The sequence below is a fragment of the Oreochromis aureus genome, linkage group 17 (genome assembly GCF_013358895.1).
Source record: "Oreochromis aureus strain Israel breed Guangdong linkage group 17, ZZ_aureus, whole genome shotgun sequence".
Lineage (NCBI taxonomy): Eukaryota > Metazoa > Chordata > Actinopteri > Cichliformes > Cichlidae > Oreochromis > Oreochromis aureus.
Window position 1 is genome coordinate 29,063,317 of NC_052958.1, and position 144,179 is coordinate 29,207,495.

At 39.3% G+C, this 144,179-nt stretch overlaps 1 protein-coding gene across 2 annotated transcripts; it reads right to left on the reverse strand.

Annotated features, from left to right (window-relative positions):
- Nucleotides 1–21,872: 21,872 nt before the first annotated feature.
- Nucleotides 21,873–81,738, reverse strand: brinp3a.1 (bone morphogenetic protein/retinoic acid inducible neural-specific 3a, tandem duplicate 1). 2 transcript variants are annotated; one of them, XM_039600700.1, is made up of 9 exons: nt 81,410–81,738; nt 81,208–81,304; nt 80,550–80,860; nt 55,674–55,864; nt 53,892–54,076; nt 37,439–37,544; nt 36,740–36,976; nt 30,106–30,328; nt 22,611–23,727 (listed from the first exon to the last, which is right to left on the reverse strand). In XM_039600700.1, exons 3-9 carry the CDS (start codon nt 80,801–80,803, stop codon nt 22,611–22,613), a joined length of 2,313 nt encoding a protein of 770 aa, XP_039456634.1. In that variant the 5' UTR covers nt 80,804–80,860; nt 81,208–81,304; nt 81,410–81,738. The 2 variants fall into 2 exon arrangements, with proteins under 2 accessions (XP_031613616.1, XP_039456634.1); XM_031757756.2 differs by having other exon boundaries at nt 21,873–23,727; nt 81,208–81,738.
- Nucleotides 81,739–144,179: the final 62,441 nt, after the last annotated feature.

Consider the following 144,179-nt stretch of genomic DNA (forward strand, 5'->3'; position numbering starts at 1 on the left):
TAAGCTCTCATGTGATCCTTACCTGCACAATACTGACTTTTTGCATTTGTTATTAATTCTTTTTATAGCTCTTTAACCAGCTTTTGATGATTGCCGTGTTATTTTTCCAAACTGTGATGTACAGTAAACAGCTTCCAGTTTCTCATTATTCAAAAATGCTCTTTCCTACTTTCCCATCTTGTAATATAAAATACATTGACGGAAAATTTATGATAATAAAAACAATATTTTGAGTAGAATACAAAAATATGTTGCTTTATCTACAACATTTTTTTCTCCAAGAGTCTAAATTTGTCTAAATGTAAAGAGTCCAACAGAATCTAGGCAGCCAGTTCAACCACACATCAATGCCAATGTATTTAATGCCTTCATGAATAATTGTCTCTGAATTTCAAAGTGTCATCAGTTCCACCGGCGAGTTCTTATTACACATCCATCCATCACCGGAGGAGATTATATCAATATGAAAACTTACCAAACCAATTAATATGCAGGTATTGACTGAATATTTATTTTTAGTTTTGCAGCTTCACAGTATATTGCAGCTCACTACAGTTATCCAGATCACATTTCGTGCTGCTCATTGTTTGACAGACATGAACGTCAAATTGCATTGACTCAAATAATAATAATGTATACTTTATTGATCCCCGTGGGGAAACTCCTATCTGCATTTAACCCATTCACTCAGTGAAGCAGTGGGCAGCCATTGGGCACCCGGGGAGCAGTGTGCAGGGATGGTACCTTGAGCAGGGGTACCTCAGGGTAGACGTGGAGTGGATTCGAACCTCCGGCCTTCTGATCATGGAACCACCACTCTACCTACTAAGCTATCCCTGCCCCCGAACAGTCTTCTATGTGAAATAAATGTAACAATACTAGTTAAATTTGACTTGTTTCATTGTCACCTATTACAGAACGTTCAATCCTTTTTTGACTAATAACTGTACTCTAAGTTTGCCCTACCTATGTATATCAGAATCATGAGAAGAAAAAGTAGCCTTTTTGAGTAATCAGTTGAAGACTCTGAATAGTTTAAAAAAAGAAATTCCATTAATTTTATGCATTAAGCCATTAATTGCATGTATCTAAATGATGGGAATTTCAGAACTAATGGCAAAACTAACAACAGAATACTGATTACAAGGTGCAGGGGACTCTCCACCCCCATCTGCCTCTGGATCAAGGACTTCCTGACAAATAGACCACAGTCTGTCAGACTCGGCCCACACCTGTCCAGCACCATCACACTCAGCACCGGGTCTCCACAAGGATGTGTTCTGAGTCCCCTCCTGTTTACACTCTACACATCCAACTGCTCCCCTACCCATTTCTCAAACACCATCATAAAGTTTGCAGATGACACCACCGTGGTTGGACTCATCTCAAGGGGGGATGAGTCAGACTACAGAGATGAGGTCAACAGACTGACTGGGTGGTGTTCAGTTAATAACCTCCAACTGAACACCACGAAAACTAAAGAACTTATCTTCGACTTCAGGAAGGGCAGAGCAGACCCGGCCCCACTGTACATTCACAGGAGCTGTGTGGAGAGGGTGCACTCCATGAGGTTTCTGGGCGTGCAGATCTCTGATGATCTCTCCTGGACTGCAAATACCACGGCGGTGGTAAAAAAGGCCCAGCAGCGTCTCCACTTTCTGAGAGTGCTCAGGAGGAACAACCTGGAGGAGAGGCTGCTGGTGACATTCTACAGAGCCACCATAGAGAGCATCCTAACGTACGGCATAACAACATGGTATGCAGGGTGCTCAGCTGCAGACAGGAAAGCACTGCAGAGCAGAGATGGGCAGTAACGCGTTACTTGTAACGCGTTACTGTAATCCGATTACTTTTTTCAAGTAACGAGTAATGTAAGGGATTACTATTGCAAAAACGGTAATTAGATTACCGTTACTTTCCCGTAGGAACGCTGCGTTACTGCGTTACTAAAACCGTGAGTTTTTTGCGAGAATGTCTCATGACAGTGACGTAAGCGAGTGCGACGTTCGTGACAACAGCTGTCTGCAGATCAACAATGGATAATTGAGTGCGGGAGAGAGTATGAGCGTGCAGCGTTTAAAGCTTGGAAGTACTGACCTTATTTTGAGTTTGATTCCATAAAAAGTGACAAAAACATTAGAGTCCGTTGTGCGTGGGAAGAAAACTTCTTTTTACAGCGAAAAAACCCTCCTAAACTTCCAAGCAAGCACCGAGTGCGCTATGACTGTAATGGGAAATTCACAGAGAAACTCACGGAGTCTTCAACTGACCGCTGCGGCACACCTGCACCAGGGTAAACCTCCACCTACCCCAATCCTGCTTTACAGGTGAAAATAGAGCAACTAGTCTTTGACTTTATTTATTTTCTGCTGTGTTTTACTTGCATCTATTTGAAAGAGTGAGTGTAAACACAAAAAAATATTTTATTTTATGTGCTGGAATGTGCAGAAAATAGGTTTAAATGTTAAACAAATTTCTTCCAGTCAGAGAATGTTGCATATAATTAAGTTTTTGCTTGATGCATAAAGTTAAAAGATTAAAACTAATAAAACAAGTTTTATGAAGAGACTTTTCCATTTGTTTACATTTTGTATGATGGATTATGCAGAAAAAGTAGAATTGGGCTGAAAGATCTATCGCTTTATCACCTATTCAGGTTGTAAATTGTGTTTTTAAAAAGTAACTAAGTAACTAAGTAATTAATTACTTTTGAAAATAAGTAATCAGTAAAGTAACAGGATTACTTTTTTGGGGAGGTAATCAGTAATTAGTAACTGATTACTTTTTTCAAGTAACTTGACCAACACTGCTGCAGAGGGTCATCAACACAGCCCAGAAGATCACTGGCTGCTCTCTGCCCAGCCTGGAGGTCATTGCAAACTCTCGGTACCTCAGCAGAGCTGGCAATATCATCAAGGACCATTCTCACCCCAGCAATCAAGTGTTTGAACTATTACCATCAGGCCGACGGTACAGGTCACATAAAACCAGGACAAACAGATTCAGGGATAGCTTCTTTCCCAGAGCCATCACCATAGTAAATAAGCACAAAAACAATTGAAACTGCTTAGCTACTCCATACTGTCACCATCAATTATTATGCTGCTATTCTTACTGTCATTATATTAATGCTGCTATCCTGTATATATTGTACTTACTATTGTTTGTTTTATTGCACCTTTTATATTTTACATTTATATTTATTATTGTATATTTGCACCAAGGGAGTGGCACTCCAATTTCATTGTACCCTGTACAATGACAATAAAGGCTATTCTATTCTATTCTATTCTACATGTTAAGGAAAAAAGTACCAAAGTACTAATTGGTACATATAATTATAATGTCCAACTTTGAGTGACTGGAGAGAATAAATACAATGTATTGAGCATTACCCTGCCATCCTTACTATTACTTGCTGAAAATCATTCTCTTTCTCTATTTAATCATCTACATTTAGAAAACTCAAAAGGACATCACAATTTTGCTCAACTTGGAAACTTCTCAGCACAGGTATATAAAACCATTGTGCCAGCAATATCTCATTGAGTCTTTCCATTGAATTGTTTTGTTTTTGTACCTTCAAAACATTACTTTTCTCTTCTCAGTCACAAAGGGTCTCCTCCCTTATGCATTTAGTTGTTATGTGCAGAGATGTGTGCTCTGACATTTGGTTTTTTAATTTTCAGTACTAAATCATGGACTTGTGTGAAACTTTGATGGTGATACACTGTTTTGTTTATAGGAAATGAAGTGCAAGTTATCCATGATTCAGCAGGAAATGAATGCACTCTATTCAGGTATTACCAATGCATGAGAGAGCCCATTGTTCAGTAGAGTAACAATAAATGTAATTATACCAGTGAAATCAGTAAGTGCAACTTAGTTTGAATAGGAACAGTGGGACAAAGCAATTTGCATTATTTGGTTCATTTTGTGGGAGGTGTGCATGTGTTGGGGGTGAGGGACTAGGTCTGGTAAGTCAGGCTGGGTTTAGATCAAATAGAGGTCTGATCGTTCAGCGTTTAAGTCAGAGCAGTCTTTAAATATGTGGGTTTGAGAATTGAGCTGGTACGAATCCAGGTAACTGGCACAATCCTACCCTGGGGCAAGATATTCATCCAACTGTTTCAGTGGTGATGTACTTCCAGGTTCCTGGAAATCAAGCTGGGAGGCTTGCCATCTGCTGGAACAGTCGATGGTTGAACCTTCTTCACTGGCTCTTCTCCCGTTAAAATAAAAGACCTGACCTGCATTTAAAGATATAGTCCCCATTCTGCTTTGTCTCCTATTTGATCTAATCTTTCTCTTTTGTTGTGCTGTATTATATTCAATTGTAACATTAAAATCAGTTAATGCTCAGTGTAAATACAAAGGTGGTACTTTTTAACTTAGCTACTAATTTCTCAAATTCTTTTATTGCATATTACATACTTGGCATATTGACAAAATAGACATGAGACATTAAAAAAGATTTTTAATGAAGCACTTAAGACATGCAAGATCTTTATATTCATCTCTTTTTGTTAGTGAATGTGTTTTTTTAGCTGTTTCATCAGATAAACAAAATAATTTTGACAATAAATTTGACATTATTTGACTACATTTTTCATACATTGTACTATTTTATTAAATACTGCTTCAGAAAAAAAAAATCACGTCTTTAAAATAGAAAAAGAAAACACTCCAATGCAGTCTCTTTTAAATAGCAAATAAAATGCCCATATTTTCTTGGCATAGTTATAAGGCAGATTAAACAAACAGATTAAACAACTGCACCTTAATTTAAAAAAAAAAAAAGCTTCTCTCTTTGTCTTTCACCTTTTCATATGAAAAGTAGCACGTTGTCAGTACATACAATGTGTATGTTGATTATTTGTTGAGGCAGATAGTTCAATAGCTCATTTTTGAGAAGATCCAAGTTCAAAATTACTTGCCCAGAAATAAGAAAACCCCAAACCTGCTCTTTTTTTCCAATAATTCTCTTCCACAGATACCCCCAGACCCATACTCCCACCTACTTTCTTTACTTACATAGAAACTGAATGCAGTTCATTGTACCCAGCTGGATGAGCCACTTTTTTAACCACTGTTCTCTGCTGGAATTCTGTTTCAACATTTTTAGGTTACATTCTATCCCATTTGATATAGTTTCAGACAAAGGCCCACAGTTTATCTCACAGGTATGGGAGGCTTTCACTTGGCCTTAGGGGCACAAGCAAGCTTGACATCTGATTTTCACTCTCAGCCCATTTGGGGAAACAGAATGCAACCATAAGGAGCTCTCCATCTCTGTGTGGCCTCCGCAAACCCCACCCTGGACACATAATACACTGATTCATTTGTCCGCCTTTGAGACTTCTCTACGCGATCAGCCTCCTCTTTTCCCTGAGGTGAAATAGCTGGTCCCTCCATGCAGCTACAGCACTGTAACATCTGGAGAACCACTAATGCTGTCCTCCCGAGAAAGACTGAGCAAAGTAAATGTTTGGCTGACTGTCACTGACTCCCAGCCAACCAGTTTACCTATTCTCTAAGGATGCTGTAGTAAAAACTGATCTTAAACAAATGTCCCCCAGAATCATTGAGACTTTTGAGGTGGATAGTGCTGTTAACCCTATCTATGTTAATGTGGAGATCCTTAGAACTATGCAGATTCATGATATTGTCCACATGTCTCACGTCAAGCCAGTAACAAGCTTCTGCAAAAAATGTTTATATTTTTGACAGGATGTTTGCAGGGCACAAATATGCCATACACAGAGGCAATGTCTGAAGGCACATATTGTTAATGTAATACATTAGTAAGCATAGGATATGAATGTGGAGAGCAGTATCTGCAAGACCACTGCTATAGGCGACGACAATGGAAAATATAGGGTGTATTTCACTGACTCTCTGACCCACTGTGGGTAGTGGGTAAATGTCAGAAGTGCGTGAGGGCAGGCTTAAAAAATGCCTTGTTTTATACCCCCATACATATGCCAAGATCTTTGTCGTACACTACTCTCTGAGACAGAATTAATTTGTGGAGTGTTTTTCAAAACACCATAACTCCCATTTTATTTGTAACGAAGAAATGTGTCAGCGTGTGCAGCAGTATGCCATGGTGATGTTTTCTTAATGATTTCTGGATAACAGTGGAGCAGAGAAATAGCTTTAATTAGACTTTAGACATAGCCAGAAGATAAATTCATTATTATCCTTTGTCTTTTCATGGGTTTTGTTGACAAATGTGAAAAAATATCCATGTTTTTTTTTTTAAGTGTGTGTGTATGTGTTTGTGAGGGAGATTTATCCCAGATTCATTAAAGTCAGTTTCTGATCATCATTATTGAATAGGAAATAACTGCCAGTCTTAGAATATCTGTTCTTTGTGAAGTCAGGATTACAGATATTTAGAGGATAACAGATATTATTAAAATACAAAGTCAGTGGGATTTATGGAAGTTAAATCTGAAATGAACAAAATTTTAATTTGCTTGCCAAAGATAATGGTAATTATATTATTCATGCTTTAGTTAGCAAGACCTCTGGTCTGAAATATGGCTGTCACAATTAGATGTCATGCTAAAGGCCACAAGGCTTTTGTGTGTGTGTGTGTGTGTGTGTGTGTGTGTGTGTGTGTGTGTGTGCGTGTGCGAGTGTGGTGAGGGGATGGGGGACTTTTGGATCTCTGTTCATGAAGTTGAACTGATTGTAAATGACATAAGCTACTTATGCAGACCATTTTTACACCCTATCTAGACTCCAATCAGTTTATCTCCCAGCCGCTCCTCACACTGACAACTTGTTCTCTTATCTCTCCAATACTCAATCTCCTGTGTCTCATGTGGCTGGAGCAAAATAGACTAACATTAATTTACACTCAGGACAGCATTCATCAGTTAACTTACTTCGATCACCAAGCTGGATTATTGTAATGAGCAGAAAAACAAAATTAACAATAAGAAAAAAAATCTCTTCAAGTGATTTTTTTCTTTTCTTTTTTTTTTTAGAATTGCTGACACATGTCTTTGATGATGGAAAAGGTTCATTTTGATTGGGACACATTGCTTTTTTTTCTCATTAATCTGTTTAAATTCACCATACAGTGATTAACCAGCTGATTAAACCACGTATCATAAAAACATAAATATGTTAGAAATTTGCCAAAAACTTGCTTGTTGGTCAAATAATAAACAGAATTAATGTTTTTTATCTCCAAATTTGAACTGCCTCACCTAACTTCTCTGAGAAATCTAAAATTAATTATCTGTAACATTTAACCACTAAAACTAATTTTCTGTTCAGATATATAGATAAGGGTAACTTAAATTTTTTATTTAAAAAATATATGCTTTACTATTTTTCTGCTTTGGTCTTTGGTCTAATAAATTTGTACTATATGTTCCCAATGTAAGTTCCTGATCTTCCAGCTAATGGCAGTCTCGAGTGCTTGCAAAGAAAAAAAAAGCATATCCTGTGGTCTTGCATTTCATCCAAGTGGCTTCATCAATTTTAAAACAACTGATAGAGAGTCAAAGGTTTTTAACCCCGAATGGTGGCTGTCCCTCCTGTGTTAGCAGCAGGTTTGCTGTCATGTTAAGTTTGTGTTCCATTGGTGGGAGTCAAAGCGTAAGGACTCGTGTCTGGGTTTTTGGTGAATTTTAATGCTGAGGCTTCTGTCCTCCTCAATAAGCACTACACATTCCAGGAATAATAACCTTTTTTCCTTGAACTTGATATTTCTATCGACTGTGTTCATGGTTTTATTAAAAGCCTCTACCTCCTGGGTTGACTTTGACCCATGTTATCTGAGCACCTGAGCCAGTGTCTTAGTGCTGTTCAGTCACTTTCCTGTCCAATTCCTCCACATAAAGGTTGACTACAGTAGCTGACACAATTAAACCCATGGCACATCCATGCTTTTGTCCGTATGCTGTCATGGTATTTAAAATAGGATTGCAAGGCTGAGTTCTAGCATCACACAAATCTGATCAAGGATGAAGCCGGTGCAGCTCTATCCGCAGCTTCGTGCTGTAGGCATTTTCTGACAGTCTCCACTGCAACAGTTATTCAACTCTTAATCAACTGAGTAGAGAACAATGGTGCACCTTTCTTTACCAGCTGGTAATAAGATGATCCTTTGGTCAATAGGGATTAGCGTTCTTTTCCTGAATGGTGAGAATGGAAGGAGGTATTTTTACACTAGAGAAGAGCATTGATAACTTCATCCTACTTTGTTCTACTTCAGACTCTCCCAATTTATTCATTCTTATTGCTGTCTCTGTGCCTGTGATGAGGTCTACAATGGGCTGATGATACAAAGATATAGCATAATTGGATCATTTGGCTAGAATATCCCTATTTGATAAGTTGATAAGTACACATATTTATCCTGGTGGTCTGTAGTGATGTGTCTGTAATGTCTTTTTGCTGTGATCCAGATAGCATGGTTATTACGCAGAACAGAAAATCCTTGATTGTGGCATTTTGAACTTGAAGTTTCTTTGCCTTATATATGATGTGCAAACTGTGCCCTTTCCATGAAGACAGAAACTTCTTGTAAGATGGAAGAAGGTTGTCTGTTCGAGCAGGGTTTGGTTGATCTAGTCCTGGAGTACATCTGTAGTAAAAGAGACCTGTCTTCTCCTTTTATTTTTAGAGCTGATTTTGTGCTCGTCATAAAATCTGCACAGCTCTATGTCTCTTGACTGTGGACTCAAGGCACAAGCTCTTGGAAACCAGTGTGGACTGTCTGTACCTTAGGTTAAAACAGAGCCAGCTTCCCTGATACCTTTTCATACTTCTACATGAATTGAACAGTGTTTCTCCCGAAGTACAACAGAATATGTCTGAGTAGGTTCTCAGTAATCCAGGGCACGGTAGTCTTGATAGCTTGAAAAAAGGGCAAGTTGACTTCGTTTTGGTTCACAACTATATTTCATCTCTTTAAGCTAACAAAATGGGATGCTCTAAGTAAGTAATATTGATGGTCCATTTAGAAAATTCTAAATGGCAAATAAATAAATAAGATGTGTTGAAGAATAAATAATTGAACAATTTCACTGTGGAAGTTTAAATTCATGTAACAATTTATATCTTACCTGTTCTCAATGTGACATTCAACCACATGATTTCATCATCAAACTGAGAATCTGAAGGAATGTGTGTACACAAGGTACAAGGCATAAAACCTCAGATAAGTAGCAGGCTGAAGCAGCAGGTATCACAACAGTGCACGGCTTCCTTTTGTGTTGTTGCCTAGCCACATCAGGGGCGGCAATATTAGAAGCTGAGAGCTATCAGTGGGTTTCCACGTAATAGAGTCCTCATTAGAAAGCTGGAGGAGTGACTGTCTTAAGTCAGTTTCTGATCTCAGGGGCTGAGTGGTTCGTGTTTTTGAGTGCTTCATTTTTTCCTCTCCTTGCTGATTAGTTTTGTTTTCACACTCTTTTTACGTTCACTTTCACTCTATGATTAGTTAGGTTTAGGCACCAAGACTACTTGGTTAGGTTGTTGCAGAAAACAGAGCTGACTTCTCAAGCACTGAGCTCATTTAAGTTGGTCTGAGGCAAAGTGGAAAACTGTCCTGTGGTCTGAGAAATCAAAGAAGCAAGCGTGCATTTCAACTTCAAAACTGCACTGCTTGGTCTCCTCAGCTCCCAAACACTTCCAGCGAGTTATTAAAAGAATAAGTGATGAAACAAAGAAAACAAAACAAAAACAATCCCATATTGGTGTCATCAAATGAAAAATGAAATTCTCAAAATGATAAAATTTCTACATTTCATCGCTGAATCATTTTGGTTTTGACTTTGGAAAAGGGTTCATTTACTCAACAGGAGCTAAAACGTTTCACTCTAGGTATGCTAGGTATTGTCATTTTCTTCTCCTAATCTTTCATCCAAGACAGTGGATGAACTGAAATTGTGTTTTTCTTTGAGCAGTTTTGAGCTTCTCAGAGTTAAGCAGTAGTAGGGCATCAGCTTTGATTGCTTCTCGGCCTGGAGTGGAGCTGCAGATCCACACTCGAGCCTGCAGTGGGCAGGTGCAGGAAAAGGCCCTGATAATTGGCTGGCTAGTGTGGCTAGGCCTCCGGTGGGGCTGGGCTGTGACTCCTGAGGAAGACACACAAAATGAGCTACTGCATCAAAAATTGAGGTTGGCAACCTCCGTGCACGTCCGGGCGATTTTTCAAATGAACATTTCTCAGCCCCAGAGGAAACCATGGCGCTCCTGCTATCATAAGCAATTTGAATAGAAATGGACACAAAATACTTTTTTTCCTGACATGCATTAGTAGGTTGGGCAAGAGGGCAAGCTGTGATATTCAAAGAGTTGTGGATAAGAGAGCAGGAACAAAAAGAGACGTGTTTTATTTTCTAAAGAAATGAGGTTAGCATATTTTGGTGACTGTAGTATCTCTTTTAAGCCTCACGTTTCCTTTTCCTCTTCTTTAAAGAATGAAAAGAGATCAGAGAAATGGGCTTTGAGTCCTAATAAGAACTATAAGGGCTGCGTGGAGCATTTTGCTGGCATTGACAAGGAGCTTTGAAAGCCCAGAGCAGAAATAGCTCAGTTTTAACATCAGAGGTTCTAAACCTCTTATTAAAGTTTGATAAATGTTGCGCTAGACATGTGTGTTATCAGCTTTCTTTAATCCAAAGCAGCTATAATAACACAAAGGTCTGCATTGTTTTTCTGCAGCTGCATATTTAAAGACAGAGTGAAATGGTAATTTAAGATATGAATATATTTCAGGTGGGAATTCATCACATTCTTCAGAGATTTGATTTAATGCCTCAATAGGGCGTGAGTTTGAGGTGACATGGAGTCTATGGAGAACCACACTTTCACCAACACAACAGTGACACTAAAAAAGCAGGCGAAAGAGAATGAAGAAGACAAAACAGGATTTGTAAAAAGATTTTTGCCCCAACTTGAACAAATACTGTGTCTTACAAATTATGTTTCTTTAGAACTAAATAGCAAAAGCAAAAAGGGAGAAAAAAACAATTGTGGTCGATTTACAGTAGGACAACTCAGAAATATATCCGTTCTCGATGCATGAGTTATATAATCACTGTTATATGTTTGTATTCCACCAAAAAATATCTGAACTTTTAATACACTTGCATTTTGTATTGAATTGTATTGCTACTTTATTGTACTGTAGTAATGAAAGGATTATTGTTCAAGACTTTGTGGCCAGCTTGTTACCTACGTTCATATTACCACCACAATTCCTGACTGAACCTGAACCTAAACCATAGATAAAAAGTCTAAATGTGAGAGCTAGCTTCTAGAATGAGAGTTAAGAGCTTTCTGTGTCTGCAGTCTGAGGTACCCCTTGCCCACTTCGAATGTGATGCTTGTTGAGTAAACCAATATTTTGCCCACTGATGTGACCTAACAAGTAATTCATATATTTAGACTCGGCAAGCTAGTATAGCAACTCCTCAGTGGAGTTAGATGGATGCCACACATCAGCTCGACTTGATTGGCTTGTGTATTTCTTAAAATTCCATCTGAAATTACTGTATTACACATAGACTTCTTAGTAGACTTCTTTGCTCCATAAACTTTTATATGTCGGCTAGAAAAGATTTTCAAAGCAAGCAACCCTGAGCAACCTAACAGACATTGGTGGGTGTAATGCATTCCAATGTATTGCATTGCTGTAATCACATTACATTTCTTTTCTTTCTGGAATGGAGCAATCCAAGACACAATGGTACTAAATTCAGTAACCACACCAATTAAATTATGTATTATGTAACATCTGCATGCTAGGTGGACAGAAAAAAAACTAAGAAATCAAACATGGAAAAAAAAGTGATGGTCAGTGGCCGGAGGCGATAAAATAGTAAAATGATCTACACCTTTTGTGAAGTGGAGTTCTGAAAAAAAGGACAAAAATGTGGTGGTAAAGTAGAAACTGCACCTCAGTCAGAAACACCTGTTTTCTCCTGCTAACACATAGCATGTGCAAACCATTAACCAAGGTTGATTTTCAGATAAGCATTTCTATTTATACACGTTTTTAAAGAAGACATTTTTTGACTACAACATATTCTCTGTGAAGTGTTCTTTGAGCTGGTTTTCCACTGTTCTATCGGCCTTGTGTTGACACTTAATTCAATTCAATTTCATTTCATTTATACAGCGCCAAATCATAACAACAGTCGCCTCAAGGCGCTTTATATTGTAAGGTAGACCCGACGATAATACATACAGAGAACAATCATATGACCCCCAATGAGCAAGCACTATGGCGACAGTGGGAAGGAAAAACTCCCTTTTAACAGGAAGAAACCTCCAGCAGAACCAGGCCAGGGAGGGGCGGGGCCATCTGCTGCGACCAGTTGGGGTGCTGTGGAAGAGAACCAGAGACTTAAACACTAAAAGAAATATCTTGTGTGTGTCCTCAATATGACAGAGATTTATGTCAGTGTGGGACTGTAGCCTAAAATTTATATTGATAAATGATAAAAGATTGATTTCAACTGGACGATTTTTTTTATATTGGAAGACAGTGGAAACAATGCAAATGAGAGTGCTAGGAATAAACCAAACCAAAACGTGACTGTGTTGCATCTCTTTAGGGGGTAGCTTCTAACTTTGCCTTTTAGCTAATTATTTGCTGGATTTATTAACACTTGTTAGTTCTAAACTCACTAGATTGCTGATATGAGAGCTTGTGAGAGAAAACACAAACAACATCAACAATAAAAAACAATGAGCTAAAAAGGCCAAACTTTTACATAGAAGAGGTGATTAACAATGCTCTGTGTGTCCATACAAGCAAACACTTGTACACATCACATTGATGCAGCTTCTATGAGGCAGAACAAATACAACTACAGTTTCTCAAAGCTGAAAGTTTAATTTTTCTACCCCATTATCCAAAATATTCTATTCTCCTCCAGGCTACCCTCAAATCTGATGATTTGGGGGAAAAAGTTTGCCTCAGATCCAGTTTGCATGTCACGCCTGGACAGAACTTGGCAGAGCTGATTGAGGAACACATTTGCATTTGGCCGACCAAATCAGTATTTTTATAGACCTCTTTCACAATTACATATTCTCAGTGTTAATGTTACTTTCAGATGGAATTAGTTCTTTATGTGCTCCGATGCTTGTAGTCCATTAATTTAGTTTTATTGCCGCTAAATTAGATTCACTTACTCCCTCTGGCAAGGAAGTGGAATGTGCATAAAAATAACTTATACCCCTAAACATTTGTTCTCAAAATATTCAGCTCAAGTGCAGTGTAGGTAGGCCACCTGCATGTCAATAACCTTCAAAACTCTTTCGTGTTTTTGACGTTTATTATATGAACCGAATTGCTCGCTTTCTCTTTTTTCTTCTTTTTTTCCATTTGCGTCTTTAAAGCAGTCACAGGCTGTCTCTTGCCAAGCTAGGACATCATGTCTCACCGCCCACTCAACTTTCCGAGGGAATGTTTCCTCTAAGGATCTGGCATCAAGATAATGATAATATTGTCACCTTCACCCACCACAGTCGGTGCAGATGGTGCTCTTTCCTTTTCATCCTTTAACATTATGCTTTAGTGCCACTATTAAGGCATTATGAGTTTGCAGTAGTGTTTTCTTTCTGCTGGAGAAAGGGCTGTGACTCTCAGGGTCACTTTGGGATTTGTTTCTGATTGCAGCTTGTGTGGTGAACTATGAAGTACATTCTCAAAGAGCAATGCAGATTGTTCTGGAGCCAGAAGTATGCCGAGGAGAAACTACATGACAGTGAACAACAAGCAAAGGAGAACAAGCTGGTGAGAATATTTCGAGTCTCGAAATCACAGAACACCTGCCTTTGGAGAAGAGAAATGCTGCTGTTTGAAAGTTGAAAGGGCATCATGTAAAGAATTTAACGTAAACCTTTGAGTTTGCAACAAACTTCATTTAATATGACAAAGAAGCTGTGGACCACAGTTTTGGGAAACAAAAGATGATTTGAATCTTGAAGGTATAATAATGAGTAATAATGTCAGTAATAATATGTAGATACTAGGCTACACTAAGGCCAGATAACATACCTGTCATCTTTGCATAGTCTAAAAGGATGAACAAATTATAAATAAAATACATTTTTTCTTTGTAAATCCCAAACCAAGTGCACTAAACGATGGTAGTGCACAGTATGTAATTCTGTTAATTAGACTATAAATATTAATGTTCAGGGTTTTTGCCAGAAGAGTTGTTAAGCCAGACGGCTACCCATCCACCTACTGTAACACAAATTGTGCAGCCCCGACGGCGGAACAGTGTTACGTATGTGCAACTCTTGCTACATTTGTAAAAATACAAAGAGACTAGGGACTTCATTTTCTACTCCTGGTTTGAAGACAATGTAGTGTATACCAGCAAAAGAACAGTGAATCACAATTAACCTCCTTCACATACAGCAATTAATAATCTAATTAGAGGATATGCAGTAAATGAACAGCTATCATTACTTAGCATTACTGCTTTATTTATGTACGGAAAAATAAGGATAATCAGGCAGGATACATAACCTTATTGGCCATACAATAAACCTTGACCTTGACCGTTAATCCTTTCAAACTATACCCCTGAATCAGGTGGCTGTTTTTCATGCCTGGCTACTACAGTCTGTGTGTCAAAGTACAGGGAGTGCAGAATTATTAGGCAAATGAGTATTTTGTCCACATCATCCTCTTCATGCATGTTGTCTTACTCCAAGCTGTATAGGCTCGAAAGCCTGCTACCAATTAAGCATATTAGGTGATGTGCATGTCTGTAATGAGAAGGGGTGTGGTCTAATGACATCAACACCCTATATCAGGTGTGCATAATTATTAGGCAACTTCCTTTCCTTTGGCAAAATGGGTCAAAAGAAGGACTTGACAGGCTCAGAAAAGTCAAAATAGTGAGATATCTTGCAGAGGATGCAGCAGTCTTAAAACTGCAAAGCTTCTGAAGCGTGATCATCGAACAATCAAGCGTTCATTCAAAATAGTCAACAGGGTCGCAAGAAGCATGTGGAAAAACCAAGGCGCAAAATAACTGCCCATGAACTGAGAAAAGTCAAGCGTGCAGCTGCCAAGATGCCACTTGCCACCAGTTTGGCCATATTTCAGAGCTGCAACATCACTGGAGTGCCCAAAAGCACAAGGTGTGCAATACTCAGAGACATGGCCAAGGTATGAAAGGCTGAAAGACGACCACCACTGAACAAGACACACAAGCTGAAACGTCAAGACTGGGCCAAGAAATATCTCAAGACTGATTTTTCTAAGGTTTTATGGACTGATGAAATGAGAGTGAGTCTTGATGGGCCAGATGGATGGGCCCGTGGCTGGATTGGTAAAGGGCAGAGAGCTCCAGTCCGACTCAGGCGCCAGCAAGGTGGAGGTGGAGTACTGGTTTGGGCTGGTATCATCAAAGATGAGCTTGTGGGGCCTTTTCGGGTTGAGGATGGAGTCAAGCTCAACTCCCAGTCCTACTGCCAGTTTCTGGAAGACACCTTCTTCAAGCAGTGGTACAGGAAGAAGTCTGCATCCTTCAAGAAAAACATGATTTTCATGCAGGACAATGCTCCATCTGCAGCGTCCAAGTACTCCACAGCATGGCTGGCAAGAAAGGGTATAAAAGAAGAAAAACTAATGACATGGCCTCCTTGTTCACCTGATCTGAACCCCATTGAGAACCTGTGGTCCATCATCAAATGTGAGATTTACAAGGAGGGAAAACAGTACACCTCTCTGAACAGTGTCTGGGAGGCTGTGGTTGCTGCTGCACGCAATGTTGATGGTGAACAGATCAAAACACTGACAGAATCCATGGATGGCAGGCTTTTGAGTGTCCTTGCAAAGAAAGGTGGCTATATTGGTCGCTGATTTGTTTTTGTTTTGTTTTGAATGTCAGAAATGTATATTTGTGAATGTGGAGATGTTATATTGGTTTCACTGGTAAAAATAAATAATTGACATGGGTATATATTTGTTTTTGTTAAGTTGCCTAATAATTATGCACAGTAATAGTCACCTGCACACACAGATATCCCCTAAAATAGCTAAAACTAAAAACAAACTAAAACTACTTCCAAAAACATTCAGCTTTGATATTAATGAGTTTTTTGGGTTCATTGAGAACATGGTTGTTGTTCAATAATAAAATTATTCCTCAAAAATACAACTTGCCTAATAATTATGCACTCCCTGTATGTACTGAGCCCCAAGTTGGTCTTGATGCATTAGTTGAGTGAGTGTCAAAAAGCTGTTGTATGAATGTGCAAGTAAAGAGGGGAATGAGGCTTTTCATAGTGCTTTTCTGCTCTGAGTAGAAAAGGACGATGAAAGTGCCGATCCATTTACCACATACTTGGAGGTATTGTAAAGTTGCTATAAGTGGTCAGACCTTTGTGTCTGAAAACTGTATCACTAATGGTCTAGCAAAGCTTAATAAGTAGAAGACAGACAAGACATTTAATGTGTTTTTCACTAACAAGCATAAACTTAATTTACACGAAAAAAGAAAAATCAAAGTGAATCTTACTGTATTTTTCTAAACTGTTACTCAAGAAAAAAACAAGCCTCTTTACATGACATTTTAAACATTCCCCACATGCAGTTGCTTTTCATGAAACTTAAAACAGTCCTGAAAAGAATGCTCAGCTCATTTTTTTTACAACCTTCGTTCAAGAAGGCTGGAAAGCTATTTACTTTGAGGACCTTTAGAATGTAGCTTTCAGGGCTCTTAAGCTGTGAGTTCATTCAAATGGACAAATTCTGAAGAACCTTGGAACAGCATGCAGCTTATATACTGGAACTTTTTCAATTTTTTTTATTAAATATCACTGCAGCTCTGTTAGCGCCTCAGAGTTGAGCTGTGGTGGAGCATCAAGTTATTGCTCTTTGAGCCTAGAGGGGAGCGCACCTTAACATTTCATACAGTCTGAACACTTTTGTGGTGAGATAGTTGATTGTCTTATTTAATTTTTTTTTTTTTTTTTAAGTTACAGTTTTTAAAATGATTATTCATTATAAATGCAAGTTTTTTCATGTCAGTGCTTCCTTAAATCTCTGTGGATATCAGAGATGACTGTGTGTGTTGTCTAAGTGACTAAGACCAAGACTCTTGTCTGACTCTTGTCAGCACAGACAGAAACACCATATCAAAGGGTCTCAAGTATCAAAGGACTGCTATCAGTAAGCTCCTGTTTGAATATCTCATGATCAGGTTGGAGAGAATCCTTATCACATAACAGATTAAAAAAACCTAATTTGAAAGGTTTTCGTGGTCCAAAACACATCACAGCAAAATCTTTATGATAATAATAAAAACATCTAAGTTTAATATAAGATAACAGCACACACTTAAAAGCACTTGGTTTACTGACCACCTGCCCTCAGCTCTCATGAACACTTGAAGTGCCTTAAAACTATTTTTTTTTCAACTGGTTCTACATTTCTCACAATTACACTGATGCGACTTTGTTTCTGTCGAGAGAGAGAGAGAGAGAGAGAGAGAGAGAGATTTTCTGACACAGTCGTCTATCCGTCACAGTTTGGCTCTTTCAAACTCCAAAATCCTTATACTTGCCCATTTTTTCTGCTGCTAACACATCAACTTGAAAGACAAAATCTTCTTAATACATCCTTTACTAACAGGTGCCATGATGAAGAGATAATCAGTGTTATTCAGTTAACCTGTCAGTGACCATTATGCTGTAATTGCTTGAATTAGGTTAATTTGCCTATAAAGAAGTTCTGCAAAAGTAATAAAGGAGACTAAAAGTGATTAATGGGTGTTCAAAGCCTGAGTTAAGGGTTTTGTGAGCCTAGATTTGGATGCATAAATACTAGGTTGGTTTCAGAAAGTAAGCATAACTGTTTTTACCAACAAATTAAACTTAGAGCAATGGGTTCTGATATTCAATTCAAAAACTCTTTATTATTAACAGCTTGTAAATTGCAATGCCAACTACAGTTACCATATTTGTGAACAACTTATTTAAATGTGTATGTCATTTTGGAGTGATTCAATGGCCACTCATGGTACTTGAGAAAAGAAGTAACATTTAATCATGCATTCATGCAATGGTTGATTTTGAACACGTCAAGCATTTTATCTGGGTCACATCTAAAGTATGGCCAGTTTAGAATCACCAGTTCATCTAAAATGCAAATTTTTGAAATGTGGGAGCAAAACACATTATAAGTTTATAAGGGTATAAAACTGAGGACATGCAAAAGCTTTTCCTTTACTCTTCCTTAGAGATACAGTACAACTTTTCCACTTTTTTAAAACTTTGTTTTTCTTGATAGAAGCATTCTAATGATACTCGGACGCATGAAAAAATTAGATTCATGCTTGGTTCCCTATTGTCTCTTGGAGCTGCCGTTTGTGGAAAACACATCACTTTTATGTTAAACGAAATAGAAGTGGCTACATGGAGTAAGAGAACATTACACACAGGGGTTACTTTGATTGTTGTAATGCATGGATAATTTCAAGCCAAATAACTATGCAGAAAAATAATGACAAACGCAAAATAACAGACAGTCTGGTGCATGTTGGGGCTTACGCTATGTTCTATTAAATGTTGGAAAGCATAAATTCCCTGCTGCTATCGTATAATTACAGTATTAGTATGTTACAGGAGTTTAGCTCAGAAATGAGAAAACAAATGCGTGAAGCATTTTATGCTTGTGAGATTTCATCTAACTAGCAAATATGTATTCTTTCCATGCAATGTTACCTTGTGTCAGGGTTATATCAGAGTGTTTTTGCAAGGTCCAATCATCCACTGATCTACTCTTTCTACCAGTGCAATCCATTATATAAGTAAAGCAATGCTAAGATTCATATATTGAGTAATTTATCCCACATTATCATTTGGTGGCATAGCTAAAAGTACTGCATTGTTGATTTTTTAAGCCGCCTTAAGCTGAAAAAGCTTTAAGTGGTGCGAAATGTGACAATCTTTAAAACTTGTGGTTGAAAAAATTTATTTAGTTTTTATCCTTCTGCTGTTCTAGCAGAAAGAAGTAGCTGAGACTTCTAGCATAAAAGCATCACTGCCATCTAAACGTGGGGAAAACTCATGCGTTCATCTTGTGAAATAGATACACACACACACACACACACACACACACACACACACGCATACTACAGCATCTTTGTGTGTTGGGGTCAGAGCTGCAAACTACACTAAGTACAAAGCATCTAAAGGATCTGGAGTGTGAGGCTTTTATTTCAGCTTGGAGTAAGACATAAACCCTGCAAATTACAACAGACTGCAAACCACAGGGAGAAACACCTGAGATATCAGGCTTTGATGCTGTGTCTTCCCCACTGCATCAAACATCAATGCATGAGAACAAATCTAAAGCCTAGAAGAGATCTTAAACCCAGAAATTTTCTCCTTATCACTACTGACTATTGCACATATTGTTGCATTTCTAAAATAAATCAAACAGTGGCACATCCTCACAGGAAAAACAATGCTGGACGCTGCTTGCTTTTTCACCTATTTTCAAACTAGTCAGTCATTATCTGACCATTTTATTTGTTAAGCCACTTAAAACTGACCTATAAATCATTTCAGCATAATAAAAGACACCTAACTCAAGGTCTTAACCAGAGTGACTGTCATGTTTGCTAAATGAAGATTCTGAATTCAGACTCCATACACTGAAGGCAAATTTTAAAAGATTTAATGGGAGACAAGTTGTTTACCGAGGATGGGAGCAGAGCTTGAGTTATGCTTAACTCAGTGATGAACTGCTGGAAGCTCCATGGAGGGGAATAGAGGGTAATCTAAGGCTGACATTAATGAGAACAATCTTACTTGTGAATGGGACTGGTTGGATCCAGGAAGGGGTTTTCTGAGGGCAGGTGGAATCCAGAGGCTAAGCGTGCCTGTGGTGGAGAGTGTGTAGGTGGGTGAGTGTTCCAGGTGAGTCCTTCTCTTTCAGGTACCAACAGAATTGAAGCTGAAGGTAGTGTAGAACTCCTCAGAGCAGCAAACAGGGGAGTGAAGTAGGAATCCAAATGAGGGAAGAAATCACTAAAACAGATGGAGCAACAATATTAATTCTCAGGGAATTCAGATCTTTAGTGCAGAGAACCTGATTACTGCTGCTGAGGTGAAGACGATCTGGTGGAGATCTGCTGTCCGTCCAACCTTAAAATACTGCATGGTTGATTGCATAACATAAATATAAAGGAATGACTCAAGACTTTTGCACAGGAATGTATGTTATTATAAATCTCACAATATTGAAGTTCAGGGCTGCAGTAGGTGTAAAAATGTATTTGTTACTCCTCTGATATGGAACTATTCCTGCAATGAGTGTTTCTCATCATGTAGTCATGTTAAAAATGTTGTTGTAATTTTGTTAATATATTTGTATATATATTCATTGAATAGAAATATTATGGGAGGCAGTGAATAGTTAGTGATTCCTAACTGGTAAATTCCAAACAATCTATGTTTTTAGTGATTAGTTTTTTTAAATTGATTAATATTATTATTTGATTAATTTTATGCTAAATGTTTTTCAACCCTGAAAATATCACGTTGCTATCTCCTGCACTCATGAAGTTGTGAGGGCTCCAAAATGCTGGAAAACTAACTCAATTTAGTAATGGCCTGTAAATGGCCTGTATTTGTATAGCGCTTTACTTGGTCCCTAAGGACCCCAAAGCGCTTTTACACGTTCACCACCCATTCACACACACATTCACACACTGGTGATGGCAAGCTACATTGTAGCCACAGCCACCCTGGGGCGCACTGACAGAGACTCGGTAATAGACTCAAAATTTACAAATTTGAAATACACAATTTGCTCTTCTTGGGTCTGTAACGTGCTAAAAATAACTAAATAACTAAATAAATAAATAATGATCAGAATTATATGAATATAAAATTTTGCAAGCTGTTATTAAATACAAGTATTTGTGGGTGATTGCAGATCATTGTGAGTGGCTCAGGTGGGAGGCGCTGACTGATTTATTTCATGCAATGAAACTGTGGTTTTGGAAACTGGCAGTCAGTTCAATTGCAATTGTTTCTTCAAGTCTTCTCGGATTATCACTATACTGTAGCTGTGTGAATTTAGTTCATTTGCCAGTAAAGAAGTGCTGCAAAAGTAGGAAGGAGAATGGCGTTGATCAGGGTTTTGTCATAGGACAGATTTGATTTAGACAAATAGATAAATTATGAAATAAACTTAATAAAGTTAATACTGAGCAATAATTAAACAACTTACCAACAAATGAAACTAGTATTATTATGTTTCTACTATTCAAGCAGCACCAAGAGTAACTGTCAGTAAATTTAATGATATCAATGTCCTATTTAGGTGACCTTTAAAATGAGTGATCATACATAAAATGAAGAAGTCATAGTGTAACAATATGTGGCTTTGTTTTGGAATGATTCTTTTAAAAAATGAATTGGAAATGTGGCATTTAAGCCCCTTTTCCATTAGTACCTACTCGGATCGACTCACCATGGTTCGCCACTGTTTTCCATTGGTACCAAGGACATGGGGTTCCAAGCAATCTGAGCAGGTAATAAAATGTGATATCGTCACACTGCATGCCACTGATTGGCTGCTCAGTAGCGTCACTTGTTGAGTCATGAGAGCATCAAAATCAAAAGTGACATTTTTTAAACTCGTTGAAACGTGACAACAGAAAAAATTATGTTGGTAACCCCTATAATAAATCTGATAGACTCATTATAAATGGCACTATATTAGTTATTACAGTGCCATTTAGAAAGCCAAAAGTCATCTATGTACACAAGAACACCATGTACAGACCACACATAAAAATGTATTTTATTTAGTGTATTAACAAATCGTATTATACATTTTATAGACAGTGTTTTTGTAACTTTTGCTTCACAAACAACAGCATTATAAAAATAAAAGCACATGTAACATATATTGTGAACATGATACATTGTTTGTCAGCAAGTCCGGAGTAATACAGCATTTATTTATTCACTTTGTTTATGGCAATGACTATTTTCTTACAAAAATGTGAAGTAGAGCTTAAAAAAATGAGTGATTTTATCATGATATGAAAAGCAAAAAGAACACGGTGCCCATCATTTTCCAGCCAAAGGAGGACTGTGATATTAAAACAATTACTTATGTTGGGCTTTTTTTAGAAAGCAAATGTAGCGAGGAACATGCTGGTGTTGAAATGAAATGTGTGAGGTGACTACATTGCTTGGGTAATATTTTATCAGCAAAAGCCTTTTGTTTACGTATGTGAGCAATTCAGATTTGTGCAATCTACAAACATCAGCACACTGGCAAAATATCAGTGATGGCAAATATTGAAATTCATATTAATAACTATTAAAGTTATTGTTTTCATCAGGAGAGAAAAAAATCAAACAATGAGGCAAGTATGGTGAAATCCTCCTTATTTCTAAGACGTAATACAAATTTATACCAAAAGCTGACATAAGAATCTCAAATGCACTCTTGAGACCCATGACAACAAATAACATGTCCCCCAAATGTCCCTTGCACTGCTCCAGATTTGCTCTTAACTATCGTCAGAGTTGTGTGGTGAATGTTCTTCCATCTGTGCGCCTGGCCACCTGCCCACTTCTTAGCTACATAATTTGGTTGTTTCGTATTCCATCGAGTTTGGCTGCTTGGCACTGAAAGTCTGCAACGCTGCCTGGATCCTGGCAACGTCTGTAGTGGACAGTTTGAGCCGGTGCCGCAGCAGACAGGAGAACAGGTCCAGTGGCTGAGCTCCTGGTGGGGAAAGCCTGTTGACCCGATCCCGGATCTCCAGCAGCTGCAGCAGGGCTGAGTCCTGCGATCCCTGAGTATATGGGTAGTCCAGCTGTAAAATCAAGTCCTGGATCGCTTCCGGGTCAAAGTGCATACTATAGCCGTACACCTGGATGCTGTTGATCTTCATGTAGCCTAGATTTCGTCCCTGTTCCAGGTACTCCAAGGGTTCATAATATACAGTTCCATTCCCATTGCTTGATGGGTCCCTGATCCGGCTCCGTAGATAAAAATGGACTGTCTCAAAAAATGTTTTCCACTTGTTGCCTAAAGTCAGAGTCCAATTATAACAGTCATAAGGAAGGTCTAATTTAGTCCTCTCCCAGTCTGGATAGTTCTTCTGCTCAATGGGCATGATCCAGCTCTCTGAGTGGCTCCCACCAAACGGATTGATATAAACAGACAGCATGGGGTCCAGAGTGCTGTTCTTGGTAAGGCAGATCTGTAGAGACATCCCCAGGAGCATGTGGACATGGTTTGACTTGTATTTGTTACTTTTCAGTGTCAGCAGCATTCTCTTCCTCCACGATGGGTCAAACCAATTATTCAGCCTGACATCGTTGCTTACGAAGATGCCGTGAATGCTAATGCGGTTGTCACGTTTCTGGAGAAGATAGCGCAGCTCCATGTCCTGCAGGTCAGTCTCAAAGCCTATGTAGTGGTCAGTGGAGTCTGGCACTTCGTTGCGGCACACACCCTGGCTCAGCATGTAACCCTGGTTGCAGGTGGCGCAGCGGGAGCGATTCTCATAGGAGCATGACGCGCAGGAGGTGCCCTCCCCCACTGTGCATGGGATCAAGCCCTGGCAGGGAGGATGCTCATAAGGGCAGGAGCAGCTCCGGGTTTCCTCCAGGTAAGAGCCGATGTGATTGTTTTCGCTGCAGTACATGATGGAGAGGATGTAGTTCAGCCAGTAGCTAAAGGGCCTGCGACAGAGACGGAGCAGTGGGTAAGATTCATTGTTGATGCAGAGTACATAACACACGTAAGAATCACATGGCTTAAAACTTTAATTTCATTGTTTCTAAACTGAACAATAAAAAAATATATATATTGATGACAAACAAAATGCTCCTCTGTATGGAGAAAACCTGTGAACCACTTAGTTTGATAGTGATCATCATGTATGCTTTTCATCAATGTGAAGTCTCACAATCCCATTTACTGTCTTCACTCACATCTCTTTTCCCTTTCGAGTCATTCTGCTTACATCAGGTGTTTTCTCTTTTGATGGGTGTTGAGTTTCTACTTTATTGTCAAATATAATATTTATAAAAATGTTCCTGATAGCAGGTGAGCTGAGTAATTATTAGACGGTCATACAAATTTTTAAATAAATAACAGTTGCAGTGGATATAGATGGGAAGTTGAACAATAAATATGTGAGCATGAAATGAAAATATGGCTATGGATATTGCAGTTATGCGGTACTTCACAATTAGGAAGCCATGAAATGTAAATGTCAAAGTCCCCCTGTCTTCTCCTGCTCTATATGATTTGTTAATGACACATGAAAATATGTTAAATGTAATTTAGTGCAACCAACTCTTGCACTGTAAGGAGTAAAACTGAGTCATTATTTTAACTAACAGATTGAAACTATGGGTATTCATATGCATGGTTAAGTGCTTTTTGAAGAAACACAGCTAAGTAAAATTTTGTCTGCTTCCTGACCATACTCTGTAGGGGAGGGAAGGTGCATTATGGGGGAGATCAACAGTCATTGCTTGCTCTGTATCACTTCATAATCTCAAGAGACCAACGCCTGCTACGCAAGTCCCACATTTAAGCGATTCATTCGAATCCTTTAATGTTTTCATGAAATTCCTGTAAAAAAGATTTAATGAATCCAGTCTAAAACGCATCCTACTAAAGATGGATCACTTGTCGTTTCACTAGAAATATGCAAAGTCAAAAAAGATGATGAGTTAGAAATACACCCATTTTATATTTAGTGCTAAGAAAACGAGCTAACTGGGTAATTGGAAAGTCTCCCTCTGTAAAATAAGTTAATGCTAATTACATTACGATTTTTATGTTATTTACTTTGAGCAGAGCTGAAAATACTAAACAGATACACTCTTGTTAAAAGCATAAACAACCAAAGCAACCAAAAAATACAGAAATGTAATCAAAACATAGCTTCAGCTTTGGCATCATATAAAACCTCCTATAAAACCAAATTAGGTTTAATAAGAGGCTGATAAAGATCACATTAGTAAAATACATCATTTAGTTAAGTTGGAAAGGTGCAGAGTCTAGTCTAGCCCTATGTATATCTAGAACCATACATATAGTATATGATTTGCAAAAGGCTCTATTTATTCCAAGCCACAAACTATATCGGTGAAGCAATATAGCGGAATTGTTTCTGAATGAAAGAGCAGATGGAATGCATGACAGGAATATAATGTGGTAAATTAGTCTGTCGCTTGCTATGTTCCACATCTGTCAGATTTTTTAATCCACTTTTGTTCTTTAGCAGAGTGGCAATTCTGTTGCTGTAGCCGTGTGCAGCTGGTAAATTAATTTAAGGGAAACAAAAGTGCATGTATAAGTAATTTACATCTAAAAAAACATAATTTTGAAGGGAAAAGTACCGTTTGTTCAAACAGTTGTTAGACTAAAGAAATTAAACTGCACTGTGTGTGTGCTGGTGAGTGTGTGTGTCACTGGGAATTTGAACCCATGATAAACAGTAGTGTTAGCCCTCCATCAGACTGGCCAGGCTGTAGCCCGCCTCTCGCCCTGTGATAGCTGGGATAGGCTCCAGACCCCCTGCGACAATGATAAGGAAAAGCAGAAGAGGATGGACAGATAGATGGATAAATATTAGATGTAAGTCCTGAATCAGGCTTTCTGACCATTTTCCAAAAATTATTTCAGCATTTCAATGTTTAATACATTGACTGGAAAAGTTTTTTATACATTCCTATATCGACACAAATACTATGACAGTGATAAACTGCAGTGGATGGAGATTGCATGAGGGTGTACCCAACAAATAAATGCAGTAAATATATGCAAAACATTTTTAAAGAACATTTTGATATTTTGGATATGAAGCATTTTGATTATAAAAAGAGGCTGTAATATGTGTAATGTTCTACTGAGTCAAATTTTAAACCAGCTATCAAACTGGATATGATCGAGTTGTGTTTGAACTTACACAACATATTTAAATGGATTTCGTTCACACAGTCCTATGTCTCTAGATTCTAGTTGGACTGGATACAGACACACAAATACACACAAATGGTGAAGCTAAGCAAAGTGATGATAAGGGTGAAACTGTACTAAACAGCTTGATAAACTAACATACTTGAAGCTGCTGCAGATTTAGCAGTTATATGAAAAAAATGGAAACAAATGATTGTGAGTTCAATGATATTGTCAATTCTGTGCAAAAAGCAATATATTCAAATGTGGGTTTTTTTTCAACTTTAATTGAGAAAACAATTATTTAAAAAGAAACATGGCTTAGAACACCTTCCAGTGGTAAAAATAACTAAATATATAAACTTGTGATTACGTTTTCTTTTCTTTTCTTTTCTTTTCTTTTTGTTTTCCAGCTTCATAATTTGTTCCCTCCAGTGTACTGTACTTTTACTCACTAATGATGCATATCTTAGGCATGAAAAAATAATTATCATGCAGAGCTAAAGTCTATAGAAGGCTTCTGGTGTTTCTTAGTTTCGAGACCATTTTTTTGTTCTTCTTTTATAAGTGCTTTGAACCGGCAAGCCCCCTCTAGTATTCCAGCATCACAGTGAGCGCAGTCAGTGTGATGTGGAGAAAAACAGAAAGGAGCAAAAGACTTTTTCTTTTTCCTCAAATCAGATTTTAAATCTGGTGACATTTTGTCAAAAGACAGTCGATGTAATGCGTTAACAGTCTTAACGGCACCCAGCTTGTCTGAAACTCATCAGCGAGAGTCAGTTGTGCATATCTCACCTCCAGAGTGGAGACTGTGCACAGCAAGAGAGAGGAAGCTGTCTCGCCATCATAAGCACATTTTGTCAGCAGGACATGTAAACTGTCATGGAGACGCAGTGTGCAGTATGGGCAAAAGAGAAGCCGGGTGTTCACTCTGCAATCTGTTCATTGTCTGTCAGTTCATTTCACACAGATCAATGCCACACACGAACTTTCTCCTTCTGCCACAGAGTACATTTTGACTAGTGAAGAAAACTTTTTTTTTCCTCCCCGCACTAGATACACTTCATTTTTTCCATTACAAGCCACATTTATTTACTTTGGAACCACAGAAAAAGCAGCCTATCAGTTGTTTTTGTGCAGCTCCATCACGGCTGCCGTGACACCTCTTGTATTCTCGGAAAAAAGAAAAGGAAAGGAAAAAAAATACTGTACATATTTCCAAAGACTGCGCTAGAAAGTTACAAAAGAAACTCCAAAATGGATTTACAATGTAAAAGCCTACTTTTTTTTATGTTTGCTTTGTCTTCATCTCACAAAGACCGTGAAGCTTTGGAACATGAATAATGGCTACAGAGATGTACAAATATTCCATATGAAAAACAAATCCTCCGTGAGCTGGGTCATTATGTACCAGGCGATATGAGTATGAGATGTAAGGTAAATGAGGATAAAATCTTTGTATGTGTATATATAGCTATATATTTGTCTATTACATTGACAAAGGGGAGTATATTCTTCAGTGCTTGGCTTTGAACACCATTAAAATGAAACAACATACTTCTTTGTACCAGGTTACATCACAGCAGGATCCAAAATATGTGCTTTAATTATTTACTTTCAATACTCTGATTCTTCTTTATAGAATTTATAGAATTTAATGCTGTGCAGCTCGAGTTTGTAGACATTTTGCCGATTAGATTCAGTGTTCAGCGTTCTACAAATGTGAATGTGCCCTGTCTGAAGATTCATCTCAGCTCAAAGCACTGCAAGTCGCCTATTTCATCATTGTAATTTAGCTGTTTGCAAGCTTTTATACACAGATGGGAACATTTACTAAACCTGTCACCATTTTCCATCAGGGATGAACATTTTGCATCTCTTTAATTTTTTTGCATAGCACAGATATTACTAAGAATATAGCTGTAAATGACCTCGGTCGCACCTCATTTGCATAAATTGCTACTAAGGAACATCTGATTCTGCAGCATTATGATGCTATATGAGGAAACGGTGCTTAGGACTGGAGCTGAAAGCCATTAAAAATCAAGTTAATATGATATGAGGGACCATCTGGAAACAGAAATGCAAAATCATGCGAAAAAATAACCATTTGTTGTTGCGTTGAATCTTTTGTGGTATGATTAGTCCAGGACTGAGAGCTCAGTCACAGTGATTTTGATCCATCTTTTAATCTGCCTTTATCTCTCTTATACATTTCCCCTTAAATATCAGAAATACACTTTCCCCTATAGCGATGCTCAGTCTATAATGGTAATAACTGGAATACATTTCTATTCCATTATAAGATCTTTGCAAATAAGTGTCAGTATAGCTCATTTTGTTGTATAGACAACCCATATACTAATGGGGTGCAGTACCCTGAGTTTGAGTCTGCAAATAAAAATTTGGATTCCCTAAATATACTACTTTAGGTGAATTAACCAATTTTTATGTTCTATTTTTAGGAAACAAAACCTTTTCTTTACCTTGCTTAAAAATGTAAGTAAACACAACTGTCCTTGTAGCTACTCCGAATTTAACACTGCATATATGTACAGTGCTGTGAAAAGGTATTTTTCCTCCATAACCCAAGTGTCCTTGAGCTTAAGGCCATGAACTGACAGACGGGCTTTAGGTTTTTCTAGTAGAATTCATGGATGCATCCATTTCAGCCATCAAGCTGTCCATTTCAAGTTGTCCAGCTGCTGAAACAGCAAAGCAGCGCCAGACCATCATACTACCACAACCATGTTTGACTGATGGTATAATCTTTCTATGAAATGCTATGTTTGTTTTTGCCAGATGTAACAGGACTCACACCTTGCAAAATTTCACTCTTGCCTTGTCAGTCCAAAGACTATTATCCTAAAAGTCTGGGGGATCATCAAGATCGTTTTTCACAAATGTGAGTTGAGCCTTTGTGTCCTTTTAGGTCATCAGTGGTCTTTGGAAATCTCACATGGTTGCACTCCTGGAGTAGTTTTAGTAGCCACTCCTGGGAATGTTCACCAATTTTCAGGTTTCTCCATTTGTGGAGAAACCTTTTATGTCTCTCAATCTGGTTCACTGGAATCCCAAACCATTAGAAATGGTTTTGTAACCCTATCCGTAGATGCCAATGACTTTGTTTTTCATCTGTTCTTGAGCTTCTTCAGATGCCAGTATAATGTATTTCTACAGGTTCATTTTAAGGGATTTCTTGATTTACTGTGTCTGGCAGTAATGAGGTCTGCGTGTTGCTAATAAAATAGAACCCAGCTTTCCAAAAAATGTGATCAATCAGAGTTAATTCAGGTAGGTTTGGAAAGCATTTTCTGCATTTAAAAGAACTGCAAGTAAGAAATCAGGAATGAGCCAAATACATGTCTTACAACACTGTATGTTCCCATAGATTTTATAGGTAAATATGTACAGTTTGAATGAACAGAGACGTATTCCCTCATTTTAGAAGAAATGAAGGAGGGGGCAATGGGAGACTCGAGCTCTATATTTAAAAAAAAAAATCACATTGCAGAGGATGAATATTTGGTTCCTCACCTGAAATAGCTCCTAAAATAAACCTGGGTACTTCAGCTGCACTGACATAATCACATTTCTTTTTCATAAGCTTTTGTTGCAGACTATACGGCTGAACTTTGTGGAGAAAAACACAAAAATAGATGGAACGATCAACAGAAGATCCACGGCAGATTTTCTTTAGTATATGATTTCATTGCAGTCAAGTTAACCAACAGGAAAAATGGCCCAAACTTTGCATATTCCTTTGAAACACTGCAAACTTTAATTTCACAGGAGGATAACTTTGATTTCCTGAATGTAAAGGAGACCCGGGCTGGGAGTGCAGCCAAGTCATCAGGTGTGACACTATAGCTCACTTCAGTGAGACCTCGGTTGAATATCAAAGTGCTAATGTATTGTGTGTATTATTAGCATAATGCCTAGTTCAGGGGATAACAAAGCACTGCGCACAGAGGGGGCTGAGGAAAATAAATGAGCACTGCCGTTTGCAATGTGCTTGAAAGGACTTGCAATGTGGCTGCAGGCTTTGGAAGTTTTGCTTATTTTCTCACACTCATGTGCGCAAACACACGGCCTAACACATCTGTATCCACAGAAAGGTCAGCAGGAATACTTATATTTCTCACCTCTCTCTCAGCATAATAATTTTGGGCTGAGTTTGACACCTTTTGCTGAGGGTGAAGAGCTTGTTGATAATGCGTCGTGCTTTGCTCAGGAGCTGCTGGGTGTTGAGCTCCAGCTGTTTATAGCGCTGGAGAATGGTCGGCTCCGTTTTCCAGAAATACTGAATGGCCGATGCGTTCAGAGCGTAGAATGTAGGAAGCCTTCGAACAAAGTTCTGGAACTCATCTGAAAAACAGGGGATATGCAAGATAGTTTAGTCTGTGTTTGAAAAGAAGTGGATGGTTCCTGTCCGACTTTGACTAACTGACTTGACTGCTTTCTCACTATATTTGTCTAATTTAGTCAAGCCAAAATGAGAAAATCAGTTTGCAGAGTCCACGTGGACTGAAGAGCTGCAGGGCAAACTGGAAGTGATATTGTTTGAAGCATAGGCTAATAGAAAAAGGCAGAGCTAAATACGGTGATGGGGTAAGATTCATTAATGAATAGCATACAGATTTTCAGCAGCAAGTCTGTCAGGGGGAAATCAGGATGGGCATGGAGCACAGAGGATAACATCTGTCAGCCCTTCAGAACTGCTGTTTGCCTCGTGTGCTAACAGATTACATTTCAATAACAATATCATCACAATCACGATTGGATGTATGGAAAATCGAAAACATGCTCACTTCTGATTAGAAAATGACCGTGCTGTTTGTCTGGATAATAAAGCATCAATTTAAGAAACCAATTAAGCCCCAGTGCCTTCCCTGCTGATTATGCAAGAAGCTTTACATGTTCCTGTGAAAATAATAAGTTGATTAAACAAGTTGTAATAAAATACATTAAAGTATATTTGAGAGTGTTTTCCATGACCTTTATTTTGAAAACTAAAGAAAAATCACATGGTGCCACCTCCACCATCATTTTTTTCTTTCTTCTAATCACACATTTAGCACATTGTGTGATATATTAATTTGTCTTATCTAAAATTAGTTTAACAGATGAGACCATTACTTGTGTCCAATGAGATGACATAATCCAAAAATGAGTCTGTCTTTTAAAACATCCCATGCGTGCTTTCATCGTAATAACCATCAATGTGATTTACATTTTGAACAGTAACAGGATTCTGAGTCAAAGAAGAAAAAGAATATATCCCAGCGTCTATAAATATTCTAGCATTGTGCTTGACTTATTGAAACATGAAACATCAGTCATGCAAACATGCAATAAAAAAAAGCTTAGTAGCTTATATGCAAATCTGACAAGACAAAGCAAGTATAAGTGGCACTGGCTGTTAAAGGAGTCATATACAAATAAAAATACATCCAAAAAGGACTGGCTAATATCAGCTAAAACAATAAAATAGGATACTGTCAGATCATAATCGTTATAGAAAAAAGAAAAAGAAAAAAAAACTTCCATAAAAGTAGCATGAGAAAATAATTGTTTATTCATGAGAATATTGTTTATATATATTTCACACATACTGAAACAAAACAACAAAGTTAACGCAGACTGACTATGCACACACTGTATGAAAGGATTGCTATATATATTATATTTCCTAATAAATTTAAATCTCGCTACTAGTTTAGGGTTGGGGTTACTATACTGGCAGACAAAAGGGGTTGTATTTTCATGACGCAAGTGGCTGACTATGAAAGTTTGATACCAGGATAGTATAAATGTGTTCAGTCTGAAAAAAATAACTGTGGGAGTGGTTCAATAGCCACGTGTTTAGCTATTACATTGACATAAATCCCTCTAGCATTGAGCATCTTTACTGCATCTCCCCCCTCTCCCTTTCTTCATTTCCTGCCTCCTTCCACTGTCTAATAAAATGCCCAGAAATGATGAAAAAATTAGCAGTAAATTGCTGATCTTTCAGCCACATTATCAAGATTACACATCGTGTAGTAGCAGCTGGATTTGTTTTGTCTCCAAACCATTCAACTAAAGTCTAGACTTTCCAATAAAGAGTTAATATTACTCACTTTTATTAAGGCCTATAAGTAGCCAATATTTTTACCTATGTTATAGATGCTAAATTTAGAAAAGGAATATTGTGAGGATACAATAAGTAATCAATACTTAGTGACACTCAGACTATCATTCTTGCTTTTATTTTCTCTTGGTTACAATATTGCAATGGCATTTTATGGGAACCGAGAAAAGTGAACGTATTACTCAATTTTATAGAGTCCATGACCCTATACAGGTTGCTCCTTACCTGTAGAGCTGATTTTAACATTTTACTTATTAGTTTTAAAGCCCTTCATGCCCTGACCCCATAATAAACAGTACTATAAGTACAGAGCCATTCCTCCTTTCTCTATTTCTTACTATAATTTAATTGATATGTGCAGCCATACATGATCATACAATATATTAGGTAAAAGATATTCTTTCTTTCAGTAGTCCTCAGGGATAGCTGTAGAGGATTCTTGAAGAACATTGCAAAGCTCTTCTTTGGATGTTGGCTTCCTCCTGCTCACATGATGGCAACAGTTTGAACCAAAGACTTGTGGCCACTGATTCTCAGTCCACGTTCTTGTGTAATCTGGCATACCTCAGAGCCCTTTTCCTCATTTCCCTTCCTTCAAAATGGCTTCTCGCGACACCATCTAGGTTGCCCAACAAGGAAACTGAAGGGGAGGCTGGAATGGCACCGATGTAATTGTCAGGTATATTGCCCTGACAGTGGGAGCAGCTGTGAGATGACCCAAAACCCAACGTGAACATCTGTTGACCCATTTGGTGCACTCTATGCAGGATTTTGTATTGCATTAATTGCAGATTGGGGTTTGTAGTCATTTTAACAGAGAGTGTCCAGCATATTTTAGTATGCAGTATTCAGTAATTTGGGGATTTTGAGATTAAGGAATTGCACCATGTTTAAAAATAATCTGTCAAATGGAATAAAGTCTATTCTTTCGAATAGATGTTCCAATCTGGGAAGTTTATCACATTGTTGTTTTGTAGGATGTCAGGGTTGTTTCAGATGATGAAACATCACGAGATGAGAAATTCTTGACAGCCATCCTTCCATACAGAGCATTGCTGTTGAGGCTTTGGTGAACAGTAGATGGAACTTAGGTTATCTTTATTTAATGTTTGTTTGAAAAATGTGAGCGTGACAAACATGGTCAAAATCAGAAAGCAAGATGGGGGCAAATACTTTTTCACAGCACTGTATGGCAGGTTTTAAGCTAATATCTCTTTGGTGATGTAAAAACACTATTTGATGCCAGTCAGACTGTGTTATCGTTGCTATTTTCTCTAGATTCAACTAAAGAAATGGAAACAATTTATGGTACCTAATGTACCTGATGATGCAGTTTAAAATTTGTTTTCTATCTTGTATCTATGTGTTGGCACAACATTGGTTTATCCCTTGAGTAAGGCGCTGTTTCGATGTTTACATGATTAATCGATAAGTGTTATGTGGCTTAACAATAAAAAAAGTAAAAATGGTCAGGTACAAGGACTAGGCTTGACAATGAGTGAAAAAGCAGCAAATGTCCAAAGAAAAACTTTGAAAGACCGTCAGAAAGGATGAAGAACTATGTCTCAAGACTACTTAGGAGAAAAATTAAAAGAAGTCTGGCTCCTTGGAAGCAAATTAAAGGGTGTGAACTCACAGTACTACATACTGCACTACTTGGACAGTAATACCTCACCCTCAAATCCTCAGGCAGAAACCTGTTAACAATTTCTTCGTCAGTCTTAAACACAAAATACAATCGAGCATTTGCTCTTAGGACTCCTTGTTTGTGGAATGACCTGCCTGAGGAAATCTGGCTCGCTTTGTCAGTGTTTTCTTTTAAATCACAGAGACTTATTTCTGTTGCAGTGCTTTTTGTATCTTTGACATTATTGGCATACTTACATCTTATTTCTGTTTATGTTCATTCTTTACAATGGATTCACATTGTATCTTGTTCTTATTCTGACATTGCACTTAAGTTTTGACCTATTTTAGTGGATATGTAAATTGTTTTTGTATTTTCTTCCCAGTTTACTGATTCTGTGTTTCTGGGAGGAGTAGCAGATTTGATTTGAAAAATGGGCAAAAAAAATTGATACATTCACTTCTTACTACTATTCATTATTTTATACTGTCATTTGGCTCCTTAAGCAGGAAACATATAGAATAAATTTGTACTTACAGGATAAAAAAACAATACTGATTAATTAAATATAGTTAGCAACATGGCAAAATCATAATGTTGAATAACCGTGAGAAGGTGGGAATGGCAAGTCACTTCTTAATCACACTATTATTTTATCACCAAGACAACAATACCTCATCCCTGGAAACTTGCTCTCCAATGACCATTATTATCTTGTCAGCTGCTGAACACAGGAAGGTAACAGCATTTTCCTTTTGTACAATTTTAAAAATAGAAGACACTGTCAGATTTTCAGGAACACAAGTACAGACACAGTGTGGGTCTTATCAAAAATAACACAAGGAGGTTGAAGGGTAACAACGCGTGTAAGGAGGCTTATTTGGCAGGGTTTTCTTAAATTACTTAATTATGAGGTTATAATTAATAAGTTATGCGTCTTAGTAGTCCGATAACTTTAAGCATGTATTTGACTTACTGCAACATATTGCAGTTTATTTAGACTAAAGCCTCTTGGATCTCTCTTGGAAATGAAGTGCACTCTCTTATTTATGCTCCCCTGAGTCTAGTTTTTCACACTGTTTCAGTGCTCTGCTATGACTATGGTGTGTCTTAGCCAAACACTGAGATGGGATACTGATCCAGGTATAAAAGATATGATGTCTTAATTATTAAACAGTTACCACTCAGTGGGTGGTGGGACTTAAAACAAATCATGTCCACCATCCACTGATGGTAGGAAGCTCATTTAACAATAAGAGTTATGATTATTAATCTCTCTGCTGCTGGTGCGAGTTGTCCTCTATTAGATTGACTATACAAGTAGATCCTCAGGGGTTTCAAGGAAACTTATTTTTCATTATTTAATACAGCAGTGTAACTGCAGTTCTCTGGGCACCTTGCTGCTTAAGTCATTGCCAACTGCGCACTAATCAAGTTGCCCTTAGTACAGAAGCATGTAGCCCGTAATAACACACAGCCAGCTAGGTGCACTGAAAACAGCTTAAGGCAGAGCTGAAAATGAGTGAAACAGCAAGATGCCCTTAGAGCCTGTGGATGCAGCACAGTTTTAATAATGACAGGGGAACACGGAGGCAGAGCTATGCTGCAAGATACAGTAAAACTCAAGAGTGAGGAAGAAGAGTTTGACATAACGGTCAACGGGTACATTAGTGGAAAAAAATGCAAAAGCTAGTGAGACATTGGTTAATACAACTGCAACATTATTGCTAGTGCTATTACAAAGCTATTAAATTTTATGCTGCTAACTGATTAGAACAACTGTATTGTGTTTCAAAAGGCATGACAGCTCCTACCGCAGTGAAGAGCTTACTTCTGACTGAATCACTGTTGACCCAGTAATATTGCTGTAATTGCTCCTCTTTCATGTACTGGACTTTAGAAACAAAAATGCATGGATGATTTACAAAGACAGGTTCAAAGGTCATAAAAGAGTTACTCATCTGAATGCTCGAAAAGTGGTTCAATTTTCACCAGAGAAACTTTTATTAATTTCATTATTTTGCTGTTTCTACTACGTCAGCTATTCACTTAATACCTCTGGCTGTATTAGGGCACTAAGACAGGTGTTACCGATCAATAATCAGTGCTGCTTTATGGCAGGATTGGATTTACAAGATTTTTACTTCAACACAATGAAGTACCTTCATTTGTTAAGAGCCTTAACTTAGCTGATATTTAATTGTTTTAAAATTGAACATATCATTAAATCATCGAGGCCATGAAGTCAAGCTCAGCCGCAACCCAGGAAGATCAGCTGCTCAAAGAGAAGTCCACATCAGCTGATGGATGGATAGCTTTTACCCTTTTACACATCCATCTTACAAATCTTATACAGTGATTGCCATTTTTGTACCCATGTTCATCCATAGAAAGACAGGGAGGTTCCACCCATGCTACTAGATAGATATTACTGCAGACAATAGTTATCTGCAGATAATGCAAATAATGTTCTTACTGAATGTAAATTAAAGCCAATTAATGTAAACTGTTGCATGCAAGAATTCCAAATAATACAGAAATACAAGGTGTTGACTAATATGCACAACTGACAATTTGTTATGATCAGGAAATGGTTTAATAGTTTCTTTCTCTCAAAAATCCCACAAACAGATAAAAACTATAATAGCTGGATAAGCACATGTGGATTAGAAACATTATATGTGCTTGTGCATATATGTTACATGTGCAGAACAGTGAAAAAAATCTGCTGTGTTATTTGGCAGCAATCAGCATTCAGCATTAGTGCTGTTAAATGAACAGGGCTTCTAAGTTGCTTTCATAATCATCAGTGTCTGCAAGATGCTGTTCCAAAAAAGTATTACACTCTGTAATGTTGAATTTCTATTACATAGATTGGATGTAATAGTCCCTTTTTCAAAGATTGTCAGTTTGCTTTTTCCATCAGTGCCTCCAACAATAGGGTGTTATTTGCAGTCAGTGAGAGGGTCATTTAAAATGGCAAAAATAAATAAATAAATACAAATAATAAAACACTGACCTGACTCTTCAAATTCTTGGTTAGCCATGTTCCAGGAATCTCGGATTTGCAGCAAACTAGCTTCCATAGCCCTCAGATCCACCTCGGGGCAATTACACTGTGGATAGTCGACGGCACACTGGCACCAGCAGTCGTTGTTTCGGCACACAAACTGGCCCTCCTCATTACAGCCAATGTAGCTAAGAGCTGCTTGCACAAACCTGGCCCTCAGATACTCTGGCAGAATGGCCTGGAGGCCTAAGGCAAGGACAAAAACAGGGCACAAACATGGAAATGTCACATGGATGAATGAAGTGGGAGCTGTAAGCACTTTAGGTACTGCAAAAATTGTGTTTAGATAGCTTTTCTATGGTAGATCTGTAAATCACCGAAGACCGGCTCTCATTTTCTTTCATTTTTTTCTCTCCCATGCTTGACATACACTTGGCGTCAGATGCAATATGCTGAGATTCACTTTAAGTTTTATTTTTACTGTGCAGTTCTGCTACTTTTGTTCTGAATCATTACTGCCCAGGATTCACTTCAGAAGTCTGCAAGCAATGCATGGCCAAAAAAAAAAAAAAAAAAAAAAAAAAGCAAAAGAGTGATTGAAGCTAAATTCATTCTGACACTCTCGTGTTGCAGTTATAGGCCTGCCAGAGAACAGACACTGTGACAATTCCATCAGAAATTGGGGGAGTTCAATTATGGATGGCCAACCTTGCAAATGAATCTTGTTTTCAGGGCTCTGAACCAAAACGGAGCTGACAGAGTCGAGGTTGTCATAGTTACTGCATCCAAGAGGACCCGTCCTTGTTTCGGTCACCTAAAGGGAGGAAAACAGAGGGGCATAACAACAATTCATACTGTGAAAGTAACTCTCTAATGGCATTAAATATACAAACACATAAAGAGAGTGAGCTACGACAAAGGAGGATGGAAGGGAACGCAGATCATGCAGAATAAGATTAACAGTCATTCCCTCTACATCTCCTCTTCTGAGAAACACTAAATATATTACAGATTATTTAGACTTCTCCATTGAGCAAATCATATTTAGGATAATGACTCTGTGAGCCAGTGAGCTGGAAATTGAGTTGTGATCGGGTCCGCAGCGTAAGGCGTAATGAGTAAGTTGGGGTGTCATCTGTCAAATCCATCTCTACATTGTGTTTACCCAGTATAATACCCACTGACAGCAATAACATGCTAAAATGCATTGTAAGCCCGTGTAAGCATGTCATCTTCAATTATACACCTGAGGGTTTGTGTAATTGCTTGGTTCAAACTTTTACAGGAGGCATGCAATATTGTTCCAAGACTACGTAGGTTGAAATATGATGAGAGGATTGGCAGCATACTCATCGCAGTAAACAGTGAAGCCATTTTTCAGACTCGATGTTGACAGATTCATTTTTACATGTTAATGTTTTACTGCAAAATGACAGACACAAATACACATTAGATCAGATGCAGTCGGAGGAATGATTTGGTAATCCTATAAATCCTCACAACAGTTCTATTTCTGACTAAACTAAGCAGCACACTAGAGGCTCTGTGCGACTGCAGGAACACAGCAGCGCTTTGAAGTGAATGCTAATATCAGCTTCCTCGCATGTTCGTGCTAACACGCTCGCCAGGTATAATGTTCAACCGTTTCATTTTTGCATGCTAACAGTTGCTAATTAGCACTAAAAACAAAAGATCATTAGCTTTACAGATATCTGATTCATGGTGTAGTCGCATAATAAAATCCTGTGGTGTACCTCTCATCATAGAACAGACAGTATTTAACATAGACAAACACACAATAAATAAATATAAACAACAGAGAATTATTTTATACAATAAGATATGTAACAGGCAAACAATTAAAAAAAATATTGTAAAGTGCAGTTGTCTGCAGCATGTCCTCAGCTCTTGAAGGCATGACTGGTGGTTCTTGTTTTTAAACTCCTTTACCTTCTTCCAGATGGCAGAGAGACAAACAGTTAGTTTACTGGAAGGGTTAAGTCCACAGCAATGCAGCTGGCCTTCTCCTGAACACGGTCAGCATACACTGAGTCTAGGTTTGGGAGAGGACTACCCACAATCCCATGTGCTGTTTTCACTCCCTGGTCCAAGTCCTTCCTGTCCTATTTTGTGTGGCTGTCATTTGCTTATAGTGTCATAATGGTGGTAAATTAATACATATCTAGGATCAAAATATATTTACTTTGTGTATTTCATCATCAACATGAACATTTAAATGGCGTGACAAAATGATGAGGCAATTAGAACTAAGAGTAAGTGTGACTGACTGAATATAAATGCATAGTATAAGCCATATTGGACTGACTTCTGTTTACACTGACACTTATGGTTGGCCCTTACTCTAAATGATGTTCTATATGACTGTTTGTCATTATGTCTCAGAAGGTAATGAAATTATAGTTCTACAGAAATCTCATTTGTGATAGGCACATCTGTGACATACATTTTAAAGATACAATTGACTAACTACTGTACAACCTGGGAAAAAGGACTGAATTTGCACAAAATCTGCACAATTTTGGAAATCTAACTATTTCTGCTTGCTTGTTTGGCTCAACCATCTAGATTTTTCCACCAATTCAGCATTTGTCTATATCTAAAATCATGATTTGTTTTAGTCATTAGTGCACAAAACCCGGTGGCATGTCACGACAAATACCTTGTTTTCGATGTTTTCTGTGGTGACCAACAGCTTTCGAGCTGTGTGGTGGTTTTAAATTTGATACAATTTTCCATCTTTGAGGCAAACAGATAAAATAAAGAAGAAAAAGAAACATTGAAACCGTAAACCACTGAAACGTTAATCAAAGTAGTTATTCTTATGTAGGTTTCTTTAAAAAAGCAGTGACACACAAGACAATACTCTGTCATAGGTGTATAATGTGAGATTAACACGGTGTAACAAGCTTATTTTTGGCAACTTTTAGTCCACCTGTGGAGGCGCAGAAAACATAACTATAATTCTGGCAGTGGGTGTGTTTGCTTCAATCACGACCAATCAAGCAGCCCTTTTTTCATTCGCTCAAAACGAGCACAGTTGGCTGTGATGGTAGTTTGACAATTTGGTGACTGAGAGAAGAGAGTGGGGCAGGTTTCACAACGAAAAACTTTACCCAGAGGAAATTGATGTGGCTGTGTGGGAGGTGTAAAGTCTTGATGAAAGAATAAATTACAACTCGAGCAGGCTACTGACAGTTTGAGGAGATTACATTACTGCAGCTTGAGGGAAGTAACAGACTCGGTTTGCACAAGTTTCTCTTTCCCTGAGAGAACTCTTAGATAAGTCATGGAAACAGTTCAGTGACATGAAGCGAGACGCCAAACAAGTTGGCAGAAGTTGTTGATTTGGCACGGACAGCAGGTCATTTACCAGTTAGTCTATAGAGGAAATGGCAGCCTTACCCGCATGCCATGCTTCATTATGAAATTATTATTTCTGTACATCTGACAATCTGTTATGTTATTTTCGCATATCTGACAATGTCCCACAGTTATAAGGATTACTAAAAGCTAGTGCAAGAAATTCTAGTGAAGTTAATATTAAAAAGCTACGGCAGACAAACATCACTGGAAACAAGATATGTTCATGAATTGTGAGCGTGGGAAGCGCCAGCTGGAGGAGTTTGTTTTACACACCTGCTCCAAGTCAGGTTAATTGACTCAACAGAAAAGGTTCAAGCAAGTGGGAGTTGGAAAGGAAAAAAATATGACAATTCACTAACATATAGACAAGTATGTGCAGGCTTTTCCTCGAAAATCAATATTTGGAGGATATCTATTTGGAGGAAAGTTGTATGAAAACTGTGCCGTGTGCAGTCACTATTGGTTTTCACACAATGTTAAACAGTGAGTCCTGTGTGTAAGCATCGTCCAGATTTTCAGAAATCTCCTGTTTGTTTGAATAAACAGTATGTGTTGTAATCATCACCGCATCCTTTTGTCTGAGCTGCAGACACAACTCAAGTGACCTTGCAGTTTGCTTGGTAAATTCACGAAAACGGCACCTGTTATTTGTACTCGGAGCTTTTCGCTTATCGCATCAAATCGGCGGTATAGGGGAAAAAAAGGAAAAAGCAAAGCTGATTCTATAACAGATGTGAAACTGATGAATGTGCGATGCTAATGCAGCATTTAGGAAAACAAGAACCAAGAAATAAATGACAGCAAATCTAACAGAGTGTAGAAGATTAGATAATGTTTCTTGCGCTGCATCTGTTGCTTGCTTGTATGAACAAGTCGAGTGAACCTGTCTTTGCCCTGTTTTTTCATTAATCTCCTCCTGTGTGTCAGGAGGAAATGATTCTCTGGGACAAATGAAGCTTTTGAAGTCATTTAGGCAGATAACTGATCCACAGCTCCACTCGAGCTGAATGTGTTTATTTCTATTACCGGTTGGGTGATCTATTAAAACTCTCTGCTTATTCTCTACTTTACAACAAATTCTCCATTTCTTTTTCACTCTAAATTAAAATGTTGTAATTTAATGAATGCTTCACTGAATATCATAAGAAAAAGAGAGCAAGACAAAAAGCAAACAATTTTTACAGCGACTGCTTCAATTTTCTAGCACCATTAGGCCATTCCTTGCTGTTAATCATAAATTGATGCATTAAGGTACGTTGAAGAGAAATTGGTTTTAAAACACAGCGACTGAGTGCAAGAATGTGTGGCAGAGTGATTACACTAATAGTATTCCTTTTTGTGCACTGAACAGGGTGACCATCCAAAGCGAGTGTAGTCACTGCTGGCTTTCTCACCGTCCATTTGAAGAAGGTTGTCTTGACATTTTGGTTTAAAAACTTTTCTGTCCTCTGGAAATAAAAGGTTATTTTTAGAAATGGGTTTTGACTCAATTAATCACTTGCACTGTAACACACCACTCCACAGTTGGAAAGTAAATCTTTTCAGAGGCTTTTTTCTTATGTGCTCAGTCCGTTATAATGCAGGCTTGGATGAGAGCACCTAATATCTTCATATAAGAACATGAAAACATTCATGGGAGAAAAAAGTCAAAGAGAAAGTTTCTTTTTTTTAAAGCTGATGCTGCAGGTTTTTATTACACCCAGGTGTACTCAGAGGAGCTCTTAGTTGAAAATTGCAATACAAATTGGTGAAAACAGGGAGAAGCTGTTGCTATTCATGCAAAAGCGTAAAAAGCAAGAAAATGGCATAGGCCAGCATGCAGAGAAAGCAAACTTGCATGACCTACAACCTTACATTTGACTCAAAACAGTCAAGTACACAACTTAATAAATGTCTCAAGCCACATAAATTAAGCACAAAATCTGAATAAACTGAGAGGTGTTACAGTTCAGAGATTTTTACACAAGATGTGATCCAGTGTGGAATTCTGCATAAATAGAACACCACTTCAGGCACATGTCGATGCTTTTTAAGGTTTTGGTATGTCCTTTAAGGCAGTAAAATGACACATGGAAAGGTTAGGTTCTACGTCAGGGTTAGGGCATCATTCTTGGAAATGTAATAACAACATTATAAAAATGTGCAGTAAAAAGCCACAAAACGGCTTGCAGTGTTATTGATAATACTAGGTTGTGTGGTGATAAAGACACGCTGAACTCCATAAAAATGGGCTTTTCGAAAAAGAATATTTTTATAGAGTGAATGTTAACTCTGCTAAAGAAGATGTGTTAAAAGTTGGACGTGAGAAAAGTAGGGGAACGAGAGAACAACTCTTGATAGGGTTATAAAAAAAACTTTTCCAAGGAGCCTTGAAACATGCAAACTATATCCAAGTCTCTCCAAAACACCAGATTTGTGCTGACAAAACAGTCACCCATTTCTCCTGTCCTTTTGAGCTTATAGTTTGTGAGCAATCTCAGCTCAAACATTGTTGACAAAAGCTTGATTTAGCGCATGTGTATATGCATGCAGGATCCACAGGCACCAAAGATAAGCTGACAACCTGAAGGGAAATCCATCTCTGTCGCTGTCACTCGCGAATTATTGCCAAAAACCATGACGCTGTCTTCCTTTAATAATTTCCCAAGAGTCCAATAAAAGTAACTCCATCTCCTTGCCAGATTAATGACGGCAACTGTGGTATCCAGCCAGGAGGAAAAGGAAGACTTTTGCCGCTGTGGGCAGAAAAGTTGTCTCTTTTGACATCTGCTTTTGACAACTACAAGGTCAATGAATAACACAGAGTGCAAAGAGATGTGCAGAGGAATAATGGCTGGGAGCTCTGTATCTGCTGTATGCATGCACACATTGCATCAATACCCCATAAAATAAAAACCTTACTGAGCAAGTATTTTTCAATTTACAAAAAATATAGTCTATTGCTTATTAAAAAAATCATAATTTTCCCAGGACGGGGAGACAGCAGTAAAGCATTGGAGAGAGATGGACTTCCATTCTTCTTTTTGTTATGGATGCCTTAATACAATTAATTAAAATCCAAGCAGCCTATATTGTGACATACAAATTAATTTCTAACACAGACAGATGTCCAACTTAAAGTGGAAAATTGACCAAATGCAAATCTAAAGATGGCTTTTCTATGCATAGCAATGAGGCCATCTGCAAAAGGAACCCAGTGGAGCAGAGCATGTGTGCACAGTCAGCTTTCCCTATTAGAAAGCAACCCAAAAATGAAAAAGAAAAAAAGTTTTTTGCTAAAGGAGTGAAGACGTTTTTTGTTTTTTGTTTTTTCATTTTAGAACTGTGATCAGTAAAAGCCACGGATCAGTTGGCGAGGGAATTATTAATGCATAATTGTATACAAGATAATTGTGCTGACTATGTTTGAATAACTAACAGCTGCATTTAATGGAACATTTAATTGCACTTAAAGGCTTTTGTAGAATAAGCACTTTGTGATGCTCATACATGCTGTGGACGTGACACATTTCACTATGCCCTCAAGGCTTACCTTTTGATTTACTTATTACAAGCCAAGTACTCATTTAGAATTCACTAAACCTAAAAAAAAAAATATTGGTTCATGAGACAAGTATTATTATCACAATTTTTAAAAGAATCAAGATCTAAATTTTGCTGAAAAAAGCAAAACCATAACACGATCATTGTAACACAATCCCATAGAATTCAGATAAAGATTTGACAACTGAAATGAAAGCATTTTGTATTCTCCGGATGGCAACAATGAACAACACAAATATAATGAGAATGAAATTATACATAAAAAAAAAACCACACACAAAAAAGCCCTCTACAAAAAAAAAAAAAAAAATACTGGCAAAAATAATCAACCTACTGTTAGAGTAAATATGGCACATGAAAATATTCCACTCTAAAATTAATAGATAAATCCTGTTAAAATGATCCATTAACTTGTTATTACTGAATATTTAAATTACTGTCTCCCTCCCACGTTACATTCCTCTTTCTACCGCTTTGCACATAGTTCATGAACTATCAACCTTTTTTGAGCTTGTTGGTGAAAAACAATGGTCCAATATTTTCTGAATACGAATCTACAAAAAGGGGTTTAAAAGCTAGGAATACCATGACGATAACCTCAGCATAATTTACCATGAAGAATTAACTGACCTCAAGCTAAAGCTCTGCCAGTGATCCTGACACACCTCCAAGCCAACATCAAGATTGCTCCGTCGATTTCCTTTTGAGTTAACCTACAGGCAAATATAAGTGGCCTACTTAAAATGCTTTAGCCAGCAGACAGTTAGTCTTGTTGCTAAAGCCACTTTGCAACCCTCTTCCAGCCTAAGTTTCCACCATTTCTTTTTGTTTCTTTCCCCCCTTGATTTTACTGCTCTCCAATCAAGTGGCTGGCAGGTGTGAGAACAGAGACATTCTGGCAAATATGAATTAGTAGAGATGCAATAACAATCCTATTTGGCCTAAAGAGGTTCTAACAGAAGTGTTGCTAATACAGTGCTATCTGGCTACTGTAAGCTGCATCTGTGCAGAGGTGCCCTTATTTCCACCCACAGTCCATTTGGGTATATGTTCTAATTTAGCTTTAGGTGTGGATTTGAACATGAATGGTTGTCTGTCTTTCTGAGTTGGTCATGTAATAGACTCTAGTTTCATGTTGAAACCTAGCTGGATGAGCGATTGAGAAAAACTGAGTGCTCTGGAAGTCTACTAAAAGAATTAATACCTCTCTTTCCAAAGATAATCTCTTATTTAGTGTCTCTAAAATCTCCAACAGGCATTTACCAAAACTAAGATCTGCAAATGCTGTTTATAACTCATTTTATTTTCATCACCCAGTGAGCTTTTTTACACACACATTTGTTGTGGTACCTCACTTGTTTGTTCGTGTTTTTCCTTTAATTTGTCTGTATAGTCAAGCAAAGCAGGCATTCCCCAGTGACCCCTGAAGGCATCCTCCTCAGCTTCTTCTCTCACTCTTGTCTGTAAAATATGTAGGTCTGCTGCTGCCACACACATCCGTTCAGGGGAAACACTGCTGCTTGTAAAGTTAACATTGCTCCCCTCTGAGATGGCACAGTGGCCCAGCACACAAGTGAGCCATTTTGACTTTTGGAGCAGGTGAGAGCCAGAGCCAGTATTTGGCATCGTAACTGGACTAAGCACAGCACAGCTGCTTGTTTTCCTCAGTTTTCACAGTGGAAGAAGATAGATGGTGGATCTCACTTCTCCCACTGGAAAGGTTGTGCACACACAGAGTAAAGGACACCTCAATTTCTCCCTCTAGTTCAAATCAGTTTTATTTGGTAGAGCAGCAGTAAAGCTGTTTCACTGCAACCAGATAAACATGATAACAGAAAAGAAGAAAATAGAGCAGATTCAATAAGATTAGTCAATAGGAAGCACATGAAATCAAACAAATCTGACCAACCTCAAAATCAGCTCTTTTTTTGTTAACATAAAACAACTTAGTATAATCAATAAAGGCACACAAAATGTTGCCACAATAGAATGAATCTAAACTTTATCACCTTTTGTGACGCTGACCCTACAAGCATTGTAGCATTGTGACAAATGGAAGCTGTTTGATTAGTGTGATACTTTCAAAGTATTATCCAAAACGTGTGAACATCAATGTTATCTCTCTATTTCACACTCTCTGACGAGTAAAATGGAAACTTATTGACTGAGAATAATGGCTATAAAAGCCTGGCACTAAAACACTAATGATCAGAACACTGATAAAACAGAAGGGCACCAATGCTTACTTCTATTATGCTCCATCACAGATATTAAACTGATGCAGTTTCCAATAATAAATATGCTCAAAATTGGTTATGAAAACCAAATGCATAGAACAAATTTACATTTTGTCTTTTTGCAAGACTTGAGTGGAATTAAATTTTTTAGCTCCAGGTTCTTTTTTGCAGCACTTTATTGATTGAAACACAAACTCACAGTCTCATGTAGATATTTAATGTACTTACATTACTTACACTTTTAATTTAATATCCTGGAAAATCACATTTTAACCCACCCATATGTTCATACAAGGCCTTTAGCAAAGAATATTTTTATGGTACAAAGGCACACTTCTTTGTGCTTTCATTCAATACACTAAAGTTATTGTCTATATTATATATTATTCTAATTATTTTAAATATATATAAATATATATATATATTATTTAAAAAAAACAGTTTATCCTAACTGGAAGGCACTTGATTTTTCACAGACTGACTAAGAAATATTTTCTTCCTGACAACTGACTGACACAAAATCATTAGAGATTCAGTTTTGTCTGATTTAATTGTAGATAGAACTGAAGCGAACAAATTAAATAAAATAGGCTTGATAAAAGGTAATTACGCCACAAGTTGGCTGTTAAGATACCTGTCTTCTCTGAATCAGATTATGCAGTGTCTTGCAAGACAAGTAGATGGATGATAGCCTATGTGTTACTAGTGTGAAGCCTTGGCAGGGCAAAACAGCACTTAGCCCTTTAACATGTTCCACTGATACAGATGGCTTTGAGGCACATTCATTATTTAAAAATGTGGCTTTAATATTATTATAATACCAGTTAGGAGCATTTTACTGATGAACATTCATCACTGCTGCAAATCTCTCATATGAATAATTCCACAAAACAGCATAAAATGTCACTTAGTGAGCTTGTGTTGTCAGATGTTTGAGCAACAATGGACTTTAAATGGCTGCACTTTCTGCTTGCTGGAGAAAAAAAGTACAAGATGACATTAATGTTTCATGTTTTAAAAAAAATCATCGCTCATCTCAAAATTGCCTCATTCTCTGCACCTTCAAGAAATGCTGTTCCCTTAATCACCACGGCGTAGTGGATGTGCAAATCCACATTTGCATCTGAGATACGTTTCCGCCTGTTTATTCAGTCTTTGAGGATTTCTGTGCATGTTTAAGACCACTTTGTTGCACTGGCTTACACTCTAATGTCAACCAAAGGGGGGGATAAGCTTATAAAGTATAAGCAAGAAAAAAGAGGAAGAGGAAGCAAATAGCATCAGAATGTGATTATTGTGTGGCTTTTGGAATGGAAAAAAAAAAGGCACGGGGGAACAGAGGGGGACCTCTGGTAGCAGAAAGTGCAATTTAAAACTGAATGTGCTGTTATGCTCACTAAGGGAAACTAAGCTATGCTTTTTTACTGCAAGTAGTGGAAGAGGGGCCGAGGGAGCAAATTTGACTCTGTGTTGTTTTAGCTCCTCGGGCCTCACCTCTGTTAACCTGCAGCACATGAAAAAGAGGAAGCTGGGAGAAGAGATCTCCCAGCTTCCTCTTGACATCTAAAGTCAGATTTCAGCTTTGCCATAATCAGCTTCTTCGTTTACAACATATCAAGGAAGGGAACTTATGTTAAAATTTGGTGAAAAACATGGTTAAGAGCCAAAAAGAAGAGCATTTATCTTCCTTTCTGAATAATGGCCATGAAAAAAAAATCTGTCCATAATGAATTATTCATGCATGATCACGATGACAAAGTACTTTGTCTTTTTTCATTTGGTTTTGTTTATCATCGCATCAAAACAGCCTCAAACTTTGGAAGCCCTGTGCTCTGAAATTGTTGCTCAGCAGCATTTATCTGATTTCAGATGCTCAAACTTTATTTGTGCGCTCCTTAACTTGGCCAAACTGAGTGTAATGGCTGAACAGCTAAGGCAGGCACAGCAGACTGGGTCAAGCATTCCTTATCACTTCCTGTCAGTGATTTTCCCCTCACAAGCTCAGTTTAATGAATCTTCAATGTGGACGAGCTGGCGCAGCAAATAAAAGGTAAGTAGGATGACTATTGCGACTTTTCCTGTGTACTTGGATCCTGGGCTAAAAGGCCCTCTAAATAAGGCTTTTCTGTCCTCGTCTCATCTCTTCTACTCACCCGCATATGACACCTTAACTCGTACCACAAAATGTTTGACAAATGACGGCGGCTCTCAAAGGAAATTACTGAAATGGAAGGGCTGATTCATCACACTATGTAACAGCAGAGGCTTTTTCTTTTTTTTTTTTTTTGCACTCCTATCTCATTTTTCCCGTCTTTGATTATTTTCCAGAGCTGCTTCGCTCAGTCCTACAGGCCTTCAGGCCAAGCGTTTCCACCATTTAAATATGTTATCTCTTAAAACCAGGGGACCAATGCTCTTCTTAAAGGCAGCTTTGTTTTGGCATTCGTCTTCATTTGGGTGAGGTAAAAATCCATGTTTGAAATTAAAGGCTGGTGATGCTGTGAATATTTTACATCAGTCACCTGAAAATGCCTCACAAACAAACGTACCCTAGAGGGCTTTTTCTCTATTCATCTCAATCAGAGGGGTTTTTAGCAGCACTTTGGTTCAGTGGTGGCTGCCAAATCAGCTCAACGTCCTCTTGCCAATTCACTTTAGAGATTGTACAGTTTTATCTCTGATGGACTGTGTAGTGGGGCATCACTAAGGACAAGTCAATGAAGAATAGGCTGCATCTGAGGAAAAAAGCAAGCAGTTTGGCTTTTTTTCTTTGTTACTGCAGCTACACAAGAAACCAGACCGGACAGTCAAGTTTTATTTATTTATTTTTTCCTAAGTGAACAGAGCTTTGCCCGTGTTTTCTCAAAACTGCTTAAAATTCGTTTATAAATGCTGTTTATTTGTGATTTGGATGGTATTCGGTTTTCAGTGTAGGTATTTAGATAATAATTTGATGTTTAATGTGAAAAATTTCGACAATTTCAACTGGGGCACAATACATCTTGCTCACACTCAGCAGTGATCATTACGCTTCCGTTCACCTCATTGTTGTGCTAATTAGCAACTTTGTCATCCAGAATTATCTCTTTCATACTCAGTGAAAAATCTATAGCTGATGTAGCTTCTGCTCTCCCGGTGCTCTCTTTCTCACTCTCTCTCTCTCCACAGCAGCTGCACCCACACGGAGGCTGTGAACTGTTTGAGAGAACAAAGTAAGACAACTTCTGTTGCTTCCAAGTTTCTCTCTCAGTGATAACTTTCAATGTAAAGACACAGCACACCCATTAACATTTGTATATGGTGATCCTTTCAGACAACGTCGCAGTTATAAAACCACCCATCCACTAAGGGTTTTCATTCACACTAACTACACACTGTATTTTTTTTTAACGTGGAAATATTTAATCGCTGCTTATCCACTTCACCTAACATCCCTTTTACAAGAGGGTTAATAATGGTTCAGTTTTTCTTATCGCTACAAACATTGTTGCTAGATTTAGCAACGATGACCTGTAACTTTGTGAGGTTATGGTTTAAAAAAACTACCTCCGACCCCCCGAAAGATCAAGACTTAGTTGATTCAAGAGCTTGCACACATAATTACTACTATGTTTTCGAACAGGCCCTCTCTACCATAAATGTCTGCCAATGTGTATAGAATTAACATTGTAATGTAGTAATTTTGGATTGTTCATGTTTTGCTTCTTCCAAAAGTGCTGTCTTTATCATAAACAATCATAATAGATTATTTCAGTAGGTATACCCGGGTGTTAAAGTGGGCTGCAATGATTCGGACTCCACCATAAGTGAAAAAAAAGGCAGTTTAATACAAAGTACTGTGAAGTGACTTCATTTTTTATATGTTGCAGTCTGGCAGTACTTTCCATTGAAGACATGGACATAGTTAAATTACCACATAATCCCACCTGCACATTCTGCAAATCCTTTTTCCTACTGATCCCTAACATGTGTCCATGCTGTAAATGCCAATAAAGTTGTGGTCAGAGGACTTTAGTATCTAAAAAGCTCTTCTGAAGGCAAACGACCACAGTTAGGGTAACGCTTTCTAAGATTATGAAATTTATTATTAATTACCAAACAAAAATGCTAGTACTAGCTCTGGAACCATCAGTGTGTAGGGTTGGGGAACTCCAGGCTTCAAGGGCCGGTGTCCTGCAGGTTTTAGATCTCACCCTGGGTCAACACACTTGAATCAAACGATTAGTTCATTACCAGGCCTCTAGAGAACTTCAAGAGATGTTGAAGAGGTTATTTAGCCATTTAAATCAGCTGTGTTGATTCAAAGACACATGTAAAACCTGCAGGACACCAGCTTTCACTTCTGTCTTAGACAATAGTTACAAAGACACCAATTTGGACACATCACAACCCGATATTGTGCCAAAATGTGTAATGGACACACATGCAGAAGCTGCATTACCATAAAATATTTAAAGGCAAGAAGGCGGTAGTGAACAAAAAAACTTATAGGATCCATTTCAGTCATTTCACATTCAGTCCTTAATCATCAGAAACAATTAAGCTAGGCGGCTAATATGTATATATACATGTAAATGTGTTAATAACGTCTGTTTAAATGCTTTTCTGCTGTTACTGCAGCTTCTGCATGTGTGTCTTTTTCATGCTTTGGAGGGACGAAGCGTGAAATAGATTGGTGAACTGGCATGTCTATTACATGTTTGCTGTGATACTGGGTTGCACATCAGGCTTGTAGTTGTTATAAAAATTCAGTTTAATTTAAAAATGCATACATTTCCACATGTTTTTGTAAAACTGGTACTTTTTCAGTAGGTTTGTAATGCGCTCTTGTATTTTATGACACCACAATCAGATCCATTTACTGAGGAATATCATTTTTTAAAATAACCTTGCAATAGTTTTTACTATTTATTTTCATTCACATGTTTTACTGTGCACTAATTTTCAGTTAGGCATCATTCCTCACATATGCTCTGTTATCTAATCTGATCTCATTTTAAGTAATATCAGGTAATTTTACATTGCCTCCTCATTTTCAGCTCAACACATCTTTAAAACATTCCAGACATGCTCTCACATGAAGCTTGTCTCTTAGTCAGTGGCACTGCAGGAAAACATCAAAGATCTATAAGCGGCAAACATTGATTTGTTAGTCAGGTCAGGTGTCTCTGTTTTTTAGCAGATCCAATCTCAAAACTATCACTGCAGAAGCAGGTGTAATCACATGACAGACTGAAGAAGCTGACCGTGTCTCAGACTGGTGTTTTTACACATTGTTATTGTTACCCACATTCTTAGATGTTAATCTGTGGTTTACCAAAGGTAAGCGTAAACACATTAAAGCCACGTGAAGTAACATGAAAACTCTCTGAAAACATAGAGAATTCTAAGTGAAGGACAAACCCAGCCTATTCAATTCATTCTGCTTGATAACAACTGACAGAGTGATGTATGAACACACCCTGGAGGTATTAAGCTGTAAATAATGCAGGGTGATATTTACATAAGCCTATCTAGATATGCTCACAATGCTGCCTCATATGTAAGCTTGTGAATACACACATTAAAGTGAGAAGGGAAGTAAACAGTACTGCTCACGTCATGTCTTCTCTTGGTCGCTCATTGAATGTGCATGTTTACTCAAATGTCACATCAAAGCAACACAACAATGCAATACTTGCAAGGAAACTGATATTTTCTTCTAATAACTCAGCTAAATAATATCAAGAAGATTATTAAGTTTAACAGTTTAACATTATGGCTTCTTTTAATAAAACAGATATTGTATTTGATGTTTCAGAGTTAGTTTTTTTTTCTATAAGCAACTGTTTTAATACCATAGACTATATATAAAAGATGTAATCATATAACACAACATTCAGTACTACAGATGCCACGTTGGCTTTGTGGAGCCCAATAAAACATGTTTGGATGAGAAGGTGGAGTGCTGAGTTATCAGCTAGCACCACCTAGCTTAGTAAACAAGTTGCATATAAATGTGTATGGGTGTATTACAAACTTCATTGCTAATTAATGATGATAAGTAACATATGAAAAGAGTAGAAGTTTGAACACCAAAAATGCCTATATCCAGACGCTACAGCAGTAGTTAGCTACCATTATAAGTATGAGACAAACTACCCTTTTTTATACGAATTTTTCAATTCAGTTCAATTCAATTTTATTTATATAGCACCAAATCACAATAACAGTTGCCTCAAGGTGCTTTATATAATAAGATAGACCCTACAATAATACATACAGGAAGAAACCTCCGGCAGAACCAGGCTCAGGGAGGGGCGGAGCCATCTGCTGTGACCAGTCTCAAATTAGGGTTATAAACTTTACCAGACTGTGAGCATTTTTTTCTCTTGTAAAGCCATTTGAATATGGACGTCTATGGGGATTGACTCACTTTTGAAAGTAGCCTCAAGTGACTATTTTAGGAATTACAGTATTTGGAGCTTCATAGTGGCTTCACAAGCCATTCAAGATTTAACATTTATTATCATTGGTGTGACACAGGGTTGTAGGAATAGCCTGCTACATTACTAAATAAAAAACAAAATCATTTACAAGAATTAAAAAAAATTAATTAAAAATTAATTAATTGATGATGGTGGTAAGCCAATATAATTTGTGCTTGGCTTACAATCACAAAAATTGAACACTTTAAGCAAAAAAAGGTAAATGGAAAAAAAAGTATCTAAAATATTCTGGTACAATTGTGCCTTCTATAGAAAAGAAGAAAAATAAATATATTAAATACATTCAACCTGATATAATAGAGCATGTCTACTATGCCTTAGTAATTACACTTATAAGCCCTGAGGAAGCTTATCTTAGTATAAAAAAATAATAATTATAAAATTAATTCCATAAAATAAAATGAAAGCTTGGCAACCGCTGTTATAATACACATTTTGTCCAACAGTTTTGTAAGTAAAACTATTAAGCAATAAAGAGGTTGCTTCACTAATGGCTGCCGGTGGATTTTTGGCTAGAACATTAGGTAAGGTCTTAAGTGGATTTAGTCCTAATGGTTCATTAATTAAAAATGGTAAGAAAAATAGCTGTCATTTAACACTCCACACAGAGGTTCCCTGTCCTTACATAGTTCTAATCCCCTCAACTACGGGCTTAAAAATATTTTAATATTTCTATTTTGCATTTGAAGCAGGGCACAGTTGCTCATCAAGGTCCTATCACAGGCTGTAAACTGCATAAAGTAAGTGGTAGTAAGTGGTTAGGACTTGGCAAGTACTGACCACTGGATGGGGTTTTCTTGATTTAGTCCAGTAGCTACTCTCTAAAGGGAGAGCAAGAATAACTATGCTTGCAACATCATGAGTACACACACAGCCACATCAGTGACGCTATCTTTTAATAGGAAAGTAGCATTTGGAAATAAAAACCTTTTTTGTAATAATGTGTATTATTAAAGAAAATATATACAGCATTTAATGGGGTAGTTGGACTCCCTTTGTAGTTCACCTGAATGAATGAGTATAAAAAGGTAACAATGCCACGATGACCTCTTATCAATTTGTGTACTATTCAACCAATGGAAACTTGTATGTCAGCATATCAATGGGCTCTTAATATGCAGGTACAAATATAGCTGTTGAATGTGTGCATACTAAATAAATTTGGAAAAAACAAAACAATAAAAAAAGCAAAAACAATCACTGATTGTTGACACAAGCTCCACTTGTTAAAATTAGCCAAATCTGCTGATTGTGTGGTTATCATTGAAATACACCATACTGGCTGTGATTGAATTAATTCTTTAGTGAGGGGGCTAATCAAGACCACTTTGCCATGTTTTGAAAATACAATAATTATGTTAATCCAGTGAAGCAACATCCAAGTAAATTGGAACAATGACTCAATGAAATGGCTGCGTTCATAGATGGAATGCTATAACAATGGGAGCCATTTAAACGATTGGCAAATAATGTGATTCCGTTATTATGTGTGACTGAAGCGGACTTTACCTTGATGGCAGTGGAGGCGATCTGGATGTGGTGCAGCTTGTGCAGGGTGCTCTCCCTGTCAATGAAGTAGGAGGCGGCCAGCTGGTGCAGAGCTTCCAGCGTCACAGCTGTGCCATTTGATTCACTCGCTTCTGATGTTCGACTCAACTTTCGCTTGTCCACAAATATCATTAATGACTCTTCCCCTACAAAAACGCAGACGCAGTGACACATACAAATTTATTATTTATGACTCCTCCGTGCGAACATCATCATCATCAGTCGTGTAACTGCAAATCTTAACACATGAACACCTGTCAGGACTCATCATCATCTTTACATTAAACTCATAAAGATGGAAACCTGTTAAGAGAACAAACAGCCCTTGCTACTACACCCTAATTTAGTGATGACTCTATTGCTGTATTGCACAAATTGAGATGCTTTGTAGAAGTCTTATTATTTATTATTTTTTCAGATAAAAGCTACATAAGCTACAGTAACCCCGTAAGCACAGGTGCACAAGTTGATCCTGCTAAAAAAATTCCTCACCATTCCGCTGATCTAAAGGTGGTGGGAAGGTCCCAGGAAACAAATGAACAGGGGAAATTAAGAAGACTGTGATGCAATAGAAACTGGTCATAGGCACTGAAGGATGTGCCGTTCAAAAATCAGCATTGCAAATTTTTTTGTACAAAGGTTGCAAAACACAATAGTTTTTGTTAGCCAACATAACTTTATATATTACAATATTTTTACAGAGCACTACTAGCACAGGCTAAAGGTAATGCTGCGCGTTATCTTCGGCGTGCAGCTGTATTTTCTTTCCTTTTGTTTGCAACCAATAATGTGCAAGATTGTCTCTCCAATCTATTTGAATACTGTTGGTATTCAGAGTTTATGCACAAGAGACAAAAGATGAAAAGAGCCAAACAGAGCAGCTGGGAGGTGATTGAACACCAGATAGCTGGGGGCCTTGCTGCACATTACAGCACTCAGGCTAACTTAGATCTATTGTTATGGAAACAGATGATCTACTGACAGTTTCAAAGACAGATTTTACATGTTGAGTCAGAGAATCAGCATTTAAAAAACATACAAATGATTCCACATTCTTGGCCAAAATTAACTTAAATATTTAGAGTAGTTGAACGAGCGCAAGGCGAAAAGCTTTTGAGCATTAAACATGTTTAACTGACAGTCCCTGCTGCTAGAGGTTCACTCTTATTCTGAAGATTACCCTTGATGCCAATTTGCTTATTTGATAGACTAAAGTCAAAAGCAACAAGAATAGGCAGACAGAGACACTGCGCCTGCATATGTACTTGGTTCTTTTCAATAGAATAGTTGTTGGAACACAAGTTACAGCGATAAAATTGGGAAGCTAAATAAAAAAATGAAAGTCCCTTTAGCATTTTTTATTTGGGTTTTGAAGTAGAGAAGAGAATTTTAAAGATGAAAGGGAACTGAAAATGCTCCAAAGTCTCAACAGACAAGCAAAACACGAGGCTTTTTTTCCCCCACTCTGTCAAATTCACTCTGGGTCTCAAGCTGAAATACTTGTAAAGATCCTAAAAAAGTTTCTTTAACCCTCTGTGGTCTAAGTCGTCACCGGTGGTTACTGGGCTAGGGACAGAGTTATGGTTGACACCTATGATGACTTAGACATCAGAGGGTTAAAATTTCTTGTTGTGTAAAAAAGGCTGTGTTCATCTGGCTTCCTAAAACATCACCTTGTTATTCGCATGTTTTAAGGCAAGTCAGTAAAAGCAAAGATAACCACAAGCTGTGTTCTTTATTTACCTCCCAGTGTAGCAGAGAGCAGGAAGTGGGTCCCGTATTTCCTGATAATGTTGTCTGTGATGGCGCTAAGACTGGGCCTCCTGCCCAGCTGCCTAATGGTCTGGAGGAACTCGGGGTCCAGAGGCAAGGAAAAGCCATTGTTCTCTTGTCTCTCCAGGGCCAAGCTGTTCACCTTCCATCGGCCAAACTCCCTGCAATGTCACACAAACACATGCTCGCTGTAAGCAAAGGAAAACAACAACATGAATGCTGCATTCATGCTCACTTGAAAACAGTCCAGCAGAAGCCAAATGTTATATGGACTCCTCCATAATAAGGTCTTGATTAGTCTTTCCTTTGCTGTCAATACGTGAGAAGAATCTCTGTTTTGGCTGTTTTGGGACATTTCCTCTAGACACACAATGCAAAGACTAAATCCACCACATTGATCTGAACAGTAGTTGCAAAGAAATGAAAATAGGGTCCCTTGCCGTTTTAAAGCAGGCAGAACACAGCTTACCCCTCACAATGAGGCCCATATTCAGAACTGTTCCTTGCTGGGCATAAAATGTGATGTATGCATAACCTCTAAGTGAATCATGTGTGCCACTCTTTAAAAGATGAATGATCTCATGCTGTTCCTACCTCCGGTTCACAGAATTGCTTTGCACCATGGTGTAAAAAATATTGTGTTTTTCCACCAATTTTAAATAATAGAGCAATCTTTTCACATCTCCAGTCACTGTTTGAGGAGCTGTGGCTGGACAGTCTGTAATCATGTGTGGAGTCTTGCTGCTTTTAGGACCTCTTTTGGAGAGAACAGGCTTCATCTGTAGTCGATTGATATTCAGCCTCGCCTTGGAGTATGCCAGCTGCCTTTATCTACCAAGTGCAGACAGAGTGCTGCGGCTTGATGCATAGATTAGTGCTATTCAAATACAGCTGGTAATAAATAAGGTTCTTCCCGCAAACTAGCAGGGGAGAAATCTAAGACCTTTCAGTCATATTGGGTAGTTGACTTGGCTTTTGGGAAATTTGCTCAAGGCGTTAGGGTAAAATAAAACTGTTATATCAAAGAATGGCTGCAACACAAGCATAACATGTCTTCTCAAAGATGGATTACAAAACCAAATGAACTTTAACCCTCTGAGATCTGATTTCTCCATCTGCAACAACCCCAACCTTAACCCTTCCTTTAATCGTAGGCAATCAGAATATGCATATATTGTTTTATTGAATATATCTCCAAAGTGTTAGCAATCAGGGAACAAAAAAATTAAATGTTCTCACTGGAAGACATCAAAAACTATTTAAATGTTTCCAGATAAGTCTTTTTTACCTTTCTCCAAAAATGTCTTTAGGGATAGGTTTATTACTTGTGATGAGTTGATTAAAGTAAATCATCAAGTTCTGGGAAATCATTTTAAAACAATAAACCTTTATTGCTTGTCCTTATATTCTTTTACGCATAAACTGTTCAAATTGTTATTACTCATAATGTCCAAAGTTTCAAAAAAGTAAGTCAGCATAGGCTTTGTGAGGCAAAAGTCCAGGCTTCAGACAAGTTTTCTGTCATTACACACCATCGGTTCAGAAAATTAAGCATTTTTTTTTGTTTTAATTTTAAATTTAAACTTCTAAATTCACTGCAGAGCCTGCTCTGCAGTGAATCAAACAGAGCATCTAAGATTTAAATCGTCAACAAATATTACCAGAAATACTAGAATGATGAGAAAAAGATAACTATTTATTTTCCTTTGTTGCTGTTACTCAGCAGAGAATACTGAAAAACATCTCTACAGTATTTAATTGTGTCCAACATTATCCCTTTTTCAAAATTGATTGTGTAATGGTTCACTGTGCAAGATGCTCTAACACAGCAGCACCTCCTGTCAGTTCTTTTGCATTATAGACATCATTTTATATTACAATTTCCACAAAACCTTAACCACTGAAAAGGTGCCCACCAGTTTCCATGCTTACCTTCAATTAAATGGGGACCATAATTGCATACTATATTGTATTTTTAAGTCTTTATCAATATGACAATATCCGAAAACCTAGATGCTGTAGGTCGCCAGACTAATATACCACTGTCATTAAACAAACACTCAGAAACTCCAGAAGATTTTTAATTAGTAAACGAAAAAATAAATTAAGCTTCATATTGTTTTACTACTATTCTGAGATGCAGAAGCCTTCTTTATTGCCCACAATATTAAAGCCAATGTTGAGATGATTTTTGTTACAAAATCTACTTTATCTGTTTAACTGTCATTTTCACAAACGTGTCCACGCCCTGGTTTGTGTGTTAATTAGATCCAATATTCACATCACTGTACATGCACTTAATAACAAAATAATGTACTTCGATATTATACCTCATAACTGTTTTGGCTGTTCACTGTCAATTTGCACACTGTTGATTTTCACACCTTTTTAATTTTGATTTTTAACTTTAATTTTTTTACTTGTATATGGTCGAAAATTGCACAGCATTAAGCATTTCACTGCATGTCGTACTCTGTATGATTGTGTATGTGGCAAATAAAAGTTGAATTTGAGATTTGAATATTCCTGAAAACTCCAGTATTACTAAAACAATATTCCTGTATTTTTATCATTTTTTCTTCTTTCTTTCTAAAACATAAACAAATATCCCTAACATATGGTCAGTGTAGTTATTTTTTTACTCAACTCTGCTGGGATTAGCTGATTGTCGTCTTTGTAGTTTGCCAGTACGTGTGTTGCCAACAGGAAAGTTGCAGCGTGCCCTCTGAATGGTAAACTATGCACCACTCACATGGTTGAAGGTTGAAGGGTGTTTCTCCCATCTCTTCCTTATCTGCCTTTATAAATGTGGATACTGATAGAATGACAAATAGCTAATAATAAATGATAATACTGACCCGCTGATAAATCTGTCGGGCTCTAGTGTTGATTCTTTGTAGGTCTCTGTTGAAGGTTAAATAGCGTTCTGTTGTTACACACTGCTTTGCTAGGTATTTCTTTCAGGAAGACGTAATCTGTGTTGTAACTGAAGCTTCAGTATCTTTCAGAGGATTTCACAAGGAGATAAAAGATAACAGGATAATACTGACAACTTCCACATGCCTGAGCTACCATCTTATGTGATATATATAAGAAGTAATCTATCAAACATTCAAAAAACAATTTTTGCTGTAGACTTCTTCACAGCTTGAAATGTCCTTACAAAGAACCCAGTGAAAACTGGGATTTATCACCTCCCTCTCGAGCAGACTCCCTACATTCCACAGACACACGCCAGCTTCAAAATGCAAAGATAAATGCACGTGCATTCACACACCCTGCAGCTTCAAACATCTGAACAAAGCTGCCCTTGCTGCAACAACTTTGCTATCGCCCAGAACATCGCATAGTCCCCATGGGTGCGGGCCTGCTGCCAATCAATTTTCCACCAATAACAATGACCCCCTGAGAAAAATACAAAACAGAAAACAGCTCATTAAGTCCTGTTTCATGTCGGTGTTTCTCTATAACGAGCGGCCATTAGTGTTTCTTTCCATCCGCTGGGGCCATCTGAAGGAGGGAGCAATGGAGAGAGAAAGAAGGAGAGCGGTGCTGTGATCGGCACACTGCCTCGCTATCCTGCTCACTGATGGACATTTTCGAACGGTGTCACAGCTAAGCTGCAGAATAACAGTGTCTGCACACACATGCACACGTTTGTTGACGAAGACTGCAATTCAATCTCACCATTTTGCACATAGACGCACAAAGAGATCTTGCATTTCATGGAAGAGTGCAAGTTTATTTCACCCCTTAGTCTTCTCAGTGAGACTGGAGTTTAGTAACTGGAATACCCTGTCACACACACACAAACACACAAACACACACACACATAATAGGCAGGCTTATTTTACCCACAGCTCTGTGCAGCAGGGGGCTTCCTGCGCTTCTACCTGTCAGACCCCCCTCTGAGCAAGCTGGAGTGCTGTGTGAACCAATAGGTGGAGAGCAACACAGGTCATGATCAGAGCATGGGATTCGTACCCCGCTACTCGTCCATCACCAGATGTCTCAGATACATCACTCAGTATGGACTGCCTGAGGGCGTCTTAGTGTCCAATATAACAAACCACAGAATCAACTGAGCGAATAGCTTGCTGATACAGTTGAAATATGGCAACAAGCAAAGGAATGCACACTTCAGTCGGTTCACTATGTCACTGAGCACACAGTGTCTGCTTCTTCTGATCTTCCCCCAAGGTATGTTAATGTGGGAATTACTGCAAGGAAATTCAATATTTTAAAATATTCATTAAAGAATATGCAGTTTAAAAACATAAAAGTGTACTTTGTTGTGAATCAGTTTAAAGCAGCAGTAGGATTGGAGGATTTTCTTTTTTTCAATCTCTTTGTTGTTTTTATTCAATCTGAAAATTACTGGACCTCAAGATATCTATCTGTCCTTTTCAGGTCCCAAAAATGCTATATCTATATATGAAATGTATATGTATATATATAATCACACCATCTGCTCCAGATTTTAAGCTGCAGTATCAGGAGACAGTCTATGTTTTGAAATATTTTTTAAAAATAGTAAAATGTTAATTTTATTCTTAGATTTTTAAGGTTTTACTGATTCTTTTAAGTGAATTGAAATGCATTTAAGTCATTTTTGGCTTCAAGTTTCATTCTGTATTTGTCGTGTAAATCTCAAGCAAGGTGGTGCAATGTTAGCACAGTCACCTTACAGCAAGAAAGTTCTGGGTTTAAACCTGCTGATGTTCTACGTGTGCCTAGGTGCAGATGTGAAATAAGCAAAGCTCTGAGTAGCCAGTAGTAGAGTAGTAGATGAGAGAAGAGCCATATTACTGCCAGGCTGTTTCTAAGTGTATGACTGAAGAAGATGTAGAAACAACAACATACACACAAGTTTTTACTTTTATATTAAGGTACAAATTTGTTGCCAGAGATTCTGGTCTTTGTAAAAACCAGTACAGCTTGTTTAGAATAAAACTGTGGTAAAAGGTACGTCCCTAATGACAGGTAGAAAAGAGTACATTATCATTTGAAAGTTTATGACATTAAGGATTCAGACCTCATACACATTTTATTAAAAAAAAATGCATAAGAAATATACCATTGTGATGATACATCTGTTAAGATTTGCTCAGTAATCATACAAAACCAAGTCGGAATAATTTCAAATGGACCTGCACATCAGCTGATGTTGATCAATTAGCCTGAACGTGTCTTTGGCTCATTTACAAACTGCAACCCAGTCACACTCGATCAACATTGTATGAATGCATCATGTAATTGATTAATAACACAAACCTCTGCCCTTGATCTGTATACAGTACTGAGACTAATGACACTTGAATCTGAACCTCTGCCATTTACGCACATGTGCACATTTTGCAAAAACAGATTTATTATACAGGGTTTTTTTTTCTCCTTTGGCTGTTTGTTTTTATAATATAATTTATTTAAAATTATTCTGTGTCTGTAAGTTAGGTTGGCATGAATAATCCTCATAGCTTCTACGGGTCTACGGCTCTTTTGGTGTCTCTTTCAAGTTAATTCTAGCGAGCTATAGTGCATTTTCATTTCCACCCACCAGAAGAACAATTAAATGTCACAAAGAAAGAAAAATAAGCTTGACTTGTCTTTGCAGGTGTTCTGCTTGTATTCGTACACTCTTTCCGGCAGCGAGGCAATTACTGTTAAAGACAGTTTTCCACCATCTCTCATTTCTTTGCTGTTTTACTCAGGTACTCTGTAATGACTTTACAGCAGTTAGGTCCACGCCAGTGCGCAACGAAACTCTGGATTCAAACTGTGATTCATGAAGAAAGAAAATTCCAATATTTAAACACTGGAGAGAACTTTGGCCTATTTGATAATTAATGCACATTTGCCAGTGGTATAAAGGGGATGACATTAATTAAATACTTTTCTTTCCCAATTGCTTCAGAAAAGTCTAATTTCACCTTTGACATCAGGCAGTACTGTACCTTTCTTTAATGATATACTCGTCTTTCCTTTCACATATGATTTTCCTCTCATACAGCTTATGTTTACTGTTTATATGATGGTGTATTCCAAATGCCAATTAGATCCTGTTCACACGGGTAAATGAGAGCCTCTCTTGCACAATTTTGTCATTGGTTAGGTTTGTTACTTTTTTACTCTTGCTAAAAAATTAAATTGCTGCAAGAAATAAAATTGAAATTCTTGACTGAGCTTGAGCAAATGGCCCTCACATGGCAGGTGTGTTGCAAGAGGAAGCAATAACGGATTCATTATGTAGAGCTTGTGTTCACTATTGGCATTTTATGGATGAACATGAAAATTTCATAGATATCTTCACTTTATTTGTTATATCTGTGCAGCAGTACATTCCATTAATAAGGTACAGCCCTGTGCAAAAGTCTTGAGCCACACCTCATTTCTTGATATTTTACTTCCAAAGAACTAGATTTGTATTGTTTTAAAAGTATTCTTGTGCAATAGTTTCCACTTAATATTGACCTATGAAGGAATCAAACATGAATAACACACCTAAATTAAGAGGTGTGTTTAATACACAACTTAGGAAAGAACCAGTTTTAAGTTACTATCCTTGGGAGCTTTATTACTGGCAGCCTGTGGCAAAAACACATAATTTGTGCCCATTTCTTTAGTTGAATCTACAAAATTCCAAAAATAATGCAGTGTGACAGCCATAAATATATTTATATTTGCACCAAAAGTGATTCCAAAAGAGCTTTTAGCCGAAAACACAGCATATCTCAGCATGGGATATAGGGTGTCCTTAAAATATCAGAGGAAACTACACGAGTGGAGGACAAAACAAGAAGTGACAGGTCTAAAAACTATCTACCGCAGATGAACTGTATCTGAGAGTCAAGGCCTTATGAAACATAAAAAAATCCAGTAAAGACCTCACACAGGACATGAGAGATGCATCGCGGTTCATCTATTGTTCACTGTACAGATATTGTACCCATATCACAAATGGTCTCAGTGGGAGAGTGGCTGTTCCTGTGTTCCTTCCTTCAGGGCAACAAAGAGAAAGGGCTGAGGTAGGCCAAACTCCTCCACGACGATTGCTTGGAGAAGTACTCCTGAAGGCTACTTAAAGAAATTAAAGAAAGCCTGCCTAACAGCGTTCAGGATATGTTGAAGAATAAAGGTGGTCATACTAAATATTGACTTTCGAGCTCATTAGAAATGTGCAAACTCTGTTTTTACCTTATGTGCTGTATTTCCATGTACAGCATCTTTGCTGCTTTCAATAAATGGCTGCAATGAATCCCAGCAAAACCATAAAGAAATAAGGAGAGGCTCAAGACTTTTGCACAGTTCTGTATTTGTGACCTGGAACATAGCCATGGCAACATTAATCTGTAATTTCTTTTAAAAAAGACCTAAAAAGGACCTTTAATTCATAGTGATTAAAGCCGCTAGGACTGTATTAAATTAAAAGAAAACAGGGCAAGAGACAAATAGTACTGCTAATAAATTTTGATGAATAGTAAATTGAAAAAAACATTTTCATTTCACTATTTAAAACATTACTTAAAGGAGAACTAAAAACTTGCTAGCAGCACTTCATCATTATTATTTTATCATGATTAACAAACACATGCTTCTCATCAATAAGGGCTAAGTAAGAACATATTGTTGTGTTTTGTAGCTGGGTTACCCCAGATACCAAAATAACCCACTGTGCAAAACAGTTGCTTGATGTAGACTCAAAGTTATTTCAAGGACCTCCCTAAAGAGAATAGAGCAAAATGAGAGAAATGTCCTTCATGCTCCGTTCAGTAAGATAAACCAAATGTACATGTATTTAGAAAACCTTGCGAGCAAACCGCGGACACTCCGCCGCTTTCGATGTCACATTTTTTTTTCCTTTACTCCAGTTTGCTTCTCCCTCCTCATTTAATCTGATGTGACGTTGATCCTTCTCAATATGCATGCATCATTAGCAACAGGGAAATGGTTTTTAGAAATTAAGAATTACAAACAAAGAGGCTTTTCTTTTGAGTGACATCAAAAGAAATTCTACTCGTGCCAGTTGCGTAATGAGCGTGTCCCAGAAAGACACCTTCATAGCGGCTCCCATCAACTTTGTTAATTGAGCTACTTATGATGCCGTCTTTAAAAAAAGAGTTGGAGAGTGAAATGAGAGTGGGAGTGGGATGGGAGAGGAGAAAACAGACTCTCACCCTCCCCGTTTCTTTTCGTCATTGACGCACCAGATAAACAAACTAGGGAAGAAAGGAAGATCAAGACGGGGAAAGTGAGTGTAATGATGTAGTTAATAGCTGCTGGTTGTGAACGCTTTGCAGAATTGCCACCAACAGTTTGTCCAACAACATCAAACAAACATTAGACCATTAATTTGTGAGAATCCTATTAAACCCGCTGAGAGGTCCTATAAACAAGGCAACATACTGCTTCCTGTTCATTTGGATTTTTCATGCCTTTGATACAACTAAGTGATACTCGAGTACACGTTTCCAACACTCGAATACCACCTAAGAGTGTGACCTGTGTCAGTGGGAATCTAAAACTCCTGTAGAGCGTATGTATGAATTGTGAATGCAAAATTATGCAGTGTAAGCTAAAATAATACTATGTATAATACTTTAATACTATTTTGTGTAATTATAGAATAATTATGGAATAGACATTATTAAATACAAAAACACAAAATACTAAAAACAATTAGAATAAAATTATGACCAACTTAAAAAGATTAAAGACATTTTTTTTTTAAAAACCAAGGAAATTATTTCCCTGTTGTTTTTCTTCCCGTCTCTCTCAGTTGTCATTGTCTAAAAGAGGCAAAATGCCCAAGCAATAATAAAAGAAATGAGCTGTTGTGCTGATGTGTATCATTACTGTGTTATTAAAAATATTGCTAGTGACACTGCAGCAGCTGCTGGACACTAGTAGGGATATTTTCCAATATTGTGCACCCTTGAAATCAAGAGTTATAATTACATACTTTTAAAGCCATCTAGCTGTATAATGTGTTTAGTTAGGTAGACTTGTTCAAGTTGGATACCCTTTAGTCAAAACATGGCTTTCAATATAATATTAACCAAGTGAGTTTAGATTTTTGCACCAGTTTTACTCTTCTCTTTTTTTCTTTTTTTCCCTGGACCATCAACAAAGGACCAAGTGAGGGCACATCTTTCTGTCCCTTCCGTCGGTTAGGCTTTAAAAATCCTACGTCTCCACTGAGTTAACTAATGATGTGGCATGACATGAAACATTCTCTTGGTTATACCAAAAAACCCCCGCCAACTTTCTAATGAGGAGGACAAATGATTCACCAGTGAGGAGAGGAAAGAGCAGAAGGAGAAATAGGTCCCTCACAAAAATCATGTAAGTCGAGTTCAACGAGTTGAGAATTTTTTTCTGATATTAGACAATTTCTACAATAGTTTTCCAAAAAACTTGCAGAATCCATGCAAAGCTGTGCATATGGCATCTCAGCTCGTTACAAAGACACTTTCTGGTGTTATTTCCTTTAATTTGACGCTTGCCTGTACTTTTGTTTCTTGGCTTCTCAGAGACAGCTGTCACTTCTAGCACACAAACAAGCCTGAAAGCAGAACTGTAACCCATACTGGCAATCCTCATTTTCACTGTCTTCATCAGAAAACAACCAATCGCTGTCTTTTTTTTCTCGGTTGTCTTCTAAAAGAATGTGTTATGGCCTTAGTGCCGCATGTTATGTTTTGTTTCGCTCTTTCTGTCTCCTGTGTCTCAGGTACCGCCTTTCCCCCGTGGAGCAGGTAATTGCGCACGGCTGTCTCCATTCGGCCGTCGGGGACAGAGTACAAAGGCTGGGAGAAAAGGTGCAGCATGGTGCCTGTGGACTCATTCTGTGGAATCGTGTTGCGCTTACTCCTTAGGAGAGTCTTTAGCTTACTTTTTTGTTCAGCTTTTATCCCAGTTCATTGCTTGTTTTGGTGGAAGCCACTTTTCTTTTCCCTTTTAAACATTAGTAACTTGTGTTGAATGGTTAATTTAATCACTCATGTTTCAACTTCCCTGATTATTTATGGCCAGAAAACTTTTAATGTGATTCTCCTCTAGCCGAAATTTGTCAGAAAACCTGACAGCAGAATGAAACTAATATTTGTGTATGACTTTAAAACAGCAGCCTACCTTTTTGTTTAAAAATAAAAGCGTTTATTAACTGCAGTAATAAAGCATTGTGTTAGAACTGTTTGGGCAGAGCATTAAAAAAAAATCGCATTATCTTCGGCTCATTTTAAAGTTTCACAGCGAACAGCTGAATGGTAATAACCAACAGTGAATCCCACTCAGGGCGGCTGCATCGTAACTGATTGCACCCACTCAAGCAATTGCTTATCGTTCCTCCACAGCACGTTTCAGAAGGATCCCATAAGATGCTCAAAATTATGCACTGAGTCTATTTTTGTAGGAAATCATGTGAAGCTGCACAGAGCTCGTGAGGAGGTCAGGAAGTCAAGCACGGGACTGGGACAAAGCATCCGATCAAATTCCAAAATAGCAGATGCTGAGCAGAGAAAAAGCTCCACTTCTTAAAAGCTGTTAGTGTGATTTGAAGCCACGTAGGACAGAAAAGACACAGTGACGCAAATGTGCACCTTGTGTACTTCTGGAGTCACTAATACATTGATGCCATGCCAGTTTGCATTTACAGTCCACAAATGTGTGTATGTGTGCATGCATGCGTGTGAAGGTGTGTCTGTGTGTTCTTGTTGCTCAGATTCCTTGAGAAGTCCCAAAAAGAAGCAGAGAACAATATTTGAAAAAATGGTCACGTCCTTGACGTAAATGTATCTGACTAAACTTATTACTTGCTTTTATTACCAAAGAAAAACCATTTTTACAGCTCTACACAATATTAAATGAACAATTTGGATAAAATAGGCACTGTCAGTTTCATTTTTCATGTTCCCTTTTTAGCAGAGCTTTAACATTTAAAGTTTTCTTGGAAGAAAGAGGAAGCATTCGTTTTAACTTTTAATTTTTTAAAGACCAGTTTTGAGAAACTGTGAAATACTGCATACTGTAAGAAGCAAAAGCTTTCCCAAACAGGCAGCTGCCATTAATGATTTGTGGCTTCCTTGAATACAACTACACCTCTGATAATAGAAAGCAAGGGCAGCTCGAGAGAGCAAGATCATGATTGGCAGCAGGGTTTGCTGATATGGAAGCTGCTTATCCCTTTTGTGCTGCAGTTTGTCATAACATTGTTGACAAGGGACTACATGTCTCTCGCTCTCTCTCTCTCTCACACACAAAGTGCACACACACAAAATGCGGACTCACACAGGAATGCTTGGACTCACACTGTCTACATAATGAGGCATGCACACACTGTTAATAGGCCAATACACTGTGTATACACACTTAACCTCACAAATTCATACACAAATAAATCAAAGAGCTTGTTGAAGAGCGACCAGCTACAGTAAATCCTGCTCTTTGTGACAGTTTTGTCGACAGCATGCACGCAGCGGCTTTTACAAAGTATGACATACTGTAGCTCTGCACAATACATCTTCAGAACACAAGATTCAAACCCAAAACAAGTTGCACATTTTGTTTTCTGGTCCGTTCTTTGCTGTGTAAGTAAAACACTTCTTTAACAGCTAATTCTTTGACAGCACGAACATCGGCCCGCTTGACAGGCAAGCTGGAAGCAATCGAAGCTGGGGGACTACAAACAATTAACAGTAACAGCCTGATTAAAAACATCATCAATTTTAAATATATTATCAAAGTCTTTCCATGTGTCAACCAAACAGTTATTTCTGGGTTTCCATGACAATCGTGTAGATCAGTCTGCCACAGAGCGAGACAAGATTCAAAGCCAGTCAAGCCATCAAAGTCAGTAACAGGCAGCAAAGACATTTTTTCCCTTCTTGTAACTGCTCATAACCATAATTTTCTTACAGTTTTAAAGGTTTTATTAGTCACATTCTTACACTGACAGGTCCATATTTAGAACTTAAGAGTGGACACATAAAACTCTGCAAAATCACAAATTAAATTTCATTTTTTATTCTAAATAGCATCCGATTGATTTTGTAAGTTTCAAATTTCTATCAAAATGCAGTTTTTAATGTCACTGACTGCAATCATTACATCCGAATCTTACAATACAGAGCTCTGAAAAAGTTTGATTTTTTGGCGTATTTGTCACATTTACATGTTTCACATCATCAAAAAAAAAAAAATAATTACACAAAGACAACCGAATAAATACAAAATGCAATCATTTATTAAGGTAAAAAAAAAGAAGCTATCCAAACCTGCCTTTCCCTGTGTGAAAAAGTAACTGCCCCCCAAACCTAATAACTGGTTATGGCACCCTTGGCAGCAAGAAGTGCAATCAAGCGTTTTTGAGACCTGACAATGAGCCTTTCATATCAGTGTGGAGGAATTTTGGCCCACTGCTCTTTGCAGAGTCATATTCAGTCATTTTGGAGGTGTTTTGACCATGAACGGCCTGATAAGGTCATGCAAAAGAATCTTAATCTGATAAGTCTTTGTCTAAGTCATCGTCCTGCTGCATAACCCTGATATATTGACACAAAATGATGGCCAAAAATTCTCATTTTTCGATAGGGAGCAGAATTAATGAATCTATTACAATACTGCCACCATGTTTGACTGTTGGTATGATGTCTTTTTTATGAAATGCTGTATTAGTTTTAACCCAGACATAATGGGCCTCAAACCTTCCAAAAACTTGTCAGTTGTATCATGTCAGTCCACGGAATATTTTCCCCAAAGTCTTGGGGATCATCAAATGTGAGACGAGCCTTTGTGTACTTTTGATCAGCAGTGGTTTTCGCCTTGGAGCTCCCCATATGCCCACTCTCTTTCTAAATCATGAACACTGACCTTACCCAACCATGTGTTGCTTTTTAAAATCTTTTAATCTTGTTCACTTTGTCACACAGGTTCAATATAAATGATTTCTTAATTCAAGGTGTCTGGCAGTATTCATCTGAAGGACGTGAACACCCATGCTCTTTCCAAAAATGTGGTTAATTCATGATTTAACAAGGCGGAAAATTACTTTTTCACATAGATCTGGTAGGTTTGGAAAGCTCTTATAACCTAATAAATGAAATCGTCTTTTCAAACTGCGGTGTGAGTTTGGTTCTTACTTGGGTCATTTTTGTCTAAAATTTGTGTGAAGATCTGAAACCTAAGTGTGACAAATATGCTAACAAAGTATGCTCACTAAGGGGGAAATACTTTTTCACACCACTGTACATCACCCAGGTGACCCTTGGGTAATTTGCCATAATGACTGTCAGATTCCCTTTTTTCTAATTTAAAAAATATCCAAGATGGCTGAGGAGATTGAAAACAGTAAATAGCTGCAGATGCTTGTGAATTCACCTGAATGACAGAAAGGACTGGAGGACCGACATTGGTGCTGCGTAGGAGAAGGAGATGAGGCGTGTTTGTGGGGAAGCTCAGATGCTGCACTGTGTACAGTAAGACCTAGAAATCTTCGACAAGTCTGTGTTAATGAGTGGCAGCAGCAATGCCAGATATGTCAGCAGGATCAGCAAACTAGCTGGAACCATTCTGGGCCAAAATCTGGAGGCGCGCGAGTCAGTAAGGGACAGAAGGTCATTTAAGAAAACTGCTCTCCATCACGGACAATCCATCACACCTGCTTCATTCCACACTACAGGGCCAGCAGAGATCATTCTCCCTTACACTTAAACCAAATTAATCAGTTGCCATAAAGAACGGTTCAGGACATTATTCCTACAATTCTCTATAAAACTGTACAACAGGTCTCCTTTTTTATGGGAAGTGAACAAACCTGTCAGGAGAAGATTAGAACTTTAGTTTTTCTTCACATTTTTTGATTAATTCATTATTTATTTATTTATTGTTCTGTCTTAACTTTGTAGTACAGTGGTCCCTCGCTATAACCCAGATTTTTTTGTGCAATTTTGCATGCTTTTTTTTCTTTTAATAGCGCATTGTGTTCTGATTCCTGATTGGCTGTAGACCACTGTCAATCAATCTCGTGCCGTGTCTCCTGTACAGTACAGAATGCATTCAGCTTGTCAGATTTACATAAATCTTCGACTGCTAGCAGTGTGACTCTGAAGTGCTGTACTGTATGTTTGTACGTTTTCTCCCAATGTCGACGAAATGTTTTGCACCGTCAAAGGCAGCTGCGGGTGCCTTTGGTTTCATTCTATAATACTAGACTTATTGTACTACGAAGGTTTGAACTTTGAGTGTTTAAACAAGAGAGAAAAGTGTGAACATGTTCATGCCTGTCTGAGAAAAGTGTATAAAGTGTGTAGTGAGGGGTTTTACAGCCTTAAAACATCTATAATAATTGTAAAAACTAACATTGGCTACTTCGCGGATTTCATCTATCGCAGGTTATTTTTAGAACGTAACTCCCGCAATAAACAATAAACCACTGTATATGAGATTTTGCTACCTTCACTTCCATATAACACTTTTACTAATGCTAATATTACAATGCTATCTTTCTAGTTATCGGTGCAACTTAGCATGGCATCCCGACATGTAAATAAGGATAGTGTGTGCATGCTGACAGCAGCTTCAGTAACTGTTTTCTTCTACACTGGTCAGCTGATATACATGAATTCCAGGTATATGTAGTGGATTTCCCTGATCTTGGCAGATCAATGAACTGAAGTGAAAGGAACTGACTGTGTTGGTGCTTTTAGGTACTTTAATTACAAAATGATCATTTAGCATAATTTGTATCGAGGTACACGAGGAGAGAGACATGGCTTTAGTTTAAAATTCTAACTTTGAATATTAAAAAAAATATTTTTAAAAAGTTTAGGTTTAATTAACTAAAACTAATCTTTAAAATTAAATTTAGGAGTGAAAAAAGTCTAAAACTAGGATTAAGCCACATCTGGAAACTGAGCCTAAAAGTTGTACATGTGCTGAGGCATGACATTAGCTGGACATTTAGGAAAACTGACTTTTCTGCTTTCAATCTACTAGTTGGTTTTTCCTAATACGAAAGTCTAGCTCACTGTTAAGAGGGCCCAATAGTATGTTCAAGCGGGTTTATAAATCCTAAATTAGTGTTCAAAGCAATTCATACGTTTTTGACTCAAATACTAATACAGAGACATTTTCATAAAACCTGTTTCCATAGACTTCTAACCAATAAATCTCTGTTCTGTCCTTTATAACTCCCCAATCCCACACTTGTCAGAAGCCATAAGCTCTAGTTGAAGGAAGTACTTGTCACTATCATTGCCGCTGGTGATTAAGAAGGGGCTGCTCTACCTCTTTCCTGAGGATGTATTCGAAACTGAAGGATAATGAACATACTTCAATTCACCAGAATGAATAGAGGAAAAATGGAAGGAAATTTGAAGAACGTGAACACCCGTGATCTCCCTGGATATGTTCTGTAATGGTTTTTAAAGAAAGAAAGAAAAATAAAATGCAATGAAGTCAAATAAAATATGTAAAAAAGAAACTACTCCATACAATAATATATTGATTATAAACAAACAAGACCCTTGCAGTTAGGAGCCTCTGCGCGCAAATGCATTCTACGCTCACCAGCACAAGGTCAGATTTGATTAGGCCGTGTATGTCAGGCAAGCAGAGAGGCAGAGGGGAAGCACAGGAATGTGTTCGGAATTTAAAGAAATGGCAAAATAATGAAGCATGAAATGAACCAACTGTATTCATTCAGTTTTTGTTTTTCGTTTTTTCGTAACTATAAGACATAACAGGCAAAAGCTTGGATTTTTAATTTCCTGAAATTGCTCGAAATCTGTGATTTCATGACATTGAATGTCTTTGTTAGTAAAGTGCAATGATAGAGTATTGGTTTGGGTGTATGAAACACATTACATCAAACCTCAGTGCTTCTAAGTTTGGTCGGTCCTGCAATCCTAAAGGACAAAAATAGGTTATAGAAAAATGACGCATTTGAGCACTTTCTCACTTTCTCACTTTGCACCAGTTTTTAACAGGATATTGCAACTACTAATCATTTTTTTCTGATCTGCATGATGGCCCTGATCCCCATAAAAAGGGCTCATGGTGTAAAGAAAGTGAGGCTGAACTCCCACCTTTGACCTACACATCAGGGTTATCATTTTGCATGGCTAATGGGGATACATGGAAATAAGTGTTGTCTTTGAAAATACACTTTTTCTGTTTAGAATAATATTTAACAGTGCACTCTTTTGTTGGGGAGAATAAATATATTGCCACATAAACGTACTCGATGTTCTCCAATCTGCAAACAAAGACAGTGGTTATATTGCCCCAAGCATCAGTAACTAAGTACAGCACATTATTTTATACCTGTCAAAGCGTCAAGATCAACTTTTGACATTTATTTTTTTTACACAGTAAAGTTCAATTCTAATTTGTAAACAATAAGTTTTAAATTTGTAGATCTAACTGAAAAACTGAATAAAAAGATCTTTAATCATCAAAATTGAAAACGTAGTTTAAAGCAGGTTAATTCATTGTGGATACTCTATGAAATGTAAAAGCAAGTAAACATGCTTAAATGTGGAAATGATTAAACAGCATCAGTAAACAAGCTGACTACACTTCCACAGACGATGGGTTTTATATCATTATTGAAACGAAGTGTTTTGAAGCTACTTCTGATGGCTCACATGCTGACACAACTGATCCAAGAGTGCAAACCTCCACCAAGGCAGCTCACTCTCTGGGCAGTGTTTACTTTTAAGGGAGTGGTATTGTATTTTCTATGTATTTACTTTGTAATCTTTGTTCTTTTTAAATATACTTTAAGAAGTTTCTGATGCAAAGTATGGGCTTTTGTTTTTTGCTGTGTTGAAACAATTTTAATATACCTGACATAACCAGCGGAGGTGAAATGTAAAATTAAGGACAAAGCTCAAATTTGACGTGATATTTGGATGCAAACTATAATGTCACACTTGAGCATCGCCATATGTCAGTACCATTTCCTAAACGTTGCCACTACATTTGTTTGTAGTGTTTGTAGGCAGCAGAATTTGAAGCATAGGTTTAAAGACATTTTATAAAAATCTGACGTTTTTTGAGCTTGAATAAATGACGTCCAAAGAAACATGATATTTAGAATCTCCACATATTATTCCCTGTATGCTTATGTAAGAAAAAAAAATTCAAATACCTCTTTACAGCATTGTTTGTATTATTATCTATTGATCTTGAAGGAGAGTTCAGAAGTCAAATATGACCTGATATTTTAAATCTTTATATGATACTTTCCCAATGTTGGCAATACACACCACACTTGTAAAAATCTAAGGATCCAAGTAGTATAAATCATGAAGTTGTTCTTGAAGACCTGGGGGGATGTAAGGCAAACTTTACTGCAGTGTTACAATGACTCCACTCTACACCCTTTTAAAGTTTTAACAAACTTAATGAAAAACTTTTTGAGTTATTATGTTTACAGACAGAATGACACACATGCACACAAATACGTTTACGACCCCGGTGGAGGTCAAAGGCTGAAACGACTGAAAGCTGTTATTTATACTTTGAGTATTGCTGGAGCCTCAGCCTCTTTATATGCATACAAATGCCACGAAAAACATGAACTGCTCAGCCAATGTTAATTACACACTAACAATAAGATGACAACTATTGCTGTACCGTACCAGTTTTATTTATAAAGCATTTTAATATAGCTGAAGCAGATATAAAGTGCTATTAACTAATGGCTACTATAGAAACAAATAACAAACCACACAAGAAATTGAAAAAAAAATACAAGTAAAAGGCAAAACAGAAATTAATTATTACAGCATAATATTTGTTGAGGCAAAACAAACGAGAAATGTCTCACCCTAGTAGACCTTAACCAGGTTATCAGTTTTTTGGAACTGTATGAAGAGGCAGAGATGCCATGATGACACCTCCATTGGTTAACAGTTGGTTAACAGGAAGTCTACTCGGTGTTTTGTGGCAGATCGGAATAATAGGTGTACAGCAATGCATTTGCTGCAATCATGATTCTAGAGAACACAATGGTTGGAGAGCGTAGTGTGACCAAAGTTAATGTGACAGTGCAATGAACTTGCAATCTCATTGCCTTTGAAATGGGGGCCAGGTCTGCAACCATTACAGTCACTTGGCATATTTAAAGCAACTTTGGTTTGTCAAGCAACAGCATGGAGTCAGTGGCTCCAGTCAGATATCGGTTTGGGTCAAGTTAGCAATTACACGTAATCTGTTTGTAATAAATCAGAGAAAATTACGACTCTGATGCTGAATCGATACGCTCAGAGGTTCTTACTCTGGCAGATTCTAAACCTTGATGCCGTTTCGTTTCATGGCAGATTCTACCATGCAGAGTATGAACCCCACAAAAGGGGATGCATTTTAATGCCGTATCACTGGTCAGAGGAAAATGACCAGACTCAAATAACCACTCAATACAACTACGGTATATAGAAGAGAATCTCTGAACATGCAACACACCCAACCTTTAAATAGGATAACAGCAGCAGAAGACGACTCTGGGTGCCACCCTTGTCAGCTAAGAACAAGAAACTGAGGCTACAATTCACACAGGCTCACCAAAACTGGACAACAGCAGAATGAAAAGACGTTGTTTGGTCTGAAGAGTCTCGATTTCTACTGCAAAACTGGAATGGGTGTCCATAGAGATATTAGTTTCTGGAAAAGTTATTGCGCTTTCTATGATTATAGGATATTTGGTTCCATGGATGAGTCATTAAACATTATTAAGATTTCTAACTGATTACAGAACATACAGACTGATAGATCAAGTGAAAAGAGCAAATATGATTAAAAGACAAAGTGCTTGGATACGAACTGCCGTATGAGTCAGTAACAGAAAAGATGAGCCCAGGAAAGCAGTAATAGATTCATAACAGTCCTTTTGTCCTCTGTAAGAGCTTTTTTATTTCCTCCAGTCTTTTTGGAGATGTCCCCAATAAGCACCTACATTCCAGGCAAAGGGAAAATTGTTTATGCTTCCTTTTAATTCTTAAGGTCGAACTTCTTCAAGATGATGGCTTAGAAATGGGTTTTGTTAAAGTGGGCATTATGGAGAGTCCCTTAAAATGCGGTTCTGACATTATGCATCCCGGTTCTTCATAGATTTTTAGTCCTGATATACGACTTGAGGAATGTAAGCTGCACCTTGGTTGCCCTAATGCACATTTTGATACTTTTATATTAAGGTGTGATGCAATTTAAAGCTACATGTGTCACTGTTCTGACAACTGATCTGTGTTTTTACCTTTCAAAAGGAATCCAGGGTCACATCTGACGTCTTGTCTTTATAAAAGAGAAGGTTTTAAGTTTGAAGACCTGGGTGACAGCTGATCAAAGGGTGCTCCGGAGCTGGCTGTCTCACTTTTGGTTGTAATTTGCATGTTCAACGTTTCTGATGTGATCCCACATAAATCATATTGCAGCTGGTCTATATTTTCTTCATAGAATAGTGTGTGTGAGGGGTAAAAATGTCTTAACTTTTTGAATCATTGGCATCTAACCCTCAAAAATTTGAAAAAAAAAAACAGTTTCATAAATAAACAGCAGATATCTTGTAATAAATCATTATAGAAATGTTACAGCATGTCTGAAAAACTGCTATTAACAGTCTTGTTTATTTATTGAGTTGATTAAGTCCTAAAACTACTTATTGAATTATTTTGCATTTAAATGTACTTTGAACACGCACAAATGGCAATAATACCGTTGCACACAACCATCTAGACTTTTACTGTATCTCCATTTTGAAGCATATTGAGGTGACTGGTGTTTTGATTTCATGCTATATAAAGAAAACTAAATTGAATTCAATTAGTACACTTGCATGTTATGCATTAAGAATATCTGTGCATGTTCTTGATATGACATTTACAATATTTGTGACTGTCATGCTAGCTGTTGTGAACAAACACATAACAGCACCAGAACATATGCATACATCTGATTTTGCCTGAAATGGTAGAAAGAAAACCCAAAAACCAAACATCTGAGACCGTTAGCAAGATAGCTAGCTACAAAACCACTTTCTATCCTTTTTCTACTGGCAGAAAAAATTGTGATGGTCTCTTTTCCATTACACAGCCAAGATGGTTACCACTGAGGGTTCGAGGGGTACAGAATTTAATATTTAAGTTTCTCACTGCCATCTGGTTCCTTGCAACAGACTTCATCTGGCTGTATTTGATAGTGTGAAAACACTTACATACTAAAAATAGCAAGGGTAATTATCGAAGTATACGACTGGAGACACAGCATTTGATGCAGTACACTCTTCCACATCTTTGTTATAAAGTTAAATTGGTGACTTACTGAATGAAATCATAAATTTAGACTAATCAAATAGTAATTCTTGCCATCTAACATGCCCTCACACTGCATGGAAACAAGATTTTCATAGTAAAAACGTAACTTTACAGTTTAGCCTTTATCAGAGGCTTTAACCTCCTAAGACCCAAACTCTTTCATGGCATGCATTTTTAATTTCTCTTTGATATTTGGGCTGATTGTTTTTACATTCATCGGGTCCCAAAGAATTACCAGATTTTTTTTTTACCTAATTTTTGTTTCTGAGAAAAATGAGATCCACATATGAGGATATTCGTTTAAAATTTCAATAGAACAGTGTCAGTATAATGTTCTCGTAACTGGATATCAGGCCCTTGCAGAGCAAAATGTAGTATTTTGGTCTAGACAACCCAAAATCTGATGTCCACATATGTGGATGCCAGGTCCTAGGAGGCTAAGAGAGTTATTTTTTTCTTTAAAATATTAGATAATCTTTTCAGGAGCACTGATAGTATTTAATGGCATTGTTTACTATAGTATTATGATGCATTGCACTGTGATATTACATTGCTTTGCTCTTTCTTCCTTTTGTTCTTCTCTTTTGTTCTCTGCTGTTCATTGCTTTTTCATTGCAGTTGTAAACCCATTTATTCCGTCCCATTTCATAATCTCTTTTAAATGTGCTTTCCCATCTAAAGCATTCAAAACACAATAGCAAAGTCATAAACACAACAATAGGCTAAGTCAAATGACAGGTATTGTGAACATCATGGCTTGGCAGCCTATCCTCTCCACAAACATGTCTGCATATAATTGAAACACTAATCACTCCATAATTACAAGAGACGACTCCTTATATCAAATGAAGTCACTGTAATAGCTACTAGGCTGACAGGAGAAAAGAGAGGAGAAAACACAGGAGATGAGGCGTGATATAAAAGTTATGGCCCATGAAGAAGAAGAAGGGAGGAGGTGACATTTTGACTAATATGCTACTGTCTGTGGATATGGCTCGACTGCACTCAAGAAATCATGGCGCAAGAGCTTCCCACATGTGCAGAGATGATTTCTCAACACCGAGAGCTGCTCAATAATTAATCTGAAGCATACTTTTGTTAATTTTACAGCCTCCCCTCCAGCAGTGATGCACATGTATTCAGCAACTGCACAGAAATATCTTAAAATTCCATCTCGCACTATCAGTGTGAACAAGGAGCAGTGAAAAGAAATGCTGTTTATTGCTTCACTTACTTTTCAAATAAACCAAGATGTACAAGCCGGACAAGGAAAGTTGGAATCATCCGACTGCCATCAGTAATAAAATAAAAGCCACAAAGCTGTTGCGAGATTTGCGACCCACGCCGGGAGAAGAGAAAGAGCGAGTGAATAAACGGGCATTTTAAAACCCCCATTATGCCTGACATAACAGGTGTATTTTTTTTTCTCCAATCACATTGCAAGTAATATCGTTAAGTGCCTCTATGCCTGTTTTTCACTGCTTTTGAATCCACTGAATCCATTATATTATTGCGTTTGATCAGACCTTGAAAAGAGAGAACTTCTTTCTTTCACTCAGAGGATTTGCAGTCTGAAAATCACATTTGTTACAATGTTTCACATTTACACTGCTGCGACATAAAGCTGTAAATCTCTAAGCTTTTTAATCTGCCTTTTAATGCACTCCAGGCAGGCGATGGGGGGAAAAAAAGAAAAGAAAAGAAAAACCTTACAACTTTTACTCTGAATTATACTCAACTAAATTGTTAATTTTTGGAAAGAAAGAAAAAAAAAAGGATACAATTGGAAAAGGCTACAAGCTGTTCTGGTGCAATGACCAGCCGGCAGGGGGGGATAAAGCTGTGTTTCCTCTCTTCTCTCTCTCTTTCGCTCTCTCTCTCCTTTTGTACTCCATCTCCTACAGCCTTCTCCCTCATTCCCTGACTCCCTCTCCCCTGCCCCCTGACGGGAAAGGCCAACTGAGCTCTGGAGAATATTTATGAGCAAGGGAGAGCAATTGGTTTGAGATCATTCGACAAGGGAGGAAGAAAAGGAGTAAGGGAGGTAGGGAGAGGGGGCAGGGAAAAAAAAGAACTTGACATAGACATGGAGATAAAGGAAGAGACGGGGTTTACATTTTAATGTTTAAATTTAACCTCCCTCATACCCGGTGAATACTGAGACTGAGTTCATATTGCTATGTCTCATCTGTCTTTAGGTGTGCGTGCCTGTATTGTACATATACTTTATACTTCGGAGGTGTGGAATCCGCACAAGCACTAAGGAAAGCGCTCCGAATTGAGGCCAGCTTCAGTTTTGGACTGACACACAGTGTTGGTGATTCAAGAGGCAATAAAGGGACTTTTACTGACCCATAATAGGCTGCAAAGTGTCTGCAAGGAGCAGGACGCTGTTGTCGGTCAATACAAAAGATTATTTTTGCCTAGATTTTTCTTTTTTTAAATAAAAAAGATTTAAAATTCATGAGTCTTTTATGAGCCATGCAACCCAAACAAACAGCACATCCCACTGCAGTTTGAAGGCACTTCTGATCTCTTCATTTCTCAGCATCCTCAGCTGCTCAGTGAAGGATGACAGTGCCAGGAGTGCAAGATATTTAAAGCTTCGAAAGAGTTGTGCTTTTTTCTTTTTCAGCCCAGGAAACTAAATGACAATGCAGGAACTCTATTCAACATGGTGATATTTCACCTTTTTCACTTGAGTTTCTATTGGATTTCTGCTCTAATTAGGTATCGTACTGTTCTAGAGCGAAACTGAAAAGGCCACTGTAGCCTGAGGGGAAAAGACGGTTATAGACCTGTCAAGTTTGCATTATCAGATATTCAACTGATGGTCAAAAAAAAGTCATACTGTCTGTAAGAGAATGTTGTCTAGAAGTTGGCAGAAAATCTGAGCGCATGTTTTAGCTGTGTGCAAATGTTAGATTTGCAGCACTTGGGTGGGGTGCAGAAAGGGCAGGAGGGCACAAGAGCAAGCAAGGAGAAAAGCAGATATGAAGACGTCCTGGGAAATGGAAAGACGATGCCAACAGAGAGGCAGTGAAGGAGGAAATGATGGATGTTGGGGAGCCAGCAGCGCTACATTCTCTGTCTTTGCCTGGCATTGTCGCCCCTGTCAGCTGCTAAATGCCAGTGTCAGTCAAACCTCTGTTCAGCTGGCAACAGCCCCTCTGCCACACGGCTGAGGACACCCCGGCATTATTCCCATCTCAGACTATCAAAGCACTTACCTGGCACACACCGGCGCAAATACAGACACTCAAGTAAGCACACCTAGTTGCACTCTCACATATCGTGGAGGATCTTCAGCCATTGTTGTTGGCACATCAGTTTTTCACAAAAGACGTGAAGTCAAGCATGTGATTTAAAAAAAAAAAAACTGTTTATGTTTATGTACATCAAAAACAAGGATTTTTTTTATTCCAACCTCCAGAGGACATTCACACCCTGAAGTCAAAACAGGAATGCGCACACAGCCTACTTAGGATGATGATTTATAGACTGCATAAGATGATATAGCCGTCAAACAAACATACACCAGACCTTGCCCTTTCAGTCTGTGCTAAGTCACACCGACTGAACCCACAGCCTAACAGAATTTGATCAGTCTCGGTTTCAGTGCACACTCTGAATGCTGGAGGTACGTTTCTATTCTGAAGACAGTAAAACTTAGGGAAATATGAGAGCACGTACACTCACTTGTGTAAAAAACTTACAAAAAATCTGCTAAATGTGTTAACTCTGGTGACAGTGGCAAAATCGCCTTCCTTTCCTTTGTAACGCAAGCTGTGGAAATGGAGAAAAAAACCCCACATGGATGTTGTACACCATTTTATGCCATATATCCAAACCAAGAGACCGCTGAGTAATATTTTTAGCTTTCATCTCTGAAATTCTCAGTGTTTTCTACTCCTGTCGGGAAATAAAATAAAAACAACTAAAGAAAAATTACATCACAGCAAGCTTTGAAACAATACCCCGCTGCATCGAAAGCACACACCCACTACACTTCACACCGCACACTTTTTGAATCCATCCTGTCACACATCAGCGAGCTCAGCCAGATATCTCTTATGTCCCACTGCTTTGCCCAAACCCCCCTGCAGTATCTCCACTTTGAGTTCCCACTGATATGCAGCATTTTGAGAGTTTGTATCATACTCAAACCATATGTCTCTGCTACCAACAAAAAAAGGCAAGCAGTCGCACCCAAAGATGCTTGCATCTGTGCAAACTGCACGCAGTGCTTTTATTTGTATGCAAACCTGCAAGTAATCTTCTCAATACATCATCCCCCAGTTCACCACCCACTAAATCTGCATCTTTTAAAAACTAAAGAAAAGTATACCATAATCTCTTGTTTAGTATACCCTTAGGCTTAGTATACCCTTTTCTAAAGAAGAAGGAGGGGGGAAAACTCCAAACAAGACCACATGAATCAGAATAATTACATTTAGTCTATTTGACTTGACAAAAACAGCCTTGATTTCAGGTATGTAAGCTCTGCAGCAGTCACACAGCCACTGCCGTCTCTCACCTGTATATCTTGTACTTGGTGGTGAATCCCTGCTGGTAGCGCTCTGTGAAATCAACAAACTCCTGCGAGTTGTGAAAAGGACCCTTGTCCGAAAGGAGCCAGCCCAGGGGCCCAGTGGAGCCGCTGAAGCCTGACCCGGCAGGGTCCGCGGCACTGGCCCCTGCTACCAACCAGCTCTGGAGCAGGCTTAGTGATAACCACTTCCATAGAAACATGAGGGCCGTCAGTCTAATGGAGATGCACGGGCCACTCATGCTGTTTCCCCCGGCCCCGGTGACTCCTCATTCTCCCTGCACTGCTGACGAGTCCCGCTGGAAGGAGGAGAAAGAGGCAGACGGAGAGCAATTGAGACAACGTGGACACAGAGGGCACTAATTAGTAATTTTGGTTTGGGTGATGAGGGAAAAAAGGTGAACTGAGAGGGCTCATTTTTCAAGTAGCGCCGGAGCAGAGCAAATATTTTAGAGATTGCATTGTGGACAGTGAAGCTAATGAAAAGGGTGAGTTAACAATCTATTTAGGACGACGTAACCTACAAAAAAAAAATATAAATACTGCATTTCGCTGCCTTAGGTCAGTTATTATTAAAAGGTTCAATGTTGTTGTTTTTTTTCGTTTGTTTCTTTGTTTTGTTTTTTTGTTTTTGTTGTTTTTTTACCTGATTCTGCAAGTACTGGAGTCCGTGACTGATTGGAATTAGTCTCCGCAAAATCCCCTGATAACACCGTAAAGTTGGGCTCAGCTGGGCGTGCAGACTGGGTGGCATTTGAAAACAAAAATAAGATTTTTGTTGTTGTTGTAGAAAAGATTTCGCTCACAAATTCAAACTCGCGAACAATCTGGGGAACAAAACATCCAACCTCCTCAGAGCGCGGTCCTCTCTCTCACAGCGGTATCTCCAGCGGTGTGCGCTCCGCACTGTAGGTCCACTCCAGCGACCGCAACGCGTTTAAGATGAGGGGGTCAAAAATCTCACAGGCACACTGGTCACTTCAACACACCGCTGTGACTTGGATTCGGTGAATGCGCGGGTGGGAGAAGCGTGGCGAGCCGACGTCCTCTTAACTCATTTCTGCTCTCTGCTAGAGAGGCGCGCTCGGGGCGCATGCAGGGCGCAGGGAGAGCTGTTGATGATGCTGACAGTGGCTGGACTCCCAGCGCACGGAATGTGTGAATGGCATTACGGGTGCTCTCGCTCTCCTCTCTCTCTCCCTCCCTCCTGTACCATAGCGCCGCAATTTAATTTATTCCAGCATCTAGCACACACCCGGTTGGTTGGGACGTAACTGGAGGAAGTGAAAGTAGGAGGTGTTCAGGAGGGGTAGCGGGTGGAGGGGCAGGCTGGATGAGGGGATGGTCAGAGAAGGCTAGTGTGCTTGAGACAGATGCCTCATTTCAGAAAAAGCGATAGAAGTCACCTGCAGTTCGGATCAATACAAATTAGAGTGGAGGCGAAAAGAACAAAACAGGAGGAAATCCGGATAAAATGCCAGCTTTAAGAAGTCGAGTGGCCTCATGTTTGTGGTCTGATTCTGGCTGATGTATGGCAGGAGCAGTTTTCCATTTAAAACTGGGAAAATGATAACAACAGCTACGTTTCAGAAAAGTTGGGTTATGAAAGTGAAATTAGCTCAGTTCGAACTAAGATTTCATGAATATTCTAGAGTAAAACAGAGCTAATACACTTAATGTAAAATGCTCAAATAGGTATAATCATCACACTCCGGAAGCGAATGGAGGGGATGGATGATATTATTTTAGTAGCAAATGACTCCCGAAAATATTTGAATTATTTGAATAATGACTTTAATGATGGTGTCGGTGATCATCATCATCATCATGACGAAGAGGAAGGGGGAGATGAGGAGGAGAAGCGGGGAGGGTGTATTCACCCCCCCAACCCCACCCCTCAGTTATTCTCGTTATCTTCTCTGCCCTCTTCCTCACTCTCCCCCCTTTTTTCCTGCAGAATAATCATCACTTTCACCATCAGCAAACTTAATTAGATCTGCTCTATCCCCGCTCTATCCAAGCGCTTGTGCGTCGGACACTGAGCGCGGATCAGAGAGCGGGCGAAAGGAGGGAGGGATATGTGCTGCCTTTCAGATTTTCTGTAGACGTTCAAAGGGAGGTTTTATGCAGGGATTGGATTAGAGAAATGAACACCATTGAGTCGCGAGATTCGCTGGCTCCTAAACTCAAAGGGAAACTGAAATCCCGTGGCACAGCGACTCGCAGAATCTGGAGTGGAAGAATGAGTTGATTTGTCACAGTTTCATCATCATGTCTCGGGATTGGGTGCCTTTTCTTCTGACCCTGCCTTGCAGCCACGAAGACTTGTGAAGGACAACTACCTAATAGGAACAGACAGTCTTTTTGGTGTTTCTGGAAAGAGGGATTTTTCTGCTTGCCTGTTATAAGCAGCATTGTAGCTGACCATTTAAAGTTTGTGTGGAAGCACAGATTCAACTTTTCCTTTTTCGCAAGTTTTGAATAAAAGATGATTTTTTTAGTGGAGAGTGTCATGGCTTATTACCTCCGTGGGTTCAAACAGCATTTTAGGTTGTTTTTAGAACACGTGTTTCAATGCTCCAAAACTCACAGGCAGAGTGGAGTGGAAGTCCCCACAGCTTATATTTACAATTTCAAATAAATCATTCATCAATGTGAGTGCGGTTCTCTACAAGAGTAGGTGTGGCTATGAGTACTGCAGTGTAAAATAAGTTAGTGTGCATCTTTGCTGCTTTTGAGAAGACATGGGAAAGAAAACAGAATTGATTGCCAATTGATGCAGCGTAAGGATGTCCATGTGGACCAGATCTGAACCAGGCACACAAAGGAGGGTGAAAAAATCAAAGACGATGTCACAGTAAAGTGCTCATTAAAGATAAAGGAAGATACATCAAATGTGTAGGTCACAGAGGCAGAGCACTGACCTGTAACAAGAAGTCATCCTTATGCTTTTCAAGGCTACAGTAACCAAAGACTGTAAAAGCAGAACCTTAGCAAGTGCACACAGCCAGACACCCTTGAGTATTAGCTTTGAAATGTGGAAATTATGATAAAATTACTTGAAAATCTTCAGTTTGTCCTGCAAGAAGTGTTCTATTCACAGCAAATACACTGCACCTAGAGATGGGATAAAAAAAAAAAAGAAGATCATAAACATGGATTTTAATTGAAATGCATCACAAAGAAATCCACAAGGTAGAGAGTAACAATCTGCTCAAACATAATGCTTAAACATTCATTACAAAAAAAAAAACATATCCAAAATAATCAATTACTGTAGGTGAGGTCACTATTGGTGACAAACCCAAAAAGAATGATCACAAACCTCAGCTCTGCTAAGTATTTTGATCTCTTGCAGCTCATTAATTTGGTTTAACAGCCCACAACCTTACTGAGATATTTCCCTCAGGAGCTGGTGGAGACCAGAGCCGAAACAGTTTCACAGTGGTTCCTGACACAGTTCTGCATTGTGACGCTTATTTTGTGCTGCCGTAAGTGTAATGAACCAACAAGTAACTTGCCCCACTACAACATGTACATTTTTGAATCTTCACTTTGTTTTCACTGTTTTAATTAACATGAAATAGAGCTTTTAAATCGCAACGTGAATCACAGGCTCATTTTGTTCCAGTGGTTAACAAATACTCTTAATCAGTACTAATATTACTAATATTACTCCTACTAATACTAATAATCCCTGCCCTTGGAGGTGATTGATTGATTGATTGATTGATTGATTGATTGATTGATTGATTGATTGATTGATTGATTGATTGATGTGACACAGGACTAGCCAACTTTTGGCCAGACACATATGAACTTGAGCAGGATCCCATTCTTAATCGATAGGGTTTAAAATGATGTTGTCCCACCCTTTGCAGCTACAAGAGCCTCAACACTTCAAGACTTCCATAAGGTGTGTTTATGGGAATTTTTAACCGTTCTTCCAGAAGTGTATTTATGAGGTCAGACACTCATGTTGCACGAGCTGCTCTGGCTCGCAGTTTCTGCTGTAATTCATTCCAAAGATGTTCTATTGGGTTGAGGGCAGGACTTTGTGGTGGGCACAAAAAACTAAGAAAATCTATCTGGATTGGAACTCGGAATTGTGGTTCCCCACTTTGATAAGGGGGACCAGAGAGTTTGTTCCTTTTATTTTAGGTTGCGTGGGAGTTTGTTCAACAAGGCACAACCAAAGTATCTGGTTCAGTAGCCATACCGCACCTCAAAGTCCAAGGTCAGAGTCCTCAGTTGGTAAAGGATAGAGTGACTACTTAGGGTCAGGAATGAGTTACTGCCCCAAGTAAAGGAATCCCTGGGGTCTTATCCACGAGTGAAGGAAGAGTTGAGCGGGAGACTATCAGATAGATTGGTGCAGCGTCAGCAGTGACACAGACTGTTGTGGTCTCTTGTGGCGAAGAAAGAGCTGAGCGTGAAAGCAAAGCTGTCGATTTACTAGTTGACCTTTGTTGCATGAGCTCTGGGTAGTGACAGAATGAACAAGATCACAGATAAAAGTGGCAGAAATGAGTTTTCTCCAAAGGGTGGCTCGCAAATGAAGAGACTGGCCATTTGTCTCAGAGTGACAATGCTTCTCCTTCACATTGAAACAATCTAGTTGAGGTGGTTTGGACAGCTGACAATGATGTCTCCTTGACGCTCCCTAGGTGAAATGTTCTGGGCATGCCCCAACAGGAGGAGGCCCTGGGGCAGACCCAGGACATGCTGGAGAGACACCTCAGTTTCCTGCATGAGGTGGAGGAGGTGGACAGAGGGAGCGGGTTTGGGTGACTCTGCTTAGCCTACTGACCTTGCAACCTGAACCTAGATAAGCAGCACAAAATGAATGTATGGATATTCATTTTAATTGGGTACTAATGTCAAATGTTCGACTATGCTGTCATGCCCGACTAACAATTTCACTTGTAAACCATTTTTAAATAATATTTTGGGTGAATGTAGTCCATTGAAGCTTGGTTTAAATTAGTAAACAAGAAATGACGCTAAGCAGGTCAATCACAGTGCAATCAGAAAAGAGACATCTGCTTTTACATTCTCAAACTCTTGTAGTTGAGATTCCTACATCCATCTGAATTGACTTTTTTTCTTATGTTGGAAATAACATGCAACTCAAAATAGAAAAAGGAGAGACGTGAAGCCCTAATATATTTATTCCTTGCGAACAATGTGCTACTGAGCTACTGAGCCTTCATGGTGTCCGGCAATCATTACACACAGCAAAATAATAACAACCTGCAAATAGTCTTGTGTCGTCAAACAGCCGGTACACAGACCTGGAGATGAGGTCTCATCTCTGCATGACTCAGTGTAACCCCAACGAGTGGTGGAAAGAACTGAGGCAGTCGCATTTACTCAGCACTGAGACAGATAGTCATTAGGGGAGGTAAACATTCACTTAAGCCTGAGCGTGCTCATTGATGCCACTCAAGGGTCTTTGTGAGGAGTGATCAGGGAACAGAGTGAAACTGAGGTTTTAATTAGCCTGAGAACCTGACAGCTTTTGTCAGTGCTTTGTCTGAGCACTGTTGGCTTTAGCACCATTTCAATGTTGGGCAATATAGGGTAGGAAAAGTACAGGCACGTCCTGCCACCTGACAAGTCTAGGACATGTCTAGGACATCTTCAATGCCTCTATGTCTCTATTAAGTCTAGTTTGTAACTCTGGTGCTGTATACGAAACATAACTTAGTTGGATCACAGACTCGCACAAATGTGATCATTAAAGAATCCAATAGTCTGACAAAGCTTTAATCAGAATCTGGATTACTTATTGCTCATTTGGACCTCGATCTCACAATTAATCAACTTAAGAAAATCTCCTCCCTCCTGCCTGCTCTACTGGCTTTATCATCATCATCATGGTTTTGTTACTCTGGAGTTTTCAAGCTTGACTGCAGTATTCAGGATTTTTTTTTTTTTTTTTTGCTTGAGTGCAATATACACACTGTTTCTAATTAAGTGCCTGGTTCACAGCGAGGTCTTGTGGTGTCTGCTCACTGTGTGAAAAACATTGTGCTATTGTGTACAAAAGGAGAGCAGTAGAAGACAGTGGATGTAGATAGTAGCTATGGCTTTGGTGCATTTTTGATGTCGTTCAAAAACTTTTCTTTTCTAGACTCATCTAAAAAACTTACTTTAATATATCTTTATCAATCCCAATCATCCAATATTCTTATCCATTTTTTATTTTAGCATTTAGACTTATTATTCTCTTTGTAAGTTTTTTTTTAATTATTTTTTTAAAGACTTCTGGTTTTCAAATAATTTTATGATTGTGTTTGGCCAAGTTGTTTCTTTCAGGCTACAGCATGTGCATACTTCTCTGATGTAGTTCATTAAGGAAAAGCTTCTATCAATTAAATTGTTAAGAATAAGCTACTTCCTGCTGTGTGAAAATACATAAAAATATCACCAGATGCCATCATCACCTGCCATCAGCTCAGAGAAAAAGTGTTTAACAGTTTGATAAGATAATGGAAACCCACTGTGCAGAATACAACTGTACAACAGGTATGAACGTGTCTGCAGTCACATTACACATTAAATATGAGGTGTTTTTGCTTGCATATATATATATATATATGCATCATTGTGTGATTCATTTCCAACACGAAGACAGATTTTATGTTGTTAGAACTGTTTTGCTTTGCTATATAATGAATGCTGTGCATATGTCTGTACTGTTTATCAACCATTTGACACCCTTTTCAACATATGGGTGCTATAAGGGTGTTAAAGGGTGCAAATTACTTCTACATATGAAACCATTTATAGGGCAATTGTTCAGAGATAAAGCATATATAATATTACTGTAGATTGTAAAAAGCATTTAAGAATACATTAATAGTATATTTATAGTTTATGTTCATATAAATGATTTATATATTTTTATGTATATTATATATTATTAGATGGAAATTTGTGTATTGATTATACAATATTTGATGAATAGAATATGATAAAATATTTACGCTGACCTTGCAAGTAGATTTATTATGTGATGCTAACGTATCATGTGTTCTTTTTTATTATTTTCTAATTTGCTACCTTAAAATTACCATTACTGACTCGTGCTAATGCACTTTTTTTTTATTTTTGCAGCAAGAGAGAGGCAGACAGAAAGAAACAGGCAGAGAAATAATAAACTGTGTCAGTCTAGCCAACGAAGGAGAAGCTCTTACCTCTCCTTACAGCCTCCCCAGATGCTCAGCATCTCCCTGTTGTTGCTTCTCTCATTGAACGATTCTGACATTCACATATTCAGTCATGAGTGCAGTGACAGCCGGTGTGTTTATGTGTGCTTGTGCTGGAGTGTGTATAAGATATGATAAGGAGCCTGTGCGAAATCATTCCCCACTGTCAAGGCTGGTAGACTTTTCACCTCATCAGGGAGTTGAGTTCATTTGCAGGAGCAAAATTGTTATTTGCAAATGTGGCCACTTCACTTGAAAAACCATTAACTCAAGAGATTGAAATATATACTGTGTTGAATAGTAAAGAGTAAACATTATTGTATTTTTATTGAGTGGCAAAACACAGGCCTAACAAGCAGATGGTGAACTCCAGTATATGCAGCCCTCAAGATGTTGTACTTCCAGCAATTATACCATATTTTGGCTTTCTTGTCAGTGAAACTTGGTATAATGGAGACACATGTATGTACACAGTCAGCCAAATTGTTGAAATGATGTTGTGCAACCAGCTAACAATTCACAAAGAGAAGGGGACTTAGGTGCATGTCCACCATGAGCATGCCATAACAAATACAGTATACATGCAGAAAAATGCCAACATCATCCTACAGAAGGTCAAGTTCATGTATATATAAAACCTCAAAACAGTGAGCTATAGCTCTATTAACTAATGGTGCTTTACAGAAATGTAAAAGACAAAAAATATTCCCAAATCATTCCTATCACAGACTGCAAGATTAGATAGCAGCAAGTGACTGATTAATTAAAAGTCTGTCTTATGCATTTTGTTGGTTATTAATAAATAACTCTTTTTTGGCTTAAAATAGAGTCTTGCCTTTAAAATGTCTTCTTATGCTGAATCTCATCATGGCAGTCTTTCTACTTAATGACCATGAAGAATTTAGACTGAAATTGTATTTAGTCATGATGTAATTATTGCCGTGGGAATTGTCATTAATATTATTACATAGACAGGAGCTGGCGGTGGGAGTGGAAGGTGCTTATATTAATACAAATCCACAAATATGATGGAATCATAATATATCAATTACTTCACATTCACCTGGGTAAATGCTGATATACACTTTAAGCTATATCTTTGTACATATACATAAAAACACATAATGTGTATGTATGAATATACACATAGATATATATATATATATATATATATATATATATACATCTCCAACAGGGACATTAGCTCTTCCTACCAACTATTTCCTTTCTGTTAGGCTGGTTTCAACGTGTTTAAGGATCACATAAAAAATGGTAAGAATGCTTATCTGACCAAACAGATTTCTTGGCTTGCACTACCTATTGTATAAACCTTGTTAGCATTATGTTTTCCTCTTTCTGTTTTTACATCTTTAGAGTTATTTCTTCTTGGTGCTGGTCTGAATTTGCAGGCTGGCCAAGGACAATTCATTCTCTCCAGGGAAAGAAAAGCAAACAATTCAGCAGTGATAGAGAGACTTTTTTTAGTGGAATAAAACCCAGCGTTAGTAGAACATTGTCTCAGTTTATAGAGAACATAGGTCAGGGATAGAAAGTGCCCAGCCTCCGCTTGTGGTAACTGGCTGCTGATAAATGACCTCAGCTAACAGTCCTCTGGCTGCAGCGTCCAGCTGAAATACCAAGAGCTCAGCTATAATCATGCAGTTCACACACGTAAAAGGAGTCAGTTTCTTACACTTTGTTTGTAATTGTCATCACAATATGCAAATCCCCCAAATAATAAGGAATATGACTCTATTTTGACTGAACTTCCTATTACAAATGAGACTGAATGAAACAAATTTACAATACAGTGACAAAGATTTATGCATTTGCACACATCCCAAAATGACCTTGCATTAGTCATCGGTTTACCAGTGACTTGCAGCAACAGTAATCAGCCATTTTCATTTGTAAGTCAGCTATCAAATAAATCAAGAAAACTATGAATCTACAGCCAGAATTATACCTTTTACAGATATACCCCAAAAGGAGGTATACTGTTTTGGACTCTTTTGTCTTGGTGTTTGGTCAAGAGGTGGCAGCTTAAGTGAATGTTTACCTCTCCTAATAGCATGGATACTAAAAATGAAAGCCTCAGCACAACATTTATTCTATTATTAGACTCAAATGGCTTCTCTTGTTCTAACATATGGTATGAAAACTGAACATTTAAAACAGTATTCCCCATTAATCCCCTATTGTCATCATTCTTATCATCATTTCCTAATAGCATTTAAATTTTATTTATTTTAATTTACAGTAATGGATTACACAGAAATGGGAATACATTTTATTACAGTAGATGTATTTCTGAAAGTGCTGTAACTAAGTTATAGTTATAGATATAATTCCCCCACTGTTATTATCTTCAATGCCACGTCCCAACACAGTGCATAGAAGCTACCTGAACTTTAATCCCACAGAAGTCTCTGATCTTGTTAATAATTTTACATCTTCTTATGACTCTGAATACTGTAGCTCCAATTAGAAGTACTTGACTCCCTGATATAATTCTCAAATGTGCACCTTAAATCAGATGACTTGTAAGCTGGAAAGGAAATGACACCTCACTAATTTTTTATCATCAGTTAGAAATAACTAAAAAATAGTTAGCTGAATTATAAAAAGCCCTCTGTAAAGCTACAACATCTTACTATTAATTGAAGAACAACCTTATGGTTCTCTTCTGCACTGTAGCCAGGCTGACAAAAGGTCAGAGATCCGTTGAGCCAAGTATTCCTTTAACCTTAATTAGTAATGACTTCATTAATTTCTTTACAAAGAACATTTTTAACCATTAGAGAAGAAATATGCATAACCATCTCTATGGCATTACATTATGTACAGCTACTTTCAATACCACTGATATTTATTTAGACTCTTTTTGTCGAATTGATCATTCTGAGTTAACTTCCTTTATTTCCTACAAACCATCATTGTGTCTTTTAGAACCCATTCCCATAAGACTGCTCAAAGATGTCCTAGTAATTAATGCTTCATTCTTAAATATGACCAATAACCAATAATAATTGATTCTATAACACAGGCCTTCAAACTGACAGTAGGTTAACTATCCTGTCTCAGAGTGATTCTGAAAAACCAGTTAATGCATTTATTACTTAGGCTGGACTGGTTTAATACATTATTATCAGGATGGGCTAAAAACTCCCTGAAAAACCGTCAGTTCCAAAATGCTGCAGCAAGAATACTGACAGGGACTAGAAAGAGAAAGCATATTTGTCATATACGGGTTTCTCTGTATTTGCTCCCTTTTGAATCCAGAATTAAATTTAAAATCCTCATCACACACACAGTCTTGTATAATCAGGCCCTATCTTATCTTAAAGACCGTATAGTACTGTGTCACTCCAATAGAGCACTTCACTCTCAGACTGCAGACTTGCTTGTGTTTCCTGGTTTTGAGGTTTCTTCCAGTTAAAAGGGAGTTTTTTCTTCCCACTGTCAGTAAAGTGCTTCCTCACAGGGGGCTATCTGGTTTTTGGAGTTTCTCTGTTCTATCTGTATTTTTGTAGGGTCTTTTCCTTACAATATACAGCGCGCTGAAGCACTTGTTCTTGTGATTTGATGCTACATTTAAAAAAAAATTAGTGGAATTGAATTGAATGAGTTTTATTATTACTGTTATTGTTATATCCAAAGGATGCTGATGATCCTCATAGGTTTTCCTCTAACCCCATCATCAAGGCCACAGTTTACTTTGTTCTGGATGTAGGTTTAAGACCACATGTCTAATAAAACAATGATATTCAATCAGGATCTACTTTAAATGTTAAGTCTTAATTAGCAAATTATAGAATTCTTGGCTCAAACTGATGACAGTTGCAGGCTGGTGTTCAGATGGTGGACCACAACATACTTTTCTAGATATTACTCTTGGGGGTGATGGGAAAGGCGGACTTGATATGTTACCTGATTTCATGAAATCGTGCATGGATAAGGCACCTGTTTTTTTTTATGATGTTCTACATCACAATGCTTTATTTGCTTTGGAAATGTGGACTAGACTAACAACTAGCCGTGTCAAGTTTTTTCACAGAGCATAGAAGTAGGCAGGTGGGGTGGCAGTGATGTAAGTCACTAGGCTGTGAACACGGATACATGGTTTCTATCCTATGTCACTCGTTATTTAGTTTTACTTTTACTAGCTGTTTGGTTAGGTTTAGACACCTAAAGCGTATGACATCATTTTGGGAGAGGTGGTGGTTTTGATTAAGATGCAAAGAGCTGGTAGCTTAGGCCCAACACTGAATGACACCTTGTGTGCTTGCTGAAGGTCAATGAGTCTTGTGCATCTGGGATGTTGGATGGAGAACTGGCCAGGTATTAGGGTTAGGGTCAGGGTTAGGTTGTGGGTGGTTGGCTTGGGATTAGGACACACTGGGCCATGTAGATAGTCCATGTAAGCTGCAAGCACTGCTGTCTCACAGGAAGAAGGTCCTGGGTTCTAATCTACATTCTGACTGGGGCCTCTCTGTGGAGTTTACATGTTCTCACTGTGTTTGTATGGGCTAACCCTAGTGGGGTTAGGTTAACTGCTAATTCTAAATTGCCCATAGGATGTGAGTGCAAATGGTTGTCTGTCTCTCTGTGTTAGACAGATGATCATTATAGAACATCTATAAACAAAAAATTTATTAAATCATTTCCAATTATAATTACAGCAATAATTATAGCTCCTACTTTCATTCCAATGCCGCTGAGCATTTAATGCTGCGGGAATGAAATGGGGCTCACTGATCAGTAATAACACCTTTCATTATGTATTCTTTAATAATGACTAAATGAACCAGTTTAGTGTGTTAAGCACAGCATTGGTAACATGTGCCCGTGTCATTTTGGAATACTGGAAGGAGTCCCATACTCCCACGCTCAAAATGTGGAAACAAAGAATGATTGGGAACGTGGCTTGCGAAAAGATGTTGGGAGGGTTACATCACACGACTGACTCTCCGGTGGAACAACGGGACAGTTTTTGCACCTACATGTCGACCTGACTTGGACATTTGAGCTTAATGCAACAGACATTAAAACCTCACTGTTTTATGTTTTGGGTGTTTGTTTGTTTGTTTTCTTCTTTTCTTTTTTTGTTCCTTGGGTTGTTGTATTTTTGTATTTGTTGTTATAAAATGCAAAATCTAATAAATACTTAAATAAATAAAAAATGAATAAATTACATTGTGATTTCCCAATGTAGTATATTCTCTAATATATTGCTGTTTTAACATAATATATAACTCATGAGCAATACTTTTTTAATTTTTCAAATTAATTATTTCATTGTTTGTTAAGAGCAATTTAAGTATTTACAACATTTAATAAAATTAATGATTTATTAGGTTTTATAACAGAAAAAAATAAATGTTTGATAAAACATTTAAATTCTTACCAAATGAAATGACACCTGAAAGCAGATATTTTATATATTCTTACTCATTTAGCAGATATAATGCAAACAAACTCAATATAGTCAAGCTTTCTTTGAGGTTTTATGTTTTGCCCAGCCAACTAATGTACTCGGAGATAAAGTATATCACTCTGGTTATCATGTATCGCTGTTTACTCACACTTTCTGGTTGGTTGTCCATAAAAAGAAACTAGGTTAATCATGAGTCTTCAATGCAGTCTGCAGCAACAATAGAGAGCAATAAGGAATATTAAACAATTATTATGGCAAAAAGTCACACTGGTGCTTTTTGCAAGGGAAGAACACTGTCACAAACCTGTAAATAAGCAGCATATTCAATGTACGACCACAGCACCCTCATAGCCTGCACTTCATTTGCAACATGACAGCTGCACACTAGAGCAATGACACTTTACTTTAATTTGCCCAGTGATTTTGACAAATCCATCATTATGGGACAGTTCAGATCAAAGTGAAGGAATTTAATTGATTAACTGCAGTATTTTCTGTGGTTCATGGAATCAAATTTCTGATGTGTGTTGGGTTAGCTGTAATACCAGCACAGGCTGACTTACTTTTGCCTTAGGGTTTCATTATTTTGTAATAATAAGAATTTTGTGTTTATGACCCTGAAATTGTGGAAATATATGCCTAGAAAGAAGGGATGAAGACAGCAGCAGCACTTTTTTGTGTGCAGCAGGGCCACGAGAGCACAGCGAGTGCAGAAAATCTACGATATAATTAGGTAAATATTGGACTTTTGAATAGTTGGATTGTGCAGCACAAGATGTTTGCAGTAATTTTATGGTCATTGTTTGCCCACAATAGATCTCAAATAACCTTGTTAAGGGTCGCCGCTATTTTGTGGGAGAAAAGGCACCAGCAAACTTGCTAGGTTATAATGATATGCAGACTTCTTCTGTGTTGAAAAGAGGATTTTTATTTGTGGATAAACTAATAACTTCACAGCTTTAAACCTTCTCTTCTCTTCTCTTCTCTCCTCTCCTCTCCTCTCCTTCCTGCACTGCATGCTGGGAGTGTGAGTGAATGGGTGTGTGAAGGTGTGTGGTGAGTGCGTGGAGCTGTTGAGTGAGTTTGGGACGTTTGGACTGTTTTTTTCCAGAAAACTTTGGGCTTATGGGTGGTTAAAAGGTAAGGCACGTTTATTTCATTGTGTTGTGTGAAGTGAAGGACTTTAGTTAATTGGCCGGTTTTACCTTGGGTTATGGCGTCCCTCCCCAGTGAGGGTTCGCCTCCCCTGTCTATTAGACATGGGGCCAGGGTGGTGGCACCCCAGCAGTACACCGTGGAGCAGGTTCTGCTAGCTGTTGGTGAACAGGTGGGCCATGAGAATATAACTTATGGCTCTCGGATGAACAAGGCTGTGGTTGCTTTTCTCCGTGAGGAGCGCTTGGTTCACCTGTTGGTTGAAAGGGGGATCATTCTGGATGATTTGTTTGTGGGTGTTTCGCCGCTGTTTGTGCCGTCTACGCGGGTCACCGTGTCCGGTGTCCCGCCGTTCATCCCGAATGAGCTACTTGAAAAAGAACTGACCCGCTTTGGAAAGTTTGCTAGCGGGTTCAGGGTTGTTCGTCTTGGCTGCAAAGACGCCAGACTGCAGCACGTTCAGTCACTAAGAAGGCAGGCCTTCATGTACCTGAACGATCCTTCGCAGACACTGGAAGTGTCGTTTAAAGTACGGTATGAAAACGGCTTATATACTGTTTACGCCAGTGCAGGTAGCATGAAGTGTTTTGAGTGTGGTGATGTTGGCCATAAACGCTCGTCCTGCCCTCACAAAGAGCAGGAGGTGCGTGGTGACACAGGTGAGCAAGAGGCTCATGCTAGTGGGGCGAGTGAGCAGGAGCGCGCTGCCGGTACGGGAGAACGGCCGGCTTGTAGCGATGCGGACGAGCGGCCGTCTACGAGCAGCGCTGTCATCGGCGAGCCGCTAGCGGCGCAGGGTGACAGAATGGAGGTCGCAGCCAGTGCTCCACAGGCTGCGCTAGAAGAACAGGGGGTAGTACAGGCGACTACTGAGGTGGAGGATGGCTGTGATGACATACAGGTCAGGGAAAGTGTGGAGGAAAATCAGGATAGTGGACAGACCAAAGCAGCGGCAAGTGAGGTGGGTGTTGCAAATGTAGTTTCGGGTTCTTTGAGCGCAGAAAATGAGGAAGACGACTTGTTGGAAGATGATTCCCTGTCACAATGCTCTGATATTGTTTCACAAGACGACCATCAGCAGTCGTATTCCTTGGAAGATATAAATCGCTTTTTGGATGAGACATTTGGTATGCAGTCTGTGGATGTCACTGAGTTTTTTCCAGATGTTGATCTTTTTATAAAATCTGTTCTGAAAATCAGAAGAGTTGTTGGTTATGAACAATTGAGCAAACAGAAAAGATTCCGTCTTAAGAAGATCCTGACTAAGTTGAGGAGGGAAAAACGTGGAAAAACTCCTTTAAAAGCATAGTGAGATGTTTAGAGCACTAAGGGTGTCTTTCTGGAAGTGTCTCACTGTCTTTTCTCTTTTCTCCTCCTCTTCTCTCTTTCTTATATGGCGAGCTTGAGAGTAGGTACACTTAACATTAATGGGGGTAGGGATAGGGAAAGGCGTGCAGTCTTAGTGGAGCTTAGCAAGAACAAAAACATTGATGTGTTCTTTTACAGGAAACACATAGCACTGTAGATAATGAGACAGAATGGGGAATGAGTTGGAGTGGGCAGGCTTTTTTAAGTCATGGTACCAACCTCAGTGCGGGTGTAGCAATTTTATTTTCTAGGCACCTTCACCTGTCACATGTTTCTGTCTGTGAGATAGAGCAGGAAGGGCTCAGGTAGTAAAAGCAACTATCAAGGGGATATCTTTTGCTTTTCTGAATGTCTACGCCCATAACTCAGTTCTTGGTCGTGTGCGATTATTTCGAAAAATTACTGATGGGTTAGCAAAATTAAATAGTGGTTCAATAATAGTGCTGGGAGGGGACTGGAATTGCACAACCCACCCTTCAGTTGACAGAAACACAGGAGAGCCTCACCCACCTTCGGGCTCACTTTTGTCTACAATCATTCTTCAGCATGATTTGACTGATGTGTGGAGAAAGCTCCATCCCGCAACCAGACAGTATACATATGTGAAAGTCTCTGAGAGCAATGTGAAGGCAGCTAGGCTTGATAGATTATATATCAACCAGACGTATAATAATAGACTAGTTAAAGCAGAGATTTCACCTGTTGGTTTTTCTGATCATCATTTAGTGACTGCTGATATTTCTTTATTGGTGCATTCTACCATCTGTTCGCACTGGCGCTTTAACGTGCAGCTGATTCATGACAAAGAGTTCTGTCGAGCTTTTTCTGACTTCTGGTGCCACTGGAAACTGAGGAAAACGGACTTTTGCAATTTGGCTCAATGGTGGGAGGTGGGGAAGACACAGATTAAGCTTTTTTGTCAACAATACACATCACATGCAACGGCTACTGTTAAAGATTACTTGGAGGACTTAGAACGAGAGCTCAAGAGGCTAGAGACTGAGATTTTAAGTGGGACAGACGATAGAAATGATGCCTGGGGCAGTAGGAGGAAGGCTTTGGGCAAGTTTCTTCACGAGAGAGCAAAGGGTGCTCTTCTCAGGACTCGGATTTCTACTATTAAGGAAATAGATGCCCCGACAAAGTTCTTTTTTAAGCTGGAGAAAAGGGTTCGAGAGTCACACCAAATGTTGCACCTAAGGCTCCCCGATGGGAAGGTGACTTCTGACTCAGTGGCAATGAGGAAGCTTGCCATTGACTTTTATGCCGGCCTTTTTAGTGCTGACGCGTGTGACCCTGAATGTGTGACGAAGATGCTGGTGGGGCTGCCACGGCTGGATGAGGCTGAATCGGCTGTGTTGGAGTCTGCTATTTCCTTTGCGGAGATGTCTTCAGCGGTTCAACAACTTAACGGTGGTCGGTCATCAGGAGTTGATGGTCTTCCTGCGGAATTTTACCAAAAATTCTGGTCGCTGATGGGAGAGGACATTTATGAGGTTTTCACGTACTGTATGACCACTGGGATCTTGCCAACAAGTTGCACAAGGGCAGTTTTGACTTTACTGCCGAAGAAAGGGGACCTGGGCTTGCTCAAAAATTGAGGCCTGTCTCTTTGCTTTGTACGGACTACAAGATTCTTGCGAATGTCTTTCTAACAGGTTGAAGACCTGTATTGACATGATTGTTGATGTGGATCAAGCATACTGTGTCCCTGAAAGAACTATTATGGACAACTTGTTTTTAATTCGAGACATTATTGATCTGGCCAAGCTCAAGGGCTTGGATGTGGGGTTTTTATCTCTGGATCAGGAAAAGGCCTTTGATAGAGTTGATCACCACTATTTGTTTAAAACTTTAGAAGCTTTTGGGTTCGGGAACATTTTCATTTCTTGGATCAAATTGTTGTATTCAAATGCTGCTGTTATGTTAAAGGTGGGGGAGGGTTGAGTCGGCCTGTTCCGGCTCTGAGGGGCATCAGGCAGGGATGCCCTCTTTCTGGTATGTTGTATGCACTGGCCATTGAACCCCTTTTACACCATCTTAGACAGGGACTCTTAGGTTTTACCTTTACCGGAGCAGGAAGTCCAGTAAAATTGTCTGCTTATGCTGATGATGTTACGGTTTTTTTAACCAGTCAATGTGATGTTACAACACTCAGAAAGACACTGGACTTGTATGAGCGAGCATCCTCCGCAAAGGTTAACTGGTCAAAGTGTGAAGGTTTCATTTTGGGAGGGTGGGTTGATAAAGGGGAGCCAGTGTTACCGGCAGAATTACAGTGGAACAGGGAGGGACTGAAGTGTCTGGGGGTGTTTTTGGGAACTGATGCTTTTCAGGGGAAGAACTGGGAGGGTGTTGTTGAAAAGATTGCTGCCCGGTTGTCTCGATGGACTTGGGTCCTGCCACAGTTGTCTTACAGGGGAAGGACTTTGGTTGTTAACAACCTGGCCGCTTCTGTACTCTGGCACCGTGCCACTGTTGTTGAACCTCCAGCCTCTCTTCTCAAGGAGATACAAAAACGACTGGTTAATTTCTTTTGGGGAGGGTTTCACTGGATCAGGTCTGCTGTGCTGTCTCTACCTGTGTCAGAGGGGGGTCAGAGTCTGATCGACCTTCGCAGCCGTGTCACAGCGTTCCGTCTTCAGACAGCACAGCGTTATCTTTATCAAAGACAACAGCCACCCTGGTTCAAGACTGCATCTACGCTGCTTCACAGGATAAAGGAACTTACATATGACAAGCACCTGTTTCTCATAGACCTGACTGGCATGGACCTTTCGCAGACCTCTGTTTTTACCAGTCTGTTTTGACTGCTTGGAAGACTGTTTTAAAGTACAGAGAGACTGTTCTCAATTTTATGGTGATGTTGGTGAGGAGCCTCTGTTTTACAATTCCTTGGTGCCAAGTAGGATGCTCAGCACTGCTAGTGTGCAGAGGTTCCTCGTCAATGCTGGTCTTACCAAGCTGGCGGACCTGAGGACGGCAGGGCAGTGGAAAACGGCTGCCAAGTTGGCTCAGGAGACTGGGATCAGGTCTCTGCGCTTTCTGGAGAAGCTGGTGGGAAGAAGTCGTGGGTGGTCTTCCTGGACTCGTAAGGGCTGCGCTGGGGACTCGCTCTGCAGGTGGTCAACCAAGTTCAGCTGACTTCCCTTTGCTGTCTGTTTGTGCTGCAGTTGGGGAGCAGGATGAGGAGGAGGCTCTCTTCTTTCCTTTCGAACACCTGTTCTGGGTGACCTGTCAAGGATTTCAAAGAAGGCTATATATGAGGTGGCTGTAAAGGTGCTGAACAGGGATTGTTGGCTGGTGTTCTGGAGTCGAGGTGGTCAGGTGTGTTGGCTCGGGGTCATCTCCGAGGGCAGCTGGAGGTCCCTGTACAAACCTCCCATAGAGAAGCGCAGTGCGGATCTCCAGTGGAGAATCGTGCATGGGGCCGTGGCTACGAACAGACACGTGGCACATATGGATCCTGAACGGGAACCACTGTCTTTTCTGTCTGACCGAGGAAACACTGCAGCACCTGTGGCTTGGCTGTTCCAGGCTAGCTGGCCTTTTTTCATTGCTGCGGCAGTGGCTTGCTGGCCTTGGGAGTGTTTTGGAGGAGGGTCTCTTTATCCTGGGTCCGAGGTACTCTGCAGCGCAGCGTAGGAAGGTTTGTTTGATTAATTTTTTGATAGGTCAGGCGAAGATGAGTATATGGCTCACAAGGAGGAACAAAATGAAGGGAACGGGATCTGTAAATTTGGAACTTATGTTTAAAGGGTTAGTGGGTGCACGTTTGAAAGTGGAGTTTGTTTATTATAAGATGGTGTCCAACATTGAAGAGTTTGTCTCTATTTGGGGCATTAATGGGGTTTTGTGTAAAATAACTGATGATAATTTAGGTTTGACTTTTTGAAAAGTGCCGAATGGAGTGTTTTCTGGTTTTGTTTTGGTTTCTGTGTTTATTGTATTTGGGTGGGGTTGATGGTGGGAGGGGAGGGTTGTTAATATGTTGATTTGGCATTCATTTTCAGTTCTGGTTGTGAGTTGAAGTATTGATGTAATAAAGGTGTGTTAAAGGTCAAAGGTCTCTTCTCTTCTCTTCTCTTCTCTTCTCTTCTCTTCTCTTCTCTTCTCTTCTCCTCTCTTCGCTCACTAGTAAGATAAATTAAATAATAACATGAAATAATAATTTAAAAATTCCAGAGACTATTAACTTAACAAATTGTGGGTATAGCTCAGCCATTTGCTGCAGGCTGTATTTGAGATAATATGGTAGCTGAGGTAGAGAATCCATTAGCATCTTTACAGAATGGAAACTTGGGCTTAAAAGCTGAGTGCTGCACAAAAATCTCATCACAAATCTTGTGTTCTGCTCCAGCTTGTCTCATGCAGTGCTAATCATTTGCAGTTCTGTATATTTCACTGTTCTCATGTTGTGTGTATCTCTTTAGAAAGACAAATTCTTCACTGAGCGATATTTATGAATTGGTTTGGATTCCCCCTCTTGTGTGGCACAACATAATATCATTTTATCAGAGACCATATGTCCCCGCAATACTGAAATTACACGGCAGTGAGATTTTAAGCAGCAGACAACAGACTGCAGTGAAATTTAATGGAATGACTGCAGATGGATGAAGAGTTGGAGCAAATGCTGCAGTGAGAAGAACTGAACTAGTTAAATATAGTATATTCGGCGTGCATGTGGCAGTTTGTGTGACAGACTGTGAGTGTGTGTGTGCGTGTGTGTTTGGCTGTGAGGCATGGCCAGATGCTGTTTTGGGACATGATCTCAGGAGAATAAAAGGCTTGGCTCTCTAAGACCTCATCAGCTGCCATCAACACTGGGACAGTGCAGAGAAAACCAAATTACATGCGATCACAAACACTTACCGAATAAATGGAATGTTGTGATCTGAGGGTGTTTCTGGAAAATGACTGACATGCAGGGGGGACTGCAGGGACCTGAGCTGTCACAACTCAGGGCTGGGAGACATGAAAAAAAAGAGAGAGAGAGAAAGTCTCAAGAACTATGAGAAGTCAGAAAAAGGGTTTGGTTATTTGGAAAAACACACACTTTGATTTAGAGGATTATGAATGCACCTCAAGCCATTTTATGAAATGGAATCTAATTTAAGGTTAATTCAAAGTATTCATCATTTTAAATGGTATCGTGTTGACGTGCAAAGGGTATTTTAAGAAGAAAAGCAATGCTTTTCTTGAAATGGAATGCTTTTTTCTCACTGGTGTTTGTTTACCTTATGATATTCACTGACTCAAGGTCAGAATTTCTACACCTTTTTTTTGAATTTTATTCTGCATCATTACCCAGAGAGCAAGGCAATGGCCATATCCTTGCACTGGGTGATTATTCATGTTTTAAAAAGCATAACAAATGTGCACTTTAAATATTTTGGTTTTAACCACATTCACCTTCCCAGCATTAGGCTTTATTGCAGTAAGAAATTTTATTTATGAATACTAAAAGTGCCCAAAATCTCTTATTAATGTTATTAATATTTCCTTTACTTTTCCTTTATATGAATATCTGAAAGTTCTTGTTTGACCCACATTAATCAATAATCAACAAGGGCAATTCATGGATGCACAGCATTAGAGATTTAACTGTTGTTCCTCAAGGAGGAAACATGTTTAATCACTAAAATGACAAAGTGAAAGTAGAAAAAAGGCTATATCTACTGCTACTGGAAGCCCATAAACTAACATTTTCTGGCTTTGAATATTAGAGGATGTTCCTCTGAAGTGTAACAAGCAGATGTTTTGACACCCTTCAAACTCCTTCCTCTGCCTGCATATTCTCACATGGGTCCTCTCCTGGTTTTATTTTTAACTGTCATGAATAAATTAATTACTTCAGAAGGAGCAACAAATGAAGCTCTTCTGTGAAAATAATGGCATCTCACACACACTGTACTACATTACCCCAGAGTAACGCGCACAAACACACACACACACACACACAGACACCTGCTCATAAATCTCTGTCCCAGAGGGATCTACTGTTTCTAATTGCGGTCATGTAAGTGTGTGTAGCTATGTTGTTTAGCCTGAAAATAATCTTTGCAAATCATGCAACAATGTCACGAGTATTGCTTTCACACTTAACACCCAGAGGCATCATCTACTTTAACATTTGAACTTGGTTTAGGGCTAGCCCATCTGACACAGTTCAGCCTACAACCTTGGTAACTCCTCCTCTTCCTTATATCAAAATGCTGTATACTTTCTGTTTATGCAAAAAACTTCTTTTTTTTTTTTTTTTTTTTTTTTCTTCTTTTTTTTTAACCTGTCCCGTTTGGTCCTTTTGCCATCAGAATTATTGTCTAAAGGCGAAGAAAGATGCCCAACGGATTTACTTTACCAAATGGACCATCCCAGCCTTGCCGTAATGGTCCATTTGATTCACCTTTTATTGTTTATTTTATTTTCACTTGCTGAATACGGGACAGACTTGACTGGTGGAAAGAAAGGGAGAAAGAAAGAGGAAAAAAAAAAAAAAAACCTGAGAAGAGGGACGGGGAAAAAGGGCAAAAACAAAACCAACAGAATAAGCAGACAAAAAATACATATATCGATCACCTGGATCACCTGTTGAGAAAGAAAAAAGAAAGCGAGCAGAAAAAAACGAGAGTAATAAACAACATCACAATGATCTATGGGAATATGACAGTAAATACTAAATATTAAACATTATTGTGCAGCACGTGAGATCGACAGCGCAGTGTGTGCTTTGAGGTAGGAGCCCAAAAGGGTGTAGTTTGTGTGTGTGATCACCCGTGTGTACACCTGTGAGCATGAACGCGCTTGTTTTTAAAAGGTTCCTTCATGTAATGATCTGCTAGAGGGTGTGGGGGGCCACTGCCCCGTCCTCCAGGGCATGAAGCAGGTATGGAGGAGATCAAAACTCCAGACATCCAGAGGCCCCCAGAACACAAGAGACCAAGGAAGACCAACAGAGGGCAGCAGCGCCACTATCCCAGAAAGAGCTGAGGAGAGTCCCAGATGAGGGGTCACTCAGCAGCCGCGGAGCAGAAGCCGGGGGCTGCAGTGGACGTCCCCGTGAGCTCCGCCGGCAGCCAGCTGTGCCTGAGTGACCCGAGCCCGGGCCGAGAGGCCAAGGGCACCCCATCCCCAGTGGCCCGAGCGAGCCCCAGGCTCCATGCCCGATAAGCAGCCGCCAAGGAGTGAGCCGGTGGGTACCTGGGCGCCCACCCCGACACACAAAGAACCACCAACGCACCGATGTCTGAGGGCGTCTGCCACCAGCAGGGGAAGTGGTGGGGGGAGATGGGCCTCCAAACCTTGGAGGGCCTGAGATGTCCCCAGAGAGGTGGCGTCTGATACCCAACCTGACATATAGACACAGACAAACAGGCACACACAGATACAAACATCTATTCCCACCCTCATGCTCTCATATGCAATTACTCAACACTCACCCAACGTGGAGACAGACATAGAGAGACACTGTACACACAATCACACTCCCCAAGCGTACTCTAAGCCCCGGGTCTACACTGAAAAAAAAAAGTTCTTTCAATTTACTTGATTTTATTGTGTACATCGGTCCCACATAATATGAATAAGTATGACTGACTTAATTTTCCACTTTCCCTCAAGTAATTAATGCTTGTCAAATCAAAGTATTTTATTTACATCAGATTACTTTAAAAAATCATGTTTGATGTACTAATATTAATCTGTTACCATAACATCAATGTATTGCATAATGTCAATATATTTTAATGTTTAACACCAACTTATTTTTGATTGCCAGTGGTACGCAATGATATTGTGTAATGTAAACACATTGCAATTATGTTCCTGCAACACAAATTATGGCTTTAAATCCTACTTATTTTTTTCAATTGAAATATTAACTGATCATTATTGACAAAAAGGCAAAGACTGAGTGCTGCTGAACAATTCACCTTTATTAAAGTGTAACAGCAGTGAAAGCAGCAAGCTGCCATGAACAACCCCAAAATCACATCCATATAAACTTGTTAACACATTTTTAAAGATAGCCTGCAGAAATAACTAAAAGAAAAATTTAAAACATTTGCAAATATTTCACAAAAAACTGAACTTAGCAGCAAATAAAAGAAAGTGCTTATAGATGATCCTGTCATCTCTTACATATAACATTTGTATTAATTACACAATTGAAAATTTAAACTAAATTAAGACTACCTGAAAAAAGCAACACGCTTTTATGAATAAACAGGTTTACACACATAACGTGTGTATTATTTGACAACAATTTCAGCTTCTGTACAAGTATTTACCTGTACAAGATTTCAACTAAGTTGAGCCTTAAATGACATTGTTACATAACTAATACCAAACACCTACATGAATTTTTATCTTCCTTTTAAACATATAAGCAGGACATTAAGGTTGACTCAGATCATATTGCTAAAAATTGTCAGTAAAAATTTCTTACAACATGATACCAAAAGGAAAAATCTTCCTGCATTGCAGTCACATGAGGGGAAAGCAATAAAAAAATAAGCAGTATAACGTTACTGAACACAAAATGAAAACTACAAAGAATTGCAGAAGTGCAGTCTTTGACTTCTCAATGAAACAGATGGTTTTGAAAGCAAGAACTTTAGAGAGTTTAGCTCCATCCAGTTCCATGAAAACCTTCTGGAAAATGTCAAAGTTGTACCGGAGGTCAGCAGGGTAGGCAAGGTTTAATGCATACATGAGTCCAAATAGCATTATCACAGCAAACGCTACATTATCCAAATTCTTTGCCACCCTGATGCCTGCAAGGACAACTCTTGTTCATCTGCTGAAGCTTGCTCTTTAAGAAGATAAATTCGAACAGTGGTGTCTTCAACAGTCTCATTGATGGCACATTCTTCCATGCCCTGTAAAAGAGAAGCCATGTTAGTCATTTCATGCCAAGTAAGTAATATGACACACTGTGGAAAGTCCGAAAAAAAGAAAAGAAAAGAAAAGACAAGTACATACCACATACTCCCGGATAAGCATGCCAGGGTCTTCACCCATGTAGATACACACTCACGTCCAGCATCAACATTTTCACACTGAAATGACATGTATGTAATTAGCATCTTCATTCAGCCCTCGTCCTTCATTTAAGTTTTAATAGTGTACTTTACATGAATGTTTTTAAAGTAAAGGCACACAAATTAATAATAGGTTTACTGGCAATTAATAATAAGTTGACAAAGTGAAGGTTAAAAAAAAACAAGCAGAAGTAAAAATACAAAATGAGAGAATTTATCATGGGAAAACATCTGAAATCTTCCACAATTATAAAGTTTCATCCAAAGAGGATCATATTAAGTGAGTGTTGAGGCTTTATCACTTACATTATCCATTTGTGCCACAATTCTTTTCAGTATTAGTCCAAGCTCTCCTCTTCTGTTGACCAACTTCACCAGGTTGCCCAAGTGGAGATCCAGCTGAGCCAGGAACTTTGTTTGAGGGGGGATGGTGGCAATTCTCTTAAACTCAGCATTGATCTGAAAACATGAGCACAGAGGAATGAACTTCAAAGGTTTAATACCTGGAAGAAGGCTGCAATCACTCATGCTGAAGAAATGGGCTGTCAAATAACAACTGTGCCTTAACCATTTTAGGCTAATACCACAAGAACACCGTGTATGAGGCAAACCTTACCTCATGGAAGTCAAATAGAGCAGGCCATCTTGCCATGAAAGCCTCCACCATTGGTGCATCACGAACAACTTCATGTCTTCTGTATGAAAAAGTCTTTTCCATCTTGAGTTTCACCAACTCTGTTACTCTTTTTATGTCCATGTGGTGGGCTTTGACATGTCAATAGCTTTAAGAGTCCCTTTGTCTGCTACTTCTGAAACTGAGGTAAGGTTAAGAAACTCATTCCCAAACCAGGAATCCATAAACTGAAGTCTGAAACTGCCCTGAAGACCACACTGTCTCTTGACTTCAACAATGAGATCCTCAGTTGATTCAGGCGCTCCATTAGACAGTCTTTAGGACCATAGGACTCTGAAGGCAAAAAGAATTACATATCAGACATTCAGAAAGAATCATTTCAGTTTAGTTTTCATACAGCTATCCATACCCAATAGTCAAAGTTATAAAGATCAGACATAAAAAAAAAGAAAAGAATTTATCTAATGAAATACATGCGACTGAACCTATTACACTTATCTGAACACCTTTTATTTCTATATGCCTTTTTAAAGTCACAATGTGGACTGATCCAATCTTATAGTCAACCAATGGATAAGTATCAAGGAGTTAACAGATTGAAACGAGAGTGAATATTCTTGTGGATACTGGGCTGAGCTCAAAAGCTCTGTCGTGCTCTTTGTACCAGCCACCAAGCTCTCTGACAATGTAGAATATGCTGTGGTACAAGGCAGATATGGTTTTTCAGTATTCTGGCAATCCACCTGCTGCCCTTTGGGCCAGTACCATTCCCTTTCTATAAGTTATGCCCTTTAATGTCACACACTGTGCAAGGTTGACCTCTAGAATGTCAGGGAATATGTACCTAATGACTTAAGTTATCTCCTCTTTAAGCAAATCCACTAGAAAGGCCGATACAGCTGAGACCTCTAATTCAGACTTGCCAATAGATGGGGAGTTTAAATGGTAAACTATCATCATCTGATGTTTTGACTTCTGTAATCATAAAGGTAAAATTCCACCATCACAAAAAACATTAATTTTAATTGAAAAAAGGTATTCCAGTCCAGAAGAGCATTAATGGTTTCTTTAAAGTACCGATCTTTCTCTCATTTATACATAATGTTTTGAGAAGCAGCTCACATATGTTCTACACAAAGTAGAAAAAAAAGGGGGAAAAAAGGGTCCTAATTTTTGTTAGGACAATGTTGGAAAATTCACAATACATCACTTAATAAGACATACTCTGTTGAACGAACTTATCTCCTTGTAGATATCTGCTGTATTATTTGGGCTTGACCAATAGAATAGTCAATAAGTGACACTTCACCTAAAACAATGACTAAATGGAAAAATGATTTGGCATTTATGGGCACAGGTTCTTAAACCCACATCTAAGGTGGCAGGATCCTTATTGTAGCGGCCCAGGGCTGTCGGGGATGTTATAGACATTTATGTTCTGTTTTGTAGTTCTGTTTACAGTTATGTTTGTGTATGTTGCCATGGTGACAGGTGACGCCCTCTCGCTGCGACGAGGTGGCCTTCCGGGGTCAGAGGGGCGCCTGTGTTGTTCTGTGTTGCCGCGCTGAGCAGAGGGCTCGCGCCAGTGTTCCTCCTCAAAAAGCTAATAAAGCGGCTGTGCTCCTGGCTAGCCTCGCCGAGAAGCAAGACCAAAGCGAAACCTCTGTCTCCTCCGTTTCATGAGCTCGCCACATTGGTGTCAGAAGTGGGATAGCTCACCCTCGCCGGAATGGAGAGAGACACTCAGAGGCTGGAGCAAGCCGTCGAGGAGAGTATTCGCTGCTTGGGAAGCCGGCGATTGAAGAGAGAGGAAGCTAAGCGGCCATGTAAGTGCCCAGACGGGTCCCGATGGGCGCGCGGCGCACAGCGGCGGCGCGCCCGCCGCGACCGACGCGAGGGCGATGCTTCATGGGCTGCCTCCGTCGGCCGACACACGGGCCCCGACAGCGAGCAGTGGCGCCTGCAACGCCAGCTAAGGTACCGAAATATAACGGGCTAACCCCGCTAGAGCCCTACCTCTCACAAGTACGGCTAGCCGCGAGATATAATGGCTGGAGCCACGAAGAGGCTGCTACACAGCTAGCGCTAGCATTGGAAGGAGATGCACTGCAGGTACTCCATGACCTAGCCGCGTCAGAGCAGCATGAGCTCCAGGCCCTCACCATAGCACTCGAGAGGCGATTCGGGCAGCGGCACTCCACTGAGCAGAGCAGGGAGCAGCTGACCAACCGGAGCCGTGGGCGGGGAGAGCCTGGGCACTTTTGCAGCGGATGTGTTGCTGTATGCTCGTCGTGGCTACCCAGAGTTCCCAGCAGCAGCCCGTGAGGAGCTTAGCCTGCATGCTTTCCTGCGAGGACTTTTTCCAGAGCGACTGCGCCAACACGTCCGCCTGGCCATGCCTCAAACTCTCCGTGAGGCGCTCCTTGAGGCTGAAAGGGCCGAGCTGGTGCTCACCTCGCCACCTAACCAGCAGATGCCCCCCACAAACTACCCTCAGACCAGAGCCGCAGACTACGACAGGGAGGTGGAGGTCCTGGAGGCATGCCAGCTGCAGCCCTCGGTGCCCTGGAGGCGTCCCCGTCAACCGACCGGCCGCTGCTATCGGTGCGATGAGCCTGGCCACGTGGCACGCGACTGCCTGGCGCCCGCCCAAGGCCAGAGCAGAACGATGCGGTGGCGGGCCTGGTCGGGCACCTCAAGGGACTCTACCTGAGCTGCTGTGTTGAGGACCAGCCCTGCCAAGCCCTGGTGGACACGGGGTCCACCATTTCCCTAATACGACCTGGTGTGTTTCCTGGAACATCTGGGCCGCTTGTGACGGGTTGGTCACCCACCGACGCCCAGCTAATGACAGTGACGGGGGAGAGAACTGACATGCGGGGGAAGAAACCGCTGCGGATCCGAGTGAAGGATCTGGAGCTGGTGCACGACTTCTGGCTTGCTGACATCCAAGAACAGTGCATCATCGGCCTTGATCTGCTGACCCGCTGGGGGGCCTGCCTTGACACCGCGAAGCTGGCTATCACTGTTGGTACAGAGACTCTGGCCCTCCAGTGCGGTCGAAAGCAGGGAACCGGAGACTGCAGGCAGACTCGGCTGGTTCAGCACACCACCGACACCGGCTCTGCTCAACCCATCTGTCTGCGCCACGCCAGCTGCCTCTCTCGAAGCGGCAGGGAGGCGGGCCCAGGAGGCACGGGCGTGGCTACTGCTCGGGCCACAGCCCGGCGGAGGAGGATGGCTCTCGTTGACCATGCAGCAGCTGAAGCAGGAGCAGGAGGCTGATGCGACGTTGGTTCAGGTGGGGGCCTGGCTGGAGGCAGCACGACGCCCAGGCTGGACAGGGGTGTCAGGACAGGGGCCCAAGTGAAGGCCTACTACTCCCAGTACAACAACCTGGAGACCCACGACGGCCTCCTGTACAGGAGATGGCGGGTCCCGGGCAGGGCAGAGATCTCCTGCAGCTGTTGGTGCCTCGGGCGCTGCGGTCACAGGTGCTCGAGCTCGTCCCACGGCTTGGTGGGGCCAGCCACTATGGAAATGCTAAAACTCTCCGCCGTCTCAGGGGCGGTTCTACTGGCCTGGCTGTCGACGGGATGTGGGCGTCATATGCACTGCTGTGACACCTGTACGGCACGGAAGGGCTCCACTCAATGCTTCACTGCCCCCCCCCTACAGCAGCGTCGGGTGGGGGCCCCGATGGAGAAGGCGGGAGGAGACATCCTAGGCCCTTTCCCGTCCCTGAGGCAGAGAACCGGCAGCGTGTTGGTGGCCAGAGACTGCTACAGGAGGCTGAGGGAGCAGCGCCAGGCCCAGGTCAGTGCCGGAGTACGACAGAAAAGAGCCTGCGACACCAGGTGCGGAGGGGAGCTTTCGTGCCTGGCGACCAGGTTTGGGTGTACTGCCGGTTCGCAAGAGAGGGTGTCCCCAGGCTGTGCGGTCACTGGAAAGGGCGGCGGAGGTCGTGGGGCGGCTAACAGAAGTGGTGTACCGGATCCGCATGCCAGGGCCAGGACGCGTGGCGGTGTTGCACCAGGAGAGGCTCTCACCGTACTGCCCGCCCGCTCCGCAGCAGCGCCGGGGCAGGGGATGCTGGTGGCACCCAGGTTCTCATCAAGTGACTCTTCCCCTGCGGGTCGAGATCGGCCTCTGGCGCGAAGGAAGACACATGGACATTTGCAGGGCTTTGTGTTGGGTAATGGGGTTGTCGGGGACGACTGACCCCTTAGGTGGGGGCTATGTAGCGGCCCAGGGCTGTCGGGGATGTTATAGACATTTATGTTCTGTTTTGTAGTTCTGTTTACAGTTATGTTTGTGTATGTTGCCATGGTGACAGGTGACGCCCTCTCGCTGCGACGAGGTGGCCTTCCGGGGTCAGAGGGCGCCCTGTGTTGTTCTGTGTTGCCGCGCTGAGCAGAGGGCTCGCGCCAGTGTTCCTCCTCAAAAAGCTAATAAACGGCTGTGCTCCCTGGCTAGCCTCGCCGAGAGCAAGACCAAACGAAACCTCTGTCTCCTCCGTTTCATGAGCTCGCCACATTATTATAACTCGAGTGCGTGTCAGCAGCAAGAATTAAGGTATGGCACTGTGGCGCTCCCAGCTTCTTAAACTCTGACGGTTACAGCCAGACTAATTAGCCACTGTGGCCATAACTAGCACGAGTAACACAAACACTATTGCGCTCTCTCAGTGACGTTTTAACTTGCTAAGCCATCAAAAACGCCAGTGCTCTGTGTCACATACATAAATTCCATATCTGACCGACAACAGCTGTTTTCTCCCAACTATGTGCAATTTGTTACTATTTTTCAGCTTTAGCCACAAAGCTAATACCAACTTTAGCTAGCACTGTAAAAACAACATGTAGATGCATTACAGATTACTTTTCATATAGCATGAACTACAACAATTCTGTGAAAACGTACCCAACTAAAACAAATGTATTTAAATTACTTACCTTCTCAGTATGCCTGACTCAGTGCCAAAGGTTGCATGTGGCTAAACAGTCTTCCAGAATCTGGTGGTCAATTGCGCTCTCCTTAAATTATGTTGTTGTCTTATTGGATAAGACTCTAGGTCTTATTATCCAATCATATTTAGTTGTTGTCTTTGAATATATTGCATCATTTCGGTTGTGGTCAAACATGATTACAATGGTTTTAGTATTCTAATTTAGTCACTTTAAATCAATGCAAGAAAAAAATGAGTAGTCTCAGTATTGTTTATAATCAAGTAAATGGTACTTTATTCAATCATGTAAATAAGAGAAACGTGAAAGGCTTGTGTAGCATTAACTAAATTCATTTGTGCAAATTCAAAAGCCTGCCAATTCCCATTTTTTCAGTGTAGGTACCCTTGCCCCTGGAGGGGGAAACTGCGCCCAGACCCAGGTGGTGTTACCCTTTTCCCTGCGGTGGGGAGAAGCAGACTGCCCCGACTCCGCAGCAGCAGGGAGGCCCCACATTCCAGACCCCAGTCGGATGGCCAACTCCTCCTCCTAGCCCCCCGCTCCAGCAGGCCAGAGAGAGCGGGGTGTAGGAAGACTCAAACCTCCCTCCACCCGCTCATATGTAGTGTTGATGTATGTGTGTTCTAAGGTGCATTTAAAACCCAGGAGGGCATGGAGCTACCTGCCAGAGCAGCAGGTAAGCGTATAGCCCCTCCTGCTAGCCCTCAATGTCTACGTGTATTTAAAATTGAGAGGTGGGCAACGACGCCAGGGGTGAGGTGTACACCCTGATGGTAATTTGGAATCCGTGTAGCGTGCCCACCCCAAGATCCTATATGTATGTGTAATGAGAGTGTGAGTAATGTGAATGTCTAAGTTGTGGGATAAAATTGAGGCAGAGGCAGCCAGAAGGGGACAGAGGGGGATGTCTCCTCTGCACCCTGGTGACACACCCCTACCCCAAGGCCCTGCATGTGTGGGTGATTGTGGTGGAGCGGGAAGAGGGAGGCAGCTGGAGATGGGGAGGGAAGGAAGGGAGGGGCAAGTGACCCCTCCCTGGGTCACTTGCCCCTCATACTCTGGCACCCCCATACTCTGCAACCCGCCAGGGAAAGGGGGGCCCAGGCCCATCCGGACCGGGGCCCAGTGCAGCAACGCCGCCCGGCCCCACAGAGCCGGGACAGTCCACCTGACCCCACCACAGAGAAAACTGCACCCACCCCATCATCCACTCATCTTCCAGACTACACAAGACAATAGGCGCCCAGGCTGAGATCTTCCTCCACCTCTCCTGTATCTCCCCTCCTGCAGAGAGAGTTCCTGAAGAGAGGAAATCTCCTGCAGGATTTGACAACCTCCCCACCAGTTGAAGAGCCCCCAGGTGGTTCGATGCACAGGCGGCACCCTGCGCCAGGACTGGGCCCCCACACACCCACCCGCCCACAACCCCGGCAACACACCAACCAGGACCCAAGCCCCTGAGGCTTGGCCAGGGCCCCAGCCCAGAGGCAGTGCCCCAGAACCTCACGCCCATCCCGGACCCACCCAGGGGCAGCCAGGCTACCAGGTCAGTAACCCACGTCCGTCAGCACAGACCCTCCCCTAGCCCTGCTGCACGCAGCCACGAGGAAACCGTCACCTAAGAGCCAACAGAGCCCCTAATTGGCCATGACCGCTACCCCGGGTTGAGCCCCCCAAGGAAGATGCTCCCGGGGAACCCCCTGATGCCCTAAGCCTGTCCCTACCCCCACACCAATCACAACAGTGAAGGTGGGACCAAACTAAGACCCCCCACCCCACTAGGTGATGGAGCTGATCAAAGGAGCCCAGAGCAATTGATCTGATGTGGTGGCAGAGGCTGTATCAAGACTAATGTAATCTAATAGATAATTTCTATATTGGTTAGAATTAAGATTATTTTTATTTTCCAGTTCATGAGGACTGTTTTCTTGGCTATGCATAGGGCAGTGAAAACCATATGGGCTATATTCTTTCCGGAGTGACATTATCTAAGCTGCCCAACAAACACACTAAAGGGGAAGTTGGAATGTTACATTTCAGACACTTTGATAAGTCTTCACATATCTCGCGCCAAAACTTCTGAACTGGTGGACAGAACCAAAGAGCGTGGATATAATTGTCCGGTGAATTGGTTTGGCAGTGTGAGCAGTTGTTGGTGACGTAAAGCCCATCTTGAACATCCGATGGCCTGTATAGTGCACTCTATGTAGTATTTTGTATTGAATTAATTGAAGACTGGGATTTCTAATTAGATGAAAGGTTTTTAAGCAAATCTGAGACCAGAAGTTTTGGTCTAAGTTAACTGATAAATCCGCTTCCCATTTTGCAATAGGAAGTGATATTGATTCATCTGTTTTAGAAAGCATTCTGTATATTTTGGATAGTAATTTGGGGGTTTTAAGAGTAAGAAATTGAACCACACTTGGTGGTGTTTGTAGTTCAACTTGACCTGGTTTAAATCTCTTTTTATTATGGATTTAATTTGTTGATATTCTAAAATCTTTTCTTGTTGATCCCATATTGTGTAACTAGTCTGTCAAATGAAATAAATTCTGTTCCTTCTAGTATATGTTCTAAATATTTGATTCCTTTACTACTCCAATCTGAAAAGTTTATCATATTATTGTTTTGTAATATGTCAGGGTTGTTCCAGATAGGTGTACGTTTGCATGGGATTAATGAAGACTCTGTCAACTTCAGAAACTCCCACCATGCTGTCAGAGAAGAGCTGATGTTGATGCTTTTGAAGCATTCATGTCGTTGGATGTTTGAGCTGATAAATGGTAGATCTGAAATCTCTAGATTATTGCAAAGTGCTTGTTCTACATCTAGCCAAGGTTCATCTAAGAGGGTATGTTTTTGCCATCCTGAGATAAACTGAAGCCTGTTGGCTAAGAAATAGTGCTGAAAGTTAGGTAGTTCTAATCCTCCTTTATCCTTGGTCTTTTGTAGTGTTTTTAAGCTTATACGTGTGGGCTTATTTTTCCAAAGGAATTTGGACATATATGAATCTAGAGATCTGAACCAATCTTATGGCGGTTTAGTTGGGATCATTGAGAATAAATAATTTATTTTTGGTAATACCATCATTTTTATAGCGGCAACCCTTCCCATGAGTGATATGGGTAGACATTTCCACCTAGCCAGATCACCTTCTACCTTCTTTTAAAAGTGGGATATGGTTTAATTTAGTTAGATCTGCAAGCTTGGGAGATACATTAATACCTAAATATTTTATATTTCCCGATTGCAGTGGAGTAGAAGAGGAATTATGGAAGGAGCAATTAATCGGAAGGACTGTAGATTTTGACCAGTTAATTGAGTAATCTGATATTCTTGCAAAAGAGTTTATCAGTTCAATCACCCCAGAGATATTGGTTTGTGAATTTTGGAGAAAGAGTAACACATCATCCGCATAAAGGCTGATTTTATGTTCCACGTTCTTGCATTTTATGCCCTTAATTACTGAATTCTGTCTAATTGCTGCTGCTAGTGGTTCGATAAAAATTGCAAACAGTGAAGGGAGAGTGGGCATCCCTGCCTGGTGCCCCTCAGGAGACAGAAGCTGGAGGATGTCTGGTCATTTGTTCTGACACAAGCTGTTGGGGAATTATATAATATTTTTAACCAGTTGATGAAAGAAGATCCAAAACCAAATTTGTGTAAAGTTGCAAATAGAAATTTCCAGTTAACTCTGTCAAACGTTTTTCTGCATCTAAAGAAAATATTGTAGTTTCAAGGTTTTTTTACTGTATGAGTAGTCTATCAAATTAAGTAATCTACGTGTATTTGTTGATGAGTGCCTACCTTTTATGAAACCAGTTTGGTCAGGATGAATTAAGAGGGGTTATTTTCTCTAATCTCTTTGAGAGAGCTTTGCAGATTATTTTGAGGTCTACATTTATAAGGGATATTGGACGATAGCTTGAGGGATATACAGGGTCTTTGCCTGGTTTTAGCAGGAGATTAATGTTTGCAGAATTCATATTTGATGGAAGTCTGCCATTTTCTTTGATTTCCAACAACGTTCTGTAAAAACTGGTGCTAGAATCATCCAGAATTCTTTGTAGAATTCTGCAGGAAAGCTCATCTGGGCCTGGAGCCTTATTATTGGGCATACTTATCAGGGCTTCCTGGAGTTCACCTGGTGTCAGTGGCGAATCTAGTGCCATTGCTTGGGTGTCTAATAATTTTGGGAGAGTTATGTTGTCTAAAAACTGATCAATTTCCTTTTTAGATGGGTTTATTTGTGGTGAATACAACGTTTTATAGAAATCCCTGAAAATGTTGTTTATTTGTTTCGGGTCATATACTGTGTTCCCAGATGAATCTTGAACAGCACATATAGTTGTTTTTTCTTTATTTATTTTTAGCTGGTTTGCTAGAAATTGACCGGATTTATTACTATGTTCATAATTTTGTAAGCGTAGTCTTTGTACTAAGAATTTTGTTTTTTATCAATTATCTCATTTAATTCTAGTTTTGTTTTGCGTATTTTGTTCAATGTTTCCTGATCTGCAAATATATTCTGAAAAAGATGCTTTGTATCATTTATATGCTGATGACACTGTCTGTTGTTCTCGCCATTGATTACATGGCCACTACATTTTCTGTAGTTTTTTTTTTTTTTTTTTTACTTAGCTGCTTTTCATTCCATGGTCAGATAAATCAACAGTAACACTATTCCCCAGAAGACTACAGAGAGAGACTGTTTGGAGCGACAGGTTCTTTTCTAGGAGCAGTCCACCAATTGGAATCTTCAGATTTGAACAAGTTGTACATAACCACACAAAAGGCAGTATAAGTAACAAAGAACAAATGTACATCAAAAAACAAACTATATCTTTTGCATTTTGTGGCCTTTAATTTATGAATCAAAAAACCTGTTTCATGTATCCTGACATCCTCCTACAGTTTGCTGCACTCTTCCAGGGTGTTTTCACTTAACTGGCTGAATGTCTTCCTAGCTCAAGAACTGTAAAATATTATTACTTCTATAGTGAATAAATTACTACAGAAGTCATTATAACCCATTATTTTCAGCCCATTCTCTCATCTTAAAATGAGGGGTCCTGGAGGAATTTTTTAGAACCAGTTCTTTAGCAAAAGTAATGATAAACTACTATGAAAACACCTCACTACAAATAAAACTGTACTACTGACAAATTGTACACAGACTGTCAAAAGTAGAAACTGAAGAGATAAGATATAATGGCTTTATTTTGCCATTTGAACACAAACAATAATCTGGGAAATCCTTATGCTGAGTTTAGTCAGAGATAAATAAATGTGCACACTAAAGTACCATTTAAATGTCTTTTTAAACAGATAAACAAAAGGAAAACACTCAATTACTAATAAGCAATAAAATAAATCTAATAATAACATTTAGGTGTGCTCATAATATAAATTCTTCAGGACCAGCCCAACATAGTTTGATCTACCATCTCAGTAATATTACTCCATCAGATGTTTAAGGTTGAGTTGATTTTAAACACATATATATTCTGTTCAGTCTCATATTCTATAGAACATCTTTGTAGTTGCTGTCTTGTAAGGACCGCATTCCTAGAAATAAACACCTGTTAATGAACTCAAAAACACAGACCTACATCTTGATTTAAAAAGTTATATTAAATGTATTTGTATTTGTATTTAAAAGTTATCGTGTTGGCAAAATGACTGTTTAGGCTGGTTAAGTTTTTTTCTCATATCTGCCAGTCTCAAAGTGCAGGTTGATCTTGCACCTTTTCAGGTATGCGTTTTTTATTAAATTAGACACAACATGAGTCTGCTCTCCATCATCAACACTTTCTTTGCTAACATGCTAAAAGACTTTGATGAATTTCTTTCATCAGACATGTTTTCCTAGGTGGTTAGTACTAGGAAACTGCTCTGTTAAGATGATAAATCATAGAACTATGTTTACTGAGCTAATGCTAAAGACAGTAACTGATCTCAGAGAAGTGAACATAGAGCCAGTGGCATCTTGTCTCATGGGAGATTCAGGTTTCACTACAATGCTGATGTGCAAACAACCAGAAAAAAGTGGATGGCCTTTCAGCTTGACAAGCTCAATCCACTGTTACAGCTATATGCCCATGAAAACAACTACAAATTTTAGTGGAGCAGAGTTAAACGGGCTTCCAGAGACTGTGGCCACAAGATGCAATTTGCAAAAAAGATGCAAACAGGCATGAAAGTTTATGACACAATGAAATATGAGATGAAAGGAGATCACTTTCATTTTCTTACATTTTAACTGATGTTTTTTCTTGTCTAATTTTTAGCTTTCACTAGATAAGCACCGCTTTCCTTGGTTCTCCTGATGGAACACCACTGGTTAGGTAATTTCTTAAGGTTTCCATCCAAACGTCATCTTTGCACTTCATTGTTTAGAGTTTCATCAGTGCAAAAGCATCTATACTATTGTGTGCAAAACAAGCAAAGAAAAAAGACATTTCCTCTGTCTTTACCAGCCTTAATCTAAACTGCTTGGAACTATTCCCCTGACTTTCAACAGAGAAACTGCATGGATCTATCATCATATCCACACAGGCTTTACTGCACTGATGAGATGTAAAGTGAGACATCTGTAAAAGCTGTTTTCTTTGTCTCTCTGTATTTCTTTAAGCCCTTGCTGTTTTATTCTTAAAGGTGCTCTCCGGTCTATCACTTTCCCCTATATCAGTACAGTACTTATTGGTCCTATTTCAAAAGCACAATACTAACAATTGCTATTGATTTCTAAATAGATACCTGGTGCTTGGCATCTGTGCGACAATCCGCATCTCCCAATATTTTGTGGCGATCTGTTATTTATGCTTTTCCAGCTACCAATCTGTTATATTTATTGTAGCAGAAAATGTTTGTAAATGCTTTACCTCTGAGGTTACTCTGAAATTACGCATCAGCCATTTTCTCGGTCTCATTTCTACCCAACAATGAAATACAATTCACACCAAGCTGCTCCAGCATTTATCTGTTCCCTGATCAGTTCAGCAGGTGAATGATTTGAGAAATCATTTATATGTATGGGTAAGGATAGCTTGTGTTAATGTAAAGACAAACAATTGTCTTTGCAGTTCATTCATGTCTTTGTATTTGCGTCATTGACTGTACTGTATAGCTGTTTATACATATGCACAAAGCTCTAATGTCTGAAAAGGACTGACTCTCATGTAGTAAAAAAAATGTAATAAGCTGGTAATCAGAGATGCATATGACTTGGTAGGTTGAAACAAACCCATTTTAGAAGCTTGTTTGTTTTTCTGACAAAGTTGTATTTTTACTCAGTTGTATAAAGCATTTGCATTCTATTTTTATCCTATTGTATATTTTATTCTATTTATTCTACTGTATACAGTATTTTATTCTTATTGTATTCTAATTTTGCTATATAACTTTTGCACTGTCCACTTCCTGCTGTGACAAAACAAATTTCCCACGTGTGGGACTAATAAAGGTTATCTTATCTTATCTTATCTTGTTTATAATGTTACAGAATAATATATTTTTTCTTTTAAGATTTTTTAAAGCTCATTTGTATACTCAACATTGCTATACTCTCTTTTCAGCCATTGTATCAGAAGTTCACATGAAGTCAGAATAGGATGAAGTATGAACTGAGCACACTGGAGCAATTTTTTTTTAAAAGCATACACAGTGCAAGGCATTGCTGTTTGAAACTACAGCTAATGCTTTAAAGCAAGATAAGATATGCCTCTGTCAGCACCATCTTCTACAGTGCAAAAACACTTTTAAGCAGATTTGATTGTGTTTCATTATTAAGGAGTGCATTACGAATTCATCCTCTATCACTCAAAGGCACTTAGTCACCCTTGACATAAAAATCTAAGACACAGTCCATTCACTGAAGGATTGTTCAGTAAATTAACCAAATCCCCCACTGCAGAAGTGTCAGGTAATGATTTCCCTAATTACACTTTAATTCAATTTTGTACTATATTGACACCCTTCAGTGCATCTCCGATTCTCAGCCTGTCTCCCAGCATTGCTCGCTACTCCCTAAAGAGGCAGGAAGCAGCTCTGTACTGATGTCTTCCATTCACTCTTGCTTTGTGGCTGCTGCAGTCAGCTTTGGTTTTGAATGAGAACTCCCTTAAAGGAATTGATTTTTGAAGCATTGTAAGATTGTATGCAGCAACCGTGTCCCAGCTCAATTTGTTTCTTTAGTACTCCACCCAAAACACTAAAAACATTTATTACCACAACTTCCACCTTTGTTTCAAGCCTGGAGCTTATGTGGTTTTCACAGCTTGTAAATGCTGATTCTTTTTCTCTTTTTTCTCATCACTTGTTTTAAACGTACTAAGTTATTATTGAACATGTTGGCAATTGCTGAAGTTACATGCAAACACATTTTCAAAGTCTGCTTGAAATGTTCATACTAGCTTTTTACATATAATATGATTTAACATTGTCTGGCTGTTACACGAATGTAATCATTGCAGTGCAAAAGTTATCCTGTCCTCTACTTTAAGAATTTTCATCAAAAAGTCCTCCAAAATGTTTTGAAAGGTTAGAAATTTACATCTTTATGGATTTATGCCAACATGGCAGGTATGCACTGAAAGAAAGCAAAGTAGAGAATATGTACAACCACATGTACAATAATCAAGTGAAATTTTTAAAAGGTAGAACATTTACCAATTTGTTTATTTTTGACTTGTTTAATATTCAGGTGTTTATATGGAGCACCTCAATAATAAAGAGGGGGGTTTAAAGCAGATTTTCCTCTTTCTTAGTAATTTTTTACAGTTGTTTGTATTTAAAATTGTGACTACAGTGCTTTGAAAAACTATTTGCCCCTTTCCCAGTTTCTTATTTTGTTGCATATTTGTCACATTTAAAATTTTCAGATCATCAAATTTTTAAAGCTAACCCGAGTAAATACAAAATGCAGTTCTTCACTGATGAGTTCATTTAACTGGTTGCACCGCCTTTGGCAGCAAGAACTGCAATCATGCATTAGCGATAACTGGCAAGTATTTCACATCACTGTGGAAGAATTTTGGCCCACTCATCTTTGCAAATTTGCCATCATGCAATGACACCAAATTGTTCAAAATGCACCAGTCCTTACATGTATGTGGAAAGACACCTCATGTCTCCCAGTTCAATATATCTAGTGTCAATAACCCAGTTAGAACTCTCGGGTCACCAGAAGCAGAACTTTGATCTAATTCTGGGAAAAGTTAAAGTGTGCCAGGGTGCTTTCAGTTAGGGGTGGGAGGATCAATCTAAATATTTACAATATTAATATCAACATTGGTATTGGTATCAGATTAATACCAATAAGTTGCCGACCCCTGCTGTAAATGAAAAACAATTCTGCAAACCACCAATTTACAACGACGTGAAAAATAAAACTTTTTTTCCCATCAGAAACAACAGCAAAAGAAATAAGGTAAGGAGGAGGGAAATCCCTCAGACAGAAACAGACCCCTACACAGAGGTCAGAGGTCACTGAGCCCTTTCAGAGAGGCAAGCAATATCCAGGTAGCTTATTAAGTGATGAAATGACATTTCAGTCATGACTTCCACTGGATCTTCCACATTAGTTAATTTTAATTTTCAGTAAGATGTACAACTATTTTGTTACTTCTCATCACAAGTTGTCATATCAGCAGACCTGTAAACTACATGCAGACATTCCAACAATATATTGAAACACATTAAATGAATTATTTTATTGGAATTGACAAACAATACCTCAAACATGATGCATGAAACTGTCTTAATAAATCCTTTGCCCTGACTGTCAAGTCATTCTTATTTGTGCAGCGGATTTAAAACAACAGAAGTTGATCCAAATTGGTTTTAAGGCAAACACATTTACATTACGGTAAAAGCTGTTTTTGGTTGTACTAACAAAACAAAACCCACTGTGGAGAGCAAAAGTCACAGACATCTACTTAAAATGTATCCAGATTAAGCATATTGATGATTCAAACTTCATAAATCATGACACACTCTCTGCCCTACATAAGTTGCAATTAGAAGTCAAAAGTATTGTCATCTGTATTTTGAAAGCAGTGGTGTGTAAACCAACTAAATACAGGCACCGATATAGTTACTCTGTTCATTCTATTCTTTGGAACAAGCTGCCTGCTGACCTGAGGTCAATTACAACAGTGTCTACATTCAAAACAAACTGCTAGGTGTGTGTGTGTGTATACAGTGGCTTGCAAAAGTATTCGGCCCCCTTGAACTTTTCCACATTTTGTCACATTACAGCCACAAACATGAATCAATTTTATTGGAATTCCACGTGAAAGACCAATACAAAGTGGTGTACGTGAGAAGTGGAGCGAAAATCATACATGATTCCAAACATTTTTACAAATAAATAACTGAAAAGTGGGGTGTGCGTAATTATTCAGCCCCCTGAGTCAATACTTTGTAGAACCACCTTTTGCTGCAATTACAGCTGCCAGTCTTTTAGGGTATGTCTCTACCAGCTTTGCACATGTAGAGACTGAAATTCTTGCCCATTCTTCTTTGCAAAACAGCTCCAGCTCAGTCAGATTAGATGGACAGCGTTTGTGAACAGCAGTTGTCAGATCTTGCCACAGATCCTCGATTGGATTTAGACACCAGACAGGTCAGGGATGAAGTTATTGAGAAATTTAAAGCAGGCTTAGGCTACAAAAAGATTTCCCAAGCCTTGAACATCCCACGGAGCACTGTTCAAGCGATCAGAAATGGAAGGAGTATGGCACAACTGTAAACCTACCAAGATAAGGCCGTCCACCTAAACTCACAGGCCGAACAAGGAGAGCGCTGATCAGAAATGCAGCCAAGAGGCCCATGGTGACTCTGGACGAGCTGCAGAGATCTACAGCTCAGGTGGGGGAATCTGTCCATAGGACAACTATTAGTCGTGCACTGCACAAAGTTGGCCTTTATGGAAGAGTGGCAAGAAGAAAGCCATTGTTAACAGAAAACCATAAGAAGTCCCGTTTGCAGTTTGCCACAAGCCATGTGGGGGACACAGCAAACATGTGGAAGAAGGTGCTCTGGTCAGATGAGACCAAAATGGAACTTTTTGGCCAAAATGCAAAACGCTATGTGTGGCAGAAAACTAACACATCACTCTGAACACACCATCCCCACTGTCAAATATGGTGGTGGCAGCATCATGCTCTGGGGGCGCTTCTCTTCAGCAGGGACAGGGAAGCTGGTCAGAGTTGATGGGAAGATGGATGGAGCCAAATACAGGGCAATCTTGGAAGAAAACCTCTTGGAGTCTGCAAAAGACTTGAGACTGGGGCGGAGGTTCACCTTCCAGCAGGACAACCACCCTAAACATAAAGCCAGGGCAACAATGGAATGATTTAAAACAAAACATATCCATGTGTTAGAATGGCCCAGTCAAAGTCCAGATCTAAATCCAATCGAGAATCTGTGGCAAGATCTGAAAACTGCTGTTCACAAACGCTGTCCATCTAATCTGACTGAGCTGGAGCTGTTTTGCAAAGAAGAATGGGCAAGGATTTCAGTCTGTAGATGTGCAAAGCTGGTAGAGACATACCCTAAAAGACTGGCAGCTGGAATTGCAGCAAAAGGTGGTTCAACAAAGTATTGACTCAGGGGGCTGAATAATTACGCACACCCCACTTTGCAGTTATTTATTTGTAAAAAATGTTTGGAATCATGTATGATTTTCGTTCCACTTCTCACGTGTACACCACTTTGTATTGGTCTTTCACCTGGAATTCAATAAAATTGATTCATGTTTGTGGCTGTAATGTGACAAAATGTGGGAAAGTTCAAGGGGGCCGAATACTTTTGCAAGCCACTGTATATACGTGTGTGCCTGTGTTTGTTAAATTGTGTTTTATTAATTTGTGAAGTTAAGGTTTTTTTGTTTTTTTCAATGGCCTTAAGGCATTGTAGGCCTACATAGTTTTTTGTTGTTGTATTTATATCTTTTATGGTAAACAACTTGAGTTTATGTGTAATGAAATATGTACTGATATTGACTGCGTGTGTCCTACGTTAGCAGGCAATATAAAGTATCTTTAAAGAAATGGATGTGTTGGTTTTGGTATGTTGCCTTAGGTACTGTTGAAGCATGTTGAAATATGATCCAAGAAGTCCAGTTTAAGTAAGCATAGCAGACATGTGATTAAAAGCTTATCAATTGTGTTTACACCACACACACGTCTTTGTTTACTAAATGTCCCATGGATTATTTACTTAATCTCATCAAATTAAAGTATTTATCAACACTGTTAGGCTTTTGGCAAATGCTTATCAGTATGCAGTGCACTTAGGATAAATTAAATAAATCAGTTTCAGCTGAGCTGACATATTTAGGTATAGTTCAGTCTCTTTAACAATAGAAATGTTTTAACGTTTGTAACAAATTTAACAAGTTAAATCCTTCATTAGAACTACACTATGTTACTAAAAGTATTCACTCATCTGAATCATTTAATCGAGGTGTTCCAATCACTTAGGCACGCATGCAGACTGCTTCTACCAACATTTGTGAAAGAAGGGGACTCTTCTCACTACTAAGTATTGTATAGTCAGTTGTTAGTGGAATTATAACAAAGTCAAAATGACTGGGAACGAGAGCAACTCTGCCACAAAGTTGAGTAAAATCACAGAGCAGTCAGTGAATGATGAAGCACACAGTGCACAAAGGCTAACATTAATAATAATAATAATAATGCATTGGATTTATATAGCGCTTTTCAAGGCACCCAAAGCGCTTTACAATGACATTATTCATTCACGCTCACATTCACACACTGGTGGAGGCAAGCTACGGTTGTAGCCACAGCTGCCCTGGGGCAGACTGACAGAGTCAATCGGTACAGACCTCCTAACTTCATATGGCCTTTAGATTAGCTCAAGAACAGAGCGTAGAGATCTCCATGGTATCAGTTTCCATGACCAAGCAGCTGCATCCAAGTCTTACATTACCAAGCACAATATAAAGTGTTGGATCCAGTGGTGTAAAGCATGCCGCCACTGGACTCTAGAGCAGTGGAAAAATGTTCTCTGGAGTGATGAATCACTCTGTTTGAGTTTGGTGATTGCCAAGAGAACAGTATTTGTCTGATGAAATTGGGCCAAGTGTAAAGTTTGGTAGAGGAGGATTATGGTCTGGGGTTGTTGTTCAGGAGCTGGGCTCAACCTCTTAGTTCTAGTGAAAAAACAGTTCATGCTTCAGCATACCAAGACATTTTGGACAATTTTATGCTCCCAACTTTGTGGGAACAGTTTATAGATGGCCCCTTTGTGTTCCAACATGACTGCGCACCAGTGCACAAAGCAAGGTCCTTAAAGACATGGACGAGGGAGTTTGGTGTGGAAAAACTTGACTGGCCTGCAACAATCAAGTTCAGTTAAAACCTCAAACCGATAGAACATATGTGGGATGAATTATAGGGTAGAGATAGGCCTTCTTGTTTAACATCAGTATCTGTCCATGTGATTCTAGAAAAATGGTAAAAAAAAGTTTTCCCAGAAGAGCTGAAATTGTTATAGCTACAAAGGGTGGACTGACATCCTATTAAAACCTATGGATTTAGAATGGGGTCTCACTCAAGTCGTGCAAAGGTAGACGAGCAAATACTTTTGGCAATAAAGTCCGTCTGGCCATTCTGGGCCATTTAACTTTAATATTTAATGTGAAATAATCTCAGATCTTAAGAGCACAAAATGCTGTTTAATTTTTTAAAAAAGTAATAATATTCTGCCATACTAGATTCCTGCTCATGAGTCTTTGAACAGTCTGCTTTGCTGATAGGCTTTTCCTACTGGCCTCAGACCATTGTGTGCAGCATCCTGCCTTCTTTTATTGACATCTGAAAACAGGGAAGGAAGCAACTCTGTTACATCTATTGAAAACATCTCCAAAAAATGTCTCCAGTTTTAAAAGTTAATAAATATTTGATCACCAGATTTTAACTTGTGAATGATGGTCAGATTAGTGATGATCTTTTTACACAGGATGGTGGCAGGTTCTTCCTATCAGCCCATCATATCAACTACATCATCACTTGCAAAGCCAACAAACCATGTGACTAATTTGTTCAGAGATGCCCTTCATGGCAAGAGTTTCCAACTGCAGTATGTTGCAGAAATCTGTCCTGATACATTATGATGGCAATAATCTCTCTCTCTCTCTCTCTCTCTCCCTACATATATGTGTATATATATATATATACACGCCTTTGGAGCAGAGGATCGCAAGTTCGATTCCTGTATGGGGCGTCTGTATCCAGTAAGGGTCCGAAGGCTAGATCCCCTATGCTAAGCGAGCCTACCGCAGACATGAGCGAGACAGATAATTATGAAGGCATGCCGGCTCGGACGTCACCCAGATCAACAAGGTCCGCGTCAGGTGTTGAGGAACCAGGGCACCCTGACGAGAAGTGGGCTACTGGAACAAGAAGGCATCGGTGGCCAAGAGACGAAAATAGGGCGTTGTTGGAATGCTCCTACGCAAGTAACCCTGGCGGAAGGGGTTACATGAATAGGATGAGGGACCTATGGATTCTTCGATACCCAACATCCACAATGACGGCGAAACAACTAGTAGCTCAGTGTTCCAACATTCGAAAGAAGGGACTGCTCTCACAGCTAGAGATTAACGAGGTACAACATAAATGCTACGGCAAGGGGGAGCCAGGACGCCAGGTCAGGGGGGAGATATCATCACCCCCATCTGAGATTGGGTACAAAGCCCCAAGTGCGATAGGAGAAGGATCGAGAGGAGTGCGAGAGGAACTGACCTGAAAGATAGGATCATGGCCAAGCTTGAAACCTGGATCCCCCGTAGCCGGTTACCAAGAATACCAAGGGCTCAGAGAAGAGCTCGAGAGGATGTGGAGGGTGAAGGTAACGGTGGTCCCCGTGGTAATCGGAGCACTAGGTGCGGTGACTCCCAAGCTAGGCGAGTGGCTCCAGCAGATCCCGGGAACAACATCGGAGATCTCTGTCCAGAAGAGCGCAGTCCTGGAAATTCATGCCCCACAGGGGCGTGCCGGGCGGTTTTTGAATAATGGAAGCTCCTGTCAGGCATCATAGCGGCTAAGATGAATAGGAACATGGCTCAATACATAAGTGGGGCACAGAAAGGAATTGGCAAGAGGCGCCAAACACCAGCTACTGGTAGCCCGAGCAGTTGCCCGAAACTGCAAGACTAGGCTGACCAACCTGTGAACTGCCTGGACTGACTACAAGAAGGCCAATGCCCCACACCTGTATCCTGGAATGCCTGGAACTATACAAGATCAACAGGACCCTAAGAACCTTCATCAGGAACTCATTGGGGATGTGGCATATAACACTAGATGCCAATAGCACAAGTCACCATCAAGTGCGGGATCTACCAAGGAGATGCTCTGTCCCCACTGCTGTTCTGCATAGGCCTGAACCTCCTCAGTGAGATCATCAACAAGACTGGCTATGGATACTGACTACGGAATAGCACAATCGTCAGCCACCTCCTCTACATGGATGACATCAAGCAGAATGTCAAGCGTGAACAGGACATCCTGAGGAGTCAGCTGAATGGTAAGAACAAGATCCGGGCTATCAACACCTACGCCCTGCCAGTGATCAGGAACTCTGCTGGGATAATAAGCTGGCCAAAGGAGATAGAAGCCACTGACATCAAGACCAGGAAGCTCCTTAACATGCATGGAGGGTTTCACCCCAAGTCCAGTTCACTGAGGCTGTATGCTAAGTGGAAGGAAGGAGGCCGGGGACTGGTGAGCGTCAGTACCACAGTCCGAGATGAGACAACAAACATCCACAAATATATCAGGAGGATGGCTCCAACCGACCGTGTGCTCAGTGAATACCTCAGGCAGCAGGAACCCAAGAAAGAGGAGGAAGAGGAGGAACCATCATGGAAGGACAGGCCACTGGCAGATAGAGGAAGTGGCTGACATCCAGAAGTCCCAACAATGGCTGGAAGACAGCACAGAGGCACTAATCATGGGAGCATAAGAACAAGCTCTGAGCACAAGATCCACACAGGTTGGGGTCTATCACACCAGGCAAGACCCCAGGTACAGGCTGTGTAAAGATACCCCTGAGACTGTCCAGCACATAACAGCAGGGTGCAAGATGCTAACATGCAGGACATACATGGAACACCATAACCAAGTGGCATAGTATACAGAATCATCTGTGCTGAGTATGACCTCAAAGTCCTGAGATCTAAATGGGAGATGCCCCCGAGGGTGGTCAAAAATGACCGAGCTAAGATCCTTTAGGACTTCCAGATACAGACGGACAAAATGGTGGTGGCTAACCAAACGGACACAGTGGTGGTGGACAAGCAGAAGAAGAGCTTGAGACGATGTGGAGGGTGAAGGTAACAGTGGTCCCAGTGGTAATCGGAGCACTAGGTGCAGTGACTCCCAAGCTAGGTGAGTGGCTCCAGCAGATCCCAGGAACAACATCTGAGATCTCTGTCCAGAAGACCGCAGACCGAGCTTGAAGGATAGACTGCCCACAGGGGTGAGAGGGGAATTTTTATATATATATATATATATATATATCAGGGCTGTCAATTTAAATATTTAATCAGGTTTAATCTTATGATTGTCCATAGTTAACTTGTTCTGAATGTATCTTATGGCATGTATATGGCATGGAAATGGACAAATATACTTGCTATATTTAAATGTATGTTTATTTTTGCAACAGTCCAAAACAATGACAGCTAATGTCTAGCATATTATCCAGAAAAACCTTTTGTATTCTCATAAAGTCCAACAAAAGTGCACTTAAGCATATATTACCACACAGTGGAACTACAGTTCCTGCAAGCTGTAGCCACCCATTTAGCTCTGGCTGTTGAAATTTTTTTCCTTGTAGAATTGTCCAAACGTCTCAGTTGAAAGTGAGCACAGTCTGCAGGGGAGAGCTCTTCCCATCACCTGTGTAGCCAGCTAGCAAGTGGTTTTTGAGTGGTTTTTAACTGAGTTCATATCGACAGTAAATTCAAATAACTTTCCTCTTGTTGAGGAAACCATCTGGCAGAGCTTTAAATCTTTTTCTTCAAAAGACCCTTTTCTTTATCCATTTCTGCCATTTAGAACGTTACTGATGCCAGATATCATGCTTTAAAATATCCCGAACTACAGTGGCAGTCCAAAGGTCAAAACTAAGCATGCATGTGTCAGCAGCGTAACAATATACATATATATGTAGGCCCGTCAAAGCTATGTTGACAATAACGACAACATGCCCTCTGCAGGACATCCCTGTCTTTAAAAAAAGGTCTGCAGAAAGCACCATGTCTGGCCCCACTAGCAGTATGGTTTTTTGAATAATGCTCTATCATATGAGCCCTAATACACTGTAACTTAGGTGATCTTGGACTACTATGCAGAACACATTTACATAGAGAATGGGAAGAAGAGGCACACATTCTAACATATGCATGCCCACACAAGTGTACGCATGGTGTTGTGTACCCACACTTCCACCATAACAGGCAATATGTTTTCTTCACCCACACTTGCTATTGTTGGTGAAATTAGCATAGCTCCCACAGCAAGTTTTCACTGGATTTCCCTGAGACACACAGAGGCAGAGAAAAGAAACAAAACACACACAAAAAAAGAAAAAGCAGCATGTTGGGCAGAGAGACGGATGGAACAGGTGCAAATATTGCACACAAAGAGGCCAAACAGAGAAGCCAGTGTCAAGCACATGGAGGCGCTTGTGCGAGAGCAGAAATATTTAGAAGGATAAAAACAGTGGTGGCACTTAGACTCCACATCCATCACAGAGGAGACTGCTGTGTTTGTCCAAAGGAGAAGGCTTTGAGGGTGTGAGCAGACTGCAAAGTTAGCTGACTAGGTGGCTGGCTAGGAGACGGAAATCTTCTGGATTATACACACACACACACACACACACACACACACACACACACACACACACACACACACACACACACACACAGAAAACATGGCATTAGGCTTTCCAGTATTGTGGCTAAAACTTAACAGTTAGTGAGCCAGAATTGACTCAAACTACTAATCATTTAAGACATTTTAAATTATTGAAACAACGGCAGAGCCTGTTACAATAAAAGCAGGAGAAGAATAATCTGGTGTGAATGAAGCAGTGATGGTTCACAGACCTAGTTAGTCAGTCCCATAAATTTAAACTGCCTAAAGATTAAGATAGTCAAGATGCAAAATGTTTATAATGGCTCTTTCTGAAAAGGTATACAGCAAGTATACTTTCTTCTGTTCTGTAGCAGTGAACCTTTTTTTTAGGTGACTCAGAAACAATGATCCTTTGTGGACTTCTATCTGTTACAATCTAACTTCACTGATTCTATTAATAACATTGTTAGTTACTACAGTAAACAACTGGGTGACAGAAAGAGTTTCGTTATTTGCTTGAGATCGTCTTACCATGTTCCCATTTATGTGGTATTTTGCGCTGTCACAGTCATTTTTTCTACCTGAGTGCTGCCCAAAATATGTTACCAATTGAGTGCTTTTTTTTAATCCTGTGCTCCTGTGTTTTGTGTTATACACTTTTGGTCATGAAGGCATTCTTTTTTAAGTGCAGGCCCGACCTGCTGCTTCAATTCATAGGTCTTTGAAATGTCAATGCCTTCTGTGTTGAATGGCTTTTTTTTTTCATTGCAAGATCATTTTTTAAGCCACAACAGTTCACCCGCAAAGGTTTCTGCTTCTCTGGATCTTTTCCAAAATTACAAATTCTAACAGAAAAAGCCAAAAGCTTTTCCACCTGCTGGTTGACACCCACAGGGGATTTCAAACCCTGCAGGACTGACAAGTCAGATAGATTTTAAACCCCTTTCTTTGTATGTTTTGGCCTTATTGATCAGAATAGGTGAAAGACTTCATTTTCTATGTTTTTGGATCTACAGTGTCATGAAAAAGCTTTTACCTTACTCCTGAATTTTCTTTTGCATATCTTTCACACTGATAGGTTTCAGCTCATTAAATTCATTTTAATATTAGAAAGAGACTCAGATAACCTGAGTAAATACAAAATGCTGTTTCTAAATGATGATTTAGTTTATTAAGTGGAAAAAAGGTCATCCAAACCTACTTGGCTCTGTGTGGAAAAATGACTGCCCCCCTTGTTAAAATTATGAATTACTGGTGATGGATTACATTTTTTGGAAAGCTGAGTTCAATTTCACTAGTCACACCCGGCCTGATTACTGCCACACCTGCAGAATCAAGAAATCACTTGTGGCCTAATCAAAGTCGACGCTGAACTCCAATTGAGATGCTTTGGCATGACCTTAAACAGGCCGTTCACGCTTGAACATGTGAAAGACTCAGTTATCGTAAATGGTTGAGTTCTTTCAAGGATGACACAACCAGTTATTACGTATAGTGAGCAATTACTTGTTCACATTAGGCCAGATAGGTTTGGATCAACTTTTGCCCTTGAAAAATTAAATGACCATTTAAAAACTACATTTTGTCATTTTTGTCAACTGTTAATTTTTGATTATCTGAGACCTTTAAGCGTAATAAATATGCAAAAATAAAATAAGAAAACAGAAAACTGTCAAATACTTTTTCACGATACTGTATATTTATTTAAGATGAGCTATTTTGATCATTCCCTGATTCTTACTTTGATACTTGAACTCTAACAGCTAGCTCTGCATGAACCAAAATGACCTTTCATCCATATTTACCTTATAAGAGGCAATGTCCACTGTCTTTATTCCAGATTTCTTTTACTTGTCTGCTCCTCAGAAAAAAATAACGATTTGACCAGGAGGTGGGTGGGGCTTTAGGGATAACCGCTCTCACTTACATCATGAGCCAGTAATAGAAAATAAAACCATGTCAAACTGGATCTCTCAAACCTGAGATTTTGGCTTACTTATTTGAAACTTCAGCAATGATTAATATGAACATCTACTAGTGTAACAGTGATAGACAAAGCCATAGCACCCATTTAAATATCATTATAACATCAAGGCGCATGCCAAACCCAGAAGGTTTGGGTGGGTGTAAAACAAATAGTAGAGGCACTACCTCAGTAAAAAATCACTTTGAAAAGAGCTGTGTTGACATTTAAAAATTCAGCTGAAAGATTAAACAAAAGATGTGACTAACCATATACAGTATTTGTTTGTTTTGGGGGGTTTTATGGGGGTTGTTTGTAAAAAACAAAACAAAAACGATAATGAAAACAGCTCTTTAGCAGTATCACAAAGGATTCATGAAATTTGTAGTGTAATATATGTTATACTGTGAGTCATTTAAAATGTATGTGCTCTGGTATCCCCTACATGGTATGAAAAGACCCTAGTGATAATGCCCATGGTATTATAAATGTATTATAAAGTAAAACTCTATCATTTGAAATCTTTTTATTTTTCCTTGTAGTATTTGGCATTAGAGGTATTAGTAGTTTAGCAATCCCTCTCTACACCTCACTCTTCTGCATAATGGTACATGCTTCAGACAGATGTGTTTATCTGGGGGAAAAAAGAAAGAAGAAGGTCTGATGTGACCATAATTGAATGAAAAATGCTTTGAAAGCCATTGGACCTGATGTTGTTATATTTTGTCCCTTTTCACTGTTTTGGCATGAATAAAGTCATTAGATATTGTCTGTGTATTATTTCTATAATTTCACTGAGTTCTTTTAAATCCTCCTCATCACCTTGTGTCTGCACATCAAATTCATTTTTAATCCAGATTTGCCTGCACAGAGAAATTCACATCAGCTCTAATGTCATTACCTTTAAGTGTTATTTTGCTAAAATCCATAGGAGGGAGAATGGCTCATTGTCACTGAGCTTCCAGGATCCCTTAAGGAGGGAAGGGGGACAATATCCCTTCTTGACATTCGATGAATAATCTACTCTCCCTGAACAGGGCGTCCTCGCTAGATAACAAAATGCCACCCGTGTCAGATTGGTGAGAAAATGACTGTCCAGCAGAGCACAACAGGCTAACAGCCAACACCACCACAAGCTTTCTATCAGCTTCCCCATAAAAAGACACCTCCCGCCTGGCTGAGGAACTGTGTGCCAACACTTCTGTTGTCTTCGAAGGTTCTTGGAGAGCAGCGGGAGGATGAGAAACTGTGAGCCTCTCATAATGATGGTGTTAATGCCGTGCATTATTTTAAAGTCATTTTCAAAGCACATGTCACAGTGAACTGTCGGATGTGACGACTACACTAGACTAGATGTAAGGGGCATGCATGCCTTTGAGTTTCACTAGTCTGGTATTACTGTAAAATATTAAATACTAACTAAAGATCTTTTTTTTTCTGGACATGAAGATATGATCTGAATTTCAGGAGTGGGACCACACCTCATTCACGCCCCTTCCGGCCTCAGTCTATATAGCCCCCTTCACCAATACCTGCTGTTCTCATTTTCATGCCCCACCCTGCCCCCATTTTTCTTTTCTTCTCCTTTTCCTTTCATTTACTTCTCGTTAGTACATGGGGATCTTGTGTCTTAAAGATACATTGAATATAACTATAAGAAAATATATTTGGTTGGAGCCTTGACTGAGTTCCACCTGGTAATTTCAACTCTATACCAAGTTAAATTTAAATTTATAAGGCAAAAGTACCTTAGAGAAACACAAAAGGAGAAACAAGACCTTTCCTGTGACAATAAATAAATAGGTTCCTGTTCATTCTGGACCTCGTCACCTTGATATGCTTTGCCCGGGTAGTTTTAGCATTCGTTTTGACATGGTGCATTTCAGGAACGACTATCCAGGGAAAGGGGCTTAACGAGCTCTTTGTCTTACTCAATTTTCAAGTCATACAGACTGCCTTTTTTCCACCCTGTAAGTTTCTTATTTGTTGCATTGTAAAGTGGTTCTGCTTTTTACCTCGCCACTTCTACAAATAAACAAATAAATGCTGCACAATCCCCTCAGGAAAATGAACTGTTTGTTTTCTAAATAGAGCATAGTCATTATTTATTGTGTTATTTATTTGTTCTGTGCTGTTATCGCTTCATACTGCTGGTGTATAGTAGTAAATAAAAATGGGTGAATAATGGCCATCACAAGGGAAAGAAACAAATTTGAACTTAACTAAGAAGCAAAGATTTAACTATTTTTTTCAGGTCACTTTTTTTCCTTGAAAGATGCATTTTCATGTGCCTTAAAAATGATCATCCAATCTGACCTCATTTCTTATAGCCTTAATATCCACTACTACAAAAATAATCCATCTAAAGTGGAGATGCATAGCATTTTTTTTTTCACAGCTTTATTCATTTAAAAAATTACACAGCATGTATTATTAACATTCTCTAGCTCATGTAAAAACTTACATTCATCTGATGTGACTCTAAGGGTATGAAGAACAACGCATGAATGTGAGACTAGACTTTGAAGAGATTTTTGGTACAGCTGTCACAGTCAGTAATACAAGTTCAGTGACCATCACTGCCCTGCAGAATTTCTTTTGTCCACAGGTCAGGCTTTTGTTCTGGGTCTCCACAAAAACCACGATTTTGAGAAATTTTAAGAAAATTCTCTATCAATGGAAACAAAAAGCTTTGATTCAGAAAGATGAGGGCAAGGGCATTAAGCCCAAGAACATGGAAGTCTTGTGGAAGGCAAGCAAAAAAAAGAAAAATTAAAATGGAAAAAAAATGTTTAGATAAAAGAAAAATTCACTGTTGTCCTTTTTATTGCTGTGGTGTGAATGCATCATCATTGCTGTGTGACACTGGAAACTGGCTGGGTAATTATTTTTCACCTCAGCTGAAGCTCGCTTTGAGTTGTAACTACCTTGTTTTTTAAATGGGTGCTAAAAGAAAAGCTTTGTGTGTTGCTCTAAGAAATGAGAACTGTTGAGTGCTGTAGAACTATTACGAAAGAGTCGAGCATTTCAGCTTCCCTGATTTTTTCTGTTTCCTTAGAGATCAGAATTGCCATCATTACCAAAGTCAAAAGCAGCTGTAATCATCTATGCACAATGTACTGTTTCTGAAAATTTAAGTTATGTATTTGATTTTTAAAAATACAATTTTACCAACAACATATTCAATCTGTGGATTTTGTTAATTGATTGAAGAAGAAGAAAATAGTTTTGGCTGCTCCCTTACCTACAAGTGGTCACCAAAGCGGATATTTGATTTGTTCAGTTTTACTCTTAATGCACTTCCCCCAAGGGGATTTGTGGGATGTCCTCACAGGACTGAACTGAGATCTTTCACTTCTTAGGTGAATGTCTAAATAGTGGGAGCATGTTGCCAGGGGACATGTGGAAGTCATCCCCCCACTTCGTCTACATGTCAGCGAGAAGCACTGAGTGGAAAACTATGCTGAATTAAATAAAAGAGAAATTAACTGAATTCTCTCATCTCTCACAGCTGTACATAGCTAGATAGCATAGTGGTAATACTATCTGCATTTGACTTTTACTTCAAACTTCTCTGGGGCGTGTTCTGATTTTAAGATACTGGCCTCTCAACTGGTACGAGAAATAAGGACTTATGGTAGTGCTGTATTGGTAAGGTTACTGCAACTTACACAGAAAAAAAACCCCATAAATTCTTTTTGTCGTTCCGGTTTGCTCTCATCACTTGGACCAAGATGTAAGACCAAGATGTTAAAGTCAGCCAGCAAAAGGGCATGTATTTATGTCACGATCTCCTTCATTGTTGTGTTTCTCTCCCTGTGTTTCCCCATTTGTTTCGATTTCCCAGTTTAGTTTTGTATGGTTTTGCCATTCAGCAAATAAAGCTGGTTTTGAGTTTAAGTCCCGTTTCCGTGAGTCTGCATTTCGGTCCTGCACACAGCCGAATCATGACAGTGGCACTAAGTTACCACTCAAAGCAAACCAAATGTACATAAGTAAATGACCATTACTTCAATTTTTAACCTTAGAATGGATTACACCTTCAGCTGACATGTAAGGTGCTGTTTGGGAGTAACTTGTAGTTTGGTGTCTTGCTCTCAGACATTTTGGCAGTTTGAGGGTCAACCCTGTGATTAGTGACTACCTCAGCCATGAAGGAGTTATGGAAAAAACTAGTTTACTGGTCTTGTTTGTATAGTCACAGTGACCGTGTGCTGATTGCTTTCACAAGCGAGGTTGCCTTCAGCTCAGGTGTCCTTTCGCTGTGCTTCAACCTCTTCTGTATAGTTTCTGCTGTCGAGACAGTTTAAGAGGTTGATTTAAAATCCAAAGATGTGTTGCATTGCACTGCAGTTCTATTGGTAAATTTTTCCACATAAATTTCACCACATGAGGTGCTGACCCTGTATGCCTGCAACAACACTAAGCTCCTGCTTAATGCCTACCGCCTCTGACACATTAGCCTCCAGGGGTTTGACATCTTCCACACTAGACCTATATAAAACTGCAGAAAGAGATAGGTCGGCAGTCTTTGTCCTTTTTCCTCAGCACACACTGTGTTCAAAGCTTCATGATACCTTGGTTTTATGAAATACAGATACACATTTCTATTATATATACAGCATCTTATGAAGTGCAGCTTGAAGAAACAGTAATCTTCTTTACTGAACATTCAATGAAATTATATGCTGTTATAGATGGAGCAGCAGAGTTTTTTTCCTTCTTTTTTATTGCATTTTTCTCCACCATCAAATAATGCATTTTATTTGGCTTCCTTGAGTGCTTCCCTTTGCTGTCGTTTCTCTTCATATTAAATGAAATCAAAATGTCATGTCTTTGCCGCAGTCATTACTTTGTAAACTATTTGGTCTTCAAAAGTAAATAAAAGTATCTCTCCGCTGCATTTATACGTCTCGTATTTTCTTTCTTTTATTTTTCACTTTTACAAGCCGTTCTCTTGGATTAATGTCCTGCTTGGGGGAAAAAAGACATTTGGAAGCACATTTTCAACATTTAAAGGCACATGCAATCGATGAGAATGATTCAGCTTAGGTAAAGACAAAAAATATTTTACAGCAGAAATTCAAAGCATGCGTCTGAGAATGTACAGACTGCAGTGAATACAGCATTTCATGCCCAGGCACGTCCGCTGCAGATCTGAAAGGGGACGGATAGACTTGACACCGAGAGCCTTGACACTTAACATTTAGCAGCATGAAGCAGTTGTCGTCTCGGAGAAAGATTTACTTTATGATGGCGCATGTGCATCTTTCTATACGGCCTTCTGTATATAGAAGGAGCTGACAGTCAAAGCGCCAACTTTTCAAACGCTAAATGACTGTGAAACAGGAATCTATGTGACTTTTGTGTACCATCGTTACACCATCACTCTCTGTGTTAGTATCACAGGCACTGTTGTCTTCATTCGAGCTTACATGATTGCTCTGGACACCTGTTACAAACTGAACCGTCCCGCTCTGTATATCTGCTTTCCGACTCCAGCCTAGTAGAGATGTTTAAATGTTTCACCAGCCCCGCCCGGCCTGCGCCCAGCCAAATCCATTTCATCCTCTCTGCAAGCTCAGTTACAGACAGATAGATCCTTTCATCCCCCAAAGAGGTGCCCTGCGCTTCAGTGTAACAGCGTGACAGACAAAAGCTTGGGGGGGATGCCCGTGGCCAGCCCCCAGCCTCATCTCCTATCCATAATTTCGCCTGCCTCTGCCATTGCAGATTACCTCCATGGAAATCAGTGGTGCTTGGCTGTGCTGGTGAGCTGCTGGCAGCAATGGTACCAGCAAATGTAATGACACTGTCTGTCTCACAGTGACAGAAGAAGATAAACATTGTCGCCTCTGCAGCCACATGTGTGACAAACATGCCGCTATGTCACCCTGGGTTTTTCTTTCTTTTCTTTTTTTCATGTCTGGGGAATCATGAAGTTGGAGGTGAAAGATTATCGTGCTTCCATATGGAAGAAAACTTGACTCCACCATACGTGGACGTAATCCGCTCTTCTAAAGAGAAAAGGGATTAGTGCAGATGAAAGGATTCCGAACACGGGATTTTAAAAGGGCTATTAATGCCACCTTATGCACAGAAATGCACACAGGCACACACGGCCACGTGCACACACACAAAAAAGAATTTTAGGTTTTTTACACTTTAGATTTGACTTCACGTGTCGCAGCAAGTGTCTACAACATTTCTGGAACTATTTGTCCTCCAGCTTCTCCTTGTCTTTGTCTTATTTTTCCCCATTCCTGCTCCTACTGCCTTCATCTCCTCATTGTTTCCTTCTCATCCTTAATTACTTCTCCCTCCTCAATCCCATTGCCTCCTTCTTCTTCTCCTTGTCCTGCTTTGTCCTCTTTTACAGTAGTTTGTCCTCCACCCTCTTCTACTCCTTTGCTTTTTCCTGGCCATCCTTCATCCATCATTTTGCCTTTTTCACTTTCTTTTCCCTCTCATCTTTTGTTTTCTTTATCCTCTTTTCTCTTACTGTTGTTTTTTGCTTTCTCTATAGCTTCTTCACTTCCTCCTCCTCATCTCCTTGTTTCCTTCCGTTCTTGTTAGTTTCGTCCCTTTTTTACATGACTTCCTGTCCTTTTCTAGTTATATTTTCCCTCTTTTTCTTCTTCTTATTGAATGGGGAAAAGGTGTATTAAATTTTTTCGTGGTTCACAGCAATTATTAAAAATAATGCAGATTTAAAAAAAACATTTTTGTTAATGAGAGGATCTGCTGTCAGCAGATTCTTCCTATGTCTCCATCACTATGCTAACAATTAGACGTGACAATATCATGTAATAAATACCAGCAGACACTGTTTACCTCAAATAATATTAAAGTGTCAGTCAGGTTTATGTAGCAATAACAGATACAGTAACAGTGAAACCTATACTATCATAATGCAGGAATGCTGATTAAATAACCACCCAGTGACACTTCCTACAGTCTGTTTGCTCATTTATTTTTAGAGGTCCCTGCAGTGTTGAACACACTGAAGCAATAATCCTGGCAGAGCGTGCGCTTTATAAATCACAGCACTGAAATGCCATAACAGATATTGCAGTTTTTCATATGTATAGTTGGGAGCGTGTTCTTCAAAATTAATAATTCACAAAATTAATATATTGTGGTGGTTCACTGTATATCCTTCCACTAGAGGATAAATCTTTTTAATGCACCACAATGATTCATGTGCTCATTGTGTTTTCCCACATGGGGTTGATTTAGTCAGGAGTTACGGGTCATCGAGGAGGGCAACTACTGTAAGTTTTGGAATGATGGGGGGATGAGAAAAGGCCAGCCTGATAAGACTGATGAACTACTTCCCAAGCTCTGTTTGTTATTAACGAACAGCTAACAAGACAAATGCACATTGAGGGTGAAAACGTACATCTTGATAGTCAGGAATTTCCCCACACACCTCCTCTAAATCGTTTCAGCATTCCTCATTCACTGGGTTGTTTATTGATATTGGGGGGGATATTTATTTTGTAAGCCATAAACTGAGGCTGGCTATGGTAATGCACCATGTCTCCCCGTGAAAAACATCCTTTAGCAACACCAATCCTTTAGCAAGAATGATTTCAGAAAGGCTTCAGGAGGAAAAAAAAGAAAAGCAGAAATGCAGAATCTGTCAGGTGCAAGAAGCAAACAGAACAGCGATGTGTGGAAGCATAAAACACCTCCTGTGCATTAATTTCTCTTTAGTTGTGCATGTAGCCACTTGCTTATTGCAGGATGCAGAATGCGCCTTACATTCTTTTTGAAGAATGTCAGTTTTTCTTTTTGAAGCATACCGTAAACCTTCTGAAGAGCAACTTTTTTTTTGATATACGTCCTCTCAGGGCTGGAACAGCTCACTGCTTCACTTACTGACCATAATGAAAGTTCAAACACAGACTGAATTCTCAAGCCGCAGTTGAACTGTTATTAAAGAAACTGTGGATCCTACAGTAAACATGATAGGTTTCATAAGTGCCTTAAAAAAACTCTGTTGGGTGAAGCTGAAAGGTTTACAGATTTATTTTTAATATAGGTGTGAACCAAAGGTGCTAAGAGCCTGCTCATTATTGTAAATACAAATGGAAGTGACCACTTGTACATGCACATACATTTACAGCTAACCATGGATGTCCAACTTCCACAGAGAGTTCCTGTTGCTCATTATCATTGGTGATAAGATTTAAGGCACCAGGTGAGTGAGTTTAGGAGCCTAGCTGAACAAGTGCTGTTAAAGTAATTACAGAAAAGTGAATATTTCAAGACCAGGCTGGTAACCAATATCTGGAAATTCACACATGCAGCCTTTATATTTAAGCCTGCTGTTCAGCTGCAATCTTAACCAGGTTGAGATTCAAATAGAACTGTAAAATGAAAGCAGTGCTCAATGCTCAAGGTAGTGCTGCAGCAGCATTATCACTCGCTCTGTTGGAAAGCAGTACAAAGCGATCCTGCCGGTGATCGTGTGTAGACTGCCCGAGGCAATCTGTGTGTGTTGTATCTGAGGTTGTATAAGAAGAGGAGCGGGTGGGTAGTGTGGGTAATTTTAGCATGTGCAACTTCATCAAAATGAAATTCAATCAAAGAATAGATGACGACTTAACCTCCAAATAATGTTTTTCCAAAGCTATATACTATTTAACATTGCTTTTGTTTCTCTCCAGGGGTCTAGGATCTGTTTTATCACCATCCTCAGTTAGCTCCTTTTTTTTCTCCCCTGGTGTGCATTGCATCGTGGACAACAGAGTCCATCAACAGTGAACTTAAAACTGTAGTAATAATTTTATTTTATTTATACAGTACTGACAGGAGCACGGAAATAAAGCAGTCATAAAAGTAATCGGCTGACAAATCATAATAAAAGTTACAGACATTCTTAAGGAAATAAGACAGTTGAAAGGAAATTAAGGCTTGAAAGGCTTTCCCATAAGAGTATTTTTTAAGATGTGACTTAAAAGAACTCAGTGATTCAGTTTCTCTGATTTCTTCAGGCAGAGGAAATCAAACCCTTGGGTCACTGTCTGCAAGCGTTCTGTCCTCTTTCGTTTTGAGCTTGGGCTCTGGAACAAATAAATAATCTCCTATCAGGGATTTCAAAGTACCTCTTGCATACAGTATGCTACTAAAAGGAAGTAAGGCCACATAGGGCATTTTTAAAGTAATCAATAAATTCCTAAAGCCATTTCTAAAATATACTGAGAGCCAGGATAAATAATGCTTCCATGAAAGACTCTTAGTAGTCAACACTGCCAAATACTACAGTGGGAGAAATAATTATTTGATCTCTTGCTGAATTTGCAAGTTTAAATACTTAAAAAAAAACATGAAGAGTCTGTTTCTTTTATTTTAGTTTCATTTTAATGGGAAAAGACAGAATACAAACAGAAAATCACATTACACAAGTACACTTAGTCTACAAAAGGGAAATTCCTTTTTTGCACACACCTTGGAAGCTGAGGGCAGAACTGAGATTATGCTTTAATAACATTACTTACTCTCACTGACTCTGAAGCTTTAACAATGAACTTTTTTGGTTCATGAATACTACACCAGACACATACCCAGGGCAAAAATCCACCTTCAAATTTCATTCACACCTGGCCATTATCTTGTTTCCTGGAGGGAGGAAGGCCTAATTAGAAACAGTATAGGGGTCCTTATGAAGTTCAGAAAGGTTGCAACAGTTTGCTTTGTAATCACCCAGATCCAGAGGGTACATACTCTCAGGGATATACCTTAATATCAAACCAATTTTTAAATGATTTACCTGCAAGGGAAGTAAACAATTTAGTACGGCTTTTATTGACTGTGCAAAAATTGCTTATTGTGCAAGAAGAATTGTAACTAGAGTAAACTCCATTAAAAATAATGTGCAGCAGGCATTTCTCCCCATATCACGTCCAATCTATTGTTATCATTGTTTTATATTCTCCGTGCCTGATATTACCAATAACAATTCAGACAAGAGAATCCATATTGCTGTGTAGCTATTATTAAAAAGCTGGATACACTGTGGCATTTCACTGCAATTCCTCTTTCTCTATTTGTTTCTGTCTCTGAAATCAATTGTTAGTAATCATAGCAACAAGAAAGATGGTTGTCTCGTCTTTCTGACCCTCCCTGTGTCTGACACACTTGCAGACAAAACTCCAGGTCTCTATTGGCTCTCGCGACTGAACGGTGGAATTGCAAGAGGAGAATGTGACCTTTTAATCCAAGTCTCTGTGTGTAGTGTGACACTAGCTTGCAGCAATAAAGCTCTTTTTCCATGATCTAACAGAAAATGTAGTAGCCATCTGAAAGAACAACCTCCAGCACAGGGTGTACTTTTCTCACAGAAACAGAAGCTATAAGAAAAATGATTAAAGCTCTGAATTTTTACAATTTCCTGTTGCTCAGTAATGATAGTACGAGGTAAGAAATAGAGGTGTTTTTATTTATGCATTTATTTGTATCTGACTAGGCCAACAATAATGGCTAAGGAATTTAAAATCAGTATTTGAGATGCATTTTACCTGCAAAGCTCTGAAAGTTTGGCCAATAATCAATCAAAGAGACAACAGCTGCTTTTGCAATCATGCTAGCATCGGTTTCTTTCTGTAAAAACTACAGTATCCTCTGTGGCATTCAACTTTATCAAAGTACCATGTACGGTGAGTTTCAGGAATAGACTCAGACATTTAGACCACTGGGATGTCTTTTAATATCCATTTGCAAAAGACATGTAGCATAACATACAACAAATTGTATTGTATGGTAATGTTGACCAATGAGTGGATATTTAGGAAGAATAAAAAGTAAACTGAAAAATTAACAGATCTGATTCTGTACCAGTCAGTTTATAGTTAAGGTTAGGACAATATCAAAGTTGCAGTTATCAAGTCGGCAAAAGTGTAGAAAAAGAGAATGAACCGACTGCAGTTCTTTTCTGTTTTGATATTGGGAGGTTACAAACTTAGCAGTTGAATTTTACATATATACAGTTAGTTTCATGAGTATTTGGACATCAACAAACCTAACAGCTGTTTTATACAAAAAAATCAAAATCTAATTGAAGTGCTGAATTTTAGATTTGATTCAAGGGGTTTATCATTTTTATACACAGTCCTCCATTTTTAGTGGCTCAGCAGAAATTGGACAACTGACTGGCGGAGCAGTTTCATGGTCAGCTGAGCGCTGCTCTCTTGTTAAGTAAATAAAAGATCTGGAGTTGATTCCAAATTTTGAACTTGAATTTGTTTGCTTTTCATTGAAACTCTCAATATAAAGAATATAGTGAGAGAAGCTATGATTAGGCTAAGAAAACAAAATAAAAGTTCTAGAGAAACAAAAACTTTGGGAATGGCCAAGTAAACAACCTGGACCATTGTTAAAAAGATGGAATTCACTGACCATCTCAGCAATACCAAAAGGCCTGCAAGACGATGGAAAGAAGCTCAAGTGGACGATCACGGATCACATCTTTCCTTTGCTAAAAAAAGAAAAATTCTAACATCTTGCCAATATAATACTGTCATTGAAAGAGAGAGCATACTTCTCCTGTTTTGGCTTCCCTTCATTGGCTTCCTGTTAAATCCAGAATTGAATTCAAAATCCTGCTCCTCACATACAAGGTCTTAAATAATCAGGCCCCATCTTATCTTAATGACCTTGTAGTACCATATCACCCTATTAGAGCACTTCGCTCTTGCACTGCAGGCCTACTTGTTGTTCCTAGAGTATTTAAAAGTAGAATGGGAGGGAGAGCCTTCAGTTTTCAGGCCCCTCTTCTGTGGAACCAGCTTCCAGTTTGGATTCGGGAGACAGACACTATCTCTACTTTCAAGATTAGGCTTAAAACTTTCCTTTTTGCTAAAGCATATAGTTAGGGCTGGACCAGGTGACCCTGAATCCTCCCTTAGTTATGCTGCAATAGACGTAGGCTGCCGGGGATTCCCATGATGCATTGAGTTTTTCCTTTCCAGTCACCTTTCTCACTCACTATGTGTTAATAGACCTCTCTGCATCGAATCATATCTGTTATTAATCTCTGTCTCTCTTCCACAGCATGGCTTTATCCTGTTTTCCTTCTCTCACCCCAACCGGTCGCAGCAGATGGCCCCCCCCTCCCTGAGCCTGGTTCTGCCGGAGGTTTCTTCCTGTTAAAAGGAGTTTTCCTTCCACTGTCGCCAAAGTGCTTGCTCATACGGGGTCATATGATTGTTGGGTTTTTCTCTGTATGTATTATTGTGCTATCTACTGTACAATATAAAGCGCCTTGAGGTGACTTCTGTTGTGATTTGGCGCTATATAAATAAAATTGAATTGAATTGAATTGAATTGAATTGAAGCATCACATATCATTGTCAGTTTTAAATCAAGAAACTCCTTCATGAATGGAAATACAGTTTCCAAACGTGCAAACTATTGGTTACAGTCAAGTTCAAGAAAGCCACATTCGACAGAAAGCAAATAAAGAAGCACATTCACTTCTGAAAAAAATTTGTTGGACAGCGAAAGAATAAAAATCAAGATGAACTACCAGAATGATGAGAAGAGAAAAAAATGCAGGCAGAAATAAAGAACTGATGATTTGAAACATATAACATTGTCTGTGAAACAAGGTAGAAACACTGGCATGGATACGTATGGCTGGCAATGGAGCCAGGCCCACTGTATAAAAGCTACAAGTCTGCACTTCAATCACATATTGATTGTTTGATTTAAAATCCATTGAATTTGCAAATACAGTACTTAACTGTGTGACCTAAATATGTGTGTGTGTGTGTTTGCTCCAGCCCAAAATATTCTTTAGGTGTTGAAAAGTTATGGTCAGTATTTACTATTAACGTGTCAGTTTTGGAAGTGAAACACATAAACAGAGTTATTTGTACTACTGCTCTTATTGCCCACGGATTTATAGGCATTTCCCTTACAGAGTGCTAAAATTGGGAGGAGTGTATTTAAATGAATCATAAAAATTCAAATGTGATTTACTAAGGTTTGTAGCAGGCAATTTATTGCAAACTGTTCTGAATTTAATGCCAGAGAAAATAACGTCTTATTTTGCTTGATGTGGCTGTGTTGATTTATTTATTATCCCTCCCCCGGAGATCCTACCAACCTAGGTTGGTGCTCAACACTGTTAGTGCCGTGACAAAACTTTGGCTCTATCGTGTAACCCTTCAGTCACTCCTTGTTTAGAGCTAACCCCCACATACTTCTGTTCCTCAGTATTAGTGGTGTTTTGAGTAAACCAAATTGAATGTCGAGCTTTGAAGAGAGAGGAGGGATCCCGGTGCAAAACCCAATTACAGATTACAAGGATCCAGCCAATTTCCTTTTTTACATCGAGTGATTGGTTTACAATTTCAAGCTTTCAGTTGTTTCTACAAAAAGATCATTTCAACCTGCGAGTCTTTTCTCAATAGTCCAGATATAATTTTATTATTTAAAAGTTTTCTCTCTCAGATGTGTTACATAGCAGACAGATATGAAGTGAGTTAGATTCATGTCAGAATTGTGCAACTGTGGCAACATTTTATTAAATTGCTGCAGCCTCGAACACTCTACAGAAGGTAAATAGTGTTTTGTGAGCTTGTCTGCATTTCATACATGTCAGCTGTTGCACACAGATTTCATGTTTCACTGGAACAGATTGCAATAATGCAGCAGCTCCTCCTGAGCTGTCGGATTTATCCAGAGATCACACACATTTATCCGGCACAGTCCCCAACACTTTCTAACAGAAGACTTTTGCCTTTTTATCAAAAACATATTCATTCTCCTTCCATTGCCTGTCATTGATTTGAATTGCCATGTCTTTTGTTTTCTTTCTTTCTTGTTTTTCAGAAGAAACCCATACAGAAAACCTGAGCATTGGCTGTTTCATTTTGCTCATTCCCTTGTCGGTTCTGCTTGTTTTTGACCTGCTAATATTTGCGTTCCC

What these genes read in the sequence shown, in the direction of transcription:
- brinp3a.1 (XM_031757756.2), bottom strand. Translation starts at nt 80,803, where the DNA reads ATGAGTGGCCCGTGCATCTCCATTAGACTGACGGCCCTCATGTTTCTA. An exon ending in TCGCCTCCACTGCCATCAAG is followed by an intron (nt 37,545 to 53,891) that starts GTAAAGTCCGCT and finishes TCCTCCCTTTAG; the next exon opens with GTGACCGAAACAAGGACGGG. An exon ending in ATTATTATGCTGAGAGAGAG is followed by an intron (nt 23,728 to 30,105) that starts GTGAGAAATATA and finishes TCTCTGTCGCAG; the next exon opens with GCCCTTTAGCTACTGGCTGA.